Consider the following 108,718-nt stretch of genomic DNA (forward strand, 5'->3'; position numbering starts at 1 on the left):
TAATGTTTGTGTGTGTATGTGGTTATGCATCATAAATAAAAGATAAATAAATTTAAAAAAAAGAAAGGGACGGGTAAGCAGTAAGGTATGTATGAATTTTTTCTGTTGTCTTTTTATTTGCTTTTCTGAATTGATGCAAGTGTTCAAAGAAATGATTATGATGATGAATATGCAACTATGTGATGATATTGTGAATTACTGATTATATATGTAGAATGGAATGATCATGTTAAGAATGTTTGTGTTTCCTTGTCATATATTTTTTCAATTTTAAAATTAAATTAATAAAAAAATTTAACTCAAAAAAAAAGAATTTGTCATGCTAAGTGTTCTTTAGAAAAATAGAGGTGAACAGGACAACAGCTGAAATTAAGAGGAAAATTGGGGAATGTGGAAGAATGGAACAGAACCTGGTAGGTTTTAATATAAGCCCTGCGCAACTACTTAACCATTCAAAATAGATACATGTTTTAACTTTGGTAATAAATACTTTTTTAAAAGTAATTGAAAGGCATCTACATTTAAGATGTCAAGAATTTAATAGCCAAGATACCAAGCTGAACATGTCAATATAAAATATTTCCATCTATAAAATGTCATGAAGTTTAAAAAGAAAACTTACTTTCAATTTATTTCTGAGTTATTCATTCATTTATTTGTCTAATAAATTAATTTAAATATTAATATGTAACTTACTGAAAATTTACCCAGTGGACAAATGATATGCAAAACTGAAATATTTATAAAAGGTCAAAAGTATAATATATAATGACATCATTTAAATAAAAAATGTAATTATCTTCAGGCTTTTGAAGAAGTTACTTCTTAAATTGTGTTCAACATACCTAACACTTTACCCTACAGTCATTTTCAGAATTGTATTTTCTTGTATGGTCTTCATTACTGAATGGCTTTAAACTGGCTTGGTAAATCATTTTACATAGTTTGAAGCTGGTAAACCTTTGAGCCTTTTTTCAAGAGGTAACCCTGGTCATTTAGTGATCCAATAAAGTTTTCAAAATCAGCAACCTGGAAGAAAACATCAAAAGAGTTAGCCTGCTAAGTTACATGGCAAAGTATGATTTTAAAAAGTAATCTCTCAAATAGAAATACACAACTGTCAAATTTCTTGGGCAAATAAAATTATCTGCACTTCTTAAAGAGAAAACTACCTCCATTTCACTTTGGTTTCTATAGTGTTGAACTAATTAAAAGTAAAATCTTCAATATGCAGAGACTTGGTTACATTTGTTTTAGCTTAGCTTCAAAACAAAAATTAGACTAGCTTTTGAAATTAAGTCAGCAGTTTTCCATATAATCAGCTCTATATGTTTAAAGTGCTATTATATTTATTTTCACTAAAACTATGAAATAGGTAGAGCAGGTGGAATCATGACCATTTTTTAACATAGGAGGAAACTGAGATTCAAATATGTTAAAATGACCTGCCCACCAAGGGACTGTCAGAAAAACATGGAGAGTGAATCCTGCTCCAATGCTTTCCTAACTACCAAGATGCTGAAAAAACCTTTTGAAAAGGTAGGTATGAATCTTAAATAAATAAAAAACTTTAAAAACTCTGAGACGGTCTATTCCATTCTTTTATCCCAAAACCTTTTGATACTTAAAAGTTCTACTATACATGAAAAAGGACCTTCTGAAATTATTACAAAAAAAAAACATTTATTAAATAGCTAGAGTTTATCATACCTGAATGTTTACCTCTTTGGCAATCTGCCGAAGTTGATGAAATTGAAATAGATTATTATAAGTTCTTTCAGCAATGTTGTTAAGAGCAGAAATAAATCTTTTTGCTGTTGACCTGTTGCTCATTCCAGAACCGTGCTGGGAGCGCTCAAAATCTAGGTTCCCAAATTCATCAGAATAAGTTCCTAGCATGCTTAATGGGAAAGGGAAAAACAAAGTTATCCAATGTGGCATGGTTATAGAAATTTTTGTCCTGGGTCTCCAGGTTACAAGAAGAAATATTTGAAAGTAGCTATGAGCCTCAGTTAGCAAAGACTTAAACTAGTATTTTCTGAGTGGCTACTATGAAATTGACTATAATATGGACTGTTTGGGGATAAAAATATTTTGAACCCAGTAACTACTTTAAGGAACTTCTAAAATTGAAAAAGAGAAATGCATAAAAATGACTAGTTAATAAGCTACAAAAATGCCTAGATCATTCTTTCTGATTCATGGGAAAAATAAAGAAATTTGAAACATACTAAATTTAGCTTTTATTGGGTAAAGATGTTTTCCTAGCTCCTAGCACAGCATCTAGCAAATAAATGGTCCTTTAAAAATATTCTGTAAACTAAGAGCTTCTGCTGATTTGCTGTAATTATGGCTAGATATTAAAAGATACACCTAACACCACCAATTCTCTTCTGCTTCCTCTTATTTTCTCAATATAATCAAGGAAACAAATATGCACCTGACTGAGTTTTAGCCAGAAGTTTGAAAACATCATTTAGGGATGCTAACCATCCTCTCTAATCCAGCTCTATTGTTGATTTCTTCCCTCCATTCCCTGCCTGTATAAATGGACAGATATAATCTCACAGCCAAGTTCATAGGGAGAGATGTAACTTTAATAGGAATAATCTGTGGATCAAATGGTTATCATTTACCTGCTAGGCAGTGAGCTTATAATGCTGAACCAAACAGATACAATCCCTGCTCTTATGGAGCTCATAGAAATGATTTTAAACAAAGTAAAGTTTCATTTTGTTCTTTAAACAGATAAGAGATCACATTAATGAGAATGAACTGTACGAAGGAGTCATTCAAATTAGAATATAATAAATGATAATAAAAATGTAAGTTGAATGAGTATATATTTCCCTCTGAAACATGAAGCAACTTAAGGCTTTTATGTTTAACTATTCCCCATGTAATTTATAATATGCTTATTTCTCAGAAAAAAATTGTCAAAAATGCTTTTAGAGTAGTGTGTAGCTTAGTGGTAGAATTCTTGCCTGTCATGCAGGAGACCCAGGTTCGATTCCTGGCCCATGCACGTCTCCTCCCACCCCCACCCTCCCCCAAAAAATCAACAAATAATGCTGCAATAATACTTTTTCCCATAGAAAAAGAATGGAATGTGACCCCCACCATATAGCATATAAAAAAATCCTAGTAGGGTATTTGTTTGAATTATATTTATTGGCCTGTGCTATCCCATTTAAGCTTCCTAGCAATCCTATGACTTAATAATCATTCTTGTTCCCATTTTAAAGATAAAGAAATAAAGTCTTACTAAGATTAAGTGATTTGCCAAAGGTTATATGGCTAATGAGTGGCATATTTGAACTCATGCTACATGCTTCCAATTTGAAGAAATATAATATTTGAACCACTTTCCTAAAACAGGAAAAACTCACAATGACCTCTCATTCTACTTCCTAATACATTTTCAATTTTAGGTGAAAGCTTATGCGAACTGTTGCCCATAAATATTTAGCTTTTCAAAAACCTATAGCTATGTGCTCTCATAACTCAGATAACCTATACCACAGTTTGGGTTGCTCAGCTTCATCTTACTATTATCAAGGTTAGCACCACTGATAATAACGTTTACTGAGTGTCAATGAGCCAAAACCATGTTTGTTACTTTATGTAGCATCCCTGCATGATACCTTAGCACAATCCTTTGTAGTGTATCTGTGTAGAAGGAGACTGCGAAGCACTGTGTAATTTGCCAAGGCACTGCCAAGCCTGACTCTAAAGCCTGTACTACACCACATGTGAATGTGTTACCCATTAAAAAAAATTAACGTAAAGATTATTTGCACAGAAATATTTTAAACCAGGAAAGTACAGTTTGTTCAGAAAAAAAAATGATGGAATGAACTAAATAAAAGTAATTTTGCTTGACCTAATCAAATATCTGAGTTGGGAAGAAGGCTGGTATTTCATTTAAAATTTTTAATGTTTTAAATTTTAACTTTACCTATATTTCATAATTTCAACTATATCTTCAGCATCTTCTTTAGTTGTTTCCTCCCGCAACTCTAACCTTGCTCGTGCCTTTAAAAGAAAGCAACAATTTTTAGCTATGACAGATAACAACAACAACAACAACAACAAAAAATATATGTATATATATACACGCCATTGTTTGAGTAGGCACCATATATCTCAGCTTATTTCATTTTATACAAAACCTGACTTTTTTGGGGAGAGTGGGGATGGGGATTGTAACCTGAAAAGTCAGAATTTTCCAAAGCTATTTGAAACTCGAATATGAAAATGACCACTCATTTAAAATATGGATTAAAACTAAACTTTATCCATTAACATATCTTAACATATCTTTCTGAGAATGTTGATAGGAGATTTGATTATGAGATACACTTGTTTTTCCTGGCCTTTCACTTTCAGGAACTCATACCATACCAAATTCATTAAAACAACAAAGCAGAGTTATCAAAACAAATATTTACTCAGGGTATGGTTTACATATTCCATGTTCCCAGAACATTTAGTTAACCCTAATACATTTCATACACTTGAGGAGTCTCCTAAGAGTCATTACAAAAAAAAAAAAAAAAGTTGCATGGGAAATAACTTCCTAAGCCTAGAAAGAAGTGGCCATACTTTAATCAATATTTATGAGCATGACTGAGCCTTTTAAAAACCTAAATCCATCCATTTCTAATGTCTCTTAGTAAGAAACAAAAATCAAGTAAATTATGTAGGTGATTGAAAGAGAAATCATACTGCACACCCCACACCCCATGACCTTTTTTAAGCCCAAAAGGCATAAATTTAAAATAAACAAACTTCAGTTAGACGTATCAGAGATTCCAGCTGCCTGGTAGTGATTGGTGAGCTATTTAACCGCTGGCTCTGTTTCCGGAGCTCAAGGTAAAAATCTTGAAGAACTTGAGCCGCTTCTGTGGATAACCTTGGATAGACATACTGCCTAGCATAGCCAATGTATTTTCTCAATAGCTGGTGGGGAATCGGATCTATTGTTTCTCCAGGAACCACCTAAAGCATGATTAAAAAAAAAAAGGCGCTAACACTACAAGGACATATAGCAAATAAAATATTTCTCCTAAATATAACTTGTTCAGATAAAGGTAATATTCTCTAAAAGACTCTTCAAATAAACCAAACTGCTATACTAGCTCTCAGTCCAGTTGACTTAGATTATTTCAAACTAAGCTTACATAAAGTCTAGTATTATAATATAAAAGGTTTTGTTATAAAAGTTCATATACTACTGCTCTACCATAAGCAACACATTGAACTCTGATAATCAGAATGGAACCAAAGGATTAAGGAAAAGAGTTTATACCTTCAGTCTTTCTGATAATGGTTTATCAGAAATCACTTCAAGTACAGAAGTATTTGGATCTTGACTATTCACACGAGTTACTGTGACACTGCTAACAGTTCTCTGCTTTCCAGCTCTTATTGCAATCACATGTTCAGAAAGTAAGTGATCATGATCCTCATTTGGGGTGTCTAACAGGATAAAGACCAAATCAAATCTGGACAACAAGGCACTCCCCATTCTAAGAGGCATGAAAGAAAGAAGAAACAATGGTGTCAAAACAAATAAAAACAAAGGATAGGTCAAGTCTACTTAAAATTTAGGCCTAAGAGTCACCCCCAAGAGAGCCTCTTTTGTTGCTCAGATGTGGCCTCTCTCTTCAGCCAACACAACGAGCAGTCTCACCACCCTCACCCTCTCTGCGTGGGACATGACTCCCAGGGGTGTGGACCTTCCTGGCAACATGGGACAGAAATCCTAGAATGAGCTGAGACTCAGCATCAAGGGATTGAGAAAACTTTCTCAACCAAAAGGGAGAAGAGGGAAATGAGACAAAGTGTCAATGGCTGAGAGATTCCAACAGAGTCAAGAGGTTATCCGGGAGGTTATTCTTATGCATCAAGTAGATATCATCTTGTTATTCAAGATGTAATGGAGAGGCTGGAGGGAACTGCCTGAAAATGTAGAGCTGTGTTCCAGTAGCCATGTTTCTTGATGATGATTGTATAATGATAGCTTTCACAATGTGACTGTGTGATTGTGAAAACCTTGTGTCTGATGCTCCTTTTATCTACACCTTGTCAACAAAGGAGCAGAACATATGGAATAAAAATAAATAATAGGGGGAACAAATGCTAAAATAAATTTAGTTTGAAATGCTAGTGATCAATGAAAGCGAGGGGTAAGGGGTATGGTAGGTATAATCTTTTTTCTCTTTCCTGTGTTCGTTTTATTTCTTTTTCTATTGTCTTTTTATTTCTTTTTCTGAATTAATGCAAATGTTCTAAGAAATGGTGAATATGCAACTAAGTGATGATATTGTGAATTACTGATTATGTATGCTGATGTTTTATTTGGTTTCTTAATTTTTTAATTAATAAATAAATTTAAAAAAAAATAAAAAACTGTTGCTTACTCAAGCTCCATGTAGAACTTAAGAAATCAAGCTTTAAGTTAAAGAAATAACAGCTTTTGGTTCAATATACCCACCCATTCTAGAGATACTAGACCACAGCCTTATATGTAAGTATGCGTGGTAGATTAAGGACATGGCCCTTTCCTATATCATTAAAACCACTGAATTCTGTTTTACATTCTATATGCAATATATGACAGTAAGTCTCACAATGACTTCAGATTGCAAACTTTTAAGCTGGAATGCTAGACAATATGTCAGAGGTTATCTAGTCAAGTACTTTTCAATCTTTTATGTCTTTTGACTCTACAAAACACTGAGTTTTTCAGGATGCCTGTGTCCCATTTAGAAGAAAAACGCCCACTTTCTCTTAAAAGGACACCTATATATCCATTAGTCACTGCAATAAAATGCTACATTCTACTTAATCATCTTCTCTCAACTCACTGATCAAGCTACCTTCACCATATGAAATAAAAGCAAAATCAAGATGATAAAAGAATTTGACAGAAGTCCCATAGCCTCTCTGTCATACCAAAATATTGGTATTTTATGGTACCAATACAGAATCTAAGTCTCCAGGGTCTTTTTGATCGTTCCAATATAGCACTTCGTCATTTTACTAAAAAAAAAGCTAGTAATAGACTGAACACATTTAAGGCATTTTAAAATCTTTTCCTCACTTTTGCATCACTTGACTATTTTCTCCTTTCTAAACATTTTTGTCTAACTCGTACAAAAAACAAATTAGAAAACATATATATATATACAGGTATAAACACTGTTTTTGAAAAAAAGTGTACACATACCACATGTATATGTAATATGCTCATTTCACTTAATAGTAAACTACAGGCATCTATTAACAGCGCATACAAACCTACTTCATTCTCATACTGCTACTTTCCATTGTATAGTTTACCACAGTTTAACCACTCCTCTATTGGTGGGCATCTCAAGTTGTTTCCAATTTTTGGCAGTGATGAACAATGCTTATAATACCTACCCTATAAACCTATCCTGGTACACTTTCTGTGAGTAGAATTTCTAAAAGAAGAATGGCTAGCCCAAATGAAATGTATATTTAATATTGTGAGAAACACTGTCAATTGACCTTCACAATGCTAAATTGTGTATGTGAGAACCCATGTCCCTAGCCCTTTACCAATACTGATTATCAATACTTAAAATATCTGTCAATCTAGTAGATAGCAATGGTAATTTATTGCTATAATTTGTAGTGTTTAAGCACATTTTTGTTTAGTTATTGGACACTTGTAACTTCTGTGAACTGCCCATTTATCTTATCTTTTTTTTTTACTGATTTTAGGGACTCAATATATTAAAGGTATAAATACTGAAGAGACTTACTTTAAATTTTCAGAAACAGTTTTGGCTTTGTTGTAGTGTCCTCCAACTGGATTTGCAGCAGCAATAATGGAAGTTCTTGCAGGGAGGCTACAAACCATCCCAGCCTTAGCAAGACTAATACTTTGCTGTTCCATGGCTTCTAACAAGGCTTGATGTTGATTCCCCATCTTATCAAACTCATCTATTCCACAAATACCTACAGTCAGAGTAAAATAATACAAAACAAAAAAATTTCCCTTGGTCAATTTCCAAATTTCACAGGATGGAAACTGTTACACAATAAAGACTTATTTCCAGTTGTTTCTAGTAGTTAATGTTACAAAATGTCATAGCACAGAATTACTGCTTGCATTACAGCAAATAAGGCACCTGTCTTATTTAACAAATTTTATGTAATATTATTCACCGAACATCTTCCAGAGGCAAGGCACTATGTTGTGAAGGTTTCAAATATGGGTAAGATATCAAAGTAACTCTCAAAAAGCTTAAATTCATACAAGTAAGTTACACTATTAAACATTCAAGATAGTATATATTAAAAACAATAAGATATGAAATAGACAAGATGGCAAATTATTTTGGAGAGAGGGGAATTAGAAGATGAAAGGGAATCTGGAAAGGTTTCAAGAAAAAGGTGCTATTTGAGCTGGGTCTTTTGGGTAAGGTAGTTTGGGAGGGAAAGTCTGAGCTCTACAATTCGAAGACTTGAGTGCAGTTCTCAGCAATACCAAATACTGACTGTACAACTGTAGAGGAATCACTTAACCCTTTTAAACAATATAAATACCCACCACTAACTGAAAACATTTTATGTGCCAGAGGTACTACCTCTAATTCACAAGTTCAGAGACTCTCTGACACATTGTAATATATATTTTTTTCTTCTGGGAATAAATGAGGCAATTTGACAAGTGTCCTCAAATAAGTTATATTGGATCCATGTTCCATTTTTAGAACATAAAGTATTCTGAAGGACAAAACCTCTTCCCAAAGTCCTTTTGTTTAGAAAAAGGGTGCTAGTTTGTTTTCTACTGTTTTGGAAAGAAACTTCCCTCACATATTGTGAACTTCCTTCTCACAGTGCAGACTGTTCCCTCTGAGACCTAATGCAAATAAACTAGGAATTATGAGTGCATGTCACCACCAGTTTCCATACCAGGAAACATAATAAAAGGGTTCCCCTATTATATGTGGTCATCTCCAGAGGGCTTGGCTGTGGTAAATCTTTCTATGTCTATCCTATGAACAAGAAAGTAACACCTGCTCAGAGGTCTATGTGGAAAATAATTGCAGACTTAGTCCATTTTATTTCAAGGAGATTTTCTTATCTCCTTGCATCTCTGAATACATTACTGGTAACATTTGTTGGGTTCTCTACCTCATGGAGCCAAGTATCCTTTTGTTGAATTTCCTTTGTTCTTCATCTCTATTATTGCCCCTTTATTTTAAAATCTGTTCTTCTACATTCACTGTATCTATCTTAAGCCTTTCCTCTACAGCCACAATTTCTTATTCAGATGTGTCAGTTTTATATATTAGTTTTGTAATAGTGTCATTAGTCATCAGTTAGTTGTCTCTATTCTTTTCATCTATTATCCCATTGAGTTCATTAAATTTATGTTCTCATTAAATTCTTGAAACACCTGTGGGGTTATTTTCTTTAGTTCTGTGGATTGTATCTCTTCCAGATTGGGTTATGTAATTTTATTGTGCATATTAAATTCCTTCTTTCTTTTCTATGCTATGCCTGCATAGCTCTGGGCAGTCTCTTTCTCTTGCTCATGTTTAATGAAGGCTGCTCTCTCCAAACAAATTTTCTCTGTATGTGTGTTCTAAACATTCTTATCCTGCTATACTTGAGACCCATATTTTCCCTCTCAGCCAGTTTGCAAGCTAGGTTACTATCCACTTTTGGTAACTTGAGAATTTAGAAGAATGAAGCACAGAGGTCTCTCTTGGGCCTCTGTGCCACCTTTTTTGCTGATCTTTTTTGTGAAGGTTCAGTCATTTCATTTAAGAATGTGTCTCATGTTTAAGGCAGGAATGTGTCTCCTAGGCTAAATTTAGCCTATTTTCACAGTCTAATGTGGAGCCGTGGGACTTGGCAAGCACATCTTACTTCTACTAACCTCGGCAGTGGTGGACCTGAAAGTTTCATCTTGACTTTCCCCTGATTCCTATCACTCTGTCAGTCCATGATGATATGGAACTGAAGTTATTGGAAACTCTAAAGATTATCAGAGCACAGTCCCTCGGGGGGGGTGGGGGGGGCAAGGCAGGAACATATAGGTAGGTAAAGCCAGACCAAGAGGACAAAAGGTCCAAGAACTAAGCGCCCTGAATGACAACCAATTCAGAGACTGGAGAGATGAAGAACCAGCAAAGCATGGGAAGGACCAGTAAATGAAGTAAGAAAAAAATCAGAAAAGTGTAGTGTCCTGGAAACCTGGTAGAAAACGTGTTTTAAGGAGATGGGAGTGATCAGTTTTGTCAAACATGGCTGACAGATACTAGAGTTAGAAATGTGGAGGCCAGTGGCAAATGGAAGGAATGAATGGCTTTAAGTCACTCATTTACTGCCTAACGCAAGCACAGAAACATGTTTTTCCAACAAGGTTAAAGCAACACAAGGAGAAACTTAGGTAGCAAAGGCTTCCATCTGGTAAAATGGGTTAAAATACTGCAAAAGTACTAGTTCTAAACTACTACTAAAATCCAACTAAAGTAACAACTCTAAACCCTTACTAAAAGTTCTCTGAGAATTAAGGATGACATTCACCTTTTTTTCACTGTCAAGGTATCTAGAACTACTCTTAGCAAACTAATTTAGTGCATTCAACAAGTATTTATGGTATACCTATATGGTAGGCAATCAATAAGATAACTAAATCCCACTCCATAGCTTGCCATAAAGCTTTAAAGCAAATAACCACAAATGTGATGGGTGGGTGGTACAACATGGGAAGTATAAGGAGCTATACTTCGTTTATGTGATTTATTCATTAGAATAAATATATATATAATTGTATCTGCCAGAAGACTCCAAAAATGAATGATCTTGAATACCACTTTCAATTCTGTATTATGAATAAAAATGATCATATTGTATATACAGTTATTATTTCTGGAACTCATTGTCAATTTCCTGGTTAGGGCAGTGCTGTCCAAATACCTCTTGAACAGAATGAAATGTGCTGAAATAGAAAAGGCTTTTAAAAACAAAGTAAAGAAAAAGTTCCAGAATCACTGATTATTACTCATTTTGGTCTCTCACCTTGATCACCAAGTACCAAGGCACCAGCTTCCAAAGTGAAATCTCCAGAGGAACTATCCTTTGAAAGAGTGACAGTCAGACCAGAGGTGGTAGTGGTATTACCACAAACATATACGCCACGTGGAGCCACGCTGCACGCTGCCTAAACAAACCAAAAAAGTTTAAGAGAATCATCCAAAGTAAAAAGGAAATAACAGCTGATCGGAACTGCTCAACAAATGTTAGCTACATACCAGGTATTATTCTAAGACCTTTATTATAGAATCTTAACCACTGTAAGAAGAAGGTACATCCCCATTTACCAGTGTTGAAGCTGAGGTGAGTTAAGAACTTACACAGCTATGAAGGTGTAGAGTCAGATTCTAGATTAACATTTGCCAAAAGTTTCTTGCTTCACCAACAGGCCTGTGCAGACCAGCACTGGTTCAATTTTGAAAATACAGTTCTATATTACTCACAGGAACCCCCAAATCCTCTTAGGCCACCAGACAAATTATATTTTTTAAAACACAAACACTACATGCTTTGAGAAAACTTACTTGTGATATTCATGCATTTTATAAGCAAAAGGTTAAATACTAAATAACTGATTTCCTACTTGTAGCATCTGACTCTTTCCCAAGCCTGGATCTCCAACAACAAGGATGTGTGGGTCTCCTCGAATTGGAATTCTGTTTTTGTCATCTGCATATTTCTGGCTTCCTCCAAAGAGTGCTAATGCCAAGCCAGCTTTAACAAGCTCCAGAGTGAAAAAAAACAATAAAAAAAGGAAAGTAAGAAATACATAAAGACAACTAGCTAAAAAGGGACACGCCTCCTTCCATGTAGAAACATTTATTTGTTTGGGGTGGTTTTTTGTCTTTGAAGCATAACTGACCTTTTTCTTTTTCTAAGAGAAGTAAGTCTAAAAGTAACTTCTGTGATGTAAACAATTAATACAGATTAGGGCATATCAGAATTACAAAGCTAACTTTATGGTCACTGAGTTAAGATCTACCATAACGAGCAAGGCATGAATCCACTCACCAAAAAAGAGAAATATTTGTTAGTCTCTGCTTTAACACTTTAAGTGTCCAGAGCCGCTTTAAAAGAAACCCATTTCTGTTAACGCTTATTGGTAGGCAGCTTTTTATTATGAGGAGCTGTAGTTTTCCTCCCACATCATTCAATCATGGAGAATTAAAATTCACATTAAAATGATTAACTGGCCAATAGAAATTTTTTGTAAAGTCTTTTAATGTTATTTTTACCAACTTCATGATTTTTTAGTACAGATAAAGTATACTTACTTCATGACCAAAAATGACAGGGCAAAGTGAACTGAAAAACAGAATACAACTTATTAAAAACTATTTCAAATAAATCCTAACACTCCATTAATCATTAGAATATCTACAACTTGCTTAACTTGATTTAGCTTCAAAAAAGAAAAAAATTATTCTCCCTCAAACAACTTAGAAAAGTTTAACAATAAATTTCTCAAAATTCTTAATCTATAAAGGGAAGAATGTTTAAAAAATTGTGCCTGTTAACAAAGACAGGACATCTGTAAAGCATATTAAAGCAACTCAATATACTTTTGACTCTTTTCCAGAACTAATCTTTAAAATTGTACTTTACATGAATATATATGTCTTTAGAGTTCCACAGCCAAGCCAATGAAAGAAGGAGACTAAAAGGTGAACAGAGTACATAATATTTTAAGATGGGATAATTCAAAGGGTCAGAATAAATAAAAACCATATATGAATATAAAAAGTATATTATATTTACTAATTGTATAAACAAGGAACAAACCCAAATAGTAAGGGTGGAAGAGATATAATGAGGAGTAGAATGTGAATCATTGTTCTCTTTATATATGTAAACTGTAGTAGATGCTGTTGGTGTCTCACCCATATCCATTTGGCACTCATCGTTAAGCCTGCTACTACATTATCACAGCTAGCTTTCACTCAATCACCTGCACTTGTCTGCCTAAGGATTTTCTATGGCTACAGAAGCATCAGCAACAGGTTGGGTTGGGTGGGTCAGTAGTGCAAGCAGCCCTAAATCTAGGCTTTAGGTTGGGTGGGTCAGTAGTGCGAGCAGCCCTAAATCTAGGCTCTTAGATGGAAAAATGCTGAGGCTAGTTCTGCACCGTCTAATGTTCCAGATGTCACAGGAAGAGTAAGTCTTCAATGCTAATGATAACCTGTTCGTTAATTAAGGGACCATATAGAGTCTTCCCTTCTCTGTCTCACTTCTCCCTTCCCTATCAGTATTTCCAGGGTTCACTTTCCACATAAACTACTTGCTCCCAAATCACTGACTTAGTCTGTGCTTCTGAGGAAACCCAACTTAAACCTTCTTCTGTTTTCTCCATTCTTTCATGGTCCTTCATTTTGTTAATCTAGCATGGGTTGACAAACTTTTTTTTTTAAAGGGTCAGAAAATTTTTAGCTTTGTAGGTTTATAGACTCAATCACAACTACTCAAGCTGTAGGGTGAAAGCAGCCATAGACAATACGTAAATGAATGAGTGGGATATGGTTCAAAAAAACTTTATTTAACAAATGAGACTGTCTGGCTAGTTTGCCAATCCCTGCTAGATTAACAAATGGAGGACCATGAAATATTCTAGTACTGATGGTGAAATCACAAATATAGAACTAAAAGGTAAAAACAAACCGTGGAAAGAAAACCCAAGTTTTTCATACTAATTTCCTATACGTATGACAAAAGAAGGACCACTGAAAGTGTTCCTTTTTATTTATAATCGGCAAAAGGAACCAGTCAAAGCTCTGTTCCAATCCTCAATCCGGCTGTTTCTTGGCCGCCTGCTCAGAGACCTCTCACTACACTGATTATTCATCAGCAGAGTCACTGTCTCCTCACTCTTTTGCTGAGTGATGTCTATTATCTCAAGTTGATTGGATGATACTGTAAATTATACTTACTGTTTAAACCACAGGCCAACACACATTTTCTGCAAAGGGCCAGGAAAGAAATATCTATAAACCAAATGTTCTGTCTCACAACTACTTGACACTACCATTAAAGGACAAAAGCAGCTGTAGACAATACATAAATTAATAAGCAGGGCTATGTTCCAATAAAACTTTATTGACATGAAAGTTTGAATTTCATATAATTTCATGTGTCATGAAATCTTCTATCGATTTTTTTCCCCTACCATTTAAAAATGTATAAACCATTTTAACTCACAGGCCATACAAAAACAGACAGTAAGCTGGATTTGGTTCATAGACTGTAGTCAGCCGACTATTTGACTTCAATTTTTTGTTACCTGTAGCCAAGAGCACACTGACATGTACATATCTAATAAAATTTTAGGTAACACCATACATACTTGACAATAAGCTTAAACAGATTTTCTTCAGCTTGAATCTCTTGGATAGCATAAAGGTCTCTAAGTGAGAACTCCATCAATGCTCCATGCTTAGAATCATCCTCTGAAGACTTTGTCTTTTGTCCTTTGCTATTACTGACAGAATTTGCTTCAATGTACAGAAGGAACATGCATTTGTCATTCTTATTTCGAGAACCTGTAAGTTTAAATGTATTAAAAGCAACAATTGGTATTTTTATTTTCCCTACAAAGATTCAACTTTACTTAGAAAGTAAAAGACAAGCACAGTGAGCTACAAATAAACCTTTATTTTAAAGGAAAGGCTTCATCTATAAAAAACAAGGAATTCTCCATATTAACAGAGATAATAAAAGTATCTTTAAAAAGAAAAGGTGAATGCTAACAAATCATTAAAGAGGGACAATTAAAATAAGGAAAAACCTATACCAGACCTTCTTCAGCATTTGAGACTTTGACAGTTCCAGTAACAGTCACCGTGTCTCCTGGGACACAGCTATCCACGAGATCATGAACAAGCTCACACTCTATCGTTCGTGGAATCCGACCGGTTTCTCGCTGATCATCAGACATTAGCTCTTGGATTCTAAAACGTTCAATAATTTTCAGTTACTACACACGCTGACCTTGAGTTATTTTGTCAACATTATTAACCATTAAGGGCCCATATGATGCTAAGCTAGATAAAGAGATTAGAAAAAAAAAGTTCACTGGTGTTTCTAAAATTACTTTAGCAGTTCCAATTCAGGATGGCAGAATGAGTATGTACACTTGCCTATCCTCCCTCCAAAATGCCAACCAAAGTGACAGTCACTAAAACAATGAAGAGAAGTTTTGAGGCATGAAGGTGTCATTAGCAAATAAGATATACTGAGATTTTAGAAAGAGTAAATGGGAAAATATTGATGAAGCTAAACAAAGTCAGAAATACGTACAGGAAAAGGATACAAGAGAAGTGGGAGCCAAAGTTCTAAACAGATTTCTAGAGAGGCTTTCAAATTGGAATTGGCAGAAATGGAAAGTAGAGGTGGATGGCTGGCTAGAAGAAAATAAGATAATCAAGTGAAAGACATGGAATAGCTGTTAAGAATTGCACAGATGGGAAGGGGAAGAATGAGGGTAATCCCACAGAGCCATCAGGCTTTCTACTCTGGCAAAAACTAGAGCCATGTTCTAAGGCAATGGCCCACTGGCCCCAGTAGAGGGGAGCTAAGGCATCCAGTGAGGACACTGGAGCTCCAGAATAAAGTCTCCTTCTTCCTGCACATGAGTAACACCCCAATTCAAAACTACATTCATAAAGCAAAACCTGACAGTCAAAACCCCTACCTTCTTATTCACAAGTGAGGTCTCTTGAGGAAAAAACTCATACCTAATCAGACAGCAAAGCAAACCTATCCCAGCTACTCCAAATAATCTTGTTAGATATTTGAGCACTGATAATTCAAGAAGAACATTAAAAACAAACCTGCCCAACAGAGGGGTAAAGAAGACAGTGTCTCTATTTTAGAATCACACATACTCTTAGAAACAAATGGAAGAAAGGTTTATTTGGTCGGAATTGAAATTTTCTGTAGGGCATAATCTCACTCAACCTATCTGTATAGTTCATTTGAACAAGTGAAACAAAGGGAGCCCAGAAAAAGAAAAGAGGCCCTTTAATCCTGTATAGATTATTGTAACGCCTGGATAAATCCTAGAGTATATCAAGAAGATAACAAAGTATTGGCAAAGTCCCCAGAGAGATGGGACAAAGAATATGGAACTATTAAACTTTACCATCAGGGAATCCCCTGATACTGTGCCAAACTTTAGGGATACCGAAATCAATAGACCATGCCCTCAATCATGAGGCTTACTCTTGTGAAGCTTATGTGGGTAGCAGAGAAGCTTAGACTACCTATAGGCATGCCTAAGAGTTACTTCTCTTTCGTTGCTCAGATATGGCCTCACTCTCTCTAAGCCAAACTCTGTAAATGAAATCATTGCCCTCCCCGGTATGTGGCGCATGGCATCCAGGAGTGAAAGTCTCCCTGGCGAAGTGGGAGATGACTACCATGGAAGAATCCAGCCCTACAACTATGGGATCAACAATTCCATCCTGGCCAAAAGGAGGAAAAGAAGTGTAATTAATAAAGTACCAGTGGCAGAAAAGAGTTCAAATAGAGTCAAGAGGCTACTCTGGAGGTTGCTGTTATGCAAGCTTCAGGTAGACCTTGCTACCTATCAATACCTGCCAACCCCCAACCAGGACCATTCCAGCCAATCCTAAAGAACACCTATGGCAATATATAAGATTACACAAGGGTTCCATGCACTACATTCCAGAAACCTACAAAAATCCAAGTGGGTCCCTGGTCCAGATAAGCCCTGAAACCTACTCTAGGCTCTCCAGAACATCAGATAGTTTCATCTCCCTACCCTATATTAGTGACAGACCAATATCAAAAACTTAGGATGACTATAGTCCAAACACCCCTAAAGAGAAAGATGGAAAGATCAAAGTTGATAGTGGAGTTATACAGAGAAGATAGGATTTAACAAACGAATATGAATGCTGAAACATTAAATTGATATCTCTTTTAGTCTCCAGTATTTTACAGCAGCTAGAAGTAAAAACCTAAAATTGTGGAATTGTAACCCATCTCAAACTCTGAAATATGTTCTACAACTAATTATGGTGCTGTGCTTTGAAATGTATGGCTTTTTTGTATATATGTTATTTTTCACAAAAAAAGAGGGGAAAAAAGTCGATTGTGATGATAAAAGATTTAAGCCTTCTAGCCTCTTATAATCTGGAAAAGCTAGAAGGAAAAATCTGAGAGGATAGTATGGTAGCCCATAACAAACTCTGGGATCTGTTCTGTAACTACTTGAATAGTGCTTTGAAATTATTGCTTTTTTATTTCTTTCTTTGTATATATGTCATATTATACAATAAAAAAAGTTAAAAAAAGAAAACAAAAACCTGCCCAGAGTTTTGAGGTTTTTTCCCCCATAAAACAATAAACTATGAAAAAGAAACAACTGGAAAAAAGTGTGGGATCAGGAAAATTAAAATGCATATGAAAAGAAAGCATTTATAGAAGGGATACAAGAAAAAGCCAAAGAAATTACCTAGAAAATAGCACAAAGAAAATGAAACAGTGAGAGAAAAGTTAAAAGATGACCAAGACAAGGCATTTGCTTTCAATAGGAAGCCCAAAAAGAAAAAACAGAGAAAAACAAAAGAAAATAATCAAATATTCTAGAGTTGAAGATAACCTTAGACCAAAAGGACCTATCAGTTTCAAGCAGGGTAATGACATCCTCATTAAGTTTCAGAACACCATGAAAAAAGCAATTAGAAAGAGGGGGAAACTCTGTCCCCTCAAAGTAACAAAATTCAGAAGACAACAGGGCAATGTCTTTAATGGTCTGCAGGGAAAATAATAACAGACTAGACTTCTATAGTCAGGCAAACTCTTACTCTAGTATAAGATCCAAATAAAAACTTATGGGCAGGACACAGTGGTTTAGTGAATGAGTTTTCACCTACCATGCCAAAGACCTGGGTTCGATTCCTGGTGCCTGCCCATTAAAAAAATAAATAAAAAAGTTATGCAGACATGAAAGGATCAGAAAGCTTTACTTCCTATATGCTTTCTGAAAACTTATTTAAGAATATTCTCTAGAAAAACAAAAAAAGAAACTGAAAAACAGAAAACAGATCCAAGAAAACAACACATTCAATAGTGCAATAAAGCAAAATCCCAGGAGGACAACAGGACTATAGGTCTGGAGAACAAATGATCCAGACTCAAGTAGGATTTAAAAAGGTTTGTTAAAAAGGTAGATTTCATATATTCCATAGTATATTTAGGAGAGAAATGAAAATTGTGGTGATATGGTCAAATCATACTCTAAGAAGTAAAACCAGACTTTAGAAATGTTAGGAAGAAATCGCTATACAACAGTTACTGTACAAATATGAAGCATATTAAAATATGGATTAATTCTAAATCAGTGAAGTATAAGAAAAGATAATCCATTTGACTTTGATGCTTGGATCATTTTACTTAAAGGCAACACAAAGAACAAAAGTCAAAAACAAAGAACAAAAAACAAAAATGCAATGTAAAACTGCATTTCCTTTCCTTAACATTTAACCACTTAACTTAGTTCTTTGTTGAACAATATTTACATTATCATAAAAATATAAATGTTCTTCATTGTTTTTGTTAGCCATGAACTATAATAAAACACAGAAAACAATTATGGTTAGAAAACAGAAGACAAATCTTGACAATTTAAAAGTAATAACTCACAAAAGACCTATATAAAGAAAACTACAAGAAATTGTTAAAAGAAATCACAGAAGATCTAAATAGATGGAAGGGCATACCGTGTTCATGGATTGGAAGACTAAATACAGTTAAGATGTCAATTCTACCTAAATTGATTTACAGCTTCAATGCAATACCAACTAAAATCCCAACAACTTACTTTTCAGAAACAGAAAAACCAATAACCAAATTTATCTGGAAGGGCAGGGCGCCCTGAATAGCTAAAAGTATTCCAAGAAAAAAAAATTAAGTCGGAGGTCTCACGCTACCTAGCTTTAAGGCATGTTATGAAGCAACCATGGTCAAAACCGCATGGTACTGGCATAAACATAGATAAATTGACAATGGAATCAAATAGAGTGTTCAGATATAGACCCTCTCATCTATGGACATTTGATCTTTGATAAGGCAGTCAAGCCAACTCACCTGGGACAAAACAGTCTCTTCAATAAATGGTGCCTAGAGAACTGGATATCTATATGCAAAAGAATGAAAGAGGACCCATATCTCACACCCCATACAAAAGTTAACTCAAAATGAATCAAGACCTAAACAGTAGATCTAAGACCATAAAACTGTTAGAAGAAAATGTAGGGAAATATCTTATAAATCTTATACTTGGAGGTGGTTTTATAGACCTTACACCCAAAGCAAGAGCATTGAAGAAAGAAAGAAAGAAATGGGAATTCCTCAAAATCAAACACTTTTGTGCATCAAAGAACTTCATCAAGAAAGTAAAAAGACAGCCTACACAATGGGAGAGAATATTTGGAAACTACATATCAGATAAAGTTCTAGTATCCACAATTTATAGACTGTTCAAATCAGCAACAAAAAGACAGCTAACCCAATTATAAAATGGGCAAAAGACTTGAATATACACTTCTCAGAAAAGGAAATACAAATGGCCAAAAGGCACATGAAGAGATGCTCAACTTCTCTGGCCATTAGAGAAATGCAAATCAAAACCACAATGAGATATTATCTCACACACACCAGAATGGCCATTATCAATAAAACAGAAAATGACAAGTGCTGGAGAGGATGTGGAGAAAGAGGCACACTTATTCACTCTTGGTGGGAATGTCAAATGGTACAACCGCTGTGGAAGGCAGTTCGGCGGTTCCTCAAAAAGCTAAATATAGAATTACATATGACCCCGCAATACCATTGTTAGGTATCTACTCAAAGGACATGAGGGCAAGGACACAAACAAACATTTGCACACCAATGTTTATAGCAGCATTATTTACTATTGCAAAGACATGGAAACAGCCAAAACAGATGAGTGGCTAAACAAACTGTGGTATATACATACAATAGAATGTTATGCAGCTGTAAGACAGAATAAAGTAATGAAGTATGTAACAACATGGATGGACCTTAAAGACATTATGCTGAGTGAGATCAGCCAGAAACAAAAGGACAAATACTGTATGGTCTCACTGATATGAACCGACATTAGGGAATAAACTTGGAATATTTCGTTGGTAACAGAGACCGTTAGAAGATAGAAATAGGGTAAGATATTGGGTAATTGGAGCTGAAGGGATACAGATTGTGTAACAGGACTGAATATAAAAATTCAGAAATGGACAGCACAATATTACCTAACTGTAATACAATTATGTTAAAACACTGAATGAAGCTGAATGTGAGAATAATAGAGGGAGGAGGGCTGGGGGCATAAATGAAATCACAAAGAAAGATAGATGATAAAGATTGAGATTGTATAATCTAGGAATGCCTAGAGTGTATGATAGTAACTAAATGTACAAATTTTAAAAATGTTTTTGCATGAGGAAGAACAAAGGAATGTTATTACTGCAGGGTGCTGAAAATAGATGGTAATTAATATTTTAAAATTTCAATTTATGTGTGAGACTAAAGCAAAAAACGTTTATTTGGTACAAAATCTCTATTTTGACTAGTGCATTTCATAATATAACTTATGTAGATAGCTTGGTTGAACACCATAAGTACATGGAACCTTGGGGAGGACATGAGATTTTGTTGGTTTGTCCAGAGTGATGCCCCAATGAATCCCAGAGTGATTTGATCAATGGGTGGAAAAGTATTTGCAAAGTCCCCTTCGGGGAATGGTGAGAACAGGGCAAAGTTCAACCTCCCCAAGTTGAATTCTTGATATTCTCACAAGCAGTGTGGACAACCAAAGCTATAGGCTGAGCCCCCAGTCTTGGGGTTTGTTCATGTGAAACTTAACCCCACAAAGGATAGGTCAAGTCTACTTAAAATTTAGGCCTAAGAGTCACCTCCAAGAGAGCCTCTTTTGTTGCTCAGGTGTGGCCTCTCTCTCCAGCCAACATAACAAGCAAATTCACCACCCTCCCCCTGTCTACGTGGGACATGACTCCCAGGGGTGTGGACCTTCCTGGCAACGTGGGACAGAAATCCTAGAATGAGCTGAGACTCAGCATCAAGGGATTGAGAAAAACCCTAGAATGAGCTGAGACTTAGCATCAAGGGATTGAGAAAACCTTCTCCACCAAAAAGGGAAAGAGTGAAATGAGACAAAGTGTCAATGGCTGAGAGATTCCAAACTGAGTCCAGAGGTTGTCCTGGAGGTTATTCTTATGCATTAAGTAGATATCATCTTGTTATTCAAGATGTAATGGAGAGGCTGCAGGGAACTGCCTGAAAATGTAGAGCTGTGTTCCAGTAGCCATGTTTCTTGAGGATGATAGAATAATGATATAGCTGTCACAATGTGACTGTGATTGTGAAAACCTTGTGCCTGATGCTCCTTTTATCTACCTTGTCAACAAACAAGTAGAATATGTGGAATAAAAATAAATAATAGGGGTAACAAATGCTAAAATAAATTTAGTTTGAAATGCTAGTGATTAATGAAAGCAAGGGGTAAGGAGTATGGTAGGTATAATCTTTTTTTTTTCTTTCCTGTGTTTGTTTTATTTCTTTTCTATTGTCTTTTTATTTCTTTTTCTGAATTAATGCAAATGTTCTAAGAAATGATGAAATGCAACTACGTGATGATATTGAGAATTACTGAATATATAACAGAATTACATGTTAATGCTTTTGTTTGTATGTTCTTAATTTTTTTTAACTAATAAATAAATTAAAAAAAAAAAAAGATGTAATGGAGAGGCTGGAGGAAACAGCCTGAAAATGTAGAGCTGTGTTCCAGCAGCCATGTTTCTTGATGATGATTGTATAGAGATATAGCTTTCACAGTGTGACTGTGTGATTGTGAAAACCTTGTGTCTATTGCTCCTTTTATCTACCTTGTCAACAGACGAGTAGAATATATGGAATAAAAATAATAGGGGGAATAAATGTTAAAATAAATTTAGTTTGAAATGCTAGTGATCAATGAAATGGAGGTAAGGAGTATGGTATGTATAATTTTTTTTTCTGTTTTCGTTTTACTTCTTTTTCTGAATAGATGCAAATGCTCCAAGAAATTATCATGATGATGAATATGCAACTATGTAATGATATTTTGAATTACTGATTATATATGTAGAACGGAATGATCAAAATAGGAATGCATGCATTTATTTGGCTTTTTTTGTATTTAAAAAAATAAAATAAAAATATTTAAAATATATATATAAAAAAAATGAAGGTAATATCTCAACTGAGAAAAGTAAAAGTCTAGAGGTGCAAGGGGAGAATTGAAAGCAAGTACAAAGTGTCTAATGCCCTCAGCTTATGTAGAAAGTATACAGTAAAGTGAAGATAGAGCCGTGAGGAGGTTACCTAAAATTAAGGATAAGGCAACAGGAAGTTGTGGGGATTGTGGCCTTCTATACTGATTGAATGTTTTTTTAACTGAGAAGTTAGGATTTAAGGGGTAACTATGATTACTGAATCATTATTTAGATACTCCTTTTTTACTTTCTGGTATATTAAAGTAGACAGAGGGAAATACCTGAAATTCTCAGGAACTGGTCATTGAGAGTATCGGGCAAAGAATCTACCATCTTTGTCTGGTAACAATTTCCAACATTTATATGCATTACTATTTTTTTTAATATATGTATTACTTTAATTAAAACTTCAAACCAGCACCATAGTTACCCACCATTGTCACCCTCAATGGCCATTCAAAAAACTGGCAAGAGTCACAGAATGAAAACATGTTAAGATCTACTTTCTAAAAAAATTAGATTTTTAGATGTTTCTTATTAAAAGAAATATTTACTTCTGCATCTCTTGTAGAAAAATTAAAAAACACAAAGAGAAGGAAACAAATAATGATTCTACTATCATCTCCCAGAGAGTATATTCTCAACATGTTTTTGTATTTTTGCCAGTATTTATTATTCTTTTAAAAAATAAAATCAGAATCACATAAAAATTAACATTCTGTAATCTGCTTTTTTGCTAAATACACTGTAAACATTTTTATTGTCCTTTTAAAATATTCTATAATATCAATAACCCATTTACAGACATCTAGTCCATTTTCAACTTTTTTGTTCCTAACAATGGGAAAACAAACTTTCAGCAAGCTTTTCCCACACCTATCATGATTGTTTTCATCAGATAAACTCCTAGAAGTAGGAATGCTGTAACTGTAAGGCTTTTCACTATATTGTAAGGCAGTCACCTTGATGCATCAAATGATTCAAGAATTGGTTGAGAAACCCTAATTTAATTTCATATGGCCACCCAATTCAGAAAAAGGGATAGCAAATTTACTATATATGGCAAGGAGTCCTTTCTTCTACTGCAAAAGTTGTCTTATTCATAGAATAAAACAATCATGAAAGCTAATAATATACTGACAACATTTCACTATAACTAACTCATATAAAATGAATTTGAGAAAGACATTTTTCAAGTTTCATGGAAAGGATTTAAATAGTTTCCCTTTCTCCAAAGTCCAGCCTAAGCTTGACTACCTAATATTAGAAGAGCATTCAAATACAATGAAAATATTAAGCATATTTTGTCATCTAACATTTTTACCTGAAAGTGAAGAGACATTTTCAAACATATTAAATCACCCCAGATCTTCAACACATGTAGATTATTATGAATCTTATAGTACCTCTAGGGCCCTCATCACCCTCTTGAGTGGTAATTAGCCCAACAGACACAGGCTGGAAACCAGGCTCTAGCACTTAACAGGCCACACAATCACAGTGAAGTCTTAAACATTTCCTCTGTTAGCAAATGGTGACAATGCTACAACTCTGTGAGGGATTTTGTGTGGATCAGATGGGATGTTTGTAAAGACTTTACTATAGCACACAGTGATTATTACAAGTGTTGGTCTCAACTTTAATAGGCATAAGGGGGTGAAGTAGGTGGCAAGCCAGCTCACTTTTTGCCTAGCTTCTTATCTTTTAGGACTATCTCCTGTATCAGTCTAAAGTCCTGGATTCCACTCTCACCTCAGAACTACCCAATATTACACACACACACACACACACAGTCTGGACTTCAAAAAATATCCTTTTCTTTTTTATAACACCTATAGAAAAATGTCTTATGAATAGCGAGAACACGAAATGAAATATGCTCATGAATTGCAAGAACATGAAATAAAATAAAGGCCTTATTTTACAACTTCAAAACAGTAGTGCCTTTTATTGCTCAGATATGGCCTCTCTCTCCAACCAACACAACAAGCAAACTCACCACTCTCCCCCTGTCTATGTGGGACATGACTCCTAGGGGTGTGGACTTTCCTGGCAACATGGGACAGAAATCCTAGAATAAGCTGAGGCTCAGCATCAAGGGATTGAGAAAAACCCTAGAATGAGCTAAGACTCAGCATCAAGGGATTGAGAAAACCTTCTCGACCAAAAGGGGGAAGAGTGAAATGAGACAAAATAAAGTGTCAATGGCTGACAGATTCCAAACAGAGTTGAGAGGTTGTCCTGGAGGTTATTCTTATGCATTAAGTAGATATCATCTTGTTATTCAAGATGTAATGGAGAGGCTGCAGGGAACTGCCTGAAAATATAGAGCTGTGTCCCAGTAGCCATGTTTCTTGAAGATGATTGTACAATGATATAGCTTTCGGCACAATGTGACTGTGTGATTGTGAAAACCTTGTGTCTGATGCTCCTTTTATCTACCTTATCAATAGAGTAAAACATATGGAATAAAAATAAATAATAGGGGGAACAAATGTTAAGTTTAGTTTGAAATGCTAGTGATCAAAGAAAGGGAGGGGTAATGAGTATGTATGAATGCTCTTCTTTTTTCTTTTTCTTTCTTTTTCTGAATAGATACAAACATTCCAAGAAATGATCACAATGATGAATGTGCAACTATATTATGATATTGTGAATGACTGATTATATATATAGAACGGAATGATCAAAGGTTAAGAAGGTTTGAATTTGTTGTTATATTTTTTAAAAAAATTTTTTAATTAATTAAAAAAAAAATAAACTGTAGTGATTTCCACCACAGTTCTTTATGGAGTGAATTATACAACTTTGTTCATGGCCTATATCTAGTTCAATGAATCATATAACTGAGATAAAAAATGACCTACTTCTCAGGAGCAGCAGAACATAATACTTCCATAGCAAATCACTTCTGGAATCTGACTGAGAATTGTAAATAAAGAATTATTTCAATGCATAAACCCTTCATCAAATAAGCTTTCTAATACACATTTCATCACTGCTTACAGATAAAAGTCACAGCACAATACAGTAAAATAATAGATTTACTTGGCAGTACAATAGAGACCTACAACTTGCCTTTTATGTAACAGTCTTATTGCTTACTTGATCGACTGCCAGTCCATTGTAACTGTGAGAGGAGAGCTACGGAGAGCAGTAAATGACTTTCCTCGACATGCAGGCACAGGACACTGCAACAAGATTGATTTAAATTCAGATTTTGTTAAACTGGAATCATGACTTAGGAAAACTCAAGTTAAAATGCTTCATTTAATAGTGTTTTTAAAAAGTGGCCCCAGGATGGCATTATTGCAAAATGCACTAACAGTTACAATGGCTTTCTGTTTCCTTTTGCAATGACCGTATTTCACAAGCTTTACAAGACTTTCTCTACCTTGTTCTTCTCTGCATACTGCTATGGGTGTGCAAGACTCCTCACTCACCAAGCACTTATTCCTTCCTTTGTGACCATGTAATCTCCTAACCCTTAAGTGCCCCCCTCTCACCAAGCCCACAACACATCTAGGTCCAATTCTCCCCTTTTCAGAAGCCTGTCCTGGATCCACTCAGTCCCCAATTCTCCCATCTAGCTTCTTGTTGCACTGTTTAACATAATATTTATTGTACCATACAGGCAGTCCTCATTATATAAGCAAGTTGTGTTCCAGTTTTCATTAAGTCACTAGCTTGGACCTCAGGATGGATTCAGAGAGTCACAGACAAAGATTGTAGCAGACAGCATTTTCCAAATATGGTTGTAACAATATCTCCTCACAAGCCTTTCTAGACCTTGCTGCTACTCCTTCAAAAGATGGGTCTAATTCCCTGTCCTAGAATCTGGGAAGGCTGGTGACAAAAGTGATGTCGCATGACTTTCAAGTCTTGCTCATAAGAGTCAATGCTATTTCTGCCTTGCCAGCTGGACTACTGTTTCTTGAAGCTGCCAGCGACCATGTGAGCAGACTGAATGCCCTCAGCTGCCATACTGTATTTGAGAAGCTAAGAACAGCCCACACAAAGAGAACACATGGAGGAGAGAGAGATGGCCAGCCAACTCCCAGCTATTCCAGCCCCTTGGTCCAGCTCCAGTAGCCATCTGATTACAACTGCACAAGAGCCCTGGAGCAGAACCACCCTTCAGTTCTTCCAAACTCTGACCAACAGAAACCATAAGAGATCACAAAATGTTGTTACTTTGAGCCATGAAGTTTTGGGATGAATTATTATGCAGCAATAGGGACTGGAACAACCATCTTCTGGACAGTTCAATTCACTGTGGTTGGGACATACAGGACCTTTTCACAGCTTTACTACCTACTATATCAGAGGGCATGAAATACCTTTACAAACACTATTTACAGACAGAATCAGGTTTTAAATTCTGTCCTCTGGGCTAAAGGCAGTGCCCTGTACCCTAAGCCGAGACAATTAATAGATATCTATTTGTCAGCAACATTATTTCAACCAATAACCAATTCCAACATACTCTACTCTTCCTACAAAAGAAAGAAGCCCTAGGAATCTCAAATATAAGCTTTGTTTATTTCCATCATCAAATTCTTCAAGGAATTATTTACTTCTCTAAGCATTCAACCCTTTATATGAATAAGATGTAATCAAGATTAAATGTATTAAAGACCAAGGATAGTAAAAGCAAATCTAGAAAAGAATAACAGGTAAAACAAGCCTCCCTACATTATCAAAAGTTTTAATACGTCTAACGTAATAAGACAGTGTAGAACTGGTACAGGACCAGTGAAAGGAAACAGACTCATACGCCTCCAAGAGCACAGTGTACTATAGAGGAAGTATTACACACCAGTGGGAACAGAGGGCTGTTGTGGTGACGGGACAACTATCTTTTCACCTAAAAGAATAAAATTAGATCCCTAGCCTTATACCATTCATAAAATTAAATTTCAGATGGATTAAAGACCTAAATATAAAAAACAAAACAATGCTCAAGTGAGGAAGGCCTTCTTATTCAGGACATAAAATATAAAAGTTACATAAAAAAAGACCGATGGAATTTTACCAGGTCAAGAGGTAAAACTATAAAAAAATGCCACAAAGTAAAGAGAGAAGTCAAAGACTGGAAGAAAATATCTTTAATGTATATAATCAATAATGATTAGTATCTGGAACACATAAGGAACTCCTGCTAATAAACTAATAGAAAAATGAATAGAAACTGTAAATAGAAAATTCAGTAAAGAATGAAACTGAATAAGCAGTAAAGATATGAAAAGATGATCAATCTTAACAGAAATTCACATTAAAAAACAAAATACCATTTTATACCCATCAGACTGGCAAAAACTAAACAGGCTAACACAGTGTCAATGCAGACATGAGGAAACAGTAACTGCTAAACACTACGGTAGGGATGTGAGTTGAGACCACTGCTCTAGAGAGTAACTGCCAACATCGAATACAGTTTAAAATAAAAATACCCTAAATATGAGAAATTCTTCTACTAAGGAGACATGTACAAGAATGTTCCCTGCAGCATCATTTGTAACAGTAAAAAAATGTCCACCACAAGGAAAGTGAATAAATGGTGTGGCTATTCATTTAATGGAATATTATACAACAGTGAAGATGAAAGAAGTAGATATGCATCAACATAGGTAGAATTCCAAAACAGCCAAGTGAAAAAAAGTTACAGAATGTTACATTCAGTATACTATTTATGTAAATAAATACAACAAAACAAACTCTACATAATAGTCAAGTATAAAAATGTAGAATATATGCCAATTTAGAATAATGGCTGTCTCTGGGGATAGAAGGAGAGGAATGAAAATGGAGAAGGAACGGAGAGACTTCAACTTTAATTATATTACTTTATAATTTTTGTTAAAAAAATCAAGTTAAAATCACAAAATATTGGGTGGGCCATGGTGGTTCAGCAGGCATAATGCTCGCCTGCCATGCCAGAGGACTCGGGTTCGATTCCCAGTGCCTGCCCATGTAAAAAAAAAAAAAAAAAAAAGATTACAAAATATTAATACTAGCCAATCTAAAATGGTAGTTACATAGATGTTAGTAACATTACCCTAAGAACTTTATAGTTTTAAAATCTTTAGCTTAAAAAGCAAAAAGGAATAAAATCTATCACTTCCAAAACAGTGGAAAACATACAAGAAAAAAAAGCTGGATGTGTGTACCCATGAAGATAAGATACAGACACATGGATGGAATCATGAAAGCAATAATAGGATAATGGTCATCTCTGGGGATCTACAGATAAGGCATATCTGTAACGCTTTATAGCTTTTAAAAACACCTGGAACATAGATGGCAAAATGTAAATTCTAGGTGATGGGTGGATGAATGTTTTATTGCTGCATTTCCTGTACCCTGACGTACTTTATAATTTAAAACAGAAAGTAAAGAATAAATAAGCCGTGTTCAGAAACATTAGGAAATTTCTATAAATTGATCTGCCGTCTTTATTAAGATAAAGAAATAGCCAAAAAACATGATGTTACCTTTGTGGGAAGATTATATTTTCCATCTGGAAGAGAAAAACTCTGAACCTCTCCACATGTAGCACAAAGAAAAGCCATCTTGGTACAAAGAGGCTTTATATTACTGACCCGAACCACTGTCCCTCTTAGAGCAACATATTTTCCATAGTAATTTGCTCGGACATTCTTGAGCTGTGTCAAGGGCTCATAGTTGTAGACCCTAAAAACAAAAACAAAAATAGGAACATATTTATGCATTATGAACTTACAAATGAATAGAAAGTTGGAGTGGTCTGTACTTTCACAAGTTCCTTTTAGGAGCAACTATGGAATCCTCAAATCTTTACTTCTATAATTTCATTTGTTCCTTTGGTCTAGTACAAACTCAATAATTTAAACAAAATCCAATAAATTAGTTAGCTATTATGTGGATTAATACATTTACACAGCAGGGTCTTGATAAGTATATACCCAAAATCAACATTTACATAAACCCTCAGGTTAAGAAATCAACTTAACTGGGCAGAAAATCTTTATTCCTGTCATGATCTTTTTGCAGAATTTTCAGTGGTTTATTCATTATTCAGTGGGTATAATGATCAATGAACTCATACCTTTCTTACTGATTTCCTTGACTTTATAAAGTGGAGTTTTCATCACTAAATAATCTTCAATGCCCTATTTGAAGTAATACTTCAATACCAGCCAATCCTTTACCTTGTGTGAATATGCGGCACATTTACCATTGTTTCCCCATCACTAGATAATCCTTCTTGGGCTTGTAATTCAGCTGCATGCCTTTCCAGGTCTGTAGTTAACACCTACATAGGAAAAACATTTACACAAAAGTTGGAAAATAAAACATGCTCTTTAAGCAGAACTCTTTTACAGAGAATATGAATTTTAAGAACATAAACAGTTCAGACAGAAGTGAATATAAATAAAACCCTAATAGCCCTTTAAAAATTAGATATTTAATTATGAGTACTTATTTTATAGTGGATTATGTTTTATCTGGGATTTTACCATCCCTGGCCTGGAAAAACTCTAGCATTCTTGTCTGCTACCTTTTATTCCAACCAGATCTAACATTAAAAGTCCTTAGAGTAACCCCAAAGCCAGTACGTCTAAATAGTTTCTGGAAAAAAAAATTATTTTCCTACTTCTTCGTACTCATAGATTAAGCCAGAGAGAAAATAAAAATAACCTCCATAATACCCCTGCTCTCTTGACATTCAACATTAAATAAACATTTAACATCTACTTGTATATAAAGCAGTAGGCTGAGATACTGGGAGGGAAAATGAGATGTACATATATACAGCTATAACTGTTATAAGGACCATAAATATTAACAGAAAAAAATACCATGGGAAGTTTGAAAAGGGGCAATGAGAAAAGGTTTCATGAGACAAGTGAGTTAGGCCCAAAGAATCTGCATATCTGAGGAGAGGGACATTCTATGGTGAATGGACAGGACCCCTAAAAGGTATTTAGAGAATATTGGAGGGGGCTCAAATTAGCTGGATTACAATGAATGAAGGAGAGCAGTGGGCAGATGAACTGAACCAGATCATGGGAGAGTTTCAACAAAGATGTGAATTTTATTCGGTAGAAAAGAGTAACCAATTTCCAAGCACAGACCATGTTTTATCAAGCATGGCAACAGTTTAGGAAAGATAATAAAGCCTAGCCTAAGGTAGAAGCAGTAAGGAAAGAAAGGAGGTAGATTTAAGAGATAATTTAGAAACAGAAACAAAAGAAGGTGGTGTGTTGAATTTAAGGAACTAAGAATCAAAATTAGTCTGATGACAACAACGACGGCTTCCAGGCTACAGTTACTCCCAGCGAACACATTTTTGTGATGAACTGTCTCTAGTGCTTGTACCTCCCCTGCTCTGTGTCCAAATCATAGCTCGCCTTTCAAGACCCACCATAAAACCCAACATCCCTGAAAGACTACTTTTGCACTCCCCCCCTCCTCATTCCTTCCCAACAATGAGGGTTTTGTCTTTAATCTCTGAATGCACCCACCACTTTACCTGTACCTCTTCTGAGATTTACTACTTTTTACCTTGAAGCATTTAATTACTTGCCAGCCTAAAAAAATGTTTTCACTTATATTCTCTCAAGTGACTCTGAGAAAAACTAAGGCAGGCACAGTACATTTATCATTTTCATTTTATATATGAGGACACTCATGGAGACTAAGTGACTTGCCCCATGCCAAACAACCAAGATCTAAGCCTTGGTCTTTGTGCTCCAAGTTCATTACTGATACACCATGATGCCTTATCTTTCCTAAGCTGTAAACAGCTCCTTGAAAGAAAGGTTCAATTTTTTCAACAATATTTAATGAGATTAAACCAATTAAAATAAGTTCTAAGTAAATGTTATCTTTAGGTGAGCTGCTGTTTATAGAAGTATTTTAGGACAGGATTGCAACCTCAGATCTAGCCACTGTCTGTTGCTAAAAGCTACTTTTTGAAGAAGGTACCACCACTGTGAAATATTCCTTTAAAATTTTAACAAAAGTCCGCATGAAGTAAACATTTACCTGATGTACTGCCAAACCCATGCAAGCCAAGGTTTTCTCAGGTGAATCCCTTAATTCATTTGCTATGTTTGGTATCAAGTCAGCTATTTCATCATCTTCTGTAAGTTCTTTAAAATCCACCAAAATACTTCCCTTTCTTTCTATTTCATCCTATAAAATATTCAGGTGTGAAAACATTATTTTTTAAGTCAATTATCATGACTGTCAGTTCATACATACTGTGAAAAAGCATATATGATAATAAGTACTACATTAAGTATTCATGGGTTCTTTCCCATTCCCTTAATACAAAAAACTTACCCAATCATTAATTATTTTCATCTGGCATTTCACTAAAGGACAGGATTCGTAATCTTACATTATTAGATCATTCATTCAAGTGGGTCACACAAGTGTATCCTCACTATTCAAATACTCACTCAAAAGATAAGTTGAGTAGCAGATGCCTTCTGGCACTGTGCCAAGCTCAGTTCTAATATTTTAGACATAATAACTTACTTACACCTCTTCTCTAGGAGGTATTAATAATATTATCTCCAACAAACAGAAGAGGAAACTGAGGCAGAGAGAAGTAATTCACCAAAGTCCCCATTGCAGAAAAGTGACAGAGCTGGGAGCTGAAACAAAGCAGCCTGGCCCCAGGGTCTGTGTTCACAATCACTGGTACCTCAAACACATTATTCAATAAGACAACACATAAAGGTGAACAAACAGCTTTGCTGTGCAGGAATCTTACCTTATCATATAAATCAATACATCTTGTAAAAAATTTTTCAAATGCTTGAATCTTCTCAATAAAGGGAGAGCTATCACTGTAAACTAATCCAACAAATACAGCATTAGTACTAGCAATCACACATGTACATGCATATATTTCATGAGACTAAAGAAGCACTATATACATGGTAGAGGATTTTTTCCAGTTGCTTTTATTCCAACTACATTTAGACAAAAACTGGGACAGAATGTATAGTTAAGATGCTGAAACAACTTTAGGTCTGCATATTCTGAATTGCAGAAAGTTAGTGTTTTACTTTGTTAAAACTGACAAAACACAATATACCAGAAATGAGTTGGTTTTTACAATGGGGATTTATTTACTTCCAAGTTTACAATCCTGAAGCTGTGCAAATGTACAATCCAAGGCATCAACAGGACACTAGCTATTACATCTTGGAATAGGTCTCCCACAGAGAAATAGCACAATGAAACAGTTTGGAAATAGAGTAGTCGAACCTAAAGCACCTACTGAATTCCATCTTTAGAACCAATCCAAAGATCACTTATTATGACTCAGCTAACTACTAGGGCACTATTAGGAATGTGGGTTGCTAATGTAACTTAAAGCAAACAAAAGCAAGATCATCTGTGAAGGACAATTTATTTAATAGAAACAGGTTCTCAATACAGAAAACATTTGCAAAATACTTTATTCATTTGCAAAATAAATACTGAGTCCCTGGTATAGGCCAGAGTCTTTGCTTTCAGGTACCACAGTCTAGTGAAAAAAGACACATGTAAAAAACCTTGTATCTATGTGGACAGCTTAACTGAACTTAAGTACATGGAACCTTGAATAGGGCATAAGATTTTGAAGGTTTGTCCAGAGTGATGCCCAGATAAATCCGAGTGATTTGAACAGTGAATAAAAAAGTATCCGCAAAGTCCCTTGGGGGAACAGTGAGAAGGGGAAAATTCAACTACTCTAAGTGGAGAATTCTTGATATTCTCACAAACAGTGGGGACAACCAAAGCAACAGGCTGAGCCCCTAGTCTTGGGGGTTGTTCATATGAAACTTAATCCCACAAAGGACAGGCTAAGCCTACTTAAAATCGGGCCTAAGAGTCACCCCCAAGAGAACCTCTCTTGTTGCTCAGAGGTGGCCTCTCTCAGCCAATACGACAAGTAAACTCACTGTCCTCCCCCTATCTATGTAGGACATGTCTCCCAGGGGTGTGGACCTTCCTGGCAACATGGGCCAGAAATCCTAGAATCAGCTGGGACTCAGCACCAAGGGATGGAGAAAACCTTCTAGACCAAAAGGGGGAAGAGTGAAATGAGACAAAATAAAGTGTCAATGGCTGACAGATTCCAAACAGAGTTGAGAGTTTATCCTGGAGGTTATTCTTACACATTAAGTAGATATCACCTTGTTATTCAAGATGTAATGGAGAGGCTGGAGGGAACTGCTTGAAAATGTAGAGCTTTGTTCCAGCCATGTTTCTTGAAGATGATAGTATAATGATAAAGCGTTCACAATGTGACTGTGTAAGCCTTGTGTCTGATGCTCCTTCTATCTGCCTAGTCAACAGACAAGTAGAACATATGGAATAAAAATAAATAATAGGGGGAACAAATGTTAAAATAAATTTAGTTTGAAATGCTAGTGATCAATGAAAGGTAAGGGGTATGGTACATATAATTTTTTTTTCTGTTTTTGTTTTATTTCTTTTTCTGAATAGATGCAAATGTTCCAAGAAATGATCATGATGATGAAAATGCAACTATGTGATGATATTGTGAATTACTGAATATATATGTAGAACAGAATGATCAAAATGGGGATGTTTTTGTTTGGTTGGTGTTTTTTGATATTTAAAAAAATAAAATAAAAAAATTTTTTAAAAAGAAGTACTTGCAAAGTCCCCTTGGGGAAATGGTGAGAAAGGGGGAAAATTGAACTTCCCCAAGTAGAGAATTCTTGATATTCTCACAAGCAGTGGGGACAACCAAAGCAACAGGCTGAGCCCCTAATCTTGGGGTTTGTTCATAAGAAACTTAACTCCACAAAGGATAGGCTAAGCCTACTTAAAATTAGGCCAAAGAGTCACCCCCAAGAGAACCTCTTTTGTTGCTCAGATGTGGCCTCTCTCTCTCAGCCAACATGACAAGTAAACTCATCTGCCCTCCCTGTCTACATGGGGCATGACTTCCAGGGGTGTGGACCTTCATGACAACGTGGGCCAGAAATCCTAGAATCAGCTGGGATTTTCACAAGAGATTGAGAAAACCTTCTAGACCAAAAGGCAGAACAGTGAAATAAGACAAAATAAAGTGTCAATGGCTGACAGATTCCAAACAGAGTCGAGAGTTTATCCTGGAGGTTATTCTTACACATTAAGTAGATATCACCTTGTTGTTCAAGATGTAGTGGAGAGGCTGGAGGGAATTGCCTGAAAATGTAGTGCTGTGTTCCAGTAGCCATGTTTCTTGATGATAATTGAACAATGATATAGCTTTCACAATGAGACTCTGTGAATGTGAAACCCTTATGTCTGATGCTCCTTTTAGCTACTATATCAACAGAAGAGTAGAACATATGGAATAAAAATAAATAATAGGGGGAACAAATGTTAAAATAAATTCAGTTTGAAATAGTGGTAAATGAAAGCGAGGGGTAAGGGATATGGTACATATAGTTTTTTCTTTATTACCATTTTATCTCTTTCTCTGTTGTCTTTTTATTTCTTTTTCTGAATTGATGCAAATGTTCTAAGAAATGATCATGACGATGAATAAAGAACTATGTGGTAAAAAAAATTATTGCTCTTTTCTTTCTTTGCTTTGTATATATGTCATATTTTACAATAAAAATGCTTTAAAAAAAAACAAACTTGTATCTCATAAGAGGCATAGAAAACATATGGACACTATGAGAACACAGAAACGAAGACAGTGCCCCATACCTATACAGACAGATATACAGTGTTGGCTGGCATTCTTGATTATAAAAGATTCCCTGACAAGCTATGTTTCCATGCAAACCTGAGCTGGTTATTGTCTCTCAGCTCCAAACCCACAGTACTGCTTTCTGCTCTGTAGTGCTCTGACTGAGCTCTGCACAGTATTTTTCCCAGACTCCTTTCACGTTCAACCAGTGAGAGGCACTTTAGAGAGACTGGAAGATGGCAGGAAGGAAGAAAGCAATTTATTGTTGCTTCCAATTATTTTTAGCAATTCTCCAACTAGAGGACAGCTATGGTTTCAGCCACCAGCTGCAAGCACCAGCCATGCCATGTCCCCTCAAAGCCAGGTTCTTTGCCTTCAGGGATCTGAGCAGATATGTGGGGTGCACCTCAGAGGGTAAAGCAATAGCTATATTGTGGCCCCTTGAATTCCTAGGTTCTGGTAACCACAGAACTTCTTTTGTTCCTTCAACCATAGGGATGGTGGTTATGTCCTATAATTACTACTATCTGTAAGGTTACCTCAATGTTCTCCTTCATTCTTTCAATCTTCCAACTGTATATCCAATTACCTATATTAAATACCCTTTTGGAAATATTTGGTATGGCTTGTGTTTTTCTGGCTGATACAAAATCAAAATACAAAGCTCTTGAAGTCTAAACATGATTCAACTGTTGGGTAAATTATTAGAAGAGGGTATATATTAGTAAGCTTGATGAATTATAATCATATGAGATGTAACATCCAAAGACAAATTAAGAACATATAATTCATGATACGTTTTACACCTTCAACTCTACCTTCAGAAAAATAAAGCTTCCAGCCTTTATATGGTGCCAGCTGATCCAATGTTGATTGTAGTAACAAAAACTGCGGGTTTTGTTCTGGAAAAAAATCTAATATTAGGTTAGTAGAAACAGAAAAAAAATGATTTTTTCCAATATGCTCTTCTCTTCAATATTGAAATTAGCTGTGACATTATTAAATATTTAAGTTGGCAATTTCAGTAAGAATTTTTAATATTAACATCCAAATACTAGTTAAGGAGTACATCCAATAAAAGACAGACTGAAATCCAAGTTAAACTACCTAATACAATAGGCATGAATGGCTTCCTTCAAGAAAAAAAAAATTGAACAATCTTTGATGTCACCTACCAGAAGTACGTTTTCCTGTGGTTTTATTTAAGTCAGGTCTGTGTTCCCTTTCTTTCCACTTTCCTGAGAAGCTCCTACCACCTCTTCCTCTTTTCCAGCTTTGAAATCTTCCTCGACCAAATCCTCTACCTCTGTACTCTCCATTCATATCTTTTAAAAGATAGAGTTTAGAAAAGTTTTCACCAAAACTGTAAAGGAAATAATACTCCTAAAAATGTATTAAACATAGTAAATTAAGGGAAATCAAATTAATGTATTGTAGCCTAGCAAACATACTTGTCACTTTGTACATTGTGATACAGGTGCCAAACATTCTATCGTTACTCTTCAAATCCCTAATTCCCTTTTTTTTGTACCCTATATGCCTGGGGTCACATTTCATTCTTTTTCCATGTGAATAATCCCATTATTGCGGCACCAGCTGTTGAATTTGTTTGTTTGGGTATTTTTTCCTTGTTTGCTTGTTGTTCTGTTTTTGGGAAATGCATGGGCCAGGAATCGAACCCAAGTCTCCCGCATGGCAGGCAAGAATTCTACCACTGAACTACCCTTTCACCCCCCTGTAATCCCTAACTCCTTTTAAGATATACCATAAACATGTCACTGTTGGACCATGTAACTAGATGCTCATGGGATAAAAATATGAACAGGTACTATAACTGCTTTTAAGGAGCTCCCACACTAGAAATGAAAATAAGACAGCCAATAAAATTTAAATAACTGTAGGGTTTTGTAACATTATAGAACAGTACAGGCTAAACATTAATCACCACGTGTGTGCCAGTAGGGAAACATCATAGTTCCTTATATACAACCCATCCCATTCTGCAGTATATCATTTTTATTAGCTAGACACTGATATTCTTACAAAAGCATCCAAGATAGACCTTTCTGGAAAAGTACAGAAGTGGGACAAGGTACAATGTTTCAACCTTTCCTTCTCCTTTCTCCTCTGTAGGGGTCAACATAGAAGATAAGTTAATTTTCCAGAAGATTTACAAGTTTGCCTTAAAAAGATACCAAAAACAAGATCATTCTGAGGTCAATACTTGCTTTTGGATTAACCGCTGAAAACGTAGTAATTTTTTTTGGAAGCATATCAATAATATACTGATGTAGTATAAAATCTCTTTTTTTCACTAATTATCCATTTACTTCTTTTCTATTTTGTACATAGTCAGATACTCTTTTTTGTTAAATTCAAACTACAAAGAAAGTTCTAGGCTGAGCAGCAATATCAAAACATAAATGATCTTTAAAAATGGGTGTTAAAATAATTCATATTCTAAGGGTAACGAATACAAATATTTTCGTATACCATACTGCAATTCATTACAAAAGAGTTTAACAAACCGTCACATAAAGGGGCACAGCTAATAAATACATTAATAATTAAACAAGTTCACGATTTTACAGCAGGCCAGGACTTTGATAATTACTGAAACCATATTATATGTTAAGAAAGGGAAGTCTAAGTTGACACTACATAGCATCACAACCTCTTCCCCATAAACTTCATCTTCCTGCCTTCACTGACGTCAACATCACAGTTAGTTTGCATTCATCCATGAAATGACAGTGCCCCAAAATTGTGTCAGTATAAATTAAATCAAGCCACAAAACTAAAAATGATTATGCAGTACTAAGGACACACATCCATACATTCATTTTCCTTCTTTTTCAAAACGCCACAAAGCGGGGTGGGGGGGTGGAGGAAAAAGGAAAGCGAAGTCCAAAGAAATTATGTGAATTAACCAAGATCAAAGTTATTTGGTGACAGAACAGAGATCAGCGCTATGCCATACCCTTCTAAAAGGAGATAAAGTGAGAATAACTTCTAAGAATTCCAACACCAATGCAAGCGGTAGACTATAGAAGAATGAGTAAAGGTAGCCTATTGTGCGTCGTTAAATAAGCCACTTTATTCTTCTCACGCTAACTTCTTACCTGCAAAGGACAGGGGGCCCCAAACTCTCCTAAGTCACGTCTCGGCCGGCTCCTGGGTACTGATTTGCCCCGCTCGGTTCTGTCTTGCTCCGGGGAGGGAAGCGCAGCGGAAGAGACTCCGAGGTCCGAATTCCCCTGGCAACCCCGCCTAGGTCCTGCGGTTCTACTCAGCCGCAGGTCGCTCGGCGTGCGCGCGCGGGACCGGTCTCACCTGGCAGAGCGGTTCCGACACCTCAGTTTCTCCAACTGCGACGCCTCCAGGAAAAGTGAACCGCACCACTTTTGGGTCACCTCTCACAACCCTGCAGGATCCGAAGCTGTGGGACCAGCGCCGCAAAACTGCCTCAAGCCGCTACCAGTCTTTCTCCAAGTTCTTTTTTGGCGCTTCTATGACGCAACTTCCCACCAAGGAAGCGCCGAGACGGGAGGGGCGGGACGGAGCCAATCAAGGAGCTCGGACCGACGGAAGCCCTGAGGTTCCCGGAAGCGGTGCCCAGGGCGGGCCGGAAGGCGGAAGCGGCGCGCTGCACGTGGGGGCGGTGCCGGTCCCACAGCTTCGGATCCTGCAGGGCTGTGAGAGGTGAGGTTACCTGAAGCGACAGCAGAGGAAGACGGTCAAGAGGCATCGGGGTAGAAAACCGCTGCAGAGCAGGGAGACTGGTGAAGCGTCATGGAGGGCACCGGGGAGCAGCCCCCGCAGCCCGCGGACCACCGAATCCGCGACGGCGACTTCGTGGTGTTGAAACGGGAAGACGTGTTTAAAGCGGTGCAGATCCAGCGGAGAAAGTGAGTCGGGTAGCAGGCCTTAGTTGTCCCGGTCATCAGTCTCCCACAGATCCTCTCGCTAAGGCTTGGCTTCCTGGGTTCCCATCTCCCGCCCTCGTTATCTCTTCTGGTGTTTCCTCTCAGAGGCCTTCTCCCCGAAGATCCCATCCTTGTCCCTTGAGATCTCCCATCCTTGTCCATTGAGATTTCCCCTACCACTACCTGATTCCTACCGAACCTCTCTCCAGGGTCTCATACTTGCCCCCCTGCCTTCAGCATCCCTCTCAGTCTTTCCAGGAGTCCTTTCCCATAATCCTGTCTTGGCCCTCGGATGCCCCCCACCCCTACCTTGTCCTAGGATCCATTCCCTAAATCTTAGGATTTTTTCTCTCTCTTATCCCAGGACCATCTCCCTCATAATCTTCGGGTCTCATCCTTGCTTTTTATAGTTTTCCTTCCTCACCCCACTTCCTTTTTTTCCATAAACTCTCTTTTCTCCCATTTCTTCAGCCAGAACTTTTTTTAAGTTTCTATTTTTTAATTTTTTCATTTTTTTATTAATTTTTAAATTAAAAAATAACGTTCTTTTTAAAATTTTTTAATTAATTAAAATTTTTTTAAAAACATAAAGAAACAAACATTCTTAACATATGATCATTCCTTTCTACATATATAATCAGTAATTCACAATATCATCACATAGTTGCATATTCATCATCATGATCATTTCTTAGAACATTTGCCTCAATTCAGAAGAAGAAATAAAAAGACAACAGAAAAGAATTCATACATACCATACTCCTTACCCTTCCTTTTCATTGATCACTAGCATTTCAATCTACTAAATTTATTTTAACATTTGTTCCCCCATTATTTATTTTTATTTCATGTTTTACTCGTCTGTTGATAAGTTAGATAAAAGGAGCATCAGACACAAGATTTTCACAATCACACAGTCACATTGTGCCGAAAGCTATATCATTGTACAATCATCTTCAAGAAACATGGCTACTGAAACACAGCTCTACATTTTCAGGCAGTTCCCTCCAGCCTCTCCATTACATCTTGAATAACAATGTGTTATCTATTTAATGCATAAGAATAACCTCCAGGATAACCTCTCGACTCAGTTTGGTATCTCTCAGCCATTGAGACTTTATTTTGTCTCATTTTGCTCTTCCCCCTTTTGGTTGAGAAGGTTTTCTCAATCCCTTGATGCTAAGTCCCAGCTCATTCTAGGATGCCAGGAAGGTCCACACCCCTGGGAGTCATGTCCCACATAGACAGAGGGAGGGCCATGAGTTTGCTTGTTGTGTTGGCTGGAGAGAGAGGCCACATCTGAGCAACAAAAATGGTTCTCTTGGGGATGTCTCTTAGCCCTAATTTTAAGTAGACTTGACCTACCCTTTGTGGGGTTAAGTTTCGTATGAATGAACCCCAAGATTGGGTGCTCAGTCTGTTCCTTTAGTTGTGAGAATATCAAGAATTCTCCACTTGGGGAAGTTGAACTTTCCCCCTTTCTCACCGTTCCCCTAAGGGGACTTTGCAAATAGTTTTTTACTCACTGTTCAAATCACTCTGGAATTTATTGGGTCATCACTCTGGACAGACCTACAAAATCTTATGCCCTACTCAAGGTTCCATGTACTTATGGTATTCAATTAAGCTGTCCATATGAGTTATATTAGGAACTTCTTCAGCCAGAACTTTTACTCCTGCAGAAATGAACTCTCCCTAACCTTTTCTTTGGCTTTCTGTCCTCTTGTCACTACCAAAATGGAAATACCTGTCTACACTGAATAACATTGGAGACAATGGCCCATACAATGTGGGATCTGTTTGGAATTCCCTCATTTTACACCAAGATACTTGGTCTGGAAACGTTAACGAATTTGCTTTGGTCTCAGAATTTGAAATTAGGTCTGGTTTGGAAGCCTACTGACTGATTATCACTCTGCTTTGGTCGTAGGAAAGTGGAAATTTTGTTAACTTTCTGTTGGGCATAGGGAGTTGTTAAATCTCAGCAGCTTATTAATGGTGAAAATGTATTGGGATGTTTAATTTATCTAAGAAGTACAACCAAATTTTCTTTAGAGCTGGGTTATTATATTGCTTTTGACAAAGATCTATGTTGAGTACAATGTCAAGACAGCAGCTTTCTGCAGATCAGTAAGCTATACTAGTAAGATTTGTGATTTCTGACAGGTTTCACTTTAGATGAATTATTTTACTTCCATGTGAATTATACTGCTGACTGGTATTTAAAGTGGAGTTATCACAGAATAATCAAATCACAGTCCCAAGGCACCAACCTGGTGACAAGTAAGCTTTTTTGAACAAGCTCAGAAAAAAAAATAATAAATGGGGTAAGGGAGAGCACCTGTGTTTCATTTTGTCTAGAAATGTAGTATGTATACCAGCTTTTAAGCACTTTTAAATTCTCCATAAATCATTTTAATGGTTAAAATTAGAGAAATTTTATAACTAATCCACACCACTATTGTGCTTTGGTATTCTTAAAGCTAGTATTTGTTGTTGTTTTCAGAATTTTTAACTAGAAATGTGTGCTTGCTTCCAAGTTCATAATTTTGGGGAGGGGATCTTCAAACTAATTATTTAAAATTTTTAATGGTGTAACACAAATATCAGAAAATCCTTAGATCATAGATGTGTAATTCAAAGAATGATCCTCAGTTACTTATCTGTGTAATGACCATCCAGGTGAAACTTTTGTTTTCCCCTTTTTTTTCCCCTCATACTGTCCTTTTAAGTTGCTTATTTTGAAATGTGTTTTTTGAGTGTACTTCTTAATGGTATACTCCTTTAGGCAAGAACTTTTTCATTACTAAGGAGACAGGCAGCAACATCTCTAGTTCTATTAAACACTGTTATAGATATTTATTAGGAAACACTTTTCATCAGACTTTCATTGGCAGAAGCCATAGAAGTGGTTTCTGCTTTATTTAGAAAATAACCCCTCAGAGCCCAATACTTCCCAGGCCAGGTTTCCCCCTTCACCCCTTCCCTTGGGCTGCACTCATCTAGTTGGGATTAGCAATTCTAGCTCTCCAAATAAGAGACTCTGCAGATCCTACACTTTCCCAGTATAGACCTGGCTCCCACATCTCTCTGACTGGGCCCAGTTTTCTGGCTGGAATAGGGACCTCCTATCAGACAGATCAGTTTGCATGACACTCCATACCAGCCCAGCTCAGACCCAGTGTTTTCTTAGCATTAGGGGTTTGGAGAATGAAGGTGGGGATGCACATCTGGGCTGAACTGAGTTTGGACTTCTTGAAGTGTTTGATGTCAGCAAATATTTAAGTGTCTTTTCTGTTCTGTTATGTGTTGGTCACATAGCAAAACAATTAGCAAAGGAAAAGAAGTGTCCTTACCTGGATCACTTAGGATCTTGGCAGGAAACAAAACTGCAGTCAGGTAGTTCAAATGAGGAAACTTTAGTCAATGTGTGACACATCCATGGGTGTGGCAGGACTTTGGAAACCGGTAAAGGACTTGACACCCCAAGATACTGGTCATGGTGAGAAACCTTTGGGAAAAGAGCCTGGGTGATGGCAGTCCATGCAGGGTTATGGTCAGACTTCAGGACACAGAGAAAGGTAGAGAAGGAGGAGGGGTGGACACAAACAGAATTAACCAGCACATGTCTTCCAGAATTCATAATTCTGTGGGATATGGACTGTGTCCCGAAATCCAGCAATTCCTTTAGGGCCATTGGTCCTTCCTGGGGTAGGTTATATGGTATAGTGAAAAAGAACCAAGCTTTAGATTCAGGCAGACCTGGATTTGAATCCCAGCTGTAGCACTTGGCAACCGTGAATTTTAGACAAGATACTTCTCTCTAAGTCTCAAATTACTCATCTGGAAAGCCCCTAGATTACTGTGAGAATTAAATGAAAAAATAAAACACACCTGGCACACACAAGTTGATACTCAGCATATGTTAGTTTTCTTCTCTTGAAAGGAAAAATTTTTCTTCTTGTGTGATTACCCTTTTAAATTGCAGTAAGATAGCCATGCCAGAGACCCGGGCTTGATTCCCAGTACCTGCCCATGCGGGGGTTGAAATAAGATAAAATTCTGAGTAATGGAACAACCTAAAGTTGTCTGGCTCTCAGTATGTCATCATCAGTGTTAGTTTAGCAATGTGTAGATTATCAGTTTTTATTTATAGTTTGCTTTATTTAGAAAATTTTCACATAAAATGGCCAATGGGACCAATGATTTGATACGTCCTTTTCATCTCAATGATTGCTCAGTTCTGAGATTTTCTCGAATAAGAGTGCTGCAGTGTGTGTCCACTGGTCTGGCAGTTTTGGTGACCCTCTGATAAGGACATCATGTCAGACAGTACCAAGAGGGGTCAGGCTAATAACCCAGAAGAAGAACATTCTTCTGTTTTTGTTGCTTCTTTCCAAAATTCAGTGTTTTGTGCAGATTGATTAATTTTGTGTCACTGCTTCAACCTGGTTCTTTATTGTTCATTTGTTGGTTTTTGTTCAGAGCTAATGCTGCTGATCTTTGTGCGGCCCCATTTTGGAAAGAACAGCAACCTCTAGAAAGAGTATGTCTTTTGTAAACTGAATGTAAATGAGATTCAGTTAATTGATTGCTTTTTCTTCCCCAGAAAAGTAACTTTTGAAAAACAGTGGTTCTATCTGGATAACGTTATTGGTCATAGTTACGGAACCACATTTGAAGTGACCAGTGAAGGAAGTCTTCAGCCCAAGAAGAAGAAGGAAGAGCCTACATCAGGTGCGTTGCTTTAGGTATATGAAATAGATGCTCTTCGACTGGCTGGTCAGAAATACATCAACGTGCAATTAATTTTAAAATGCTAGACCAGGATATCGCAAAGTCTACGGACTGTAGCTTGATGGAATGAAGCAAACTCTGCCTTTGTTCTGAAGACCTAGATTCTAGCTCCAGCCTCCCATTAATTGCCTCTCTGCCATTGAGCCAGGCCATGAGTCCCTGCCGCTTTCTCACAAGTGCAGCATGTGTCGAGTCCTTTCAGTGCCCAGAAGTTAAGTAACAACAGTGAGGTAGTTAGTGTCTAATGTAGCAGTTAAGAGGCCTGGCTGTGAATCCAGCTGGCAAGGTTTAAGTTCTGACTCTATCACTTGGCTTGTGACTTTAGGCAGATTATTTGGTTTCTCTAAAATGGGGCCACGAATACATTTAACACTTGGGTTGTAGTGGAGGTTCAGTGATATGACATATAAGTAGCCCCTGACAGTGTCTGGTATTCTAGTATTTAATAAGAACCCCCATATTTTAGCTGTTATCATTAACAAAAATGCTAGATCAAAACAGCTAATTAAATACTTTTAAATTAATGTCCATATTTTTATTAATACCAAATATGTGCCAGACATGATTAGATATTGGGAGTATGCCAATTCATAGGATACACTTAACAGTAGGGTAGACCGAAAATAGTCTAATAGTTAAGCAAGCAGCATAATTTCAGATTAGGTGAGGCAGGGCTTTGCTGAGATGGTGATCAGTTCAGCCCCAAAGGATGGAAAGGATCTAGCCACATATCTGCTGGAAGAGCATCAAGTACTGAAGTCCTATGGTAGGACTGAGCTTGGTGTGTTCAGGGAACAGAAAGAACAGTGATATAGCTGAAACTTAGGGCCCAAGAGATGAAGCCTGAAATGTAGGCAGAGGCTGGATCATACGTGACCTCAAAGGTCATCTTTGGCATGCATTCCAGTTACTATGGGAAGCTACTATATCGTTTTAAGCCTGGGGACTAGATGAGCCAATTTACATGTAAAAAAAAGAGAGAGAGAGAGAGAGCACACTAGTATCCAGGTTGATAATAAGAGGACGAAAGTGGGAGTAGGAAGATGAGGAAGGAGGCTTGGGGTATTCGTGGCAGGAGAGGATAGTGGTCTCCAGTGGGGCAGTGAAGCTGGAAGACCAAATCTGAGTGACTGACGGGCTGGGTGTGAGTATCAATGTAAAAAAGGAAAGATTATAAAATAATTCCAGATCATAAATGTCATATAGCAATTTCCTTCCTTAGAGACTAAAGAAGCGGGTACTGATAATCGAAATATAATTGACGATGGGAAATCTCAGAAACTTACCCAAGATGACATAAAAGCTTTGAAGGACAAGGGCATTAAAGGAGAGGTAATATTCAAAGGATTTGTTTGTTTGTTATTTTGTGTGTTCATTATTTAGGAAATTGCTTTATTTTTAAAGCAGAATTTACATAATGTAAAATGTAAATATGATGTTACACTTCTGTTAAAAGTAGATTGAAATATATAAGCAATTTGTTATATTAGAGATTTGATACTTACATGCTAGGATGTAAGTGAATCACATTACTAATATTTTGGTGACAGGAAATTTAATAACCTACTGCAGGTCAGAATTTAACTTTACCCCTTTTTGATAATGTTTTCTGCCAGTATCTTCAGGAATGACAGTTTCTTTCACCTCTCTTTACCTTTTCATTGTATATCTCTGTTCTTTTGTATTGTTTTAAACAGGGCTATAAAGTACTTGTGCTTTTGTTGTTATTGTTGTTTGTATGCTGTATGGTGGGGATCATATTTCATTCTTTTTCCATGTAAGTATCTTGTCATTGCAGCACCATTTGTTGAATATTTTGGGGAGGGGTGAAGTGCATAGGCCAGAAATTGAACCCAGGTCTCCCACATGGCAGGCGAGAATTCCACCACTGAACTACCCTTGTACCCCAAGTACTTGTGTTTTAATACAAAATTTTAAAGAGAATAAAAAATACAGAGTTCATGTATTTGAACTGTCTTGGAAAAGGGAATGGAGAACCAGACATATCCTGGAATAAAAACAAATAAAAAAAATCTGAATGCATGTGCTGTATGGAAATAAAGTTTCAGAAAATCTGCTTGTTCCTTTTCTTACAGGAAATAGTTCAGCAGTTAATTGAAAATAGTACAACATTCCGAGACAAGACAGAATTTGCTCAAGATAAATATATAAAAAAGAAGAAAAAGAAGTGAGTAGTTTTTGTTTGAAAAAGATGAAAATGGTTATCAACTCTTATTTTAACCAGTTTTTTTTAATTTGGTGTTTTGTTTCTTTGTCCCCCCAGATATGAAGCGGTCATTACTGTTGTGAGGCCATCTACCCGCATTCTTTCAATTATGTATTATGCAAGAGAACCTGGAAAAATTAAGTACGCTTTTCCTTTCATCGTATTAATGGGGGAAAATATATCCTTAAGAAAGTCATCAATTTAAATAAAATGTAAAACTTGCTTACCTGCATAAAGTGTCCTCCCTCCTCATAAATTATTAAGTCCTTTTATAATGATGTCCAAAGCAACCAGTAATCTCAGCAATATAATTTTTGTAAAACAGGCAAAACTTGGAAAATAGTGATCAAGGTATTAGGCATGCTTAGCTAAAAATAAACAAACCATTCTTTTTTCCTTAGCCACATGAGATACGATACACTAGCCCAGATGCTGACCTTGGGAAATATCCGTGCTGGCAATAAGATGATTGTTATGGAAACATGTGCAGGTTTGGTGCTTGGTGCCATGATGGAGCGAATGGGAGGTGAGAATCAGCATTGTCAAGTTCAGTAAGCCACCTCCACCGTGATGTGTTAAAAAAGTCCACAAAATTCAAACTCAGGGAAAGCAGGGTCGAGTTACTATAAGGCCAGTTGAAGTGACCAGTCTGCACAGTCCTGTCCCTGGGACCTTCCTGCACAATCCAGATCTCCCAGGCGGGTGTTGGCACCCCTGATGGCAGTGTGCCCCCTAGCTTCAGTATCAGGCGGTATGATTTTGGAACCTGGGCCTGGCTAAGACTTCCGGAATAGTGATTTCCACATGTTATTGACCTGAATTGTGGATTGGGCAGGAAGAATAATAGGAGTAGGTATTCTTCCTGGATGGGGCTGCCTACCCTTGCTCTGACCTCAAAAGATAAGGACTTTTAATTGCTCTGTTGGAGGACTGAGCTGGGGGGAAGCTGAGAGCAAGTCGGTAATCATGCGACGTCCAGATTTTCATGGTCACAGAGTTTTACTGTAGTGCCAAGGGGATAGGCTTGTTTAAGACTTGTTGGCACACTGTCTGGGGATTAGATCACCTCTATTGCGAATATTCATAGACTCCAAACTGACTCTCATAGAAGCCGCATTGTCCTTAAGCCTCAGAGCAGAGTTAAGTAGAGGGAGCTTCAATTTTATTGCTGTGCAGGGCCCTCTGAGAGTTTGGATGGTTCTAGGGTCACTGCTGTCATCAACTGCTTTTCTTGTGTCTGAAGGTTTTGGCTCCATTATTCAGCTGTACCCTGGAGGCGGACCTGTTCGGGCAGCAACAACATGTTTTGGGTTTCCTGAATCTTTCCTCAGTGGTCTTTATGAATTCCCCCTCAACAAAGTGGACAGTCTCCTAAATGGAACGTTTTCTCCTGAGACATTGTCTCAAGAGCTAAAAGCCAGTGCTTCGGCTGGGGAAAGCAATGGCACACTCGAGGAAGAGCAGCCTCGTGAACAAGAGAATGAGGACAGCATGGCAGAAGGCCCAGAGAGCAGTCACCCAGAAAAACAAGAAACAGTGGAAATGGTTTCTGAAGATGCAGAGTACAAGGGACATAAAGACAGAGGAAGCAAAAAAGATTATGTAAGCATGTCCAGGTTCCCTTCTGGATATTTTCATGATAGTTTCCACAGGGCCCCAGTTAATACCATTTGAATGATGAGATTTGGTTTAGCTTTGGAGCATCAGGTCCAAAATTATATCAGAACAGTTGGAGAAAGTGTGCATGTATGTGCATCTGGACACGTGTATGTAGTTTAGTCTTTGAAATGGAGTAAAGGACAGAAGCATTGAAAAGGCAGCTTTGTGGTGCTTTTGTAATATTTAGGCTTTTTTGTGATTCAGCCACTTCCTTATAAATAATTTCCTTCTGTCGCTGTCATCCAAGTTAATAAATACTGTTGAAATGTTTTGACAGACCAGCATTCCATTAATCTGACTGAATGACCTCAGGATATTGGTTTCTTATTTTTCTTCTTAAAGATTCAGGAAAAGCAGAAGAGACAAGAAGAGCAGAGAAAAAGACATTTGGAGGCTGCTGCTCTGCTGAGCGAAAGGAATGCAGATGGGTATGTTGATGAAAGGAGGCAGGAGGCATCTTGGGTCCTGCAAGCTCTGCCTCCACCAGACGGGCATTTTCTTCTTGCTTGTGTGCTTTTGATTCCAGTAGGAGCAGAGATGAAGATTCTGTCTAAGGTTTTTTAAGAAAGGAGGCTGAGTCTGGGGGCGATAGGAAGTTGATTGTACTGATTTAAGAATTTTAGATGAATTTAAAATTTCTCCAGTGAGATACATCAGCTGGGATGTGTAGTCCCTCTAGGTGCCAGGGGGGGGGTTGTCATTCAAATGCTGTGATCCTGGAAATGGGCAATGGCTGATGAAAATCTCGTAGTAAGGAGCTATAGATTCAGATATCTGCAAAACTCCTGTGTACAATATTGAGTTTTTTTTAAATCAAAAATGTCATTAGATGATACTTAGAGTTTCAAAGCACCATGAGAATTTCTAATCCAGTCTGTGTTTCCTAAGAAAAGAATGGCTCATGATTTTTTTTCTGGTTTGAATTTCAAGGATGTTGTATTTAAATCTCTTCTCTGCTTGAGTCGGGCAAATAAATACATCGTCATTTTAAATGTATTTTTAAACCTTATCTTCCACTTCAGGGGAGTAGAGAAATATCTCACATTTTCCTTGCAGTTTAATTGTAGCTAGTCGTTTCCATCCTACCCCACTGCTGCTGTCTTTGCTGGACTTTGTGGCCCCTTCACGACCATTCGTAGTCTACTGTCAGTATAAAGAGGTAATAACAAAACAGAACGGGTGCGGAGTACCACATCTGATGTTGATTTTCAAACTGTTGCCCATGAAGAAATTCTTACCAGAACTCTGTTTTCGCCTTCAGCCTCTGTTGGAGTGCTACACAAAACTGAGGGAAAGGGGAGGGGTCATCAACCTCAGGCTGTCCGAAACCTGGCTCAGAAATTACCAGGTACGTGTACGTACTCTCATAGCCAGTCCCAGGAGCCGCTCTACTGAGTCCTGGGCTCCCTGCAGTAGTGCCAGAACTTGTTACATAGAGTCATACCTATTTCTATCTAAGGAGATGAGAAAGCCTCATGCCTGTAACTTGCAAAGTGCCTGACCTTTCCTGACCATTTTTCTCTTGTCAGCATTTATGATTCTTTAACTCTAGCCCAGAAGTATTTAAAACACAAGTGGTTTTGGTTTGTAATTCCCCAAAGCTTTAATATCACCATGGAAGAAAATAGTTGATAATAGTTATGTCTCCAGGCACACCAGAGAGCGGGCCTCTCCTTTCTGCTGAGCAATCTTTAGGTCAAGTTTTCAGGATTTTTTTCGTGAGCTGTGTCAGTTAAGGCCATCTGAGAGGTATTTGCCAAGATGGGATTAGAAGCCTAAGAGATGCCATTGGAGGATAAGGGGAGACGGAGCAGGACTAGGCAGGCAGAGCCTTCAGGTCCTGATGCTGGCTGGTGTGGTCATGTGAAAGGAGAGGGCGAGGAAGGACGACTGGGTTGGACAAGCCCACAGCGCTGCCCAGAGAATGTCTTGGCCAGACTGATAGGGAGCCTGAGAGCAGAGATTGCCCATCCAAGGAGCCCTGTCCTGGGCAAGAATGGCCCGGTCCTGGCACCCTGCCCCCTGTGATGGCTGCTGTGAGCCTCCAAAAGAGGCAGCTGGAGGGGTCTGCCATCTGTGCTCCCTGTAGCCAGTCCCCCCCTCAAAGGGAGATCAGAGGGAAGCCTTTCCAAGGTTGCCTTGGGCACCCTCCCTTTGTGGGGTCATCTTGTTTGGCTGTGGGAACAGGAGAGAAGAATTCTCACTGAAATCAACAGGGTGGCAGCGAGCGGGGCTGAGTGTCGCTGCTGCTTCCTGAACCTAGGCTCCATCTCAGGCCCAAAGCACCGCAAAAAACCCTGCCCTTTCTCTGCCAGAAACCAGCTTTTAAGAGAAATAGGGCTTTGATTTTATTTTTCCAAAGAAAATCATTTAAGCTAATTTTAGTTACTGTACTTTTCAGTCTTTTCTGTGCCCTGTCATGTGAAAGAATGAACATAACCTTAGGAACTGGTCTGTTGAAATCTTCAAGAGAATTTGTGTCGTTTAAATTCAGATTTTGGCATGTGTATTGTTAGCATGTGCTCCGTCTGCTGAGAAAAACATGACTGTGTGACTTTCTGTCTCAATTAGATTTTGCCAGACCGAAGTCACCCTAAACTCCTGATGAGCGGAGGTGGGGGGTACCTCCTCTCAGGCTTCACCGTTGTCATGGACAACCTTAAAGCAGACGCCACCCTCAAATCCAGCACGTGTACTTTAGAACTGCAGAAGACTGAGGAGCCAGCAGCTAAAAAACAGAAACTCTTGGCGTCTGACTCTTAACCTTTAAGGAATCACTTTGATTTTTGTTCTCAGGCATTATACAGTTAGTAATTAAGCTTTGAAGGCCGTTACTAATTGTTTTTTCATGCCCTAAGAACATCCAGATACTGTCCTTGAGAAGGAGTCAGCAGTCTTTTGTCTACCTGGTACCCAGATGGTTTGGTCTATCCCAGCCTTGAGCTAGAAGGTCCAGCCCTGGCCGGTTCCATTCAGTTAGCAAAGACCTGTTAAATACTCTGTGTAAATATCATTGAGACTTTAGATATCCTAAAAATGTATTTATACAAGACTTTGTTTATATTTTAAATTAAATGGAATAACACAATATAACTACAACTTGGTGGGTACTGGAAGGAAAGAATCTGTGGAAGAAATTTCTTCTATTTGTTCCGTACCCATCAGCCTAAGCAATATGGATATGTGAGAGTGTGAGATTTACAGTACCAAAAATATCAACCCTGTTCCCTATAGTGGAATGCGCGTTTTTATAAATGCCAGATTTTATTATTTTAATAGCTAACCACCTGGAAAACTTTGTTTGTTTGTTTTTCTTGCATGGGTGGACACTGGGAAACCTGGAAAAGTTTTGAGTATTTATTTTACTGGGTTTTTTTGTGTGTGCATAAAGGGGTATACTAGGGTTTTTTTTGTTTGTTTATTGTTTTTTGGCTTTAAATTGTCAATACTCTTCTAAATAATGACTAGAATTTTTGTGTAGTATCCAATTAAAGGAAACTTCCCCAGATACTTATGGGTGGGGATATGTATGTGTGTATAATATGTACACATATATACATATTGAGACAGAAACATGGTTCATCTCTATGTGAGCTATGACAGAGTTTTGGGCGGGGCTTATACCAGTTCTTTTTGCATTAGTGTCACTCCTTGTCAAATGTGTTTTAAAGTGCCTTTTCTGGTGATTATTAATGCTGATCTGTTGAGCTCTGGCATGATTAGGTGGGTAGCCTTTCTTAGCTCTGGAAAAAGTATAGTGAAATTCTTTGATCATCTGCTGCAGCAAAGGAAAGTGTTTAGAGGAAGCCAAGGCTCAAGTTTCAGAGTCTGAGTCTCTTGCTCCTTAGAACAGGCTTACCGTGTCATCCACTTTGTCATAGAATAGATGCGACTAATCCGTGAGGAGCATTTTAGAAAAAAAAGAAATCTGTTTTTCTTAATAGCATGTACTATTCTGATAATGGCCAGTGTGATTACCAACAAGTACAGTTATGATTCCTTTTTCTTAAAACAATTGCTTTTAAGAATAAAAGTGTTTCCTACTCTAATGCATCTGACTTACGTGCATTATGTGGTCAGTGACATCGCATTGACCGGCTCTCAGCCGTGGCTCTCACGTGTCAATCATGACACGTGGTCTGTGGTTATGAGGACATACCTGCTTTGGCACCCTACTGAGCAGGTAGTGGCAAACAGTTGTCACCCACATACCTCAAGGAAATCACAGAAGTGATGTACATGGACCAGATTCACTAGTGGCTGATCTCCGATGGTCACTGTCATCACAGCTGTCTCCTACCTGGGACTCAACCAGTTCCTAAGTTCCATCCCCTAAATCCTGTATCACGTGTGGAGGCTGGGGTTGGGGGTGCAGACCGGGATCTGAGCTGCCAGGGCCTGGTGTGCCCATGTAGCTGTCCCCAGAAGTGGTTTCTGTGTTCATCTCACCAGCACCAGCACAATAAGTTAACTTTACCTTAAGTGTTGCTTTGTCTCATTCATATAGTTTTTTTCATCTGATTATAGAGGATTTAATCCAGTGATTTGCAAATTGTGTACACCAGAATACCCCAGAAGGCTTGTTAACCTCAGGTTGTTGGACTCCATACTAGAGTTTCTGATCCAATAGGCCTGGGATGGGGCCGTGAAATTTTTTTTTTTTTTTTTTTTTTGTATTTAGAATTTTTTTTTAATTTATATTTTGTTGTCAAACCAAAACAACATACAAACATGAACATTCTTAATATACACACGTTCCGTGCATGGTGTACAATCAATGGCTCGCAATATCATCACATAGTAGTGTATTCATCACCATGATGATTTTTTAGAACATTTGCATCACTCCAGAAAAAGAGATAAAAAGAAAAAACTCATACATACCATACCCCTTACCCCATCCTCTCATTGACCGGTAGTATTTCCATCTATTCAGTATATTTAACCTTTGTTCCCTCTGTTTTTTTTCTATACCCCTTACCACTCCCTTTCATTGTTCTCTAGTATTTCAATCTACTCAATTTATTTTAACATTTGTTCCCCCTATTATTTATTTTTAATCCATGTTTTTTTTACTCATCTGTCAATATCATAGATAAAAGAAGCATCAGACAAAAAGAGGTTTTCACAATCACATAGTCATATTGCAAAAGCTGTATCGTTATATATTCATCTTCAAGAAACATGGCTGCTCCTGAAACCTAGCCCAGCCTCTCCAGAACATCAGATAATTCCATCGTCCTACCTCATATTAGTGATATACCCTTCCAATGTGAAAAATTTATAATTGCCATAGCCCAAACACCCCTAAAAAGGGTTATGGAAAGATCAAAGGTAATGGTGGAGTTATACAGAGAAGATAGGATTTAACAAATGAATATGAATGCTGAATCATTGAATTGATATTTCTTTTAGTCTCAAGTATTTTAGAGCAACTAGAAGTAAAAATCCAAACTTGTGGAATTGTAACCCATGTCAAAGTCTGAAATATGTTCTACAACTAATTGTGGTGCAGTGCTTTGAAATTTATTGCTTTTTTGTATATATGTTATTTTTCGGAAAAAAAGAAGGAAAAAAAGATGATTGTGATGATAAAAAATTATTTAAGCCCTTTGGCCACCTATATTCTGGAGCAGCTAGAAGGAAAAATCTGAGATGATGGTATGGTAGCCCATGACAAACTCTGGGATCCATCCTGTAACTACTTGTTGAAAAGTGCTTTGAAAACTATTGCTTTTTTCTTTCTTTGCTTTGTATATATGTTTTACTATACAATAAAAAAAGTTAGAAAAAAGACAAAAAAAAAAAGAAACATGGCTGCTGGAGCACAGCTCTACAGTTTCAGGCACTTCACTCTATCCTCTCTAATACACCTTAAACTAAAAGGGATATCTATAAACTGTAACACTAACCCCCAGGATAACCTCTCAACCCTGTTTGAAATCTCTCAGCCACTGATACTTTATTTTGTCTCATTTCTCTCTCCCCCCTTTCGGTTGAGGAGATTTTCTCTGTCCCTTGGTGCTGAGTCCCAGCTCATTCTAGGATTTCGTACCCTGTTGCCAGGGAGGTTTACCCCCCTGGGAGTCATTTTCCACATAGAGAAGGGGAGGGTGGTGAATTTGCTTGCCATATTGGCTGAGAGAGAGAGGCCACATTTGTGCAACAAAAGAAGTTGTTGCTCTGGGGGTGACTCTTAGGCCTAATTTTAAGTAGGCCTAGTCTATCCTTTGCAGGGATAAGTTTCATATGAACAGTCCCCAAGATTGAGGGCTTGGTCTATTGATTTGGTTGTCCCCACTGCTTGAGAGAATATTAAGAATTCTCCAAATGGGGAAGTCGAATTTTCCCTCTTTCTCGCCATTCCCCCAAGGGGACTTTGCAAATGCTTTTTTATTCACTGTTCAAATCAATCGTCTATCTTTCCTTCCGGTTTCATTTGTGCCCCCAGCCCTCCTCCCTCTATCATTTCACACAGTCAGCGTCATTGAGTGCATTAACGTTATTGTGCTCCAATTACGTAGTATTGTGCTATCCATTTCTGAATTTTTACAATCAGTCGTGTTGCACAATCTGTATCCCTTCAGCTCCAATTACCCAAAATCTACCCTATTTCTATCTCCTGATGGCCTCTGTTCTTAATTGAAATTCTCCAAGTTCATTCATTTAATGTTAGTTCATATCAGTGAGACCATACAGTATTTGTCCTTTTGTTTCTGGCTAATCTCACTCAACATAATGTCCTCAAGGTCCATCCATGTTGTTACACGCTTCATGACTTTATTCTGCCTGACAGCTGTGTAATATTCTATTATATGTATCACGGCTTATTTAGCCACTCTTCTGTTGATGGACATTTATGCTGTTCCCATTTCTTGACAGTTGTAAATAATTCTGCTGTAAACATTGGTGTGCATATGTCCCTTTGTGTCCTTGCCCTCCTGTCCTCTGAATAGATACCTAGCAATGGTATTGCTGGATCATATGGCAATTCTATACTTAGCTTCCTGAGGAACCACCAAACTGCCTTCCACAGCGGTTGTACCATTGGGGCTGTGAATTTGCATTTCTAACAGGTTGCAAGGTGCTGCCTGTGCTGCTGGTCCGGGGACCACACTGTGAGAACCACTAATACAATTGCATTCATATTCTGGGTAAAGGTAAGTAGGATGTTTTTGCTTTATAGAATACGTGTCCACCTTTAGAGCAGAAGAATGGGTAATTAGACAATTGGATTTCCAACCACCAGAAGAGTGACATGAAATAGTACTTAATGAGTAGCAGTCAAAGAAAAATCATTTTGTAACATTGTTCATTTCTCCATTGTTAGGGTATTTTGAAGTATACAATTGTGTGCATTAAAGGATACTTTCTATGTATCAAATGTTGAAGGAAAAAAAATGCATGTTATTTTAAAGCACTGGTTATAAAATAGTGCAAGAAAGCAATACCAAATGACATCTAAAAATCTAACCATTAATCTCATTAAGATTCACACATTACTCTAAATGATCCTGAGTTTGGGATGTATTTAGTGCAGTATAAGAAAGGATCCTATGTATCTAATACTTCATGTGGAATATATAATGTTACCTCTAGGTAAAAAGGATTACAGGTTTTCCTAGGACTTCACATGGTAGATGGGTTAAATCCCTGTATAGCTTCTTAAAAAGCAGCTGATAAACTGCTTTTGTGAGCTGTTTGTTGAGCTTTTGTGAGGAAAAGCACAATCTTTGAAACAGGAAATTAATATTGTACCTTTATTTCCCCCTTTTTTCTTATCATTCCATTAATAACCTGGGCCTTTGACATTTAATTGAGATCATGAAAAGATTGAAAGTAGTTCAGTGTTTCATCTTCACATTGACAGGAAGTTAAAAAGAGCCGTTATGGAAATTTTGTTTCAAAAAGTGCCCAGACTCAATCTGTTGGGTGTTTGGTATGTGTAGTATATCATCCCAAATCAACAAGCTTTAAAAAATGGAGAAATCATTTGTTTACGCCTTGTCCGTGGCTGTTTTTGCACTATTACCACAGAGTCAACAGAGATGCTACGTCCCACAAAGCTTAAAATACTTATTTTCTGGCCCTTTAAGAAAATGTTTGCCAACTACTGAGTCACTAAGTGGAGAGAGGTTGTGGGGAGAACACAACTGGAGAGCAGCTTAGGGGAACAGCCACAGAAGGGAATTATTTGGGAGGGAGCCACAAGGATGTCATGCAACCCAGACCTCCTGGGTCTTCCACACCCGTCAGCAGGGTTTGGCACAGTTGATCTCCTTGCAAAGCTTTCCCTCACTTGGCTTCTGATACACCACTCTCTCCTGCCTTTCTGGCCTCTCTTTGGTTGGTTCCTCTTCACCTCTGAGCTCTGTAAACATTGGTGTACCCGGGGCTTAGTCCCCGCCTCTCTTCCCTTTTCGCTCTATACTCACTCCCTAGGTGATCTCACTGTTTCTAGGCTTTAAATACTATGTCACTTATGATGACTCACTCCCACGTTACGTTTTCAGCATGGACCTTTTCCTTAAGTTCCCGGCCCATATACCCAACTTAACACCTCCACCTGGGTGTCTGTTCCATCTCAAACTGAACCTGTCTAAACCTGAGCTCTTAACGTCTCCTTCCCCAGCCCCCACCTCCAAATCCATTCTACTGCTCCTCGAGACTTCCCCTTCTCTGTTCTTCCCACTCAGGTCAGCAACTTTGGTGTTGCCTTTGACTCCTTTCCCTCAAACCCATTAGCCTACTTATCAGCTCTGTCTCCAAAATAGATCCAGAGATTGACAACCTCTCCCCCCCCGCCCCCCCCCCCCACAGTCGCACCAGCCCAGAGTGGGGGAAACAACAAATTCCTATGTCCTCTGGGAATACTTTTCCCAATCAAATACACAGGCGGATGAAGTGCCAAAAGAACCTAAGCTCTCACAACCCACCAGGATTATTTCAATAACCTTCTTACTGGTTTTTGGGTTTCTGCTCTTGCGATCCTACAGCCCTACAACCCGGCAGCCAGAGTGTTGTCAACAGGTCAGAGTAAAGCATGCCAGTCCTCTGCTCAGAAGTCTCCAATTGCACGAGCAAAAGTCCTTTCCAGGACCTACAAAGCTTGGCATGACCTGACCCCTGCCAGTTCTCCAACTTTGCTTCCCATGGCTTTCCCCCACACTGCCTTCTCTGCTCTTCTTCAGACATGCCACAGTCATTCCTGTCTCGAAGCCTTTGTACCCCCATTCTCACTGTCAGAAAGCCCTTCCCTTAGGTGTACACATGACTCACAGCCTCACTTCCTTTAGCTTTTTCATCAAAAGACACTTGTCTTGAAGGAGCCAAGATGGTGGCGTAGTGAGGTGTGGGATTTAGTTCGTCCTCCAGAGCAGCTAGTAAATAGCCAGGAACAGTACAAAACAACTGCTGGGGCCATATCAGTGGCCAGACACACAGTGTACACCAGTCTGGACAAGCTGGACCAGCTGCAATCCCAACCAGAACCGTGAGTCCCCAAGCCTCGGCGGCCGGCACCCCTTCCCCACAGGCTGCTTCCGAGAGGGGAAAAGGAAAGAGACTTTACTAGCAGTAAGGGGCTGAGAAACCAAGCTCAAATTTGTGGAATTAATTAACAAATTCTGACTACTAAAAATAGGCTTCCAGTTCAGCTGAACCTGTAATAAATGCTGAGGTTGCTGGGTTTTGTCCTGGCACATGGGGGCAGAGCTGGTGAAAAAAGAAAGAAAGAAAAAACAACAAAGGTTCTTTTGGATCAGACAGCACAAAACGCTTGAAAGGATTTGGGCCCTGAAGGAAAGGAGGGGACACATAGGACCTGGAACACACACAGAGCAACATACCAATTTAAGCTCTTGATTCACAAACCCAAGGAAAGGGGTCTTGCTCTGAAAAGGAGGATTTTCTTTTCTTTTCTTTTTTGTAGCTTTGTTTCTATGGCTCTTTGGACACAACTACGAGGCTTCTCAGGCTCTAACTGCCCCAGGCAAGTGTGAAATTAAACTTGTTTGAGAGCTTGTCTGGAAGCTGTGCCTTCAGAGGGGTGGGCCCAGCTCAGGTGGAATCCCTCCCTCAAGGAATTCAGACCTCAAAACTGAAATGATTAAAGCCAGCCTACAGCCTCTCTGTCTCAACCACACCCCCAGCAGGGAATGTCAGCTGAAGTTAAAGGTACCACATCACCTTATACTGGTGGGACCCACAGGCAGACAAGCATCACATTCTGGGCAGGATAGGAAAACGCAGTCTAGAGGCTTCATAGGAAAGTCTTTCAACCTGCTGAATCTCATCCTCAGGGAAAATTGACACAGGTGACTCTTTCCTCCTGAGAAGAGGCCAGTTTGGTCTGGGAAAATCTGACTGCTGTCTATAATACCTAAGTAGACCCTCCTAAGTGAGAAAAAAAAAAGGCACCATACAGGCAGGGCAAGAAAAAAGAAAACAAGAACTGAAAAATTCTGATCTGTTAAACAAAACCTAAGCTAGAAGTCTAGAATAAGCTAAACTGAATGTCAAAGAACAGACAGATGACAAACTCATCCAGCAAGAAAATCCTAGGTGAAAAAAGTGAAAACAATCTCCAGAATAAACTGATTAAGGAAATTAAATGCCTAGACAACAGTAAAAAATAATGAATCATATTAGGAAAATTGAAGATATGGCCCAGTCAAGGAACAAACTAGCAATTCAAATGAGATAACAGGAGTTGAAACAATTAATTCAGAATGTTCAAACAGACGTGGAAAACCTCATTAAAAATCAAGTCAGTGAATTGAGGGAGGATATAAAGAAGGCAAGGAATGTACTTGGAATCTCAGGTAGGACATGAGATTTTGTTGGTTTGTCCAGAGTGAATCCCAGAGTGATTCGATCAGAGAGTGGAAAAGTATTTGCAAAGCCCCCTTGGGGGAATGGTGAGAACGGGGAGAAATTCAACTTCCCCAAGTTGAATTCTTGATATTCTTACAAGCAGTGTGGACAACCAAAAGCTATAGGCTGAGCCCCCAGTCTTGGGGTTTGTTCATATGAAACTTAACCCCACAAAGCGTAGGTCAAGTCTACTTAAAATTTAGGCCTAAGAGTCACCCCCAAAAGAGCCTCTTTTGTTGCTCAGATGTGGCCTCTCTCTCCAGCCAACACAACAAGCAATCTCACCACCCTCCCCCTGTCTATTTGGGACATGACTCCCAGGGGTGTGGACCTTCCTGGCAACATGGGACAGAAATCCTAGAATGAGCTGAGGCTCAGCATCAACGGATTGAGAAAACCTTCTCCACCAAAAGGGGGAAGAGGGAAATGAGACAAAGTGTCAATGGCTGAGAGATTTCAAACAGAGGTGAGAGGTTATCCTGGAGGTTATTCTTATGCATTAAGTAGATATCATCTTGCTATTCAAGATGTAGTGGAGAGGCTGGAGGGAACTGCCTGAAAATGTAGAGCTGTGTTCCAGTAGCCATGTTTCTTGAGGATGATTGTACAATGATATAGTTTTCACAGTGTGACTGTGTGGTTGTGAAAACCTTGTGTCTGATGCTCCTTTTATCTACTTTGTCAACAAACGAGTAGAACATATGGAATAAAAATAAATGATAGGGGGAACAAATGTTAAAATAAATTTAGTTTGAAATGCTAGTGATCAATGAAAGCGAGAGGTAAGGGGTATGGTAGGTATAATCTTTTTTTCTTTCCTGTGTTCGTTTTATTTCTTTTTCTATTGTCTTTTTATTTCTTTTTCTGAATTAATGCAAATGTTCTAAGAGATGATGAATATGCAACTAAGTGATGATATTGTGAATTACTGATTATATATGTTAATGTTTTATTTTGTTTGTTAATTTTTTAAATTAATAAATAGATTTAAAAATAATAAAAAAAGAAGGCAAGGAATGAACAAAAAGAAGAAATCGAAAGTCTGAGAAAACAAATCACAGAGCTTATGGGAATGAAAGGCACAGTAGAAGAGATGAAAAAAGCAATGGAAACCTACAGTGTTAGATTTCAAGAGGGAGAAGATAGGATTAGTGAACTGGAGGATGGAACATCTGAAATCCGACAAGAAAAAGAAACTATAGGGAAGAGAATGGAAAAATATGAACAGGGGCTCAGGGAATTGAATGACAGCATGAAGCGCACAAATATACATGCTGTCCCTTCTGGGTGTCCCAGAAGGAGAAGGGAAGGGAAAAGGAGGAGAAAAACTAATGGAGGAAATTATCACTGATAATTTCTCAACTCTTATGAAAGACTTAAAATTACAGATCCAAGAAGTGCAGCATACCCCAAACAGAATAGATCCAAATAGACGTACTCCAATACACTTAATAATCAGAATGTCAGATGTCAAAGAAAAAGAGAGAATTTTGAAAGCAGCAACAGAAAAGCAATCCATCACATAAAGGGAAGCCCAATAAGATTATGCATAGATTTCCCAGCAGAAACCTCTCTCATGGAGGTGAGAAGACAGTGGTATAATATATTTAAGATACTAAAAGAGAAAAACTGCCAACCAAGAATTCTATATCCAGCAAAATTGTCCTTCAAAAATAAGGGGGAAATTAAAACATTTTCAGGCAAAAAAATCACTGAGAAAATTTGTGACCAAGAGACCAGCTCTGCAAGAAATAGTAAAGGGAGCACTAGAGACAGATAAGAAAAGACAGGAGAGAGAGGTGTGGAGAAGAGTGTAGAAATGAAGACTATCAGTAAAGGTAAAAAGAAGAAAAATTAGATATGTCATATAAAATCCAAAAGGTAAAATGGTAGAAGAAAGTACTGCCCTTACAGTAATAACACTAAATGTTAATGTATTAAACTCCCCAATCAAAAGACATAGATTGGCAGAATGGATTAAAAAACAGGACCCATCTATATGCTGTCTACAGGATACATTTCTGACCCAAGGATAAACATAGGTTGAAAGTGAATGGTTGGGAAAAGATATTTCATGCAAACAACAATCAGAAAAGAGCAGGTGTAGCTATACTAATATCCAACAAATTAGACTTCAAAGGAAAACCGTTAAAAGAGACAAAGAAGAACACTATGTATTAATAAAAGGAACCATTCAACAAGAAGACATAACAGTCACAGATATTTATTTATTTATGTGCTCCAAAATACACAAGGAAAACCCTAAAAACACTGAAAAGAGAAATAGACACATCTACCATAATAGTTGGAGGCTTCAATTCCCCACTGTCATCAATGGGCAGAACATCTATACAGAGAATCTATAAAGAGGCAGAGAATTTGAATAATACAATAAACAAACTAGACTTAGCAGACATTTATAGAACGTTACACCCCACAACAGCAGGATACACCTTTTTCTCAAGTGCTCATGGATCATTCTCAAGGATAAACCATATGCTAGGTCACAAAGCAAGTCTCAATAAATTTAAAAAGATTGAAATCATACAAAACACATTCTCAGATCATAAAAGAATGAAGTTGGAGATTAATAATGTGCAGAGGGCCAGAAAATTCACAAATATGAGGAGGCTCAACAACACACTCTTAAACAACCAATGGGTCAAGGAAGAAGTTATAAGAGAAATCAGTAGCTATCTCAAGGCAAATGAAAATGAAAACCCACCATATAAAAATTTATGGGATGCAGCAAAGGCAGTGCTAAGAGGGAGGTTTATTGCCCTAAATGCCAATATCAAAAAAGAAGAAAGAGCAAAAATCGAGGAATTAACTGTTCATTTGGAATAACTAGAGAGAGAACAGCAAACTAACCCCAAAGCAAGCAAAAGGAAATAACAAAGATTAGAGCATAAATAAATGAAATTGAAGACATGAAAACAATCGAGCAAATCAACAAAACCAGAAGTTGGTTCTATGAGAAAATTAATAAGATTGATGGACCCTTAGTGAGATTGACTAAAAGAAGAAGAGAGAGGATGCAAATAAATAAAATCAGAAATGGAAGAGGAGGCATAACCACTGACCCTGCAGAAATAAAGAAGGTAATAAGAGGATACTATGGACAACAATGTATTACTACACTGTTGTATACTCAATGTATTACTACAATTAGATACTATTTACTCAACAATGTAAATGAACTGGATATCTTCCTAGAAAGACATGAACAACCAACACTGATTTGAGAAGAAATAGATGACCTCAACAATCACAAGTAAAGAAATTGAATCAGTCATTAAAAAGCTCCCCCAAAAGAAAAGTCCAGGACCAGATGGCTTCAAATGTGAATTCTACCAAACATTCAAGAAAGAGTACCAATCCTGCTCAAACTCTTCAAAAAAACTGAAGACGAGGGAAGTCTACCTAACTCATTCTATGAAGCCAACATCACCCTCATACCAAAGCCAGACAAAGATCCCACAAGAAAAGAAAATTACAGACCAATCTCTCTAATAAATATAGATGGAAAAATCCTCAACAAAATTCTTATAAATCAAATCCAGCAACTCATTAAAAGAATTATACACCATGACCAAGTAGGATTCATCCCAGGTGTGCAAGGATGGTTCAACATAAGAAAATCAATTAATGTAATACACCGTATCAACAAATCAAAGCAGAAAAATCACATGATCATCTTGATTGATGCAGAAAAGGCATTTGACAAAATTCAACATCATTTCTTGTTCAAAACACTTCAAAGGATAGAAATAAAATGGAATTTCCTCAACATGATAAAGGGAATATATGAAAAACCCGCAGCTAACATCATTGTCAATGGAGAAAAACTGAAAACTTTCCCCCTAAGATGAGGAACAAGACAAGGATGTCCACTATCACCACTGTTATTCAACATTGTGTTGGAAGTTCTAGCCAGAGCAATTAAATAAGAAAAAGAAATACAAGGCATCAAGGAAAGTATGAAGTAAAACACTCACTGTTTGCAGATGATATGATACTGTATGTCAAAAAAAGCCCAAAAAAATCCACAGCAAATCTACTAGAGTTAATAAATGAGTACAGCAAAATGGCAGGTTTCAAGATCAACACTCAAAAATCTGTAGTGTTTCTATACACTAGTAATGAACAATCTGAGGGAGAATCAAGAAAAAAAATTCCATTTACAATTGCAACCAAAAGAACAAAATATTTAGGAATAAATTTAACTAAGGATACAAAAGACCTATACAAAGAAAACTGCAAGGAATTGCTAAAAGAAATCACAAAAGACTTAAATAAATGGAGGGGCATATTGTGTTCATGGATTGGAAGACTAAATATAGTTAAGATGTGAATTCTACCTAAATTGATTCATAGATTCAATGCAATACCAATTAAAATCCCAAAAACTTACTTTTCAGAAATAGAAAAATGAATAACTAAATTTATCTGGAAGAGCAGGGTGCCCCAAATAGCTAAAAATATCCTGAGAAAGAAAAATGAAGTCAGAGGTCTCACAGTATCTGACTTTAAGGCATATTACGAAGCTACATTGGTCAAAACAGCATGGTACTGGCATAAAGATAAATATACTGATCAATGGAATTGAATAGAGTGTTCAGATATAGACCCTCTCATCTATGGACAGTGGATCTTTAATAAGGCAGTCAAGCCAACTCATCTGGGACAGAACAGTCTCTTCAATAAATGGTGCCTAGAGAACTGGATATCCACATGCAAAAGAATGAAAGAGGATCCATATCTCACACCCATACAAAAATTAACTGAAAATGGATCAAAGACCTAAACATTAGATCTAAGACCATGAAACTTTTAGAAGAAAATGTAGGGAAATATCTTATAAATCTTATCATAGGAGGTGGTTTCCTAGATCTTAGACAAAGAATGAGCATTGAAGAAAGAAATAGATAAATGGGAACTCCTCAAAATTAAACGCTTTCATGCATCAAAGAACGTTGTCAGAAAAGTTAAAAGACACCCTACACAATGGGGGACAAAATTTGGAAATGATATATCAAATAAAGGTATAGTATCCAGAATATATAAAGAGATTATTCAACTCAACAACAAAAAGACAAACAACCCAATTACAAAATGGGCAAAAGACATGAATAGACACTTCTCAGAATAGGAAATACAAATGGCCAAAAGACACATGAAAAGATACTCAACTTCTCTGGCTATTAGGGAAATGCAAATCAAAACCATAATGAGATATCATCTGACACCCACCACAATTATCAATAAAACCATTGTCAATAAAACAAAACGACAAGTGCTGGAGAGGATGTGGAGAAAGAGGCACACTTATCCACTGTTGGTGGGAATGTCAAATGGTACTACTGCTGTGGAAGGCAGTTTGGTGGTTCCTCAGGAAGCTAAGTATAGAATTGCCATATGATCTAGCAATACTATTGCTAGGTATCTACTCAGAGGACATGAGGGCAAGGACGCAAATGGATATTTGCACACCAATGTTTATAGCAGCACTATTTACAATTGCCAAGAGTTGGAAACAGCCCAAATGTCCATCAACAAATGAGTGGCTAAACAAGCTGTGGTATATACATACGATGGAATATTAAACAGCTGTAAGACAGAATAAAGTTATGAAGTATGTAAGTACATGGATGGACCTTGAGGACATTATGTTGAGTGAGATTAGCCAGAAATAAAAGGACAAATACTGTATGGTCTCACTGATATGAACTAATATTAATGAATGAACTTGGAGAATTTCAGTTAAGAACAAAGGTTATCAGGAGATAGAAATAGGATAGATATTTGGGTAATTAGAGCTGAAGGGATACAGATTGTGCAAAAGGACTGATTGTAAAAATTCAAGAACAGGTAGCACAATACTACCTAACTGTAGTACAATAATATTAATACACTGAATGAAGCTGAATGTGTGAATGATGGAGGAGGGCTGGGGGCACAAATGAAATCGGAAGGAAAGATAGACGATAAAGACTGAAATGGTATAATCTAGGAATGCCTAGAGTGTACAATGATAGTGACTAAATATATGAATTTAAAAATGTTTTTGCATGAGGGAAAAAAAGAAAAGGGACTGTCTTGGGGAGGCCTGTTCTGAGCCACTGGTCCCTGAGCTGCAGAGTGGTGATTATGGCAGCTCATTGCTTATTTTAGTGCACCTGTGAGCTCCTAATTACACGCTTTATTCTGTGGCAGGTTCTTTTAATTTTGTAAATGATAAGTCCCTTTCTCCCCCAACCCCCAATTCTGTATTGTAACTCTTTCTTGATAAAATATTGGACACCCTGGCAAATAGAATATTCAAATAAAAAGAAAATGACTGCTAAAATAACTATAGGTTATTACATCTGCAAAAAGATTTGTGAGGAGGAAGGCAGAGGCCAATTGTTAATGATAATAAATCTTTTAGGAGTACTTGGAGATTTTTAACCACAAACATATAATATTTCAATTAAAAGTGGCCTGGATAGTCTTTGATTTTTTCATGCAGTCATACCACACTCTCCTGGTTTTCTAGAGCTACTATAAGAAATTACCACAAGCCACGTAGCTTAAAATAACAGTTTGGTCCTCAAACTCTTCAAAAAAATCGAAGTGGAGGGAAAACTACCTAATTCATTCTATGAAGCCAACATCACCCTCATACCAAAACCAGGCAAAGATATTACAAAAAAAGAAAACTACAGACCAATCTCTCTAATGAATACAGATGCAAAAATCCTCAATAAAATTCTAGCAAATCATATCCAACAACACATTAAAAGAATTATACATCATGACCAAGTAGGATTCATCCCAGGTATGCAAGGATGGTTCAACATAAGAAAATCAATTAATGTAATACACCATATCAACAAATCAAAGCAGAAAAATCACATGATCATCTCAATTGATGCAGAGAAGGCATTTGACAAGATTCAACATCCTTTCCTGTTGAAAACACTTCAAAAGATAGGAATACAAGGGAACTTCCTTAAAATGATAGAGGGAATATATGAAAAACCCACAGCTAATATCATCCTCAGTGGGGAAAAATTGAAAACTTTCCCCCTAAGATCAGGAACAAGACAAGGATGTCCACTATCACCACTATTATTCAACATTGTGTTGGAGGTTCTAGCCAGAGCAATTAGACAAGAAAAAGAAATACAAGGCATCAAAATTGGAAAGGAAGAAATAAAACTATCACTGTTTGCAGACGATATGATACTATACGTCGAAAACCCGGAAAAATCCACAACAAAACTACTAGAGCTAATAAATGAGTACAGCAAAGTAGCAGGTTACAAGATCAACATTCAAAAATCTGTAGCATTTCTATACACTAGTAATGAACAAGCTGAGGGGGAAATCAAGAAACGAATCCCATTTACAATTGCAACTAAAAGAATAAAATACCTAGGAATAAATTTAACTAAAGAGACAAAAAACCTATATAAAGAAAACTACAAAAAACTGCTAAAAGAAATCACAGAAGACCTAAATAGATGGAAGGGCATACCGTGTTCATGGATTGGAAGACTAAATATAGTTAAGATGTTAATCCTACCTAAATTGATTTACAGATTCAATGCAACACCAATCAAAATCCCAACAACTTATTTTTCAGAAATAGAAAAACCAATAAGCAAATTTATCTGGAAGGGCAGGGTGCCCCGAATTGCTAAAAACATCTTGAGGAAAAAAAACGAAGCTGGAGGTCTCGCGCTGCCTGACTTTAAGGCATATTATGAAGCCACAGTGGTCAAAACAGCATGGTATTGGCATAAAGATAGATATATCGACCAATGGAATCAAATAGAGTGCTCAGATATAGACCCTCTCATCTGTGGACATTTGATCTTTGATAAGGCCGTCAAGCCAACTCACCTGGGACAGAACAGTCTCTTCAATAAATGGTGCCTAGAGAACTGGATATCCATATGCAAAAGAATGAAAGAAGACCCATCTCTCACACCCTATACAAAAGTTAACTCAAAATGGATCAAAGATCTAAACATTAGGTCTAAGACCATAAAACAATTAGAGGAAAATGTTGGGAGATATCTTATGGATCTTACAACTGGAGGCGGTTTTATGGACCTTAAACCTAAAGCAAGAACACTGAAGAAGGAAATAAATAAATGGGAGCTCCTCAAAATTAAACACTTTTGTGCATCAAAGAACTTCATCAAGAAAGTAGAAAGACAGCCTACACAATGGGAGACAATATTTGGAAATGATATATCAGATAAAGGTCTAGTATCCAGAATTTATAAAGAGATTGTTCATCTCAACAACAAAAAGACAGCCAACCCAATTACAAAATGGGAAAAAGACTTGAACAGACACCTATCAGAAGAGGAAATACAAATGGCCAAAAGGCACATGAAGAGATGCTCAATGTCCCTGGCCATTCGAGAAATGCAAATCAAAACCACAATGAGATATCATCTCACACCCACCAGAATGGCCATTATCAACAAAACAGAAAATGACAAGTGCTGGAGAGGATGCGGAGAAAGAGGCACACTTATCCACTGTTGGTGGGAATGTCAAATGGTGCAACCACTGTGGAAGGCAGTTTGGCGGTTCCTCAAAAAGCTGAATATAGAATTGCCATACTCAAAGGACTTAAGGGCAAAGACACGAACGGACATTTGCACACCAATGTTTATAGCAGCGTTATTTACAATTGCAAAGAGATGGAAACAGCCAAAATCTCCATCAACAGAAGAGTGGCTAAACAAACTGTGGTATATACATACGATGGAATACTATGCAGCTTTAAGACAGGATAAACTTATGAAGCATGTAATAACATGGATGGACCTAGAGAACATTATGCTGAGTGAGTCTAGCCAAAAACTAAAGGACAAATACTGTATGGTCCCACTGATGTGAACAGACATTCGAGAATAAATTTGGAATATGTCATTGGTAACAGAGTCCAGCAGGAGGTAGAAACAGGGTAAGATAATGGGCAATTGGAGTTGAAGGGATACAGACTGTGCAACAGGACTAGATACAAAAACTCAAAAATGGACAACACAATAATACCTAATTGTAAAGTAATCTTGTTAAAACACTGAATGAAGCTGCATCTGAGCTATAGGTTTTTGTTTTGTTTTGTTTTGTTTTGTTTTGACTTTACTATTATTACTTTTATTTTTGTCTCTATATTAACATTCTACATCTTTTTCGGTCATGTTGCTAGTTTTTCTAAACCGATGCAAATGTACTAAGAAATGATGATCATGCATCTATGTGATGATGTTAAGAATTACTGATTGCATATGTAGAATGGTATGATTTCTGAATGTTGGGTTAATTTCTTTTTTTCCGTTAATTAAAAAAAAAAAGAGAGAGAGAGAAGGGGTAATTGGAGCTGAAGGGATACAGACTGTACAACGGGACTGGATATAAAAACTCAGAAATGGACAGCACAATACTACCCAATTGTAATGCAATTATGTTAAAACACTGAATGAAGCTGCATGTGAGGTATAGGTTTTTTGTTTTTTGTTTTTCTATTAATGTTTTAATTCTTATTCTGTTGTCTTTTTATTTCTTTTTCTAAATCGATGCAAATGTACTAAGAAATGATGAATATGCAACTATGTGATGTTATTAAGAATTACTGATTGTACATGTAGAATGGAATGATTTCTAATTGTTTTGTTAATTCTTTTTCTAATTAATAAAAATAAATAAATAAATAACAGTTTGGGGGGCCAGAGATCTGAAGGCATCATGTTAGCAGAGCCCTCCTCTCTCTAGTGGTTCTAGAGAAAGTCCTTCCTTACTTCTTCTGGCTCCTGGTGGTAGCTGGCAATCCTTGGTGTTACTTGACTTGTAGATGCATCCCTCCAATGTCTGCCTGTCTTTAGTGGCCTTTTCCTGTTTTCCGTCTCTTCTAAGGACACCAGACATAGGAATCGGGATCCGCCCTATTCCAGTATGACCTCACCTTGACTTGTCCCATCTGCAATAACCCTGTTTCCAAGTGAAGTCACATTCTGAGGTACTAAGGATGAGGACTTCTTTTGGGGGGACACTCTTCAACCCATAACACACACTGCAAATGGACACCATGGAATGCTTGGTGGGATTCTCTTTGTTGTCTCCTGCATTCTTGATAGGCCGAATGTGTCTTCACATTTCCCTGCCCTGAGGGACTTCCAAACCAAAATGAAAGAATACACGAGTGTGCAGGGTTTGTTCAAGGTGGAGCACCAGAAGGAAGCTGTGTGAGCTTCTCCAAGCTGGGGGATCTTATGCTGCGCTGAACTCCATCTGCCAGCAGCCTCTCTTCATGGGCAGTGCCTGCTGTGTGTGTGCATGTGCATGTGTAAGACTTCCAGGCTGTCATTTAGTGTATGGCAGTGTTTTGCTTTCTCTCCTCCTGTGAGTAAGCCCCTATTCATTTTGGGCCTAGAATTCCCTATATTTAGGAAATGATTTTGTATTTTCCTGGGCTACAAGAGGAAAGAAAATCTGCATTTTATATATGTGAGAGTGTGTTAAGCAGTTCACAGTATCTTGATCAGGAAATAGTAAGACAAGGGATTACAATGGCAATAAAGTATTCATAATACAAGCCTTGGCTTTGGAGAATGTGAACCCATTTTTGTACATAGGTCCTTTGAAGATGTTAATACTGAAGGTGTGCCCAACTGAATGTGGGCATGTTTTAATCCAATATGGCTGAAATCCTTATAAACAAAAGACATTGCACACAGAAGAGAAGCTGTGGGGAGCAGCCAGAAGCTGGAAATCAGTGGATCTGGAAGAGAAAGGAGAAGACGCCGCCATAACATTGTCTTGTGACAGAAGAGTCAAGGAGCAAGGAATTGCTGACAGGCAGCATCAGTATGCCACTATTTTGGGGGAGAAAGCATTGCCTTGTCGACCCTTGTATCACACTAATGCAAGGTGTTAAAAATAGGTTAGTATATGGGAACTTGGGATTTAATGCGTAATTTTTCTAATTAAGAAGAAAGAAGTGAGTGCATGGGTAGTTCAGTGGTAGAATGCTCGCCTTCCACGTGGGAGACCCAGGTTCGATTCTGGGACCATGCACCCCCACCCCCAAAAGAAAAAAAAGAAAAGAAAAAGCTGCAGGGATAATAATGTCAGGAGCTAACATTTGCTGAGCCATTACCATGTGCTAGGCATGTGGTATTTTGCATAAACTTGTACGAGTCTCATAACAACCCAGTGAGGTAGATATCCCTACTTTACTGATGAGCCCAGGAGAGGGAAGTAACTCGGCCAGAGTCACACAGCTACTTAGTAACAGAATCGGAGCCTGACCTTATGGAGAGGTCAGACAGACCCTGAGTGTACAGGAGCGAGTTGAACAAGCCCAAAGTTCTGATTCCCAATCCAGTGTTCTCCCCATTATCCAGCTCACTCCTCAGACCTGAAAAATAATCCTTCGCTCTCCAGATAATAACATTTTAAAAGTAGTGTCTTATGATTGCTTTTGAAACAGTCTCTTTAATCCTATCTAATCTCTCTCCTGCCTAGCAGGGCAGAGGTCTTCTCCTGCTCCTTTCCTCTTTATATCCTACACATTATAAGGTTTGCTTTTTTTTCCCTTTCCTGCATTCAAGAGATTAACCAATTCTAGAGCTCTCTTTCAGAATTTACTTTAAAGGATGGACTTGATAATCAACCTTCTCCTGATTAACTCAAAGGAAGCTAATGAAACTTTTGGTCTCAGGTGAATCTTTTATTATTTCAAGCAGAGACAAATATATTTTTTCAAAGACAGTAGCACAGTTATGGTCACAAGCATATTAATATGTCTATTTTGTGAGAAAGTATATGCTACAAGTCATGCTATTCATATATCAATAGCATTCTGGCAAAAATAAAGACATTTCCACTTGTTTTAAAGACATTTCATGAATAGTAAATTCTACTTTTTCCCTTTGGATAAATAAATGGTGTCTTTCAGTGAAGTGGTGGAAATAGATAATGTGAGGGCTGCAGCCCCAACCTGCCCTTTGCTCCAGCAACCATCAGCCCTTTCGGTTGCCACTGAACTTCTCAGCTATTTTCTGTAGTTCCAAATCCATTGCAGCCAGGTTGTCAAGTTTTTTTTCCTGGAAAAATACAAAAAATAAAAAGGAGGCTTGAGGTCCTGGATCAATTTATTTTGCTATACCTGGAGGAAGTCTGAGCAAAAAGGGGAACTTTAGGTATGATATAGGCTACATGAGTCACCCTACATCAGTGGTTCTCAAAGTGTGATCTCTAATTGGCAGCAGCAGCAGCGTCACCAAAATCACTGGGGGGACTTATTAGAAATGAGGATTCTGGGGACCCCATTTGAGATCTAATGAATTAGAAACTCTGGGGCCTAGGAATCTGTGTTTTAACAATCCTTCATGATTCTGATGCACATTCAAGTTTGGGAAGCACCAACCTACATAATCAATATTACAAAACTTATTTGGGCAGCCTCGGCTCTGATAGTGGCCTCTTCCAGATTTACATTTCTCACTGTAGTAGAGGACAAATATCCTCTTTCCTCAGACCTTACCAGAGTGGATGAAGACAAACCAAAGCAGCTAGTTTCTATATTACCTGTTCTCCCTATCTCGGAAAACACTGACAAAGGACCAAGGGGGAAGATACCAGAACAGCAGTCATCAAACTTGGCTGAGTATTGGAATCACCTGCAAGTTTTAAAAAGCTCATGATGCCCCCGTGACACTCCACCTCAATGAAGACACTCTCCAGCAGTGGGTCCCAGGTCCCAGTATTTTCTCGAGCTCCCAAGTGATTCCAATGTGCAGCCAAGGTTGAGAATCAATAGAGGAAGATGGGCGGGGATGAGAACAGCTGCTTAATGTGAGGTGGAAATCAACCCCAGAGGTTGACCCCACTCCATTCTTAGGGGTCTATTCTCAAAGTGATATAATCCCCACAAATTTTCCCCATTAATGTCAGATAGTCTTGGGCATAATTTATTAGCGTTGACCATCTCAAGTTCAATTTGAAATAAAAGCCCCATACTGTACCTCTTCCTCTGTCAGAACCCTCTGACCGATGCCATCCTTTTCCTTTTCTGTGGCGTGGCCCGTGCTCATCTGCTCCTCAGAGTCATAGAAGTCCGGGAACTCAGCTGACTTCTTCCTGTAGTGGAGGAGCTGGTCCAGTTCAGCCACTCTGTCATACTGCCTCTTCATATCCAGTTTGGGGGCCCTCAAGAGACTTCTCTTCTCGTATCCCCAATTTACATCATCTGCAAAGGGTTTTTTCTCCCACCAGTCATAATTGTATTCTGGGAAGAAATTCTTCTCATTCAAGGTCAGCCCGTTTTCCTCCTCACCCTCAAGAAAATTGTCATTTGTGTTGTCCTTTCTCTCAAAACGGTCACTGCTCTTCCACTGGGGTGGGCCATAGTATGGGTTGAACGGGTCCCCTAATCGCTTTCTCTTTTCAGGGGTGTGACTGGGAGCATATTGTTTGTCTTGAAGCTCAGCCTCCTCCCTGCTCTCTTGAGAGTCTTGTAGGACCTCCTGCTGCTGCCACTTTGGGGCGCCTTCCTCACCATTTCTTTCACCGTAGTTGAGGTCATCTCTGTCCTGCCCTTTCCACTCGAGTTGTGGATGTCTCCTTGCCTTGTCCATCTGTCTTTCTTGCATATGGTAGTGTACTTCACCTAAAAATCTTTTTTCTTCTCTGGGTTCAGGGTGGAAGTAGGCACCTGTCTCCCCTCTCTGATGGTGGCCCTTTCCCGCCTCGTGGACCCTGCCTTCGTCCTTTTCATGACTAGGTCTGTGCATCATGTTGTCAAGCTCTGGGGGGGGGTGGTTTCTCTTGTCTTCCTCCTCCTGGCTCTCCTCACTGGGAGGCCTTGGCACCCTGTACCCCTCACTTCTGCCCCCGAATCTCTCCCCCTCGAGGTCCGCAGGAGCCTGGACCCCTGGATAATTCCTCACTTCTTCCCTATATTCGGGCTCTTCCTCAGAAACCCTGTAGTGGGTTGAATGTTGGGACCTCTTTTCCTCTAGATTGGCCTTGCCCACATTTGACTCCCCAGGTTCCTCAAGGGAGTGTCTCCTCTCTTCAGAAGGAGGCTTCCTTTCTTGGGATGACCTGTCAGGCCTGCTCCTCCCATGGTGGTGTCTTGGCCTCAAGCGCCGTTTGGTCACCTCAGAAGTAGGGTCTTCCTCACTTTCCTCAGAGTCTTCCCGGCTCCTCGACTGGCTCGCAGACTCCTTAGAGTGTTCTTCCTGCCTCCTTTCCTCCTCTTCTCCACTCTCCTGGCTACTCGTCTCCCGGCTGTGTGTCTTCTCCTCAGAGCGCCCCCCACCGTGTTTATCATCCTGATCTACTAAGTCTGCTTTATTCTTAGCCGCAGCCTGGTCCCTTTTGTCGAGAAAGGTGTTTTGTGTCTTTCCTGACTCTTCAAGGTGCTTCTCTTCACTGCCATCTTCTCCGCGTTCCCTTTTCTGATATTTCTCTCCCTCCCCTTCCTTCCTCTCTGCTTCCTCACCCTTCTCAGAATTTGCTTCTTTGGTGACTTGACTGTTAGAAGGATGGAGAGTCTCCTGGGGCTCACCTGCTCGCTCCCCACTGTGCCTGCCTCCCTGGGGCCATTTCTCTTTGTCTTTCATTGTCAGCCCTCCGGTGTCACCCTCCCCTGGGGCTCCAGCCTCTTCCCTACTGGAGGGTGTAGTGACTGCTGAGGCAGCATCTGGGTCCCTTAACAATCTCACTTCATACTTGGCATTTTCATTTTCATTTCTCTCTTCATCCATGACCTCTTTTGTACCTATCATGAAAATATAAAAGAGTAAGCATAACCTCAAAATTGCTTGTGGTTCAACAAGCACTACAAGTATTCTGAGGACACTGAAAACAGCTTTGATGAAGTTTCAAGTTAATAAAGAATACTCAGATCCCTTTTAAAGGCAAGGGGTATTAAAGTTCCTCAGCTGTGCTTAAATGTAATAATATGCTGTCTATCTTTTTATTTTTCATAATAGCCAACCATAATGTCTCATTAGTACTATCAGTGCTAAAATTGAAATCCAGATATACATTTATAGAATATTAGAATTTAGAACCATCTCATTTAACCTTCTCTTTTTGCAGATGAGGACACTGAGGCTCAGGCAAGGTATAAATCTGAACCATTTCCATATCTTCTCCAAGTAGTGGTTAAACAGGTAATATTATGTGACTGGCTCTAACTACCATTCAGTAAAACAGATTAAGAAAAATAGCCAAAATAGGAAATATTAAGATTCAAAATGGGCTTTCAAACTTTTAGATTATTAATTTATCTATCTTTTATTACCCAATCAACTTAGCAGCAACTAACAATGGCACTTAGTAATTGGTGATAAAAAAGGGTTATACTTCCTTTCCAAGGGAACTGCGCAGCAGTGGAGACAGCCATTTCCTCCTTCACTTAGGTCCTATCCACCCAACATGTTCTCAGATGTTGAAGAAAAAGGAACTTGGTAGATTATCATGAGTTAACATTAGGTGGTATATGAATATTGTAAGTGAATGCTGTTCTCCCTCACCTTCTCCAAATGTCAACAGCTCCTTTTCTAAATCTTCCTTAGTTCAAGGATGCCCCATGGAAGGAGGTAAGTGGTTAACACCATCTGAGTTGTTAGCTTGGGGGACTCTGAAATCCACGTAGGTCACTGACTTTAGACAGAATTCCAGAAGTCAAGGCTGCTAACAGCTCTAGGTCTACAACTGTGTTCTCCAATACATGGGAAAAAATTGGTCTGTTTTGTAAAAATGTCCGAGAAATAACGTAGCTGTCATATCACTGCTTAGAGCCCAGCCTGATAGAACATTCTCATATTTTATATAGCAACTGAAATGACCCTGATCTTTCCCTTTCATACTCAAACAATCGAGGGCTAGTCCATCACCAATTCCTTTGCCTTTTAGGGCCAGTGCTTGTGGGGTGGCAGGTGGACGTGGGTAGGCAAGGAGGCTTTGGGCACAGAGTGATGTCATTCTGAGAGTCTGCTGAAGTAAAGTGAATCAGACAGTGTCTCCTTTTCACACGGTAGACACTATGTGGCTGCTTTCTGACTGTCTGCTGATATGTGGGTCTTAAGTGTCAGGAACAGAAGTAGTTTTATTTTTATTTTTTCCCAAGAAAGTGTGTATTACCTGTAACAGACTTAGCACTTCCTGCTAAATTTAGCACTGAACCCCAGCAGGTGAGATTAGAGGGGGGCTGTGATCAGCAGCACACAGTCATTGTCCAGGGGTAAAACCACACTGTGAAGCTCACCCTTCCTTTCAAGTACAAATAGGGAAAAACACATCCCTACCCATCCCTAACTCTTGTGCTACAAGGATCAAACCTGGTCAGCAGATTCTCATACCTGTTAAGAAGTTCCACTATGAATTCCCTAAGGTTTCTTCAAGCCATAAAACTTTGTGATTCTTCCCAACTTCCCAAATGTTTGTTTGCTTGATAAGTGCCTTTTTGGAAGGGAGACAACAGGAAGGAATTCATTGATCCAAATGGCTGAAAGCTCCACCAGTCTTCAGACATGCTAAAGCCATACCAGCAGGAAAGAAAACCAGAACATGACAAGCATTGCAAACTGGTGGCCCAGAGGTGAGTTCTGTTTGGCCTAAACAGCAATTTAAGTAAATTCAAATTCAGAGGTAAACAAATACTTGGAGAAGTTACTTAAAAATCCAATTTTATAACATATTTTGAAAAAATACCAAGATCTGGTTAATGAGTCTTTATTTCTCCACAGTAGGGTTGGAGGTGAAAATTATCTGCTTCCCCTCGAAGGGATATGTGTCCTCCAGTTTGCAAGTCACTTCTTGTCCCGCTCATTCCTTTATCTTATCTGGCTGACCCTGGTTGGCATTTGAGTCTGCAATTCAGAGGAACCTCCCTATCTTGGCCTTAAACCCTAAGATCTCAGATTCTATCACCCTTTGAGCATAATGCCTTATAAGCAGCTATCCTTTGAATTTTACCAGTTTCCCTGGGGCTCTCCAATGGACACCAGAAGACACCAGGGCACAATCAGTGATGAGTAGAGGTTAGAATTACTATGGTCATGGCCGAAGGGCTGAGAAGCTGAACTTGGCTGGCAAATAGAGTCCTACATTTAACGGCTCTACCTAAGCATTCAGGGATCTTTGATGACCTAATATGGCAGACCTTACACCCCTGTATCCATCTGGTAAACAGAAAAACAGGAGGGGAGATAGCCAGGGTGGGTTGCCCAAAGGACCAGCGTTTATATCCTGCCTGGAGATCCACTCTGCTCTCATTTGCTTCCTGTAATGGCTGGAGAAAAATTCAGACAGTATATGGGCTGAAAGTGGCAGGGCAGCTTCCACCCAGTTACTATAGAGCCCTTCCAGACTCAGGTGCCTATACTTGAGAAGATTGGTTACTCTGAAGCCTCCAAAGGTGGATTCAGTGACCCCAGTATACTCTTGGCTAATTGCTAATACTTGTTTTTACCGTTTTATGCATGAGGGTTCAAGTGTAGCAACTGCAAAGGTATTATCTTGCAATGAGGGAAAAAAAATTCCACCGTTGCCACCCTGATTACAATTTAAAGACAAAGGAAGGTATTGAAGAGAGAGAGGCATTTGTTTAAAATTTGTTTGAATCCCTTTGATTTTATGCACAGAAGAGATTGAATAGTTTTGTAAAACTGATCTCAATGTCTATTCCCAATGGATACTGTTTGCATCACTGTTTAAATTTTGTTTTCAACAGAGCTGTTTCATATAGAAAAAACATCCCTGTCTAGACTCAGAAGGCCACTGTGCTGCTTCACATGGAGTGGTCTTCCTCTATGCTGATCTTTTCTGATTCCCTAGGCCTGTAGCTCCTTGTACCACCTGGGGGTACCTTCCACTCTAATATCTTAAATTAAAATATCTTAATTAATCAGTAGTTACCTTTCAAGTTACCTTTCCAAATTTCTAATGTGTCAGTGTCAGAAAAGAAGTCAAAGAGAAATATGAAAAATGTAAATTCTCCTTCCATCTTTTCATCTTCCAACATTCCCAGTGCATTAAACCCCTCCTATGTAATCAAAACAAGTACTCCCTCCCCCCAACTCTCTCCACCTAAATGAAGCCTGTTCTAAAAACCCAAAATATGGATCCAAGGAGTTTATGAACTAACAGACATTTCAAAGACTACCATTGGTCACAAACCCCTCATTTTACTTTGAGGAACAAGTCCCAGAGAGGCAAGGAGTCTTCACCATGGTCACACAGCTACTTTGTGGTAGAACAGGGATTAGAAGCTATATCTTTTATCTCCTAGTGTAGTCAATACTCTTCCCACTGCCTTAGCTTCCCAGTGTATTTGGAGGTTAAGTTGAAGGTGAAGCAAGGACACAGATCTGCCTGCCATAGGGGACACTTACTTTTCTTCAGGGCATATCGGCAGATAGGGTTGATGGGTGGAGCATTAGACTGTAAGAGGACATTTGCGAGGACCTGGACGATGCAGCGAGTCACCTGGGGGAAACCAGAAAGCAGGTTGGCAAAAACTGATTTCAATGGAGGAACGGACTACTCAACCCAGAGATGCTGTCAAGGAAGGCTTGGCCATGTAAAAATACTCCATCAATACTCTATATTGATGGAGTATTTTAGGGCAGGAATAAAGATTTACAGGGTAGTAACAAAATATCCCAATACCTGTAAATGACAAGGGAAAGCCTCTACAGAGAATAATGCAAGAAGGCATTGGCTTGAGGTTACCATGAAAAGGGAAATAAATACCCATTTCAGAAAGGGTTGGAAGGAAAAGGCTGTGATGACACTGCTATCTTTGAGGGCACTAAAACACCTAGGAGGGCTGTAGGAGTACAGGGCAGGAGGAGTATCCGTCATTCCCATGACTTCAGGAATGAAAACCTGGCTTTGTAAGTTTATGGTGTAGGTTTTTTTGTTTGTTTTGTTTGGTTTGGTTTGGTGTAATAGGGAATAAGAGAATCTAGAGGTTAGATGTAAGTCTAGATTCTAGACATATTTAAACTTACCATTTCCTCATTGTGTTTCCCGTACTCCACTGGGATAGAACCTACAGCTTCAAAGGAGAAAAACAATTAGAAATGGCTTTGAAAACCAAGTAATCCACATGTACAAACTATCCCACATTACTTGGAGAAAGGGGCAGAGTCAGAGGTGACCAGAGTAGGGACAGTGGAGGATTATTGCACTAGGGGTCAGAAACCGCTGGCCTTAGCCAACTGCGCAGGGACTTGGAGACAATGGTGTGTATACGAATGGGGGTGGAAAGATAAAGGGGGCTATGCATTTATTAAAAACACCAACAACAGCAACTCAACTCCCACTCAAGGGAACCTCTGGGGTGATAGAAATGTTTCCTTTCTTGACTGAGGTATTGGTTACACAGGTCAAAACTCATAGAGTTCTGTACTTAAGAGCTATATATTTCATTGTATGTACGTTGTACTTCAGTTAAAAGAATTCAGATTCCAACCACATTTCAACATTCCAACACTCTCCAAGGAAGAGATGTAGACCATTCCCTTTTGGTTTCAACTCTTCTTTCCCTATTGCTTTCAACTCCAACTCTGTGATCAATTGTGTAATGAATTTTATTTGGATGTGGATACAATTTTGGAGCTTTACATGGACCACTTTAGGCATGTCTCTACATATATACATTCCTACCTACTTACACACATACATTTCCCCCTAGAAACAGCATCCTAATTACCAAAAGTCACCTGGTTAACAATTTTGTAAAATGAAGACTATACCTTAGGAATTCCATTCTCAGATTCATACAGAAATTAAGTAAATGAGTATTACAAAGACATGGTATAAATACTGTAAGACACTAAGTGACTGGAGGTCTCGGACATTCCCTAAAGTGTGAATGGTCTTCATGCAATATTTATATGAAAAAATAAAATGACAACATTTAGATTTATACCAGGTTAAACCATATAATGGGTAATAAACTTCTCTGGAGGAATCTGAAGTAAAATAACACAGATGTAAAATTTATTGGTAAATAGGAAAAATATCTCAATTTCACCTCATTTATGACTGGCCTTCTAACATGGAACATTTTGGAAGCATTTCTAAGACAAAAGAGGAAACTGAGAAATGGAACCTCCAGTCCTTCAATCTAACTGCTATAGATAATTTGGGGTTAGACCCTGTTATATGTTGGGTCTAGCTGCCAAGGAAGCTGCTGGAATCCTAAAGAAAATGTCCACGGCTGGTTCTATGGAGGAAAAATAGCTACTGGATGGTCTACGGCAAATTTAAGTCTCACTTCAATGAGAGAGAAGAACAAAGCCAATCTGGTTGTGACTAAGGTAATCAGAATGCAGGGCAAGAGATGGTGTTGTCTGTATTCTAGAGCCTCACCAACTGTGTGAGACCAAAGCAAGAGAGGTTTATTGGTCAAAAACCTAAATTTTCTGTAGCACACAATTTAACTCAACCTGCCTAGAAAGTTCATTTAAACAACCCAACACATGGAGCCCAGAATGGAAATGAGGGCTTGTAATTCTATAAAGTAATACCCGTATACCATCCCAGAGTACGTTGGATAGATAATTTTAAAGTACTGACAAAGTCCCTTCAGAGACTGAAAACAAGATATGGAACTACTTAACCTTCCCACCTGAGAAACCCCTGATACTCTATCAAACATTAGGGACTCCCAAGTTAATAGCCAAGCCCTTGATCTTGAGGCTTACTCTTACAAAACTCATTTCTATAGCAGAGAATTAAGTGTACCCATAATTATGCTTAAGAATTACTTCCAGAGAACCTCTTTTGTTGCTCAGGTATGGCTTCTCTCTCTCTCTCTCTAAGCCCAAATCTGCAAGTAAAATCATTACCCTCCCCCCTATGTGGGACAGGACATTCAGGGGTGAAAGTCTACCTGACAACGTGGGACATGACTTCCAGGGATGAGCCTGGCCTTGGCATCATGGGATCCACAATACCTTCCTGACCAGAAGGTGAAAATAAATGTACAAAATAAGGTATCAGTGGCTAAGAGAGTACAGAGTTGAGAGGTTATTGGGGAGACTACTCTATGCAAGCTTCGGCTAGATATTTCAAATTGACATGGTTTTCAAACCCCAACCAACATCATTCTTGTTAACCCTAAAGAACACCTAGGGCTCTATCTGAGATTCTACAAAAGTTTCACAGACTAAGTTTATTTTCCAGAAAGCTGTAACAACCCAGATGGTTCCTAGGTCAGATAATATCTGAAACCCAGAGGGGACATTCTAAGAACATCAACAAGTTCCATTCCCCTATCCCATATTGTCAACACCTCTTTTCAACATGAAAAAGTTAGAATGGGCATAGTCCAAATATCCCTTAAAGATTGGAAGAAGGAGCAAAGGAAAAGGAGGAGTTATAACAGTGAAGATAGGATTTAACAAATGAGTGTGACTGCTGAATCATTTCTTTTAGTCTACAGTATCTCAGAGCAGGTAGAAGGAAAAACCTGAAATGTGGAACTATAACCCATACCAAACTTTGAAATCTGTTCTATAACTACATGTTAAAATGTACTTTGAAATTTTTTTTGTATATATATTATACTCCACAATAAAAAATGTTTTTAAAAATTTAAGCCTCAAATAGAGATGCTACCTTAAGGAATACAAAAGTAGAGGAAAATGGTTTGGGGAAACAGCAGAAAATGGCTCTGGGATGCTTCTGATAATAACCCAGAAGTTATTATTTGACATATTATCTGACTATATATAGCTCCATGAATGTCAATGAAAAATTATAAGACCATATGATTTACTGCCGGGTGTATATGCATGGACACATATACACACATACATATGTGTGAGCTATTTTCCCCTAGCAATGTCTTAAACATGATTTAGAAATGAATGCTACCTTCCATCCATTATAAATCAAATCCAGGCCACAGACAAGGGGAGTTTCTGGGGTACTGGCAACATTCTGTTTTTTTATTTGGGTGCTGGTTATACATATGTGTTCAGTTTTTTTTTAATTGCATCAAGCTCTATACTATGTTTTGTATAGTTTTCTATATGTGTCTCATGGTTCAATAAAAAGTTTAAAACAACCCAAATCTAAATAGAACCAGAGTGCTCTCCTCTACCCCTTCCCTCTGTCAACTCAAAATTGATTAAGATCTACAGCTTCCTCTGTCTATCCCTGCTTCCAAGAACATATCCTCCCCCAAACTAATCTGCTTTAAAAAAACATGGTTATGACTATCTTACATAATCAATTACCTCTCTTTTTACTCCCAGGCCTTTTCCCAAACAAACTTGCTTATGAACTGGTATCATCTGATTCCCTTCTCCACATGGTCTGTAATCACGTAAGGAACAAGGGAGGCATCTGATTGTCCTAGTGCAACATCAAATCCATAATACCGCATGCAGATAGCTGTGTAACAGCTGGCTTATGATGGTATTTTTTAAAAGATATTTTAAAAATTTACCTAGAAAATTAAAAAAAAAAAATTACCTAAATTTAATTTTCATGAGACTCTGCCTATTTGAAATCAGCATTTGAAGTGCCTTTATTTTCTTAGGGAATGCTTCAATAGACTTTAATTTCCCAGTGCCATTCTTTTTTTTTCTCAAAGCTGATTTAATTATTTTATCTTTCAGTTTTATTTTGTTCTGTCTAAGCCCTTACCAGTAGAGAAGCTCAACGCGTTTACACATAGGCCCATCTGTACAGTTCTCCTGAATGGACAACTGATTTTGTGGCTGTAGAAGCCCAGTGCACTAAAAGACTCTAGATCCCTGAGACAAGGAAAGAACCAGCTGGGGGAAGAGCAAAAATCCTCAGATACCAGAGATGGAAACTACTCAAAAGCGGTTTATTTTTGACCAGCAACCTAACCTTTTCTCCCAAAGTGCTTGTCCTCCAAGCCTCTCTAACCCTCACCCCCAAAGAATTATATACCGTAGGGCTCAACCTAAAAACAAAATATCTATTTCTTTAACTCATCTCACTAAATTTTGCTTTTCAAAGCACAGCTGGGAATCTACTTCAATTATTTTAAGAGTTCTAAAGTTATCCAGCCCGTTCGACTCATTTGTTGTGTTTGGGAAATGACTAACCAGCTAGGAAACCCCAGTGTTCTTTATGAAATGCAGTTCAGACAAGATCGGATGGTTCACCTTTGCACTCTATGCCCAATATTTTGGGCCGTTCTTTTATTCTCCAAATGGATGTTATTTGGGAACATGCCCACATTGGCATTTGCTCTTTCCAGCTGAAATCTATATTATCATCTGGAAAGACAAAATTACTCCACAAATAAACCAGGATATGCCTTTTTAAAGTCCAATTTTACTTAGCCTTTTTTGGTAATGCAGCTTCTTGCTAATACTTTTCTTTTCCCTTTGTCCCAAATGCAAAATAGCTATCACTTAGGTGCTTTTATTTACAACTGATATTGCCAACTTTGGCAACTTTGTTATTACTTATAACAGTCATCAGATTTTCCGGGAAAGAAATATTTTTCTTTCATAACTAAACAATTTGTAGCTAGTGTTTGTTATTACAGAACAGTTCTGTTTCTCTGATTGAAGCTCTTCAAACCTATTTTTTGATGGAAGGAAAGAAACCTTTGCTTGTGAACATACATTAGGGATCTTGGTTAGATAAATAAATGCCATTGTATTTCTCCTAATAGAATCAGTGACAGCAAAGTAGGAGTAGTTTAACTTAATTTTGTATTAAGTAAGAGTCAGGGGACACAAGAGAAAATCTAATTATTATGTTAGTGGTGAAGCAGTCAAAGAGTAGAAAAATTTTCCAGTAATACTTTATAATAACTGTGAAAATAACTTAGGAATTAAAGCTCATAATACTATTAAGGTTTAATCACTGATCGAAAATACAGCTGTGAAATAATAGCAAGTAAAATAAGCTCTTCTGAAAGCAGACTCAGTCTCACCTAGAATAATGTGGATACCATGTAACTACTTCACTCATTAATTTTTCGAGTATACAGTAGCTACTGTACAAGGTCTTCTTCCAGAAGCTGCAAAGGGTAGGAAATGAACCAGATTATTTCCTGAAGTTTCCCCAGTCCTGTGATTTTGCTAAATAACAAACTCTGCCTGAAGAATATCATGCCTCATTTGCCAGGGGTAATGGAGAGTGACTGCTAATGGGTACAGAATTTCTTTTTGAGGTAATGAAAATGTCCTGATATTTGATAATGGTGATGGCTGCACAATCTGTGAATATACTAAAAACCACTGAATTATACACCTTAAAAGGGTAAATTTTATGTGAATTATAATAAGTAAAAATTTAAAAGAATATCATATTTCCATTTTAGGTGCTATTAAAATAGGAAGCCTTGGGTGGGCCACGGTGTTTCAGCAGGAAGAGTTCTCGCCTACCATGCCGGAGACCCAGGTTCGATTCCCCGTGCCTACCCATGCAAAAAAAAAAAGAAGCCTTGTTAAAATATTCTGTGTAAGAGATCTATAAGCATTACTGTTTTCATGCTCTATGGCACAATATATAGCATAGATTTAAACTCTTAAGGAATTCCTTTCTGAAAAATGTTTGGCCAGAAAAGACTCTAAATTTTTCTTTTTTTTTTTTTTTCTAAATTAAAATTAGAACTGTTAGGCAATTTGTAAGACTGACTAGAATTTTAGAAAGGTCTAAATGTATGTACCTTGAAATAAAATAAATTATATCACTGGATTTCATCTTGTCTCTTTACATTTTCGATCTGGTAACTGATGTCAATTAAGCTTCATATCCATGGATAGCAAAACTTCAATTCTAGTTAGGACTCTCAATCTCAGATAAGAACAATTTTCTAGAGTCATAAACCTCCAGTTTAAACTGGTAGTATACTTCTCAATGGTCTCAACACCCACAGTGACTTTATTCCCTTCAACACACACACACACACACACACACACACACACACACACACACACACACACATGCACACATCAAAACTTCAGAGTTGATTTTTTTGAGCTTGAGAGTAGTTTTGAAGAGTTACTACCACAGTCTTCCAAATACAAAGAGAAACTGTCAAATAAATATCTACTGCTTAAAATTTTATCCTTCCTAATTGATAAAAAATATATATATATTTTACTACTCCATGGACACTTTTGTGGTTATTTTATACTCTAGTTATTTTTCTGGGGTATAAAGGTCAAAGTATCTACTGCAGTTTCCATTCATAACTAAAACATGGATGAATTTGAATGTGAAATTGCCTCTCTCCAGAGATGGCAATACAAAATACAGAAAAGATTATAATAAATGTGTGTACGCATATACATGAACACACAGTCATATGAACATCATATATGAACAAGTTAAGAAAAAGATATATCTAATATACATGGGGGACTTGCTTTTATCTCATCATGTTTGTAAATTATAATTGTTATAATAAAGGAAATTATGCAGATGCTAATTAGTATCATATTACTTGTACTCCTTGTCTCTCCATGGTCATTTGGCTTTAAAAAGTCGAACTTAATTACAGATACGGAATCAGACTATAACGGCATTTTTTCAAACAGATAGAGAGAGCGTGAGATCTTAGAAGTGAGCACAAAATATGGGGTTTCCTAGGAGGTGCAGGAACGTTTTCTTCCCTTCTAGAAGAAAACTCAGATAAAAATCTGCGACTCTTCCCGCCTGGCTAGGAAGCCCTCAGGCTTTTTCCAGATCAGACAGTGGAGCGTGGGGGAGATTTGAAGGTAATCACCTCCGGGAAACAACGACATGAAGAGCCCCAAGCCAGAGGGAGAAAGCCTTTTCCACCCAACCCTCCCACTCTCCCAGCAAAGAGGCCCCGAGCGGCGGGAAGACGGAGGCTGGCGCTGTCCGCGGTGCTGAACCGGCCGCCGCGCGCACTCACCGGCCACCACCGCGGCGCCCAGCAGGCCGAGAAGCACCAGCCCCGGCATGGCCCGGCTCGCCCAACCTGCGCGGAGAAGAGGACGGCGGCGGCCCAGGCGGAGCGAGGTGGAGAAGGAGAACCAATGGAGACGCCCTGGGAAACCAGCCGTGAGTTCCGGTCCCCGCGGTGTGTCGCGGTCGGCTCAGACCCGCTCTTTTAAAGGCCAGCCGCGGGCCGCTGGGCGGGCGGCGGGGAGACAGCGGCTCCTCGCTCAGCCTGACGTCACGAGGCGGTCCCGGGGGCGTCCGCGCAAGCAAGCCGAAATGTACGCAAGTCCTTTTTGCCTGAGGGCGCTGGGTCAGGGGCGGAGCTGGGAGGAAGATGGGCTAAGGAATGGGAAGGTTGAGGGGAGGTAGTGCAGATCTGAGCCAGAGGGACAGGCGAGAAGTCCCATTCGGCTAGGCCAAGCTTACTCTCCATCTCGTCCCCCACCCCACGCCTCTAAGTCAAAAAATGTGTGTTTAAGGCTATGTCATATGTATGTGGTTCTAGTGAAGTGTGTGCATACATCTAGTGAAGTGTGTGAGAAAAGGAAAGGGGGTAATGGCTTTAAAAATAAAAGGTGCAGCCTCAGAATATGAGACATGCTATTTCTTCAAATTTTTGGTCTAACTACCTATCCTTGAATCTATCTATCTATCTATCTATCTATCTATCTATCTATCTATCTATCTATCTATCTACCTATCTATCTACCTATATCTATCTGTCTGTCTGTCTATTTCCTGGCTTCCTTCCTCCCCTTCAAATGCATAACATGTAAACATGGTTTTAAAAAAATTTCAGTACCAAAGTGTTTTCTATAAAAGTCTCTTTTCTACCTCTATCTCTTTCAGTTCGCCAGTTCTCCTCTGCAGAGTCAGTAAGATTTAACCACTTTCTATTGTTTGGGCTTGATTAGTTTTAGAACATATATAACTGCATCTTCTTTGGAACAACTGCATTGAGTTACATTGAATAGGCACACCAGAATGTATTTAACCAGTTCCCTTTCTGATGGGCATTTATTTAGGTTGTTACCCTTTAGTCCTCACTCTTTTACAACAAAGCAATACTTCCAGGGGAGGTTATGGCAGTGATATTGATTTTCCTTGTACTGCGGGAAATAAACCTGTTTGTAGAAACTAGTACATCCTACAAACCCTGTGCATCCTCTCTTGCTTTAAAGTATTTGAGTAGAAAGTATGTTATTATTTGGGAGAGTAAAGTGAAAATATCTTCCAGAATGTTCCTAATGTTGCTACCAGACAAAGGTGGTGGATTCTTTTGCCGGACACACTCAAATGACCAACTCTTGAGACACTGGGATTTTAAAGAGAGAAAAAGTTTACTCTTCTGGGAAGATAGCAGAACAGGATCGGTTGAGAACAGCTAGAGAAGTGACAGAAAAAGGACCAAGACAGTGATTCGAGGGTGCATGTGAGCTGAGAGGGTCTTCTACACCACTTAGGGAAGCCCTAGATGAAAAAGCCGAGGAATTGAGATGCAGAAAACCCAAGAGCATCCACCTAGTGCAATGAGCCTAAAATGCCACTTTCCAAATGGAGGCCCAGAGCCCTCAGGAGTGTACAGACAGGGAGACGGGACTAGGAAGTATGCCAAGCCGGACTCCTTGAATGCATCACACCCACATATGTGCTCCCACCTCTGAAACCGTGACTCCCCCCTGAGCCCCACCCCCCAGCACCCTCACCTCACACCTGCCCATCCCCCTACCCCACCTGCAGGCACTCTGGCCTCTCACCCTGCATACACATGCACCCCTGCCCTGGCACCCCACCCCCGCAACCTGTGCACCTGTGCCCCACCCCTGTGCATGCTCCCATCTACATCCCGGCCCTTCCCCACTCTCACCCTATGCAAGTACACACCCGTACCCTGCACCCCCCATACCCACACCCTGTTTGCCCCACCCCAGCACCCCCGACTCCTGCCCCTGCACACACTTGCACCTGCAAACTGTCCCCCATGCACTGTGACCTCCATGCCCCAATACCCACAACCCCCATGCTCCATGCATGCATCTGCACCCTACCTGCACACCCACCCCTATGCACCCACACAGCTCCCCGATCTGCCTTCCACCACACCCTGCCTCTGTTTTCCCCATGCCGCGCCCTGCCCCTGAGTTCCAAGGCCTGCCCAAGCTGCACCCAAACTTCATGGCCCCCACTCTGCCCCCCACAATCCCGCATCCCACACCCTACACTCCCAGGCACCAGCATAGAGTCACTGTCCTGTGCCTCACGCTTCGCTGCAACCCACCACCATGCTGCTGTGTCCTGCCCTACACCCCATGTCCTGCTGCTTGTCCATCATGCACATATAAAACCTTAGACTACTGAAGGAAATCAATTTCCAAAGTAACCCTGTCAAGGTAATTACATGCTTTGAAGGCAACAGAAAATCACAAAGCATATGAAGATGCAGACAGATATAGCCCAGCCTAATGACCAAATTAAAACACCAGAGGGGAGACAGACTTTGGAACAACTAATCAAAGATGTTCAGACAGCTCTACTAGAGAAATTCAACAGGTTGGCTAATGACATAAAGGAGATGTCTAAGGAAGACATTAGAAGAGCAAAAAGAAGAATTTGACAGAATAAATAGAGAAATAGCAGATATCACAGAGATTGAAGATACTGTAGACCAAAACAAAAATATACTAGAGACACACAACAGCAATTTGAAGAAGCAGAAGAAAGAATAAGTGAACTAGAGGAAAGGATAATTGATTTCAAATGCACAAAAGAACAAATGGCAAGAAAGATGGAAAAATTTGAATCGAATCTCAGGGAAGTGATGGACATAATGAAGTGCACAAATCATCAGTGAGAAGAGAAGATTAAACAGCTAGGAATACTAGTTGAGGAGGTAATGGGGGAGAACTTCCCAACCTTTATAAAAGACATAAATATGCAAATCAAAGAAGCCCAAAGAACCCCAAATAGAATAAATCCAAATAAGCCTACTCCAAGACATATACCAATCAATCTGTCAAATGTTTAAGAGATGCAGAAAATCCTGAAAGCAGCAAGAGAAAAGCAATCTACTACATACACAGGAAACTACATAAGACTGAATGCAGACTACTTAACCAGGGACCATGGAAACAAGAAGGCAGTGATATAATATATTTAAGACCCTGGAATAGAAAGACTTCCATCCAAGAATTCTTTACCCAGCCAAAGTGTCCTTCAAAAGCTAGAATTCTTGCCTGCCATGCAGGAGACCCAGGTTTGATTCCCAGCTGATGAACTTCAAAAAAAAAAAAAAATTCAACAAATGGTGCTGCAATAACAGGATAGTCACATGGAAACAGAATGAAATGTGACCTCCACCATACAGCATACAAAAAAAAAAAAATTGAGGGAGAGATTAAAATTTTCACAGACAAACAAATACCGAGAGAATTTGTCAGCAAGGGACCGGTCCTACAAGAAATACTAATGGGAGTTCTGTTGGCTGGGAAAAAAAACTAGGGATGTAAAGGACCTATACACAGAAAACTATATATTGTTTATTGCTAAAATAAATCAAAGAAGATCTAAATAGGTGGAAAGACGTTCCCTGCTCATGGATAGGAAGGTTAAATATAGTTAAAATGTCAATTCTATTCCAATTGTTCTACAAATTCAATGTAATATCTACCACTCCAGACTAAATGTGACTGCTATAAGAGCTTATAGTCTAGGCCCCAATTTTCTTATAAGTATTTTCTAAATGAGACCTTTTATATGCTCTTTTGTTTCTAGCTTATTTTGCATCACATAATGTCCCACACTTTCATTCACAACATTGTATGCCTTACAACTTCATTTCTTTTTGTAGCAGTACAATATTCCATCACATGTATACACCACAATTCACCATTCTACTTCTCAGCCACCTCCATTCATTAGGCATCACATATAATGTGCAAAGTCAATAGTCCATCAACACTCTCAATTTTAGACAATTTTCATTGCTCCCAAGAGAAAAATAACCGATAAACACACCCTCACCAAATTAACTACTTCAAAGGTAAGAATCTTGTACAAAGAGTTAATAATATTGGCATATAAGGGAAAAACTACTATTGCGTGCTACGGGCTATGTTTAACAGGAAGACATCAACAGTACTACAACAATACCAGGCTTAAATAATGGGGTGGGGGGAGGAACAAGGGTTAAAGGGAGGTTTGGATTTTCTATTTGGTGAGGGTGTGTTTATCAATCAAAATTTCAACAACCTACTTTGAAGATTTGGAAAACCTAGTTACCAAATTCATTTGGAAGGTAAAGAGACCTTGAATAGCTAAAAATATCCTAAAAAAGAAAAACAAAGTGGGAGGATTAGCACTTCCTAATTTTAAAGCTTATTATAACACCGTAGAGTTCAAAACACCATGGTACTGGCACAAAGATAGAAGTACTGACCAACAGAATTAAATTGACAGCACAAAAATAGACCACCAAATCTAGGTCAAATAATTTTCAACAAGGCCCCCAAATCCACTGAACTTGGACAAAACAGTCCTTTTAGTAAATGGGCACGGGAGAACTGGATATCAATAGCCAAAAGAATGAAAGAGGACCTTTACTTTACACCCTATACAAAAATGAACTCAAAGTGGACTGTAAGCTCTTATAGCAGGTACATTTAGTCTGGAGTGGTAATTGTTATTTCTAGATTTTGAGAGGCTGTGCTATATATGTATAACCTGGTATTTTGCTGGATCTTTGGGTACCTGTGTGACACCTAAGATTCAGAGTAAGAATTCTACAGCTCTGAAGGTCAGCGTTGCCACATACAGCAACTGTTAAAGAAATTGAAAAGGAGATCAGCCTTCAATTAGAGACAAGAACAGAGCCAAGTGGTTTGTGACTACAGTAAATCAGAATACATGTGTAAGGAAGACATTGTATTTTAGAATGTCACCTACTCTATGAGACCAAAGAAAGGTTAATTTGTTCAGAGCCTAAATTTTCTGTAGCATATAATCTAACTCAACCTATCTGGACAGACGATTTAAACAACCCAAACACAGGGAGCCCAGAATGGAAATGAGGGCTTGTAATTCTGTATAGTTTAATGTAATGCCCGGATATATTCCAGAATATGTTGAACAGATAATTTAAAATGTATTGGAAAAGTCCCCTGAGGGATGGGAGAAAAAATATGGAACTATTAAGCTTCACCACCAGGGAAATCTCTGATACTGTATAAACATTAGGAATTCTCCAGTCAACAGGCCAAGCTTGATCTTGAGGCTTGCCCTTGTGAAGCTTATTTATGTAGTGGATAACCTTAGCCTACCTATAGTTATGCCTAAGAATTACTTCCAGAGGACCTCTTTTGTTGGTCAGATGTGGCCTCTCTCTCTCTAAGCCCAACTCTGCAAGTGAAATGATTACCCTCCCCCCTATGTAGGACATGACATCCAGGGGTGAAGTCTCCCTGGCAACATGCGACATGACTCCCAGGAATAAGACTGGCCCTGACACCATGGGATTGACATCTTCCTGACCAAAAAGGGGGAAAATAAATGTAACAAGATAAGGTATCAGTGGCTAAGAGAGTTCAAATAGTCAAGAGGCTATTCTGGAGTCTACTCTTAGAACTTCAGGTAGATGTGGCTACTTCTCATGGTTTGCCAAACCCAACCCCAAACCATTTCTGCCAACCCTTAAAAATACATAGGGCTTTATCTGAGATTATACAAAGGTTTTGTGTACTCTGCTCACTTTCCAGAAATCTACAACTTCCAGGTGGGTTCCTAGACCAGATAAGTCTTAAAACCCAGAGGCACCGGCTTCTCGAGAACGTCAACTGGTTCCATCCCCCATCCCATACTATAGACAGCCCTTTCCAACATGAAAAAGTCAGAATGGGCATAGCCCAAATATCCCTAAAGAGTGGGAGAAAGATCAAAGGATACTGTGGAGTTATAACAAAGATAGGATTTAACAAATGAGCACGATTGCTGAAGCATTATATAGATATTTATTTAAGACTCCTGTGTCTTGGAGCAGCTAGAAGTAAAAACCTAAAATTGTGGAATTTTAACCCATTCCAAACTCTGAAATCTGTTCTGTAACTAACTGTTCTGGTGTGCTTTGAAATTTATTACTTTTTTGCATATATGTTATTTTCCAGTAAAAGGGGGGAAAAAAGGTGATTGAAATGCTAAATGCACAGCTATATGATGATATTGTGAACTATTGACTGTAATTTGGTGATTATATGGTATGTGAATATATGATATATATCAATAAAAAAGGTAATTGTTTTTTAAAAATGGCAGGTTTTAGCATAATAAGCACAATGGCCCCAGATGATGTAGTGAGAGGTGATTTAATTATTGTGTATACACAGATTGATTACATGCTTAGTCACAGAATGTATGTAATAAAATGGCGGCCTTAATATGATCATAGGCATGATTTTTAGTATTATAATTAGGTATAGGTGACTTGTAGGTTACAGTCTAAGCTACTGTGCATGTCAGGTGGGCCCATTTTGGTTCGATCCAGCTTCAGTCTCACGATAACTTTGGGCTTGGGGTGGGTTAGTTCTGTGCTAACCCAAGACCTTTCATTAATAAGCATTAGGGTCTGTTTTTAGTGATCACAAGATTCTGAAGTTGAAAAACTGGATAAATGGGTACAAGTTGAAAGTTAGTCACAAGACTTTACAATCACAAGTGTACAAGATAAAGACTATACAGCCATTATCAGAGATCAAGGCAGCTGGATTACAGTTCACAGATTTCAGGTATTTCCCTCTGTCTATACTCTAATATATCAGAAAGTAAAAAGGAATATCCCTATAATAATTCAGTAATCATAATCATCCCTTAAATCTTAACTTCCCAGTTAGAATGTGGGGTCCCCTCAGCCTAAAGAGGAATGGGAAAAAGCAGCATGTAAGTGCTCTGCACAGGGGAGAAACAATCCAGAATCTTCTCAGATAGCACAAGCTTTGGGGAACAGAGTGAACTTAATTTGGGAATCTTGTTCAAAGAAGGAAGAAGTCTAAATACACAGCTAGATGGAGGTTTGTTTTCCTTTTCCTGAGAAGCAACAAGACCCAAGTTCTTTTTGCACATGCTGTGTGGATGGCTACATCTTTCCGAAAAGGCTGACAAGTACTTCACTAAGACCACAGCCATAGCATATTTTTAAAAATAGTCTTTAAAAGGATATCGGGGTTGGGGGGCAGTGCAATGGTGGCTCAGTGGCAGAATTCTTGCCTGCCATGCTGGAGAGACCCAGGTTTGATTCCCGGTGCCTGCCCATGCAAACAAAACAAAACAAAACAAAACCCCAAAACAAACATAGAAAAAATGGATATTGAGGGGGTGCAAAGGTAGTTCAGTGGTAGAATTCTCGCCTGCCATGCAGGAGACCCAGTTTTGATTCCCGGCCCATGCACTTCCAAAAAAACCAAACAGACAAGTGAAACAAACAAACAAAAAAACAAACAAAAAAAATTCAACAAATGGAGCTGCAATAATGGGATACTCACATAGAAAAATAATGAAATGTGACCCTGCCATACAGCATACAAAAAAAAAAAAAAAAGGATACTGAACCAGTTGGGATAATTCATAAAATTTGAACAAAAGAGATAGATTACATAATTGTATTATATCATTGTTATTCCTGATTTGGAGAATTGCTTTGTGGTTATGCAACAAATATCCTTGTTTTTAGGAATTACATATTGATGTATCTAGAGGTAAAGGAGTATCATATGTACAACTTACTTTCAAATGTTTCAGACAAAATTTAATGGTAGAGTTAGGGAAAAAAAGAGAAAAGCAAATGGAGAATTAGGGTGAAAGGTATATGGGAATTTTTCACATTATTTTTGCATTTTTATGAAATTATTTTAAAACAAACCAAAAAAAAAAAAAAGATGCTCTTGGCACCAAAGAGTCTGTTTACAACCTCTTTAAAGTGGTGGATGTGTGTAAGTGAGAAGTTCATTCTCTATTATTGAAACTATATGAGCTCCAACTCCTCTTTAAAATGCCCTGATTACCAATGGTTCTTTGAAATCACCACCTTCCTGGAGAACCTGCATTTCTGTTTTCCAATGATTTTCCTCTCTTCTTACTCCCTTGAAAAGCATTGGGTTAAAAAAATGTTAACATCATTTTGCAGCTTCTCAGACCAGGCTTGGACTGAATTTATTACTCATTAAATCATGTCCTTATGTGGGATGGATCTTCATTATTTTCATTTGGATTTTCTTTTAGTTCACCTGATTCACAGCCAGTTCCCACTTTCAACTTAGCTTTCTTTTTAAAAACCTTTTTTGTAAAATTTTAATTACTTTGCCTTTCACATTTAGATTTCCATGTACCAGGAAACAAATTTTCAGGAGGAGCATTTCTCAGAAATTCTCTCAAAGTGGGATGAAGGAAAACCAGTATTTTCCTTAGGAATCAAAGTTTAGGATAAACACAGTATGAGGTAGGCGTTCAGTCACATTTTTTCCCCATATCATCACCCAGTTATCTGGAAATTTTTATTGAAGTGATCATCTTTTCCACCTGCCCTACACTGTCACTTAAAAAAAATGCAAAAAACAAACAAAAACTAGAGTTCATAAACACATGGGTATGCTTCCGAACTCTCATTCCAGTTCATTGGTCTATTTGTTTATCCTTGGAGCAATACTGTATCACCACATCTTCTTAAAAAGTCTTGATATCTGGTAGAGAAGGTCTTCTCACTCTGTTTTTCTTCTGGAGGGTATTGGCCATTCTTGACTCTTTGTAGTCCCATACAATTTTTAGACTCAGTTGTCAATTTCCAAGAAAAAAAAATCTTTTATGATTTTGGTAGAAATTACATTGAATCTATAGATCTATTTAGTGACAGCTGTCATGTTTACAATATTGGGCAGGCTTAGCTTTTTGATTGCTGATTGTGTTCTGGATCTAATCTTATCTGGTAAAAAAAAAATGCCAGAATAAAAAAAGAGCTATAAGGAAGAGCATTTCTCAAGAATGCTTTCAAAAAGAATGAAGAAGGGGGAAAAAAAAAGAATTTAGAAGGAAAACAAATATATCTCCTTTAGAAACAAGCGTTTAGGATAAACCATGGTTGTGCATGGCTCCTGAAGTAGGTTATTCTTAGCAATTCGGGGCACCCTGCCCTTCCAGATAAATTTGCTTATTGGTTTTTCTATTTCTGAAAAATAAGTTGTTGGGATTTTGATTGGTATTGCATTGAATCTGTAAATCAATTTAGGTAGGATTGACATCTTAACTATATTTAGTCTTCCAATCCATGAACACGGTATGAAGTAGGTTATTCTTGATGGTTAATTTTATATGTCAGCTTGGCTAGGTTAAGGTAACCAGTTATTTGGTCAAACACTAGCTTAGATGTTGTTATGAAGTTATTCTGTAAATGTTACTAACATCTATAGTGGTTGACTTAAGCAAAGGAAATAACCCTTGATAGCTTGGGTGGGCCACATCCAATTGGTCGAAGGCCTTACCAGCAAAGAACTGAAATTTCCAGAAGAAGAAATTCTGCCTCAAGACTGCACATCAACTCTTACTAGAATTTCCAATCTGCTGGCTTGCCCTACAGGTTTCTCTACAATTGCGTGAGCTGATTCCTTAAAATAAATCTCTTTATGTATATATAAATCTCTGTATATGTACACACATATATCCTGTTGGTTCTATTTCACTAGAGAACCCCGACTGACAGAGATATCCATCAAAGAACAGCCAATAAAATAGAACCAACAGAAGAAATTTAATATAGGATACGGTGCACAGGTATAAAAGTTGTACGTGCAATCGGGGAAGATGAGTAAACCCAGTGATTAGCAACTGCAGTAAGCTGCTACAACCCTAGGGCTAGAAGGATAAAGGAAGGATGGGTCCTTACTGGAACCCAGAAACTTGGGCCCGTTGATAAGGGTGGGAATCTCCTCAGGACAAAAAGGCAGGATTTGGGCCAAGAAGAGAAAGGGTAGAAATAGCCTGGTTTCTCCTCTCCTTCAGTGCCAGTGCCTCCCCGGGCCTGAACCTACCTGGGAGAGACTGGAGGGAAGCTTGAGAAATAGTGTGCAAGGGCCCAGCCCCCTTCCCTGGGACCCAGTACAGAGCAGAGGAAGAAACTGTAAAGCAAATAGACAAATAACTGACATGTAGATCAAATCCACTTAGCAGTACAGGATTTAGATTTTCTCTCAAAATTCATTAATCATTTAATTTGCATATACACATGCTTACTATGGTAGATATTAAGTTTACAAAGATGAAAATGCTGAAGTTGTTCTTTCAAGGTGCTTCCAATCGGCTGGAGAAAGAATCATATTCACAGATAATTATTACACAGCCTGAAATCATGCATAAAGGTGGCTTATGGAAATACAGAGGATGAGTGCCTAAGAAATGCAGTCTAAGGAACTATATTAGCCAGCAATTGTTACAACAAGGCTGCATAACACACAGCCCTGAATTCCTAGGGGCTCAGAACTAGCAAACCAGTCATGGGTTTCTGAGTCAGTTGGAGTTTGACTAATTGTGACTGGGCTCAGCTGTATCTGGTTGGGTTTTGCTCATGTTTCAGGTCAGGTTTGGGCCTGCTTTACACTTCTGTCATTATCCTTGGACCAGCAGCTAGCTGGGGCATGTTTCTTTCATGGCTACAGCAGAAACATAAGCAGTTTAGACAAGACATGAAAGTACTTTTAAAGATTCTGCTCAAGTCACATCTACTCATTTTCCTTTAGCCACAGCAAATTACGTGGCCAGTCACAACAGCAATGGCACAAGAAGGTAAACTCTATATACTCTAATGGAGTCCACTAGCCAGTCAGGTAGTAAAGGTGAGAGGTGTTGAGTGATTACAGTCTAGACACGGAGGATGGAAGAGGGGCCATGTCAGGAAAATGATACCACCATGAAAACTGCTGCCTGCAAATGGACATCTACAGAATTCTCTGGGTTTGTGCCCAATAGGCCATAGATCTCCCAAAAATGCTAGCAAAGGGGAGTGGGAAAGAGTTCAGAGATTTAGTTGAAGTTAGAGGTAGGCAGAGACTGGCTAGAGAGAGGGCAGTGGCCAGAGCAGATGCATGTCAAAAATTGGGAGGTGTTTCCAGAGTTTTTCCTACAGCCATGTGGACTCCATGGAACGTTACAGATCTCAAGTCATCCCAAAAGGCCCCTGCATGGTGAAGCAAAAGGACTCCTGAGGTGGGCTGCAAAGGTCACCTAGAGGGAGCTCCATCCCCATCAGGGGCTGGTGGCGTGTGGAGTCCATGGAGGACTCTGAAGAATCCATGAAGGTCCCCTGTGAAAGGACAAGCCAACACCTGGAGGCCTTCTCAACAGAGGGCACTGAGATGCCAAGAGAGAACAACCGTTATGCTGACAATCTCTGTTCCCTCTCCCATCTTGTCTGATCCTCTGCCTTATTCCAATCTGGGAGGAGTTCGGAGGGTAGGAGAAGAGGCAAGGAGAATAAAAGGACGAACTAGCCCATTCCCCTTCACCATGGCTGGTCCCTGAGCTGAAGGTCAGGCAGCAACTGAGAGCTGGAGGAGATTTGAATCAGATGAAAAAAATGAAAGTTTGGGTGCAGATAAGATGGTTCCAATGGTCCAGAGTTAATGAAAAGCTGTAGTTTCTGCCCAAGGATGAAAAGGGAAAATTGACAGAACATGTTTGAAGGCAGCTGTGAGAGAAGATTGAAGCTGTCTCCTAAGTATATTGACACATGTTCAAGCTGTATATGTGTAATACAGGATTGAAAAATGTGTGCACATTGTATACACATATCAGTGCTGCAAAATAAGTGGGAATGCTCTGTTTGGGTGAGAAATCATGAGGAATTTTCAAAAGATAAATGCAGATGGGTTTAGACTTGGGGAGAAAAACCACAATCTCTAGGGTAGGGACCAAAGGAAAAGACTGGAAGAACTTTGGGTTCCACCAAGCCTAGAAGCAGGAGGAAACCTGCTGAGTTGGGTCGGGTATTTCTTAGAAACAGCCAGGTGGTGTGTCCCTTCCTTCCTCCCACACATGTGCCAAGCATTGGGTAGCAGAGATGTCAAGACCACATCCTGTTCTTTAGGGGTCTTTTCTGCCTCTTCATAGCAACTTCTCTCCATCTCTGGTCGCTCTTGATGCCCTTGGCCTCTTTCTCCCTTGCCCTGAAAAAGCCTTCTCTAAATGTCACTCCTCCCAGGGATTTTTAAGTTTATGATTATTCCAAAATATGTATTTCTATTTATAGAATTTCCAGCACCAAGCCAGAAATGGTGATCATGACCCTGAAATCTCACTGCTTGCTTCAGGCAACACGCCTGATACTGAGAATACATAAACAGTCCTGTGCTGGTTGTTTTGAGGTCCTCCCTTGGCTCTTTTCTCTGTGCTCATCCTCAGGAGTCAGGACATGGAAGTTGGCTCTGCCTCTGTGATTCTGAGAGATCTGGCTGACTTAATAAGCCCTCTTTGCTCTGAGAGGAGGCATTCTGTGGATGCTGAATTTTTAATTAGTTATAGTGACTTAGAGCACAACTCCCAGGCAAGCCTCTCCTCAATAAAAATGTATCCTTTAGATGCAAACTCGAGCAAAACTTCATGTAGGCTAATTTCAGTTTTGCACCTATAAGTATTTGTTTTTAATTTTAATTGTGAAATGTAACATATATACAAAAAAGCACATTATAAAAAATAGTTATAGAACAGATTTCATAGTTTGGCATGGATTACAGTTTATATCATTAAAACCACAGTTAAAACCACAATTTTAGGTTTTTCCTTCTAGCTGCTCAAGACACTTGAGACTAAAAAGAAATATTATTATTCAGCAGACATACTCATTTGTTAAACCCTAACTTCTCTGCTTCTCTGTCAAAACTCCTCCTTCTTCTTTGATCCTTCTCCCAGTCCTTAGGGGTATTTGAGCTATGCTCATTCTAATTTTCATGTTGGGATAAGCTGTCGACAATATGGGATAGGGGGATGGAACTAGTTGATGTTCTGGAGAGGCTGGGCCCTCTGGGTTTCAGGACTTACCTGGCCTAGGAACCCATCTGGAGGTTGTAGGTTTCTTGAAAGTATTCTTAGTGCATGAAACATCTGTAGCATCTCAGATAGAGCCCTAGGTGCTCTTTAGGGTTAACAGAAATGGTTTTGGTTGGGGTTTGGCAAACCATGATAATTAGCAATATCTCGATGAAGCTTGCATAAAAGTAGTTTCCAGAATAGCCTCTCCATTCTATCTGAACTCTCTTAGCCACTGATTCCTTATTTTGTTGCATTTCATTTCCATCTTTTGGTTTAGGAAGATGTTGTCAGTCCCATGGTGCCAGGGCCAGTCTTATCCCTGGGAGTCATGTCCCACATTGCTAGGGAGACTTTCACCCCTGGATGTCATGTCCCACAGAGTGGGGAGGATAATGATTTTACTTGCAGAATTTGTACTTATGAATATTTTATTCCTCAATAATTCCTAATAGTCCTCAAGGAGCCATCATTGTGTAAATATGTGTAGTCTGAAATCTCCCAAGATGTAATTGTATATAATTCTCTCTCCCCTAGCTGCCTTTCCTTCCTTTTACATTCATTCACAAACCTCAAGAAAGAACAACAATTTTTATTACACTACCATATAAACAGAGAAACATCTAAATCTATAATTTGGGCAATGAATAAGCCAGCCTCAAATCAATCTTTCTGTTTTTTACTAGGCACATTAGTCTTTACGTCAAGTATGAAAATAAATATTGAAAGATGGATTGGATTTGTTCCTTTCCTTCACAATTACAGTGGAGACAGAATTCATGGCCAGCTTTGGAAAGGAGAAAGAACCTCTGCAGAAATATGACCAAAGGGACAAAGAGTCTTTCCAGATCCTGCAGACTAAAGAAGAGGTCCCGAGTAATATCTACTAGAATATGATCACTTCTCAGTCTAGAGGTGGAAGAGGAAATAAAGTAGTATCCAAAAGAGTCCACCCAATCCACAGCACAGGAGAGACTGAAGAAAGAACAGAGCAGTGCAAGGGATGGGAGTTGTCTCCAAGTAAATGGCTTCATCACTGACAAGTGAACCTGAATCCCCTAATTTCTGAATTCAACCAGGGACTCCAGGAGGCTAGGACAATGGTTTGTCTGCATGATAATTCAGGGAGGTTTCCTAATCCTCATTTTGAAGATAAGAACACTAAAGCTCAGAGAAAGAAGTAACTTGCTCAGGGTCACACAGCTATTAATGACAGAACTGAAACTTAAAACAAATTGTTTGGCTTTTAACGCCCGCGTTCCTTCCTCTGTGACAAATGTGTGGTGGATGCTCCCCCCAACAGGGGCCAGAGCCACCCCAATGGTCCCCAATGCTTGGAGAGAGTGGTGAGATATTAAAATCTCCATCTACACTAGGAGCATTTTAGGATTGGAGTAGAGTCTAGAACTTCTGCATTACAAAGACCACCTCAACCTGGTTTAAAGATTCACAAGTCGTTAACGAATGGAATTTCGAATAATCACAGACAGGCAAAGAAAAATTCTATAAGGGAAATGAAACTCTCCATTTGGAGGAAAACCCCCATCATGTTCTGGAAAGTTACAGAAGGGGTTGTTTATGTTGGTTGGAATCTTTTGATCTGGGATTCCAGCTACTGGGGTCTGAAGTAGGCCTAGCCACAGAAATTCATTTCCATGAGGCCCGTACCTAATAGAAAGCTATGCTGACATTTCACTGACTCTCTGTTCCCACCTTTGGAAAATTATCAGCCTGGACTTCAGGTGTGATTGCAAATGCAGGACGCACCCACTCCAAGTAGAGTAGGTCCACTGCAGCATTTGATGCAGAGATCTCAAACTGACAGCCTAAGGGTACAGCTTGGCTGTATGTTTGGCTTGTACAAAACTTGCATTCAAATGCCTTTTGTTGAGTGCTTGGCCACACTCAGTTTCCACCACTCTTTTGGTCTTAAACCTAACCCAGTTGCTTTAATTTATTACCTCTTGCTCCTGGAAAGCATTTGTTTTTGTGATCCTTGAAGGGAATGCCTGGGACTATTTTCCCCACACTTACAGAAATACTTCCATTACCATGGCTATGCCTCTAATACACTTGGGAGACAAATGAGTTCTTCACACATCAAATTGTTTTGTTCCTAAAGTATAAAGTCGACCCAGAGAGAAATGGAGTTTTGCTCGTGGGAAGTGTGTATTGTTGGAGCTTAAATATTATAGAGGAAAGGGCCGGTTGAGTGGGATCAGGTAGAAAGGGGCTTTGGGCTATCAGAAGGCACAGCCAGGGGAGAAGCAGCCCCAGCTGATGAGCATGGTTTCTGTAAGCACTGGCTCCAGTGTTTATACTGGTTATTACAGTGGCTATTTCAGCTTTGTTACTTGTTATCGGAATGGGAACAACTCCACCTCCCCCAGATTTTTCTTATCTCTGTCTTCTTTCTTGACAGTCTAAGCCCTCTCTCTCTAGGAAGTGCCTGCGTCACTATATTGATTTCAGTGTACACTGCACAGTGAACCCATGGTTTTCAACAACATTTCCAGGAGGGAATTCCTTCCCAGCATTTGTTGGACAATTTATATATTTTTCCAAATCTCAAATTCTGAGAAAAAACCAGTGGAGAAGTCAGAAAGATAAGAAAAAGTATTATAATCCTTCTGTGAGAATGAAAGCTTAGCAATCAATATAGAGACACTACCAGTTTGAATGCTAGAACAGTCCTGTTAGAGACAAAGAGAATCAGAGATGACAAGGCAGTGAGAATGACTGGCACTTTTCTGTACACAGCTATCTAAATAATTTTGCAGCCATGAAAACAAGTTTGAGGAGTGGGGAAACATGTCATAAAAGGCAGAGGTCATGGGGTTTAATTTTGGATGCTAGTCACTTTTTTTTTAAGTATTCCCATTGTCATACTATAGTAAGTGCTGGGGAAAAAAACACCTGAAACATTGCAGGTTAGAAAAACATTTATAGTTAGTGTTAAAACAATCCATCTGGAGGGTGTTTAAAAAGAGCTTTTAAGGGAAAGGGAGACTATTAAAGATAAAAAGAGGCTTAAGAGACATCAACTAAAAGCACTAGGATTCTGAGTCAAACAAATCAACTATAAGAGGACATTTTTTGAGAGAGAAAACTGAGCACAAAGTATTAGATGATATGAAGGAATCATCAGTAGTTTTCTAGGGGGGTGGAATTAGTGGCATTGTGGTTGTTTGAAAAGAATCCTTATACACTGGAGCTACATACCGAATTTACAAGGGAAATAATACAAGACCTTGGATTTGTTTTAAAATCCTCTAGGGCAGTGCTACTCACATATGGTCTGTGGATTGGGGCTCGTTCACAAACTGCATGATATTGGTCTGTGTTAAGCGCAGAAATTGGCATTGAGTATACAGAAGCTGCAATGGTACTTGGGTGCTGCTAAGGCAGCTGAGCAGTGATAGGCAGAGCTGCCCCCTCAGTCAGGGTCGCAGCTAGGGGAGTTTCGGTGGTGTTGACCTTGCAGGATGAATCACGTGTGGAAATTAAGCAAAAGGGTCCTCGGCCCCAAGCAGCACTGCATTAGCATACACGTACAGAGGGAGGGAACTGATGGAAAAGGATAGCAGAAAGCTGATGGCTATTGAAGCTAGGTGATGGGCATGTGGGGTTTGCAGTACAATTTCCTCTACTAGTGTGAATAAACTGAAAATGTGCATCATTTGGTATAGTCACAAAAATCAGCCTGTCAATAGAGACATATTAAATATGTGCATTTTAAGGGCATGTATTTATATCTAAACGTACACTGATAGATATATGTATTATGTGTTTCAAATAAAATAAGAGAAATGACAGCAAACCCGCAATTCCTATGGGATTATTTGTAATGGGTTCAAATAAATCTATCTTATTTTACAAAAGAAGTCTTGGGAAAGCAAACAGAAAGTATTGTGCTAGATCATGAGCTTGGTGAGCTCTGATTATATAACAACCTGATTATATAATAAACTCCTTGAGGCCAAAGATCCTGCAAGCTGTCACTTCCGTGCCTCCCCAGCACTCGAACCAGGCTTCTGCTGAGTGAACGGTGTTTAATAAACACCGGTTGATAAGCTAAACTCAGGAAATGAATTGTTACGAACAGCAGTTTAATGATCTGTGCAATAACTCCATACAGCTCAATCAATTTGGAAATCAGTTTCCTGGGTCCACCCTCTTAGAGATTCATAACAGAATGATTGGGCCGGAGGGGAATGTGGAGCTCTGCTAATAACCTTATCTCGCGGGCAGGAAATGAGGCCTGGAGAACGAGTCACCCTGGACATGCCTTGCGAGAACGTTGCTTGCTCCAGCGCCTGCAAATGGACGCTTTCCTCTGCCAGGATGGTTGGGTACAGGCCCGCCCCCCTGCCCCTTTGCTCTAGGTGCTAAAACTAGGGTTTCAGTTGTAGGAAAGAGAAAGAGGTTGTCAAGCGGGCTCCCCCAGAGATGGAACATGATTGACGAACTCGGACCAAATCCACGCCTGGGCCATGTCTTGTCTGGGGAAGATGAGGGCTCTGGCCTTCAGGAACTTTCCAGCCACTGGGGGCAGGAAGATGTGCAGAGCATAGTGAAAGGGTGGTCCAAAGCGTGTGTGTGTGTGTGCGTGTGTGCGCGCGCAGAACTGGCAGCAGGGAACACGGGGGCTTTGAAAAGAGTAGGAAGAAACTGGAAAGAAAAGAGATGAAAACTGGAAACAGGTGATGGAGGGAAAGAAAAGGCTTATTGGTAAGCAATAAATAAATTAAATACATGTAACAAACCCTATGGGCCAGGTACAGCTCTAAACACCATACAACTCTGTACTTATTTGAGCCTCTCATCAGGTGAGATGAGATGATGAAAATCACTATTTTCATCCCTGTTTTTCAGATGAAGAAACTGAGGCATGGTGAGATAAAGTACCATACCCGAGGACATGACTAACAGATAATGGAGAAAAGATTCATTCCCAGGCTTTCCAGCTCCCAGGTTTCAGCTCTTAACCACAACTCCATGATATAGTAGGATGCTTAGAGGAAAAAGTCACAATGAATCCACACTTTTCCAAGCCTGACTGACTTAAAAAATGTTAATGCTGTAACAGATTAAATGAGAATGTTAGCCTGTGAGAAAGAGGCCACACTTGGGTTTTTATGCATTTTGTGTAAGATGACAAGGACACATCTGAGTAGAATGTCCCACAGGAAATAAAAGGAGCTTGATAAAGAATTGAGACTTGGCACATAGATGATAGTTGAAGTTCTGAGAGAGGATCAGTTCCAAAGAATGGCACGCATGAAGTGGAACCCTATCAAACTGCTCATGCTTGTCCATTTTTGGCCAACAAAAGTGGGAATTTCATACAGACCAACCAGGGCTCACAATTGTGCCTCAGGGATAAGAGAAAGATTGAGGTCAGGAGGGAAAGGGATTTGGGGGGAGATTGAGAGTTCAAACAAAAAGAAAAGGCAGGACAAGAGGAAGGATATCTATTTATTCTTTTACGTTATTATTTTTAAATTACATTTTTGTTTATTTTTGAATCAAAAAAGGATTTTATCATTCAGCATTCCTAATCACAGATAACAGAATCCAATTTGGCTATTTTAAGTGGGATGGGATTTACTGGAAATGCACAAAGATCTCGGAAGGGCTGCAAGAGTATGCTATAGAGCAGGCTTCCAGCAACAACTACCCAAGCCATACTACATAACTGGAATAAGGAGAGAGATGGTCGCCCAGACGCCTGAAACAGGCTTCTCTGGCACAGCCAGTGCCAATTGCCAGACATGCAAGTGAGGCCATAGTAGAGCATTCACCTTAGCCAGCTGGCCCGATGATTGCATGAGTGACCCTAGCTGAGCCCAATCCAAGTTGCTGGCCCTCACAATTTTTGAAAATTAAACATTATTTTGAGATACCTGTAGGTTTGGATGCAGTATGTGAAATAATATAGAGAGATCCCACATGTTCCTTACCCAGTTTCCCTTGGTGATAACATCTTGCATAATTATTGTACAGAATCACAACTAGGATGTGACATCGATACAAATCAATCTTGTTCAGATTTCTCTAGTTTAATTTGTACTCATTTGTGAATATTTAGTTCTATGCAGTTTTATCACATGCATAAGCTCGTGTATCCACTACCACATTTCCATCACAAGGACATCTGTTGTTGTCCTTTCATAGCCACACCCACTTTCCTTCCCCAGTCCTTTCCCCACTCTTAACCCCTGGCAACCACTAGTCTGTTCTCCATTTCTATAATTTTGCCATTTCAAGAATGTTATATAAATGGAATCATACAGTATATAACTTTTTGGGATTTTTTTTTCCCCACAGCATAATTCTCTGGAAATTCATCCAAATTGTGTCTGTATCAATAGTTTGCTAATTTTCTGTCTATTTCTCCATTCAGTTCTAACAGCTTTTTTTTTTCATGTATTTTGCAGCTCTGTTGTTTGGGGGTCCATATATACATTTAGAACGCTATTTCTCCTGGTGGATTGATAATTTTATCATATAATATTTTCTTTTTTCTGAAGTCTACTTTAGCTGATATTAAGGTAGCTACTCCTTAGCATAATATATCACTTTCAATCTTTTGAATTTTAACCTAAACACATTGCACTTGAGGTGAGTTTCTTGTACACAGCATATACTTGGGTCATGTTTTTTTATCCACTCTGCCAATCTTTGTCCTTTTATTGGTGTATTTGGACCATTTACATTTAAAGTAATTATTGATATGTTGCAATTTAAGCCTGTCATTTTAGTATGTCCTTATTCTCCTTACTTGCCTTCCTGTGAATTAGTTGAACATTTTTTTAGTCTTTCATTTTGTTTCATATATGTGTTTGAGCATATCACTTTGTATATTTTTCATACTGGTTAAACTAAGCATTAAAATTACACACCATACCATATCACAGCCTACTAGGATGGACCTTTTAACACTTTGAGTGAAGTACTGAAACATTACTTCCATTTAGGTCCTTTTGCTCTCCCTCTTTAAAAATATGATTATCTCAAGTATTTTATATATGTACACTGAGCACCACAATAGATCTTGTTTTAATTTTTGCTTCAACCACCAAGTCCAAAAAGATGGGTCTAAAGGTACTAAAAATTAAGGTGTTGATAGAGCTGCATTCCTTCTGGAAGCTAGGAAAATCTATTTATTGCCTTTTCCAAGGAATACTATCTGCCAGCAATGGCATCATTTAGACTTTTGCTTTTGTGGCCACATCTTTCTCTGACTCAATCTCTTGCTTCCCTCTTATAAAGATCCTTGTGATTACTTTGGGCCCACCTTTAATCCAGGATAATCTTTTCACTTCAAAATCCTTAACTTAATCACACTGACAAAGTCCCTGTTGTCATGTAAAGTAACATATTCATAGGATTTGAGGATTAGGATGTGGGCACCTTTGGGGGACCATTATTTTGTCTACCTCGGCCACTAAAATTTTGCGCTGGTTTGTTACTTAGCAATAGAAATGGGCACACCTTTGTTCCCCGGCCACCCAGTTCTTCTCTACAAAAGTAGCAAGAGTTGCTAATCTCTTTTGCATCTCTCCAAAAATATTTTATGCATATACAAACACTTCTCTTTTGCCCTCCTGTTTTCCCAACACAAATGGTAATTTGTCACATACATTATTTTTCCCCTTGCTTTTCTCACAATTACCAATATAATTTGGAGATTTTTCCACATCAGAATAAAACAAGCTTCCTTGTTCTTTTTACAGTTGCATGATAGTCCATACTGTGGGTATCCCGTGATTCATTTAACTACTCCCTTCCTGTTGGACATTTGGGAAGCTTCTAGTCTTTGGCTTTTTCAAACAACCCTGCAAATGTGTAAGACAGGAGACTTTGTATAAATGTCCTACTTTGACTGACAAAGGCCATATTTTCAAGGGAAGGTGGTCGCTAGTCAATGTCATGGTTGAGGGGCTTCAACAGAGGAATGGTGGGGACAGAGGCCAGATTAGAAAGGGATAAGGAATGAGAGAGAGTAGAAGAAATAGGGTCACCTCCAAATCTTACTGCACTCTATAATTTACAAAATACTTTTAGCCACACTTTATATACATATATATTAAATAGGCATTTACTTATGAGAGCCTCAAAAGGACTATGAGGCATGACAATCATCTATTATCTACAATTTGCAGATAAATAAACTCAGGCCCAGAGAGGGTGAGTGACTTGCCTGATGTTGTATAGCAGCAGAGCCAGATCTCCAAGAGAAGACAGGTCTTCTCTGTCTCCTGATCCCAGGTTCTTGTGCCTCTGCAATTTCCTGGGCTCAGAAAATGGGAGCAAAGGGAAAGGGAGGAGCTGGGCAGAAGCCAACATGATTATGTAAAGATTTTCCTGTGAATGTGTGTCTGCAATTTTTTGTTTATCTGTTTCCGATAAAGAACACTTGTAAATATTTGATGAAAAAGGGAGAGAAACTAACAGTCATCTAGAGGGCTAAGGATACCAGAGAGGAGGGAGAGACTGTGAAAATCAGGGCAGGATTGGCACTGCATCCTTGCCACGGAGGATTCTAACTGGAGCATCTGGTGATTTTATACCTTATATCCCAATGGTCCACATGCCTTCTTGATAGTGAATATGCTGAGCATTAACCAGGATCTTGGGGGCAGGGACTCGTCCAAAGGCCACCAGAAAATTTTCACAGTTCAAATACACAATGAGTTACATTTACATGAAATAATAAAGTTCTGTGCATCTGATATTCACCTGCATATGCTGAAGGAAGCCAGAGGAGAGAATAACAGAGATGGGGGGGGGGGGTGCTAAATCTTGCATCTTCTGTGAATGCTCCACCCACTGAGACAGCAGTTAGAAAGGATTTGCCTGGATGGATTTGAACAATTCTTTGTTTGGTTTCTGGTGCACAGCTCTTAGGAACATAAGACAAAAGTAACGAGAAAATAAGGTCAGTGGTTTCAAACAGGCAAACTGTCCCAGACCTGGTCCAGAGATTATTTGCTAAGAGAATTGTTTATTCCCCAGGTTCTGTCATTCGGATCACAGTCACATGGTCTTTCTCTTGATGCAAGCTCACTTGTGAGGACTGAGTTGAGAAAGCTATTTTTCCCCAGAGAAGAGGGTAGCATTTGAGAGAGCCCAGCACGGGGAAGTGATCTGAGAGAATGGAAATGGAGAGAGGAAAAGGAACAAAAAAAAAGCAAATTGGCTTGTCATCTGCTGGGATATGTGCAAACCAACATGCAAACAAAACATTTTATTTAACAAATACAAATGTTTGTGCATCAGTGTTTGCCAGCCAGGTGCAGTAGGCTAGGGGGACATGGCACAGCTCACATTACCGTGGGGCAGGGTGAGATTTAAACCACAAGCTCCATTATGACATTTGTTTAATGTAATTAAACTATGAAGGCAAAGTTCACAGGGCTATGGAAGCATAGGAAAGAGCCCCTCCTCCATCGTGGTTGCAGGTGGAGGGAAGGTGGGAAGAGGTCCGTCCAGGTCCCTCTGAGGAAGGGACCCACGAACAGAAGGACCAGCACCGGGATGGCCTGGGGGGCAGGTCTCTAAGGCCATTTGCTAAAATCCATAAGGATCTGGAGTGCCACCTTTATCCTATACTAAATCTCCATATATATTTACATGGATTTATAGACTGAATTCTAGTCCTTTGATATGCCTATTTCTGTTTTAATGCTTCAACTACTATGCAGTTAAATGTTTTCATATTTGATAAGGTTATATTTTTCTCATAAGAAATTTTCTGGCTATTCTGGCGTGTTTTGCATTTTAAAAAGGATTTACACTATGGCTGCAGGGCTTAAAGAGGCGAAGGTAGATGTGGGTTGACCTGATGGAAATTTATGCAGGATTCTAGCAGAGAGAGGGTGGAAGATTCCACGACAGAAAAGATTACCTATGCTGCTATACCCCAAATCTTATTCATTTTTTAGTATACCATTTTTATAATTTTTGGCATATCTATAGATGACCTGCATTGTTATTTATTTAAGATTTTTCATTAATTCACTTTAAAATTTTAAATACTTCTATTAGGTTTCTCCTATATAAGATCCATGAAAACACAAGTTAGATGTTAGGAGTTATATTTTTCTAACATATTAAACCTAATAGGTAGCAATTAAAATAAACATTGTTTGTCCATGTAGCACCTAAAATAATTTTTTGTGCTACTAGCAGTTGGAGAAACATTGGTCTGAGCAAACCATTCTCATCAATTCTCCAGCTGAAAACTGCTATTTAAAAGGAGCTCCTGGGCAGGCTGGTAAGGTCGATCTCTTGATCCGGGAGCAGGTTGCCCAGGTGGGTTCAGTTTATGAAAATCATCGAGCTGTCCACTTATATGGTATATGCACTCTTCAGTGTGATTATTATATTTCAATAAAAAGTTCTTAAGGCAAGCTAAAAAATTTTTAAAGAACTACCATATTGTTTTACGTGAACTGCATAATTAACATAATTATATTATGCATAATTATATTATGTTAATTGGCAATTAAACATGGTATAAATACTCTTATGCAGGCCATGCAAAGAAATAGACTAATGAAATGAATAACAGTTATACGCATTTCAAATCCTGGCAGCAGTTCTCTTCTTTAGAGTTCTAATGTTCCTGCAAGTAAATCCATCCTCCAAGGAACCCCGTGGATCTGGAAAAGGGTCTTAGATAATATCATAGGCCAGTCATAACATTTGTTCTTGGGATGAGATGCTAGTGAACTTATCTGCAAGGCACAATTAGACAATGATTGCTACAGGCCGCGGTTTCATGTCCTTATCTTGCAGTCTTTATTAAAGGTTTGCAGAGGTAAATGGAAAATGCCACCCCAACCTCAGAAAGATCAAATTAAAGAGTGAGATTGCAGGGAAGCAAATGTTTTATACTGCCCTGTCACAAACACTTACTGGGATATGGGAACACATGCCCCACACCCTTTTCTCCCTGCAGGGATTCTGGCTGGTAGACTTTTCAGTTCTCTGTTCTCAGAGTCTCCCTCCTTCTGAACACCCTCAGCACAAATATTAATGAAGGTTACCCAAGTCGTGCTACTGAAATCTCACTGGGAAATAGAAGCTGCTGCTTGTATGGACAAAATAATCCAGTTTCCTCCCGCTAGTA

General features: G+C 38.6%; 3 protein-coding genes across 10 annotated transcripts; 1 reads left to right on the forward strand and 2 right to left on the reverse strand.

Moving 5' to 3' along the window:
• Positions 1–342: 342 nt before the first annotated feature.
• Positions 343–38,649, reverse strand: MCM8 (minichromosome maintenance 8 homologous recombination repair factor). 6 transcript variants are annotated; one of them, XM_077116022.1, is made up of 19 exons: positions 38,434–38,648; positions 36,276–36,425; positions 35,919–36,014; positions 32,167–32,249; positions 31,431–31,580; positions 29,591–29,694; positions 28,895–29,093; positions 25,506–25,591; positions 14,875–15,026; positions 14,423–14,618; positions 12,360–12,390; positions 11,669–11,809; positions 11,071–11,212; positions 7,797–7,992; positions 5,312–5,531; positions 4,792–5,001; positions 3,959–4,035; positions 1,711–1,900; positions 345–1,029 (listed from the first exon to the last, which is right to left on the reverse strand). In XM_077116022.1, exons 2-19 carry the CDS (start codon positions 36,421–36,423, stop codon positions 937–939), a joined length of 2,514 nt encoding a protein of 837 aa, XP_076972137.1. In that variant the 5' UTR covers positions 36,424–36,425; positions 38,434–38,648; the 3' UTR covers positions 345–936. The 6 variants fall into 6 exon arrangements, with proteins under 6 accessions (XP_076972175.1, XP_076972137.1, XP_076972129.1 ...); XM_077116014.1 differs by having other exon boundaries at positions 38,223–38,648; XM_077116033.1 differs by having other exon boundaries at positions 618–1,029; positions 35,919–36,002; positions 38,223–38,647.
• Positions 38,650–38,658: 9 nt separating this feature from the next.
• On the forward strand, positions 38,659–51,758 carry TRMT6 (tRNA methyltransferase 6 non-catalytic subunit). The gene is made up of 11 exons (XM_077116105.1): positions 38,659–39,008; positions 43,636–43,763; positions 45,046–45,155; positions 45,920–46,011; positions 46,108–46,191; positions 46,452–46,576; positions 47,294–47,652; positions 48,052–48,137; positions 48,766–48,868; positions 48,971–49,057; positions 50,281–51,758. Exons 1-11 carry the CDS (start codon positions 38,893–38,895, stop codon positions 50,470–50,472), a joined length of 1,482 nt encoding a protein of 493 aa, XP_076972220.1. The 5' UTR covers positions 38,659–38,892; the 3' UTR covers positions 50,473–51,758.
• An 18,306-nt stretch (positions 51,759–70,064) lies between these two features.
• CHGB (chromogranin B) lies at positions 70,065–84,784 on the reverse strand. Of its 3 annotated transcripts, none has more exons than XM_077116076.1 (5): positions 84,500–84,784; positions 77,622–77,668; positions 77,001–77,094; positions 71,619–73,378; positions 70,065–70,697 (listed from the first exon to the last, which is right to left on the reverse strand). In XM_077116076.1, exons 1-5 carry the CDS (start codon positions 84,546–84,548, stop codon positions 70,614–70,616), a joined length of 2,034 nt encoding a protein of 677 aa, XP_076972191.1. In that variant the 5' UTR covers positions 84,549–84,784; the 3' UTR covers positions 70,065–70,613. The 3 variants fall into 3 exon arrangements, with proteins under 3 accessions (XP_076972191.1, XP_076972208.1, XP_076972200.1); XM_077116085.1 differs by lacking the exon at positions 84,500–84,784 and adding an exon at positions 82,547–84,387 and having other exon boundaries at positions 70,066–70,697; XM_077116093.1 differs by lacking the exons at positions 77,001–77,094; positions 77,622–77,668; positions 84,500–84,784 and adding an exon at positions 74,967–75,066.
• Between the last annotated feature and the right edge of the window lie 23,934 nt (positions 84,785–108,718).

This window comes from Tamandua tetradactyla, chromosome 1 (genome assembly GCF_023851605.1).
Source record: "Tamandua tetradactyla isolate mTamTet1 chromosome 1, mTamTet1.pri, whole genome shotgun sequence".
NCBI classification, from domain to species: domain Eukaryota; kingdom Metazoa; phylum Chordata; class Mammalia; order Pilosa; family Myrmecophagidae; genus Tamandua; species Tamandua tetradactyla.

What these genes read in the sequence shown, in the direction of transcription:
- CHGB (XM_077116076.1), bottom strand. Translation starts at nt 84,548, where the DNA reads ATGCCGGGGCTGGTGCTTCTCGGCCTGCTGGGCGCCGCGGTGGTGGCC. An exon ending in CCGATATGCCCTGAAGAAAA is followed by an intron (nt 73,379 to 77,000) that starts GTAAGTGTCCCC and finishes TTTTCATGATAG; the next exon opens with GTACAAAAGAGGTCATGGAT. An exon ending in GGGTTCTGACAGAGGAAGAG is followed by an intron (nt 70,698 to 71,618) that starts GTACAGTATGGG and finishes GTATTTTTCCAG; the next exon opens with GAAAAAAAACTTGACAACCT.
- TRMT6 (XM_077116105.1), top strand. Translation starts at nt 38,893, where the DNA reads ATGGAGGGCACCGGGGAGCAGCCCCCGCAGCCCGCGGACCACCGAATC. An exon ending in GAAGGAAGAGCCTACATCAG is followed by an intron (nt 43,764 to 45,045) that starts GTGCGTTGCTTT and finishes TTCCTTCCTTAG; the next exon opens with AGACTAAAGAAGCGGGTACT. An exon ending in CATGATGGAGCGAATGGGAG is followed by an intron (nt 46,577 to 47,293) that starts GTGAGAATCAGC and finishes TTGTGTCTGAAG; the next exon opens with GTTTTGGCTCCATTATTCAG.
- MCM8 (XM_077116022.1), bottom strand. Translation starts at nt 36,423, where the DNA reads ATGAATGGAGAGTACAGAGGTAGAGGATTTGGTCGAGGAAGATTTCAA. An exon ending in GTATTGATTTATATGATAAG is followed by an intron (nt 31,581 to 32,166) that starts GTAAGATTCCTG and finishes AATATTTTATAG; the next exon opens with GATGAAATAGAAAGAAAGGG. An exon ending in CTCTGATACGTCTAACTGAA is followed by an intron (nt 4,036 to 4,791) that starts GTTTGTTTATTT and finishes TTTCTTTTAAAG; the next exon opens with GCACGAGCAAGGTTAGAGTT.